This window comes from Dipodomys merriami, unplaced genomic scaffold (genome assembly GCF_024711535.1).
Source record: "Dipodomys merriami isolate MVZ:Mamm:240054 unplaced genomic scaffold, mDipMer1.0.p SCAF_90, whole genome shotgun sequence".
Classification (NCBI taxonomy): domain Eukaryota; kingdom Metazoa; phylum Chordata; class Mammalia; order Rodentia; family Heteromyidae; genus Dipodomys; species Dipodomys merriami.
The window spans coordinates 2877011-3018973 of NW_027206513.1; the positions used below are offsets into that span (position 1 = coordinate 2877011).

Sequence of the window (141963 nt, forward strand, 5' to 3'; positions counted from 1 at the left end):
GAAGATCGTGATTTGAAGCCAGAAAAGTCCCTGTGAGACTGTTATCTCCAATTAACACTCAAAAATACAGAAGTGGTACAGTGGCTCAAGTGGTAGAGAGCTAGCTTTTTTTTGGGAGGGGGGGGTCCGGTCGTGGGGCCTGAACTCTGGGCCTGGGTACTGTCCCTCAGTTCTTCAGCTCAAGGCTAGCGCACTACCACTTGAGCCACAGCGCCACTTCCCGCTTTTTTCTTTTTGCTTATGTGGTGCTGAGGAATGGAACCCAGGCCTTGAGCATACAAGGCAAGCGCTCTACCACTGAGCCACCTTCCCAGCCCGTAAAGAGCTAGCTTTGAGCATATGAAGCTCAGGGACAGTGTCTAGGCCCTGAGTTCAATCCCCATAATTGACAAAATAAATAAGTAAACTAATTGATTAATTAATTTGATTCCTGAGTGAATATATCTGGATGTTGTTTCTTTTTTCTTGCATATGTTTATCTTTAAGTAGTTGTACAAAGGAGTTGCCATTCACCAAAACAGTTTATGACTAGAGTGCATCTTGATCAATGTCACCTCTTTCAACATTCTCACCCACCTCTCCCCGTTCCCTTACTTAATTTTAGGTTATGATTTTTTTTGCTATTTAATGAAGCAGTTTACGTATATAATAAATCTTTTTTTTGGTGGGGGGGTTTCAGTCATGGGTCTTGAACTCTGGGCCTGGGCACTATCCCTTAGCTCTTCCGCTCAAGGCAAGCATTCTACCAATTGAGCCACAGCTCCACATCTGGTTTTCTGGCAGTTAGTTGGAGATAAGAGGCTCATGGACTTTCCTTATCCAGGCTGGCTTTGAACCATGATCCTTAGATCTCAGCCTCCTGAGTAACTAGGATTACAGGCATGAGCTACCAGTGCCCCGCATTATAATGCATCTTGATCTGTGTTGCCACTTCAACATCTTCACCCCCCCACATTCCACCCACCCCTTCCCTTATATTTCTCAAAAAATTAATTGTATATTAATTCTTGCCTGCATTCTCCTCCCTTCCCTTTTCATTTTTCCACCCCTCACTCCTTGGCCCCACCCTCCTATCTTGCAAGTACTGTACCTATTTCCTGGTACTTATTTTGTTGGGCTTTGACTTAATCTTTTTTTTTTGGTCTGTCATGGGCCTAGGGTACTAGTGCTCTACCACTTTGAGCCACAGCTCCACTTCTGGTTTTCTGGTGGTTAATTGGAGATAAGAGTCTCACAGACTTTCCTGCTGTGGTTGACTTTGGATTGCAATCCTCAAATCTCAGCCTGCTAAGTAGTTAGGATTACAAGCATGAGCCTCCAATGCCTGGCCTGACTTAGCCTTTTTGAAGAATTATACTACTTGTACTCTCCATTGGCTCTATTATACTTTCAGGTGTTTACTTGTAGATGTACAGGCACATTCTATCTACCACAAGTGAAGGAAACCAGGAAACCTGTGTTTCTCTGGGTCTGGTTTACTTTGTTTAATGTAATTTTTTCCAAGTCTTCCCATTTCCATATGAGTGATACAATATCATTCTTTCTGATGGATGAGCAGAATTCTTTGTGGATATATACACTTTCTTGACCCATTCATACACTGAGGGACATCTGAGCTAATTCTATATTTTGTCTATCGTGAATAATGCTGTAATGAACATGATTGCACTGGGAGCTTTAGTGTAGTCTTGTTTGTACTCTATTAGCTAAATGCCTAGGAGTGGAATTGCTGGGTCATAGGGAAACTCTATGTTTAGTTTTTTGAGGAACCTTCATACTGCTTTCCAGAGTGGTTGAAAGTTATTGTTTGTTTCTTTCTTTCTTTTTGCCAGTCCTGGGACTTGAACTCAGGGCCTGGGCACTGTCCCTGAACTTCTTTTTGCTCAAAGCTAGCACTCTACCACTTGAGCCACAGCACCACTTCTGGCTTTTTGTTTATGTGGTATTGAGGAATTGAACCCAGGGCTTCATGCATGTGAGGCAAGCACTCTACTACTAAGCTACATTCCCAGCCCACTGTTGTTTCTTAAAAACTCTCAAAGTACTGGTTTAGACTTATGGAAAGATTGTGTAGTAGGAGTGTAGTGTGTCGTTTTTTCCCCCTATAATATCATACTTGAGCAACTTTATTAGGTAAAATTTTGCTCTTTTATCTATTTTGTTTTGTTTTGTTTTGTTTTTGCTGGTACTAGGGTTTTTCTATTTTGTTTATTTATTTATTTTTAATTTAATTTAATTTTGTTGGTTGTGGCGCTTGAACTCTAGGCCTGGGTGCTGTCCCTGAGCTCTTCAGCTTAAGGCTAGTGCTGTGCCTCTTGAGCCACAGTAGCACTACTGGTTTTTTCTGCTTATGTGGCACTGAAGAATCGAACCCAGGGCCTCATGCATGCAAGGAAAGCATTCTACCACTGAGGCATCTTCCCAGCCCTATTTTTTTATTTTTTATTTTTTTTTTGTTGGTCATGAGGCCTAAACTCTGGGCCTGGGAACTGTCCCTCAGCTCTTCAGCTCAAGGGTAGTGCTCTACCACTTGAGCCACAGCACCACTTCCTGCTTTTTCTGCTTATGTGGTGCTAAGGAATTGAACTCAGGGCCTCATGCATGCAAGGCAAGTACTCTACCATTGAGCCACCTTCCCAGCCCCCGTACTAGGGTTTTAAACTCAGAGCCTCATGCTTGCTTCCTCAGATAGTACTTTACCACTTGAGCCACACCTCCATTCTGGATTTTTTTGCATTTTGATAAATATATGATCAGAGGCACATTGGCATTGTGCCTTTGCGTTCCTCCCCTAAGAGTATCCTCCTTGGGTCTCACTGTGTGTGAATACCTAGAGTCCTGTATAATTTATCATGTCCCAGTATATTTTAGACCTAGCTTCTGCATATGAGAGAAAATATGCACCACTTCTCTCTCTGAATTTGGCTTGCCTCACTTAACATGATTTGTTCTATGTCCATCAATTTCCCTGCAAATAACATATTATTCTTTGTAATAGCTGTGTAAAATTCCATTGTGTGTAGGTACCACATCTTTTTTTTTATCCATTCATCTATTGTAGGGCAGCTGGGCTGTTTTCATACAGTCTGGCTTTTTTTTCTGGCTTTTTGAAGATGGTGTCTTATGGCCTTTTCTCTCCAGGCTGGCAATGAACTATGTTCCTCTTTTTTGTTGTTGTTTTGTTTTGAGAGAGGGTCTTGGTATACAGCTCAGGCTGACATTGAACTTGCAATTCTTTTGCCTCAGCCTCCTACTAAGATTATAGATGTATACTACCATACCCATCTTATTTTTTGTAGGACTGACAAAATATCTATCTATAAATATATAATATATATTTATAGTATATGACATGAGACTTTGATGTATGTATGCATTATAAAATGGCTCAATCATGTTATTTGACACATCCGTATTGATAGTAATAGCTTCACAGATGAGAAGACTGTGGTCACAGAGGCTCAACATCTTGGCCACAATCTCAGAACTGATGAGTGAACAAAAGCTGTGTTCAACCCTTCCCCTGGCTGGGTCGGAGCTGGCTCTTTTTATGTATATGTGTAAGTATGAGGATAGAGAGAAAAGGGTCAGGTAAATGGTGCTAAATCTTTGAGGATTATTTCCCACTCAAAGTGGAATCCATTTACTGACTTGCAGTCAGGTCCCAGATACTACAGCATTATAGTTGTGCCTAGTTAAGAAAGAAGAAGCCATTCCAAAGTATTTCAAATAATCCTAGCACTTAGGAAGTTGAGAAAAGATGAGTGAGAGTTTCTTGGCCACACTGCCAACAGTGAGACCCTGTCTTTAAAACAACAATTAAAGCAAAAAGAACAGAGGGACAGGATGACCCATTGCAACAAAGATACCCACAAGATACTATATTGGAAATGAACTTTACAACTTTGGGTTGGGGAGGATTGAGGGAGGTGGGGGAGGAAATGGATAGTGGGAGAACAATAAAGGAGTGTGTAACAGTTCTCGACAAGAAATGTATTCATTACCTTACTCATGTAACTGTAGCCCCTCTGTACAACAATAAAATAAATTTTTTTAAAAGAACAGAGGGAAATTGACTGTATAAATTAATTATTAAAGTTTTTGGAGAGGAGTGTGGCATTGGTGGCTCATGCCTTTAATCCTAGCTATTCAGGAGGCTGAGATTTGAAGGTTCAAAGCCAGTTTAGGCAGGGAAGTCTTTGAGACTCCATCTCCAATTAATCAGCAAACAAAACAGGCTGGAGGCATGGTTTAAATGGTAGAATGCCAGCTATGAGGAAAAAAGCCAAGCAACTGTGAAGCCCTGAGTTCAAGCCCTAGTAATGACAACACACACATATATATATACACACACACATACACTTATATGTACACACATGTGCATGCATGCATTATATGCTGAAAGGGAGAAGGATGATTCAGGAGAAACTTATGACTTTAATTGAATGAGGAAGTCATCAAATCATCTTCCCTAAAACCATAAAGATGGATGAAAAGAAAAGAAACAAACCCAACTATTTCAGTAGTCTAGAGTCTTAGAGTCCACCATCTGAGCAGAATTTATGCTTCAGAACTTACAGTCTTTGTGGGAACTGTGAGCTGTGCTCAGGCTGATTCTATCCATACTTCTCTCTGTCCCCAGCTGGATGAACACAGCGTTTCTGCCAGGCAGGGCAGCCCATAGAGGGTCCACCAGCTCCTTCAACTGACATAAAGATGACTAGCTCCTTTAGAAGCAATAGATGGTTCTCTCATCAGGGATAGTTGTTAGTGAAAGTGATTTCTCAGAGAGAAAAGAATGGAACAGGGCCAAGGTCTTATTTCTATGGGTATGAATCATGATGCTGTACTCATATGTAGCAGAGATTGAATATCCCAAGCTAGTCACACTCTGGGTTAACCCCAAGGTAGTGTACCACTAAAAAGGGTACACTAAAAATGGCCCATCCGAAAGTAAACCCCAGGAAAGTTCTGAGAGCAGCTAAGACTTTGAATGTGATCTCTGATTTTTATTCCAATGAGTCAGCAGAAGACACAAGCCTGACTGGCTAGAGGACCATTAGCACAGATTCTATTTGGTCACTTGCAGAATCACTACAAGGGCAATGAAGCCAATGCATTTTAGACCGTGTGTGTGTGTGTGTGTGTGTGTGTGTGTGTGTGTGTGTGTGTGTGTGTGTGTGTGTGTGTGTGTGTGTGTGTGTGTGTGTGTTAGTACTGAGCCATGAACTCAATGCTTTACACTCTCACTTGGATTTTTTCAGTTGAAGGCTGGCCTCTACCACTTGGACCACACCTCTAATTTTGGCTTTTTGCTAATTGGACTTCTCTTTCCCTGCTGGCTTTGAACCGAGAGCCTCATATCTCAGCCTCCCGAGTAGCTAGGATTATAAGTGGGAGCCACCAGTGCCTAGCTTTAGACCAGTTCTTATCCTCCATGGATAGAAGGTACAGAGAAGGAACATAAATACCCAGTATTTCTGGGTTGGCTGTATGTGTGCTCTGAGCAAGCACTCTATTTTCTACTTCATTATCAGAATGAGTGTGGAAAACGAGTCAAAGTCTGCTCCCATTGGAAATGAGCAGAGATGAGAGGGGAGAGGGTGCTTTTACAATATGCTCTGTGTATATCACGCGCACAGGGAGAAAAACAGGATGACAAGAGATACTGGGTGGTACTTCTCCAGAGACAAGTAAAGGAGGTGAGGTTCAAGGTTGATATAGGTATTTTTTTTTAACATTTTTGTTACACAATAAAGAATACAACAATACGTGAATCATGCTTTAAAGAGTCACAGGTTGACAGACCATACATTACAGTCCAACTAAGGAAAAAAGGTTAAAAAAAACTCCACAGTTCAGACATAGTACACTTAAAAACTCAAGAATATGCTGACAAAAGCCTAGACTCCACTCCCAGTGTTAGTCTACCATGAACTTGTACATATCTGAATTAAGTATTGTACAACAACTGTGATTTTTTTACAACAATGCCACAGAACCTAAAATAATACTTCAAAACATTACTTCAGGGCTGGGAAGGTGGCTCAGTGGTAGAGTGCTTGCCCTGCATACATGAGGCCCTGAGTTCAATTTTTCAGCACCACATAAGCAGAAAAAGCGGGAAGTGGTGCTGTGGCTCAAGTGGTAGAACACTATTCTTTAGCTGAAGAGCTAAAGGACAGTGCCCAGGCCCACAGATCAGACCCCATGACTGACACTAGCATTAAGTAAGAGAGCTCAAGCACAGCACCCAGACCCTGATTTCAAGCCGTACCACCACCACCAACAACAAAAAAGTGTAATACCTACAAATAATGCTCTCACGTAACCTTTTATAAGTGACAAGCAAAAAGGAAAGCAGAAAAACTTTTCTATCTCTTCTTTAGGTTTATGAGGTCTGCATTGTTACCAAACAGTGATGTAGTTTACAGCTTAACTTTTGATATTCTGGTTCTTTGGTGCCCATTTTGTTTGACTAGACCTGTTTTTGTTAGCTACTGGTGCTGTCAGAGGTAGACTGAAACTTTTTGCCACTGAGGAGAATATAGCAAACCAGGAGGAGAGACGATTAAGAGGGAAGAGAAAGCTGAATCAGAGATAGTGCTCAGTTATGAATTTTAAAATAATGGGATGTACTGTACTAATCGGTATTTTCCACACTAGTGTGATGAATAATAATGCTGTGTCTCACACTTCACAGCCTCTAAAGATATGTGGGGATGCCATACCTCAGTTTGGGGAGGATTATTTATGATGTAAGTACTTTTTGTGTGAATATGGGAATCTATGTGGGAAATTTGATAATCATTGAACCTTTCTTTCTCTCTGTGTGCCAAGTTCAGCTTCCTAAACGGGAGTTAGGCAGGCTACCAGGATCATGACCCCCCAGAAGGGAAAGAAAGACAGGACATGAGCGGAGTTGAAGGCCGGTGCGGGGCTCCTGCCACCAAGGGAGTCTCAAGTCACCACCTCCTGGGGCCTAGCAAGCCCCAGAAGGTCTCAGCAGATGTAAGGAGCAGTCCCTGCCATGCCTGGCTTCTCCGTAGACGGAAAGCAGAGCAAACGGGAGGCGCATCTTCACTTAAACGCGGGTGGGGCCTTCGGACTTTTTGCTTTCACCCAGGAAACATGCTTCTGAATGTCGGGAAGTCTAGAGGAACTCTGGAGGAAGGGTCTTCTGCTGGCACCGCCCCCGACTGCGACCCCAGGGTGACTCCAGAGCGGGCTCCCGCTCTCTCTCTCCAGTGCTCAGCGCCCCCCTCCACGGACCACTGGTACCGTGGCGGGGCCCTGCGGGTAGGGCGTGGGTGCAGGGGGCTCCCGCCTGCGCCCCGCTGGGCCGCGAGGAATCACGGGGTGGAGGCGGAGCCACTGGGGCGGACACGCGAGCGCCCGGGGGCGGCGCCGCCGGGATCGCGGAGGCGCGGCCGAAGCGCGCGGCGGGGCGGGGCCGAGCGGGGCCGGGCCGAGCGGGGCCGGGCCGAGCCGGGCCGGGCCGAGCCGGGCCGGGCGGGGATCCGCTGCGCCCTCGCTGCGCCGCCGCCGCCGCCGCGGCGAGCTGGGTGGTGTAGCGGCCGCCGGGCGGTCCGGGCGCGCGGCCCTTCGCCATGTACACCTTCGTGGTGCGCGATGAGAACAGCAGCGTCTACGCCGAGGTCTCCAGGCTGCTCCTCGCCACCGGCCACTGGAAGCGGCTGAGGCGAGACAACCCCAGGTTTAACCTGATGCTGGGCGAGAGGAACCGGCTACCGTTCGGGAGACTCGGTGAGCCCTTCCCCGTTCCCGCGCCTCCGTCCCGGCGAGGGGGTCGGGCCCGGGAGGGCGGGCGCTTTTGTTTTTCGGGTCATAAATCTTCCCCTCCTCACATGAGGTTTGCTCGGGCCGATCCACATGCGGCCCCTGAATGGGCCGGGGCCGGGGTCCGGGCAGCTCCTGACAGTGCCCCGCCGCGCCGGCCGCCGGACCTCGGCCTCCCGGACGCGAAGCCCGCAGTCGCGCAGGTGGTGGAGCCGGGCGCGGCCGGGCTCCGCCGAGCCGGGGGCTGGCGTGGCTGGAGCCGCCGTGCAGCTTTCCTCCACTAAGGCTTGCGCCCCCGTCAGCCGTGGGCGCGGGAGGGGGTCGTAGGCGTTGAGCCCGGGCCCCCAGGGTTCTGCTACCCGCAGGCTCAGAGGTACGGGCGGGGTTTTGTGTGCGTGCGGGGAGCGGGAACTTCCGAGGGACCCTAAGCCGGGCAAGGGGACGGGCGTCTGATTGGAGAGCTGACCTCAGCGTCGCCGGAGAGCGCGCTTTCACCTTTGTCCCTGCTCTACCCGCTGGAGGGACTGTCCCGCGTCCACGTGCGGGCGCTGGGCCTGGCCCCAGGTATCCGCACGCCTGCCCACGGAGAGGGGCGGGGCCGAGCCGAGGCCCGCGGCTTCTTCTACATGACGTCATCCTGAAGTTTTCCAGATCTCTTCCACTCGTGTCCCCGGGAGTGGCGCCTGGTCTCCTGGTGACCTGACTGCAGTCACACGGACAGGCAGCCCTCCTCCGGGGTAGCCGTGTTCCGTGCCCAAACTCACCCGCTGGGGAGACCTGATGCGGGGGGGGGGGGGGGGGGGAGAATCATGTCTGCCTTGGAGGACCGCCCAGAAAGAGTGGTGGTCTATGTCTGGGAGAGGATAGGGTTTTCAGAAACAGGTGTAGCCAAAGGTCGAGGGGGTGCAGACTGGAAAAGGCCCGTGTGGACTTGACTGGATTTGTTGAGAGAGGATCTGGGCCACCTTGCAGCTATGTCAAACTGTCATGTTTGAGGGAGGAAGCATGCAGAGGCATAACTGGTATAGTACTGCAGACAGATTTTCATTGTTATTCAAGTTGATGGTGTAGAATGGTGACTGTGCAAAGGCTGACTGGAACTCCCAGAGATCTAAGAAGACAAGGGATGTGCCTGGAGATCCTCCCTTTTGTTTAATACTTCCTCAGGAAGTCCCTAGCAGGAAAATAATAATAAATTTTCCTTCCTGAAGGATTAGAAGAACTACTTGTAGTTAAGAAGTTAAGTCCTTCTTGCTTTGTCATTGTCTTTCTTGACTTACTGACTTTCTCAGGATTTGGCAGTTTCTGGCTGTTAAAAACTTAGGGGGAATCCTAACATTGAACACACACACACACACACACACACACACACCTTAGGGGGAATCCTAACATTGAACACACACACACACACAAAATCCTAACATTGAACACACACACACACACACACACACACACACACACACACCTTAGGGGGAATCCTAACATTGAACACACACACACACACACAAAATCCTAACATTGAACACACACACACACACACACACACACACAGAAATAGGAAAAAGAAACCCACAGAAGCTGGGTCCTAAACAGATTCAGCAGATGGTTGGCAAGGATTTTACTTTCCTTTTTTTTTGGGGGGGGGGGCTGGTTGGTCATGGGGGCTTGAACTCAGAACTTGGACTCTGCCTTGAGCTCTTTTGCTCAAGGCTAGTGCTTTGAACCACAGCTCTGCTTCTGGCTTTTTCTAAGTAGTTTATTGGTGATAAGAGTCTCGGAGACTTTCCTGCTTGGGCTGGCTTTAAACTGAAATACACAGATCTCAGCCTCCTGAGTAGCTAGGACTACAGGTGTGAGCCACCAGTGCCCATCATAATTTTTTAGTTTTTAAATGGATTTTTATTTGTGTCCTTTCAGCTCTGGCTATGTATATGATAGGAATTGCAGCCAGGGCTTCAATCATGGGAAGCATGTCTGTGTGCTACTGAGCTCTGGCCCCAGCCTCTTGTTCTAATTTTGCAAAGAGGTTGTATAGTAAGAACTGTTGAAATTGGCCTTTGACATTACAGATAATGACATTTTCTCTACCTTCTTTCACTTTTGGGTAACCCTGCTAGCGTCTGGCAGAGGTAGGCATAGTTGAGGCCAGCAACAATATAGATTTCTGTATTTATTTCTTTGATGTCTATAAAAAGCAAGCTTGGAGGTGGGGAAAGTCTGGCTGTGAAAGTGCCTTGCTGTGCAAAGATGATAAACCTGTGTGAGCCAAGCAAAGAGAGGAATGTGATAAAGATCAAGAATAAGTACACTAGAAAATGACCAATGACATCTTAACAAGAAAAGGCCAAGTTGGTATTATAATAGTAGCCACTATGGAGAAAGAAGGGATAAGAATTGCCAGCGGGATACTGAGGCAAAGAGGGACTTCAAGAACAAGGAAACACAATTATTCCATTTCTAACAACTCATCCTGAAATGAGAGGAAGAAAAGGCTGGGTGTGACATAGCTGTTCCCTCTTGGCAGGCTGGTGCGGATGTCATGGCATTCCCCACTTGTCCCATGTCCATTCTGAGCCTTCTCTTTTCTCGTAGGTCATGAGCCTGGGCTGGTGCAGCTGGTAAACTACTACCGCGGGGCTGACAAACTGTGCCGCAAAGCTTCTTTAGTCAAGTAAGTAAGTGTTCCTTAAGGCTTTCATTTTCCATGTTCAAACATGCTTTGAACTTTCTTCTTGAAGCACTTATGAAGAAATGTGTGATTATTGTTTTGGGTTTTTTGTTTTTTGGGTTTTTTGTTTTTGTTTGTGAGGTTTGAACTCTGGGCTTGGGCATTAGCTCAAGGTTAGTGCTCTACCACTTGAGCCACAAAGCCCGTTCAGGTTTTCTGGCAGTTAATTGGAGATAAGAGTCTCATGGGGGGGGCTGAGAAGGTGGCTCAGTGGTAGAGTGCTTGCCTTGCATGCATGAGGCCCTGGGTTCAATTCCTAAGCACCACATAAAGCAAAAGGAAAAAAGCCAGAAGTGGCGCTGTGGCTCAAGTGGTAGAGCGCTTAGCCTTGAGTTGAAATGCTGAGGGACAGTGCCCAGGCCCAGAATTCAGGCCCCATGACCAGACCCCCCCCAAAAAACAAGAGTCTCATCATGGACTTTTCCTGCCTGGGTTGTCTTTGAACTGTGGTCCTCAGATCCCAGCCTCCTAAGTAGCTAGGGTTACAGACGTGAGCCACTGGCACCTGACAAGACTCCTCTCTCTCTCTCTCTCTCTCTCTCTCTCTCTCTCTCTCTTTCTTTCTTTCTTTCTTTCTCTCTCTCTCTCTCTCTCTCTCTTTCTTTTTCTTTCTTTCTTTCTTCCTTCCTTCCTTCCTTCCTTCCTTCCTTCCTTCCTTCCTTCCTTCCTTCCTTCCTTCCTTCCTTTCTTTCTTTCTTTCTTTCTTTCTTTCTTTCTTTCTTTCTTTCTTTCTTTTGTCTGTTGTGGGGCTTGAACTCTGGGCCTGGGTGCTATCCCTGAGCTCCTGAGCTACAGGCAAGCGCTGTACCACTTGAGCCACAGTGCCACTTCCAAAATGTGTAATTATTTAAAGGGAAAAAAATACGTTTGCTATTTTAATAGCCAACAGACATTCATGCTGAAAGCTTTCTTCAGGTTGCTTTGATGGCAGTTGAAAATGTTGCTGTGCAGTGCTTGATAAAGCCTATCCGTCTCCTAGGTGAAGCTCTGCAGAGGCAGGGCCTGACTCAAAGCTTCTTGCATAAGGGAAAAAAGGGTTCTTGCACAAACACATCACAAAACCAGTACATCTGGGCAGGGCAAGGCCAAGTAAGAGCCAAGCAAAGAGGTGATTTCAGCTCAAGTGTCACTTCTGGAGCTCCGGAGTGAATGACATTTCAAAGGTGTCACAGCCAGAAGTAAGGTGATGGGACTTCTGTGCTCCAGAATCAGCCAGTCATTGGCTATGGGGAAATGTGGAGGATCTAGCTTTCTTAGTGTTTCTGGTTCCTGGGGAAGGCCACATGTAAGACCTCAATGGCCAACTCTCACTGCAGCTGGAGGTCTATCAGAGAAGATACTTGAGCAAGGTATAAGAGCTCTATTCTACCATTTATCTCTGAGTAGTTGGGCTATGGCCATATACCATGACAACAGCATACAAGGGTGTGAAGGAGACAGTATCACACAAAGGCTAAGATCAGCAGCTTAGGTTTAACCTCAGCTGTCATCTTAGGGTGGGTTAAATCTCAGACCTCCCTCATAAGACAGTTATGAATATTAAACAAGGAGCCACAAAGCAGACATAGCACAGATGCCTGATGCATATGCAAGTTTGTAGAAATGAATATAGTGATAGTAACTACTTCAGGTTGTTCAGTTAAGAGAATCTTTTTTTTTTTTTTTTTTTGTAGTCATGGGACTTGAACTCAGGACTTGGGCACTGTCCCTGAGCTCTTTTACTCAAGGCTAGCACTCTACCACTTTGAGCCACAGCTCCACTTTTGGGTTTTTTTGGTGGTTAGTTGGAGATCAGAGTCTCATGAACTTTCCTGCCTTTTTTCTTTTTGCTTTGAACTGTGATCCTCAGATCTCAGCTTCCCACGTAGCTAGGATTATAGGTGTGAGCCACCAGCCCCTGGCTGAGAATCCTTTAAAGCATGCCTGTCTCATAGTTTGGAATGTATCAGTAAAAATAGTTCTTCCTATCACTACTATGGATGTCACTGCTATTACTGCTAATCATTTCTACTGGGAAACACCGAGTATGAGATCCCAGAGGCCAGGATTGTCATTTGGTCTGTAGTATTCTTTGCATATAACTGATAAATATTTATAGCCAAGCAGATTGGTTAGCAAGGAGACAATGAGAGATGTTCTTTCCCTGGTAACACTCCATTCTGCACTAAAGGTATTTATAAAACCCAGTACACACAGGAACATTTCCACTTTTGCTTTGGTGTATGTGTATTTGTCGTGGGGCTTAAGCTCAAGGCCTTGCGCTGTCACTTAGTTTTTTCATTAACAGCAGGCACTCGACCACTTGCTACATCTCCTTGTCTAGCCTTTTTGTGGTAGGTTAAAGATAAGGGTCCAAAGCCTATCTGGGCTGGCTTTGAAGCATGCTCCCCAAATCTCAGCCTCCTGAGTAGCTAGGATTACAGGTGTGAGCCACCAGTATCATTTCTTTTTGTTCTGCCTTTTTGGCCCTAGTAACTTTCCCACTTCTATGATGGGTATTCATGATTCAGCAGAAGTTCTCCTTTAGGAGAGTGAAGCTTTCTGAAGTCTTCTAATTACCTCCTTTTATATTTAGAATCTAAAAGACCGTTTGAGTAACATCAGGAGTAGGAAGTGGGACAGGATTACTCATTGAAATATTTATATAAAATTCTGTTTCTTCTCTGGATTTTTTGTTTAAAGACAAAAGTAGAACTTTGCTTTTATAAATAAAAAGCAGAGGATGCTGTTAAAAATAATGCTGAACAAGCCAGGCATCAGTGGCTCACGCCTGTGCTCCTCACTACTTAGGAGGCTGAGATCTGAGGATCGCAGTTCAAAGCCAGCCCAGGAAGGAAAGTCCATGAGACTCTTTTTTTTGGGGGGGGGTGAGAATGGGGGGTTAGTCGTGGGGCTTAAACTCTGGACCTGGGCACTGTCCTTCAGCTCTTCAGCTCAAGGCTAGCGTTCTACCACTTGAGCCACAGTGTCACTTCTGGTTTTCTGTGGTTTATTGGAGATAAGAGTCTCATGGACTTAACTGCCGGAGCTGGCTTTGAACTGCAATCCTCAGATCTCAGCCTCCTGAGTAGCTAGGATTACAGGCATGAGCCACCAAGGCCCGGCTCTCCATGAGGTTCTTATCTCCAATAAACTGCCAGAAAATCGGAAGTGGTGCTGTGGCTCAAGTGGTAGACCAGTAGCCTTGAGCTGCAGAGCTCAGGAGCCAAGCCCCAGAGTTCAAGCCCCATGAGCTTGGGGGAAAAACATGGTGATAGTGCCCTTTCATTGGATGGTTGTGATGTGACATGGTCTATGATGATAAATGGTGAAAATGGTGATGTGACTCATGGAACCTGGAGGTTGTCTCCTTCCTCCCTGCTTCCTTTCTTCTCTTAATTCTTCCAAGAGGCTGTTGTATCCCAAGAGAAAATGATCAACTTTATCAGTTTGTTACCCTCTCATGGTTTTGTATGGCTCAAAAAGGACTCTGGGGAATTAGAAATGTAATCTCCCTTAATTTATAGGACAAAACAGAGATCATAGATCAGCTGTGTTGTCCAAGGCTACAATAATAGTAAGCCAGAGTGCTTCTCAGCTCTACAAATGGACCCCATAGGCATTGTAACTAGACAGCCCTACCAGGGCTTTTCAGCACCTCACTAGGGTTTTAAATTGGACCCTCTATGCCCTTCTTCCTATCACATCAGGAGTTCAGAAATTCATCAAGGTCCCACGGTACTCAAGGGTTTTTCTTCTCTTGGCAGAATTGGGTGCTTTCTTTTCTTGTGAGCATTACTCTCTTGTAGATGTGAATAAAGCTCCATTTGTAATTTGTGATTGCTTCCCAAATGGGCTGGTTGAGGGATTGGAACAAATGCAAAGGACCTTTTGCAGTCTGGTCTTGGTTCTATACAGGAAATGAAGCTTCCAGGTGAAGGTCATCTGACAGAACAGTGCTGTCCAACAGAAATTTAATGCTAGCCACAAATGTAACTTTAACTTCTTAGTAGCCACATAAAAGTAAGTGCAGCAAGATTGATGCAATTAAATGTATAATCTAAGCAAAAAAAAGCCAAGAAAAGCCAGGTACTGATGGCTCATTCCTGTAATCCTAGCTACACAAGAGGCTAAGATCTGAGGATCATGGTTCAAAGCCAGTCAAGGCAGGAAAGTCCTTGAGATTCTGATCTCTAATTAACACCAAAAAGCTGTGGCTTAAGTGGTAGAGTGCTAGCACTGGGCAAAAACCTTAGGGACAACACTCAGTGTCTTAAGTTCAAGCCCTTGGACTGGCATAAAAAAAAATCATAATCTATTTTGCTTCAGTAAGTAAGTCCAATATATTGGAGTAAGGGTGCAGCTCAGGCGTATAGACCATGTCTCCTGAGCGTAAGGCCCTGGATTTCATTCCAGCACTATAAAAATAAAAAAGGCAATAACAAAACCCCCAAATACTTTTGACATGTCCTTTTGACATGTTACTAAAAATAGTACTTTGATATTTTATATATTCTTTTCAGGTCTTCAAAATGTTTTTGTTTTTTTTTTTCATTTGTGGCATACTTGAATTCGAACCCTAAATCTTCTCTGGAAACCCTTGGTTTGAATTTACATTTCACAAAAAATTACAGTTTCAAGAGCATATTTCCATACCTGGGCTGCTCTGATATATGTAAAAGTATCAAAATAATTTTTCTTCAGTATTTGTGCATTGACAAATTCATTGTTTTTAGAGAACTTAATTTGACTTTGAAACAAAAGCGTGCCTGCCTGCTGGTCTTGAGGCTTGACCTCAGGACCTGGCCACTGTCCCTGAGCTTTTATGCTCAAGGCTAGTGCTTTACTTATGGCCTTTTGGTGGTTAATTGGAGATAAGAGTCTAATAGATTTTCCTGCCCAGGCTGGCTTTGAACTGTGATCTTCAGATCAGCCTCCTGAGTAGCTAGGATAACAGGTGTGAGCTCCTGATTACTCTGCCATTTTTTATTTTTTGATTATTGAATGAAATAATGGCATTTTTGGGAGGAAATAATAATATAGCTAGTATTCCTTCTACCAAAAAATATGAGCTGGAATCAACAGTAGAGTAAACCTTTGTGAACTCTTTCATCTCTCATCAGTGCGTATTGACAAAGAATAAAGTGCCATTAAATTTATTGTCTTCTGTTTCTTTCAACAGTTTCATGAACTGGTGAATAATTGTAGCATCTTCAAGGATGCTCTGAACCATTTCAACAATTCTACCCAGGACACTATGTATTTAGCTTCAAAAACAGAGGAAACAAATGTTTCCAATATGTATCCCATAGTAGGATGTAGCTTAAAAAGGAAACACTGTTCAAATCCCAGTGAATCTACCTCAATCCAACCTACTTGAAGTCCTGTCCAACATGATAACAAGCAGTTTTTCACATATAGTTTAAATTCTTTGACTGTTACAAAATATCAAAATATACTCATACCAAGAGTTTGATTTTTTTAGGCTGTAATTTGACAATTTTTCCATGTAAGCATGCCCCAAATATTAATCAGCATTAATTAACACCTCTTATATTTAGCTTACCTAAAACTAAAGAAAAAAAGCTAATATTTTTCTAATTTTGAATGTTTTGTGACAAAGCTCACCTGGAACTTGCTATGTTGCTCAAGCTACCCTCAAACTCACCATCTTCATCTCTCAGCATCCTTAGTGTTGGGATTACAGCAAGCACCACCATACTTCATTTGAATCAGTCAGTCTTTGATATTCTTAGGAAGTGTTTTATAGTCTATGGCAAGTTGCCACTTAGCTGAAGGTTGCTTTTAATAAAATACCTTTTAAAATCTTTTCTTGCAGTCTTTCACTATATTTTCATGTTTTTGTATGAAAGATCTGAGCCATTTTATAGTTGGTTGGAATTGCAAGTTTGGATTTGCTAATTTTCTATCTGTAGTACCTTTGTTTTACATTTCAAAATCTGTCCATACTCAGAGAGAGGAATGGTGGGAAAGTACAGTCATAATATAGCACAGATAGGAAAAGGGAACTAGGAATCTTGAGGAGATAATGGGATGGTATAGGTGGTGGGTGGGGAGAATGATGAATGATAGAAGGGATGACTAATAAAAATGTTCCATATACATAAACGGACATGTTAAGTTGAACCTGTACAACTCTCTGAAGATAATAAAAAGAAATTTTTTTTAAAATTTGTTCATACTGATTTTTTTTGGCCAGTCATGGGGCTTGAACTCTGGGCTTCAATTCTGGGAGTTGTCCTTGAGCTTTCCAGCTCAAGGCTAGTGCTCTACCTCTTGAGCCACAGCACCATTTCCAGTTTTCTGGTGGTTTATTGGAGATAAGAGTCTCATGGACTTGCCTGCCCAGGCTGGCTTTGAACTATGATCCTTAGATCTCAGCATCCTGAGTAGTTAGGACTGTAGGCGGGAGCTATACTGTGCCCAGCTATACTGATTTTTTAACTAGGAAAATAATTATATTCCACCTTAAGGATCACTTAGGATTTGCTAGCACTGTAACTCATGCTTTGCAAGCAAATACATCATAATGTTTCAGAAAAGCAGGATTCCTTAAGTTGAATCAATCTATTGTCCCTGAATAGAACACTGATGTGTTTGTGTGTGAGGTTAGAAATTGCCTGACATGTACACAGCAATACATTTATAAAGTAAAACAGCACTCTACTGAGCTAATGAGGTTGTGCTTAATTAAAAACGTGTTTTTATAGTGATCGATATTCAAATTAAAATTAGATATAATTTACAAGTCAGTTCACATCAGCCACAGTTTAAGTGCTCAGAGGCTGTCAATGACTTGTGGTCACTATATTCCACAGTACAGAGTTGGAACATTTGGTGAGTTAGAAATTTATTTATTTATTGTTCCCTTGAGTTTAAGTACCTTTCAGATTTTGTTGGCTTGAACTTTAAAATGGCTTTATTGACGTCTAAGTTCTAGATACCTGTTCTAGAAGAAGGGGCACAGATTAGGGTTTAGTGTTTAATAGGCCTCCCTGTTTCTGCTTCCTTGGGGAAAGGGCAAGGCTAGAGTTTGGACTTGTAAGTTCATGGCTTGCATCCTTGTTGATACTGCCCTTGTGATTTTGGGTATTCACCTACAGGGGACCAGATCCTCATGTGTTTCCTGGAATTCTCAGACCTCCTCCAACTCCAGAGTCTGACTGGAGAGTAGTCATAGGGGGAAGCCTTTTTTTTTTTTTTTTTTTTTAGTGGGGGGAGGACCTGGGGCCTGAACTCTGGGCCTGAGCGCTGTCCCTCAACTATTCAGCTCAAGGCTAGCACTCTATCACTTGAGTCACAGTGCCACTTTTGTTTATGTGGTGCTGAGGAATCAAACCCAAGGTCTCATGCATGCAAGGAAAGCACTCTACCACTGAGCACCTTTCCAGCCCCATGGGAAGCCTTTTTGTTTGAGAGCTTTGCCCAAGGCCTGATGTTCTCTTGGAAGTAGGAGTTCTAATTCTCCATGTCCACTGGTGTTGCATGTTTCATTAGAAATTTTTCTTCAGGGAGGTGAGGGGGGGAGGATAGGAAGGGATGGGAAGGGGAAACAAACGAGGAGGCTACAATGCTTGATACGAAATGTACTCATTATCTTGCCCATGTAATTATAACCCCTCTGTACAGTATTTTCACAATAAAAAAAAGAAAATTTTCTTCAATATTCTGTCACTGAAGCCAGTCTGAGCTAAAAGCAAGAAATGATGGACTTAAATGATGGTCTTTAGTCAGGCACTGGTGGATCATGCCTGTAATCCTAGCAATTTAGGAAGCTGAGATCTGAAGATTGCCTTTTTGGAAGCTAGTCCGGGAGAAAAGTCCTGTGAACTCTTATTTCCAATTAACCACTCAAAAACTAGAAGTGGAGCTGTGGCTCAAAGTGTTTAGAGTACTAAGCTTGAGCAAAAGAGTTCAGGGACAGTGCCCAAACCCTGAGTTCAAACCCCATGACTGACAAAAGAAAAAAGGAAAAAAAATAGTCTTTAGATAATTCAGATTCCTAACCAGCTTTTTCTCCCCTGGAAAGATGGGCCAAGATAGTACTTCTTTTCTAGTTATTTGAACATTTTCCTCTATTCCCCACTTCTTTTTCTTTTCTTATCTGTCTGTCTTATCTGTCTTTTTTAAATCTGTCTTTCTTATCTGTCTGTCTTTCTTGTCTGCCTTTCTTTCTTTCTTTCTTTCCTTCCTTCCTTCCTTCCTTCCTTCCTTCTTCCTTCCTTCCTTCTTTCTTCCTTTCTTCCTTTCTTTCTTCCTTTCTTCCTTTCTTTCTCTCTCTCTTCTTTGTGCCAGTCCTGGGGCTTAAACTCAGGTCTGGAACACTGTCCCTGAGCTTTTTTGTTCACGGCTAGTACTTTGGCCACAGCTCCACTTCCAGTTTTTTAGCTGGCTAATTGGAGATAAGAGTCTCCCAGACTTTCCTGCCTGGGCTGGCTTTGAACCACAACCCTCAGACTTCAGCCTCCTAAATAGTTAGGATTATAGGCATGAGCCACTGTTGCCAAGCCTCACTTCATTTTTTAATATGAATCTGGTTCATGTATGTTGTTGTTTTCAACAATCTAATTTGTTGAAAAGGTATTGGCTCAAAATTAAACTGAGTTTCTACAGAGTTATATTTTAAAAGAGCCAAAGTTTTCATCATTAAGTCTTTTGAAGTAGCAGGTATTTCTTCAGCATTGTACCTAAGGGAGACCAAGAGCAAGTAGAAGAGTAAGGAAGAGAATAGGCCTTTTTGAAAAGCTTTTGAGGAAAGCAGTAGCCTTTCTGAATAGAGTTTCAGAGCATAGTAAGAAATAGACTGACTTTTTTTTTTTTTAATCTACAGGCTAATCAAGACAAGCCCAGAACTCTCCGAGTCATGCGCATGGTTCCCTGAATCCTATGTGATTTATCCAACGAATGTTAAGACCCCAGTTGCTTCAGCACAGAATGGGATCCAGCCACCCATCAATAACTCAAGGACAGATGAAAGAGAATTTTTCCTGGCTTCTTATAACAGAAAGAAAGAAGATGGAGAAGGCAGTGTTTGGATTGCAAAGTCATCAGCTGGAGCCAAAGGTGAGTAGCATTGCCAACCTCTTCTCTTTGTCCCTGTGGGTTTTGTCAAGCTTTGTTCTTTGGCACATTAGAATTCAGTCCTGTATTTAGGTGACTGATTCTAACTGAATCACTGGAGGTAGAGATCACAGCTAGAGGAGTGGCGCTGTAGCTCAAGTGGTAGAGAGCTTGTCTTGAGCTGAAGAGCACAGGGACACCGCCCAGGCCCAGAGTTCAAGCCCCACGACCCACAGAAAAAAAAAAGAAAGAAAGAGATCACAGCTAGTTGTGAATAACATCTGTAGCACCCTGATGGTTTCTTTTTAACCTAGACCTTCCCTTGAAGCTCTAGATCCAAGAGGACCTTTGCTATATCTAAAAGATATTTCAAAATTAATGTATCTGATCAGAGCTTTTCATTTCTTTTCCAATTTTGCTTGCCCCAACCTTTCCACTTTCACTATTCCTACTTAGCTTGTGATTCTACTATTCCTTCAGTCTCTGAATAATTCCTCTTTGACAGCTCTTTTCCTTATTCACTACTGTCTTGCTGGTGCTACCTTTAAAACATACTCTGAAATAGACTTTTCTTCATATTTCCACTGCTCACACTCAAAAATCAAAACCATCATTCTCTTTGTTCTGTGACTGCAGTGCCAATTCTCAGCCAGCTCTCCTCCACCCAGACAGTGGTGTTTCAGAAACATAACTCTGATCATGTTTCTTCCTGCTTAAGACTTACCAGCTGGCTCTTAATGTAGTTAGAATAACTTTAGCTTCCTGATGGTAGCCTACTACTGGACATTTTCTCATATCTCTGATCTCATCTCTTTCTATTCTTGCCCTTGCTTACTGTTCTGTAGACACAAAGTCTGCCTTGGGTCCCTCATATACTCTAAAATTGTCGGTGTGTCTGGAATGTGCTTACATGGAATAGTTTCTATTTCAACTCGAAGCTTGCTGTGTCAGAAAGACATTTCTAGTCTAAAATCGCATGTACAGCTGTTGCTTCCTTTTTTACTTCTGGCACTAACTACTTCCCAGGACTATATTGCATATGTGTCCATCTCCTCATCGTGCTCAAAATTCCATATAAACACAGACTGTCTATCTTGTGTCCGTATGCTCCTCCCAGGCACTCAATGAATGTGTGTGAATGAATGCATGAATAACATGAAGTTTATAAGAACAACTCAGGCTTAAATAAAGGCACCTCTCAGTGTAATAAGCACATGAACAGTTTCTCCTCCTACCCTCATATGGTCTCCTTTTACAACCATTCCACTTTGAACTTGCTTCTCTTTTTATTTACTTGGAAGACTATCTGGCCATTATTTCTCATTTCTGTCCTTGGTCAAGTAGACACACTTTTTTTCTACCAACTATCTTGGCATTACCAGGAATCTTCTACAAGTGGAAGAATGGGACTCTTGCCACAAGCCAGGTACTTCACCCATTTTTCTTCCCCCCTTGCAATTTCTTCTCAAGTTAAGGCCTCAGGTTCTCATGATACATGGAGGAATTGGAGGAGGAAATAGACATCCACAGTATTCCAGGTTCCTTCTGTAGGTTTAAACTTGGAGCCAGATGGGACTCTCTAAGGACCCTCGCACAGTCTCTGGACCCTCACAAGGCAAGACAGAGGACACTAAGTGGTAGGGTTCAGTAAAGAGAAAATAAAATGTTGAACTGGGGGCTGGGAAGTTGGCTCAGTGGTAGAGCGCTTGCCTTGCATGCCTAAGGCCCTGGGTTCGATTCCTCAGCACCACATAAGCAAAAAGAAAAAAAAGCCAGAAGTGGCGCTGTGGCTCAAGTGGTAGAGCGCTAGCCTTGAGCTGAAGAGCTGAGGGACAGTGCCCAGGCCCAGAGTTCAGGCCCCACGACTGGACCCAAAAAAATACATAAATAAATAAAATAAAATGTTGAACTGAATTTTTGCTGTAAGAGTTGAGAAAAGGAAGTGGAAATGTGGCTCAAGTGGTACATCACCAGCTTTGAGCAAAAATGCTAAGGGAGCTAGCCATAGGTTGCCCATGTCTGTAATCCTAGCTGCTCAGGAGACTGAGAGCTAAGAATTGTGGTTCAAAGCCCTGAAATTCTTATCTCTGATTAATCACCAAAAAAGCCATAAGTAGAACTGTAGCTCAAGTGGTAGAGCTCTAGCTTTGAGCACAAAAGCTCAGGGACAGGTCCCAGACTGCACCGAAAAAAAGGGGGAAAAAAAGCTAAGGGGGAGCATGAGGCCCTGTGTTCAAGCCCTAGTCCCAACACACACATCCTCCCCCCCCACACACACACAGTTGAGGAAATAAGTGGTATATAATATATATTTACATATTTGGGGACTACAAAATGAAACCAATGAACTACTTTTTCTCTAGTTAAACAATGTTTATTCATTCCTTCTATGTGCTTAGTATAGCTGGCTCAGTCTTCAGACTATACTCACTATCACACCACTGTCCACCTTTACCACTTCTGTCTCTGATCGGCGACCACCTTCTTCTCCCCTGCAGTATTGCTTCCTATCTCCTGCTCTGGACCATTTGCCAGAGGTTACATACAACTCGGTACTTAGAGATGCTGTTCCAACACAGTGACGCCGTGTCACCTCTGTGCCTAGCACTACTTCCCAGGCCAGGATAGCAGTTGGCAACCAGCAGAGACTTGGTGTATGGACACTGTGAAAGAATGGACGGATACTGGGAGATAAAAGAATAAAAGAGACAGACATGATCTTATGCCCCCAGGGACCTACAGTCTTGTCAGCAAGAAGGGCTAATGATGCACCTATTTCCAGAAAAGCTGAAGTGGGAAGCAAAAGCGAGTAAATAATAACCTTCTTAAAGACCCCCTCAAAAGATCCTTTGCAATTTTTCTGTTTAGTAAGTGATAGAAGATACATAGTTAAAAATCCATGGAAAAGCCAGGTGCCAGTGGCTCATGCCTGTAATCCTAACTACTCAGGAGGCTGAGGTTGAGGGTTGCAGTTCAAAGCCAGCCTGGGCAGGAAAGGCCATGAGACTCTTATCTACAAGAAACCACTCAGAAAACCTGAAGTGGCGCTGTTGCTCAAGTGGTAGAGTGCTAGCCTTGAGCTAAAGAGCTAAGGGACAGTGCCCAGGCCCAGAGTTCAAGCCCTATAAACCCTCTCCTCCCCCCCCCCCAAAAAAAAAAATCCACGGAAACAAGCTATACCAAGTATTCAAAAATGACTAAGTAAATATGAATTTTATTTATCATTTACAGCTATAGGATAAGAAAACAAAGAGTGATGATTTTGCTGAAGGTTTGTGGCTAACTTCTCTGGGTAGTGATGATGGGATGACAGACTAGGGGCCATAAAGGACTCCTGATCTCACACTGAAAATGCACTCAAGGAAATATTCATATACTATCCATTTTTTTATGTTGATACTGTGGCTTGAACTCAAGGTCCAAGGACTGTCCCTTACCTTTTTTTTCTCATGGGTAGTGCTCTACCACTTGAGCCACAGCTTTATTCCTGGCTTGTGGTGGTTAATTGGAGATAAAAGTCTAAGGAACTTTCTCTGCCTAGTGGGCTAGCTTTGAACTACGATCTTCCTGAGTAGTTAGAATTACAGGCATGAGCCACTAGCACCCAGCTCCCAAGGGGATATTTAAAAAGAAATAAAAGGGTCTACAGCAAAGACATTTGCTATTAAGTTGTCTGTAAAATTAAGATTTAGAAACAATCCCACTATCTAGCCATTAGTAAATAAATGTGTGATTGGTTTTTTTTACTCCCACAGGATGGGATATTTTCAAAATTATGAAGTGAATATGAATATGTGAATATCTTACAAGTTCACTATAATTGAACCAGGCTTTTCTTATGTATAAAGAAAGGTCACATCACGAACTTTACAACTTTGGTGGGGGGGCAGTGAAGGGGAGGATTGGGAGAGGCGGGGGGGGGGGGGAAGGATGGGAAGGGTAAACAAAGGAGGAGGCTACAATGCTTGATAAGAAATGTACTCATTATCTTGCCCATGTAATTGTAACCCCTCTGTACAGTATTTTCACAATAAAAAATAATAATAATTTTTTTAAAAACAGTGTCTTAAGGGCTGGGAAGGTGGCTCAGTGGTTAAAGCGCTTGCCTTGCATGCCTGAGGCCCTGGGTTCGATTCCTCAGCACCACATAAGCAAAAAGAAAAAAGCCGGAAGTGGCGCTGTGGCTCAAGTGGTAGAGCACTAGCTTTGAGCTGAAGAGCTGAGGGACAGTGCCCAGGCCCAGAGTTCAGGCCCCATGACCGGACCCAAAAAAAAAAAAAAAAAAACAGTGTCTTAAATGAAAAGGCTAAGAAATATTGCCTAAGCTCTGAGTTCAAGCTCCAGAATCAGCACACGCTCACACACACACACACACACACACACACACACACACACACACACACACACACACACACACACAGTTTCCATATCTGTAGACTAACAATGAGTATGTGGAAACCAAAATCCCAACACAGTACCACTTACACTTTACCTCTGTGACAATGAGATCTTAAGTGGAAACCACAAAATATGTACATTTGCTGACGATTACAAAATGGGTATGGAAGAGGTCAGAGAGCCTTAGAGAACTCCATAAACAGTAAAGATGTCAGTTCACCCAAAACTGGTCCACAGGTTTAATATACTTCTAATTAAGACCTCAGCAAGGTTTTCTATGGAGCTTCTACATGGAAAATCACAGCCTCTTTAATACCTTAAGTGATCTTGAAAAACAAGGTTGAAGGCTTGCAGCAGTGGCTCACACCTGCAATCCTAGATACTTTGGAGGAAATCTGGAGGATCAAAGTCCAAGGTCAAAAAAAAGTCCAAGGTCAGCTCTGGCAAAAAGTTGTGAGACCCTATCTAAACAGTTTGTCACAGTGACACACAAACACATACACACACAAACACACACACACACACACACACAAACACACACGTCCATCATCCCAAGAACTCCGTCATCCCAAGAATGCAGAAGCCTGAGATTGGGAGGATCTCTGTTCTTGTCAAGTCTAGGCAAACAAGTTCATGATCTCATAGATCCCTGTCTCAACAAAAAAGCTAGTTATGGCACCATATGCCTGTCATCCTCTTATGGCAGGAAGTATAAATAGGAGGGTTGTGGTCCAAGCTGGCTCAGGCCAAAAACTCAGATTCTGTCTCAGAAACAACCAGGTCTAGCTGGGTACTGGTGGCTCAAATCTGTAAACCTAGTTACTTGTGAGCCTGAAAATGGTAGTGTCACAGTTTGAGTCCAGCCCAGGGGCAGATAGTTTGTGAGACCATTTCTCAACTCATAACCAGGCTCAGTAGTACACACCTAGCTTTCTAATCCTGAGCAGAAAAATCCACAAGACTCATTTATATGAAAATGGGTATATGATTGTTCTTTTTTTTTTGGCTGGTTGTGAGACTTGAACTCAGGGCCTAGGTGCTGTCCCTGAGCTTTTTCCTTTTTTTTTTTTTTCCTTTTCCTTTTCTTTCTTTTTTTTTTTTTTTTGTTGTTGTTTGTGGGACTTGAACAGGGCCTGGACACTGTCCCTCAGCTCTTCAGCCCAAGGCGAGCACTCTACCACTTGAGCACAGCACCACTTCCCGTTTTCTAGTGGTTTATCGGAGTTAAGAGTCTCACAGATTTTCCTGCCTGGGCTGGCTTTGAACCGTGATCCTCACATCTCAGCCTCTTGAGTAGCTAGGATTACAGGCATGAGCCACCAGTGCCAGGCTTGTCCCTGAGCTTTTGCTCAAGGCTAGTAGTCTAGTACTTTGAGCCACAGCACCACTTCTGGTTTTTGAATGGTTAATTAGAGATAAGAGTCTTATGGATTTCTCTGCCTGGGCTGGCTTTGAGCCACAATCCTCAGATTTCAGCCTCCTGAGTAGCTATGATTATAGGCATGAGCCACAAATGCCCGGATATTGTTCTTTGAAAGTTCTTTGTTTTTTGTTTTTGTTTTATACCACTACATGGGCTTGAACTTGGGGCCTCACCTTTGGCTTTTTTGCTCATGTAGGGTTGGCACCCTACTAAACCTATACCTCCAGCCTAGATTTTTTTTTGGTGTGCCAATCCTGGAGCTTGAACTCAAGACCTGAGCCTCTTTGTGCTCAAGGCTAGCACTCTACCACCTAAGGTACAGCACCACTTCCAGCTTTTTTGAGTAGTTTTATTGGAGTTAAGAGTCTCAGAGGGACTTTTCTACCTGGGCTAGCTTCGAACTGCATTCCCCAGGGCTGGGATGTAGCTCAGTGGCAAAGCGCTTGCCTAGCAAGTGCAACGTCCTGGGTTCGATCCCCAGTACCAAAAAAGAAAAGACAAAAAAAAATACAGTTAAAAAAAAAAAAAAAACCCGAACTGCATTCCCCAGATCTCAGTCTCCTGAGTAGCTAGATTACAGGCATGAGCCATCAGCACCCGGCCTCAGCCCAGTTTTTTTGTTGGTTGATTGGAGATGGACTCTCACAAACTTTTCTTTTCTGCCTGGGCTAGCATCAAACCATGATCCTCTGGATCTCAGCTTCCTGAGTAGCTAGGATTACAAGCATGAGCTACCAGCACTCAACTGCAGATTTATTTGTAAATGCCCCAAACTGAACACAATCTGTATAGTTATTTAAAGATAAATGATCAGGGGCTGGGAAGGTGGCTCAGTGGTAGAGCGCTTGCCTTGCATGCCTGAGGCCCTGGGTTTGATTCCTCAGCACCACATAAGCAAAAAGAAAAAAGCCGGAAGTGGCGCTGTGGCTCAAGTGGTAGAGCGCTAGCCTTGAGCTGAAGAGCTGAGGGACAGCGCCCAGACCCAGAGTTCAGGCCCCACGACCAGACCAAAAAAAAAAAAAAAAAAGATAAAGATAAATGATCAAACTAACTGGTCAGTTGGCTCATAGAATACTACTTGTAAGTTCTATCTCAACTTATTTAACAAGGATGTGATATTCTTCTTTCCTTCCTTTTTTTCTTTCTTTCCTTCTTCTTTCACTCTTTCTCTCTTTTTGTTTATCATGGGGCAGGGAACTCAGAGCCCTGTCCCTGAGCTTTTGGACTCAAGGCTAGCACTCTACCACTTTGAGTCACAGTGCCACTTATGTTTTCTGATGGTCAGGTAGAGAGGGGAGTCTTACTGAGTCGGGTGCTGGTGGCTCACGCCTGTAATCCTAGCTACTCAGGAGGCTGAGATCTGAGGATCACTGTTCAAAGTCAGCCCAGGCAGGAAAGTCCTTGAGACTCTTCAATAAACCACTCAGAAAACTGGAAGTGGCGCTGTGGCTCAAGTGGTAGAGCACTAGCCTTGAGCTGAAGAGCTGAGGAACAGCGCCCAGGCCCATAGTTCAAGCACTATGACTGCCAAAAAAAAGTCCCACTGGATTTTCCTGTCCAGGCTAGCTTTGAACGATGATCCTCAGAATTCAGCCTCCTGAATAGCTAGGATTACAGGCATAAGCCACCACGATCCAGCTTCCATTATTTAGTGTTAATGGATGTTTTGAATGTACTGAGTTTTCCTTTTCTTTTCTTTTCTTTGGGGGGGGGGGTCCGGTCGTGGGGCCTGAACTCTGGGCCTCGGCACTGTCCCTCAGCTCTTCAGCTCAAGGCTAGTGCTCTACCACTTGAGCCACAGCGCCACTTCCGGCTTCTTTTTGCTTATGTGGTGCTGAGGAATCGAACCCAGGGCCTCATGCATGCAAGGCAAGCACTCTACCACTGAGCCACCTTCCCAGCCCAATACATACATACATACATAGAGAGAGAGAGAGAGAGAGAGAGAGAGAGTTTATTGCAATGCTCCAGGGAACATACTTGTATATTTGTATTTATATTTGTATTTATATTTTATATTATATATATTATATATAAAATATTATAATATTTTATATTATATTACATATATTGTATGTATATTTACATATTGTATGTATATTATATTACATATATTGTATTTATATTTGTATTTGTATTTATATTCTAACCTCCAGATGATTTCTACAAGACTGTTAGGCTGTATATAATCTTTATTGTAGCTAGTGCCCAATAATAGAGTAACATTTAACAGTATCTATAAAGCTGAAATTTCATGGATGGGGCCTGTCCAGATAGCATCAAGAATCTTCTGTGGAGGAGAGGCTTTAATAGCCCCAGAAGCTCCATGTGGAGCCAGGAGGGAGGAAGATGGGAGTATACAGGCCACTGAAAGCCTTCTTGGGTTTCTTCTGCTCTCCCTTTCCTTTCTGGCATTGCAGAGGGATTTTCCTGGTGGGAAGAACTGGACTAGTTTCTGTTTTGCTTTTGTTCTGTTAGGTGAAGGCATCCTCATCTCCTCGGAGGCATCAGAACTTCTGGATTTCATAGACAACCAGGGCCAAGTACATGTGATCCAGAAATACCTTGAGCGCCCTCTGCTCCTCGAGCCGGGTCACCGCAAGTTTGATATTCGGTAATCCTTCAGTGCCCTGTGCTGAGCTTTTATTCATCTGAAAACAATGCTCAGGGTACGTGGCCAGCAGAGGACCCAGATGTGAGGATCTGGCTGCCTGTGTTTAAGATGTTACCACATCTGAGGACAGCTGAGCAGACCTGAGTTCCTGCACCTTATTTTCTGTTTCCATTTCAGTGTTTCCTCTCTTCTCTCTAGAAGATGTAACCAAGATTATGAATTTTCTTTTATAATATTTATGTGTGTGTGTGCAGGTCCTGGGGCCTAAACTCAGGGCCTGGATGCTATTCCTGAGCTTTTTTTCTCACGGCTAGCCACAGCTCCACTTGTGACTTTTTCGTGATTAATTGAAGATAAGAGCTCAGGGCCTTTCCTGCCCAGGCTGGCTTCGAACCACAATTCTCAGATCTCAGCCTCCTGAGTAGCTAGGATACAGGTGTGAGCCACCTGTACCTGGCTCTTCTTAATACATTCTTTTGTGAGAAAGTCTTCTACGTTTTTGCCCAGGCAGGCCTCAGGCTGCCATCCTCTGACCTCCCATATGATTGGGATCACAGGCATGAAACCACTATGTCCCACGTAATGGTTGAGATGAGATCTTGCTAACTTTCTGTCTTGACTATCCTCAGATGAGATGAGATCTTGCTAACTTTCTGTCTTGACTATCCTCAGATTACATTCTTCTGCCAAGCACTCAAGAGACTAGATACAAAAACTGTGGTTTGAAGCCAGCTTGAAGAAAATCTGTTAGAATCTTATCTCCAAATAACTACCAAAAAACTGAAAGTGGAGTTCTGGTTTAGGTGGTAGAGTACTAGCCTTGAGCAAAAAATCTCAAAGACAGTGCCCAGACCCTAAGTTCAAATCCCAGGACTGATACACACACAAAAAGACATACACACACACACACAGGGCAAAAACCTACAATCTTTCTGATTACCACCTGCTGAGTAGCTGGGATTACAGATGTGAGCAACCATGCTAGACTGGGTTATATGATGCTTTCCGAAGCAAAGCACTCTCTTCTCAGCTTGCCCTGGGCATTGCTGTCACCTCCTCATCAAGATGCCCTCCTTGATGCTCTCATAAAGACATTTTGCTTCTTAAATATCAGTCCTATGTCAGATAAGATTCAGGGTATACATTTTTCCTCTTAAGATCCTGAAAAGCAAACATGACCAATGGAGGCACTGTAAGTTAACCTCAAAACCATATCAAGTTTCTTCAAAATGCTATATTTATTTTAATGGGTTCAGGTCTTATTATTATGTATGGTGAAATGTTTGTTTACCTCCGTGTGGTGAAAACCCACTTTTACCTGACCATATATAACTTTAAAATTACCTCCTGAGCCAGGCGCAAGTGGCTCACACCTGTAATCCTAGCTACTCAGGAGGCTGAGAACTGAGGATCACGGTTCAAAGCCAGTCCACACAGGAAAGTCCGTGAGACTCTGATCTCCAATAAACCACCAGAAAACTGGAAGTGGTGCTGTAGCTCAAGTGGTAGAACACTAGCCTTGAGCTGAAGAGCTGAGGGACAGTGCTCAGGCCCAGAGTTCAAGCCCCATGACTGCCCCCCCCCAAAAAAAATTACCTCCTTCCTCTATTCTCCCTAGTCCCCCAAAAACTCAGCCTGTGAGGATTAGTATAACACACACACACACACATACCCTATACTATATTATAAACCAGTGTGTTTGTTAAATTACAGAAGCTGGGTGTTGGTAGACCATCAGTATAATATCTACCTCTATAGAGAAGGTGTGCTTCGGACAGCTTCAGAACCATATCATGTTGATAATTTCCAAGACAAGACCTGCCACTTGACCAATCACTGCATTCAAAAAGAGTACTCAAAGAACTATGGAAAGTATGAAGAAGGGAATGAAATGTTCTTCGAGGAGTTCAATCAGTACCTCACAAGTGCTTTGAACATTACCTTGGAAAATAGTATCTTGCTACAAATCAAACATATCATAAGGTAAACTTACTTGTAACCTCTCTTTTGGCTTCTTAAAGTTTATGACTTTCAAGGAATTGTTCCACTTATGTTGTCTAATTTATGGGCAAAAGTATTTGGAATATTTTGTTATTCTCAATATAATATCTAGAAGGATCTATAATGATGTCACTTCTTGTCAGTTATTGATAATTTATATTTCCTCTCTATTTTATTTGAGTAGATAGACTATAGGGTTATAAGTAATTTGTTTTGGTGGCAGTCCTGGGGCTTGAACTTAGGGCCAGTTACTGTCCCAGAGCTTTTGTGCTCAGGGCTAGCCATGCTTCTGCTTCCAGTTTTTTGATCATTAATCAGAGATAAAAATCTCATGGATTTTCCTGCCCCAGCTGCCTTCAAATCCTTATCCTCAGACCTCAGCCTCCTGAGTAGCTAGGATTACAGTTATGAGCCACTGGCACCCAGCAATTAATAAATTAATTAATTTTTGTGTTGGTACTAGGGCTTGAATTCAGGGCCTGAGCATTGTCATTGAGCTGTTTTGCTCAAGGCTAGTACTGTATCACTTAAGCTACAGCTCCACTTTTTACTGGTTAATTGGAAAAAAGAGTTTCTTGGACAGGATGGCTTTTAACCTTGATCCTCAGATCTCAGCTCTCGAGTAGCTAGAATTACAGGCATGAGCCACCAGCACCCAGCTATTTATTTATTTTTGGTGTTGGAATGAGGGGTTTAACATAAGGCCTAATGTTCTTGCTTGACTTTTCTCTGTCTGTCTCTCTGTGTCTGTCTCTGTCTGTCTGTCTGTCTCTTTCTCTCTCTGTGTGTGTCTGTCTCTCTCTCTCTCTCTCTCTCTTTCTTTCTTTTTTTTTTTTGGGGGGGGGGGTCTGGTCGCAGGGCCTGAACTCTGGGTCTGGGCGCTGTCCCTCAGCTCTTCAGCTCAAGGCTAGCGCTCTACCACTTGAGCCATAGCGCCACTTCTGGCGTTTTTCTTTTTGCTTATGTGGTGCTGAGGAATCGAACCCAGGGCCTCATTCATGCAAGGCAAGCGCTCTACCACTGAGCTACCTACCCAGCCCTCTCTCTTTTTGTGCCAGTTCTGGAGCTTAAATTCAGGGCCTGGGTACTATCCCTCAGCTTTGTGTTCAAGGCTAGCACTCTACCACTTGAGTCACAGCTCCATTTCTGGCTTTTTGGTAATTACATGGAGATGAGTCTCTTGGACTTTCCTCCCTGGGCTGGCTTCTAACCACGATCTTCACATCTTAGCCTGCTGAGTAGCTAAGATTATAAATGTGAGCCAGGTGCCCAGCTTGCTTGACTTTCTTGCTCATGGTTGGCATTCTACCAGTTGAGCCACACCTCCAGTCTGACATTTTTCTGATTAATTGGACCTAGAGTCTTGCATATTTTCTGCTCAAGCTGGCTTCAGACCATGATCTTCTAGGTCTCAGCCTCTTACATAGCTAAGATTATAGGTATGAGCCACCAAAATCTGACTTTAAATATTTATTTTAAAACCAGATTTTTGGCTTTATTCATTTTCTCTTATCTTTTTTTTCTCTTGTTTCCAGTTTCGTTGCTTTGTATGATCTTTGATATTTTCTTATGCTCTTTGGGGAGATTTAATTTGTTCTTTTTCTTATTTCTTTTTTCTTTTAAATTTTCTTTTGTCACGCATGGGGTTTGAACTCTGGGCCTTTCTCTCAGCTCTTCAGCTCAAGGCGAGCTTTCTACCACTTTCAGCTGGGTACTGGTTGTTTCACGTCTGTAATCCTAGCAACTCAGGAAGCTAAGAACTAAGGATCCCAGTTCAAAGCCAACCGGGGCAGGAAAGTTTGTGAGATTCTTATTTCCAATTAACCACCAAGAAACTAGAAGTGGAGCTGTGGTTCAAAGTGGCAGAGTGCTAGCCTTGAGCACAGAAGCTCAGGAACAGCACTCATGCCCTGAGTTCAAGCCCCACAATCAACAACAATAACAACAACAAAAATTAAATGGTCTCGGGGGCTGGGAAGGTGGCTCAGTGGTAGAGCGCTTGCCTTACATGCATGAGGCCCTGGGTTCGATTCCTCAGCACCACATAAGCAAATAGAAAAAAGCTGGAAGTTGCGCTGTGGCTCAAGTGGTAGAGCGCTAGCCTTGAGCTGAAGAGCTGAGGGACAGCGCCCAGGCCCAGAGTTCAGGCCCCATGACTGGACCCCATCCAAAAAAAAAATTAAATGGTCTCATCTCTAAGGGCTTCATTTTTTTTGCTTAATGATCTGATATTTTGGGGTTTCTGAGTAATTTCACTATAGACATACAGACATACTTTATATTATTTCATTTTAAAAAATAATTATAGTGGGCTGGGAAGGTGGCTCAGTGGTAGTGCTCGCCTTGCATGCATGAGGTCCTGGGTTCGATTCCTCAGCACCACATAAGCAGAAGGAAAAAAAAGCCGGAAGTGGCACTGTGGCTCAAGTGGTAGAGTGCTAGTCTTGAGCTGAAGAGCTGAGGGACAGCGCCCAGGCCCAGAGTTCAGGCCCAACGACCGGGCCCCCCCCAAAAAAAAAAATCATTATAGTTTGTGTCATGGCTCTTAGTGAATATTCCACTTGCACTGGAAACAAGGCCCATCCTGTGATAGTTTAACCGTGTTCTCTGTCAATTAGGTCTACATGGTTGATAATGTTTGAGTCTTTTAGAACCTTGATGGTTTTCTCTTTGACTTGTTTTTTTCATTCCTGCAATGAAAAACTGAAGTCTCCAACTACAATTATGAATTTGTTTCAGTTTCATTAGTTTTTGTTTATATGTTTTGAGGATTTATTGCTAGGTGAATATATATTTAAGATTATTATCTCTTCTTTGGGGAACAAACATTTTATCAGTATGTAATTTGTTTTTATCTTTAGGAGTATTTATGACTTTTTAGTCTATTTTGTCTGATTTTAATATAGCCACTCCAACTTTTGGTAAGTGTTTCCATGGTGTGTCTCTTCACATTCCGTCTTTTTTAGATTTTATTGTAAAGGTGTTGTACAGAGGGGTTACAGTTACATAACTAAGGTAATGAGTACATTTCCTTTTGAACAGTGCCATTGCCTTCCCACATTCCTTTATTTTTTAATTATTCTCTATATCTGATATGTTATGTTATATATTTAAAATAGGTTTCTAGTGGTTGGATTTTGTTTTGCTTTTTATATTAGTCCATTAAAGTTTAATTTTAATTTTCTGTTGAGTGGCTATATCTGGTTTGGGCCTTTTCTTTGTTTTATTTTGGTTTTGTTTCGCTTTTTTTTTTTTTTTTTGTGGGAGGCATTTTGTGTGTGTGTGTGTGTGTGTGTGTGTGTGCGTGCGTGCGTGCGTGCGTGCGTGCGTGCGTGCGTGCGTGCGTGTGTGTGTGTGTGTGTGTGTGTGTGTGTGTGTGCCTGTCCTGGGGCTTGAGCTGGCATTGTACCACGTGAGCCATGACATTTTTTGGGTGCTTAATTAGAGATAAGAATCTCAGGACTTTCCTGCCCAATTTGGCTTTGAACCGCAATCCTCAGATCTCAGTCAACTGAGTAGCTAGGATTACAGGCATGAGCCACCTGTGCCCAGCTATTCCCTGCTTATTGCTGGTTAATTGGAGATAAGAATCTTAAAGATTTGTCTGCGTGGGCTGGATTTGAATGCAGATTATCATATCTTAGTCTTCTAAGTAGCTAGTTTTTTTTTTAATTTAATTTTATTTTATTTGAGAACATACTGTACAGAGGGGTTACAATTACATTGGCAGGATAATGCATACATTTCTTACCAAGCATTGCCTCCTCCTTTGTTTACCCTTCACATCCCTTCCCAGCCTCCCCCCTCCCCCCCACCCAATCATACCCCCCTCCCCCCCTAAGTAGCTAGTTTTATAGACATGATCCACTAGTCCTAACTCTACTCTTATTTTCTTACTTTCTTTCTTTTTTTTGCCTGTCCTGGTGCCTGAACCCAGGGCCTGGGCACTGTCCTTGAGCTTCTTTTGCTCAAGTCTAGCACTGTACCACTTGAGCCATAGCACAATTTCCAGCTTTTTCTGTTTATGTGGTACTGAGGAATCCAGCTTAGGGCTTCAACTCTACCACTAAGCCACATTCCCAGCCCATCTCCTCTTATTTTCAAAGTGGCTTTCTTATGTCTAGTATATCAGTCATTTTATTAAATCTAACCTGATAATTGATCATACATATGGAAATATATAACTATTGATAACTAAAAAAGTGGTATAAATTTTAATGCATATAAATGCAATACACTGACATCCATAGAGGGGAAGAGTGAGTGAATCTTAAGGATAAGGTTTTTTGCATATTGAGTCTGACAGAGTCAGTCTCCAAATAACCAGCAAAAAGTCAGGCTGGAATTCATGGCTCAAGTGGTGGAGAGCTAGCCAGTAATAAGCAAGTCAAAGCTTCAGTGCCAGTCAAAAGATAAAAATAAAATTAATAAAAGAAGAAAATATTCTGTTGTATTTACTAAGGTGCCATTTCTGTTTTGCTTTTCTAGAACTCTAGAGATTTCAGTCTTCCCTCCGCCCCTCCCTCCTTTCTTCCTTCCTTCCTTCTTTCCTTCCTTCCTTTCTTCCTTCTTTCCATCTGTCTGTCTGTCCTTGGATTGGACCTAGGATCTTGCATATGCTAGGCAAGTGCTCTACTACTTGACTGCACTTCAGACTTATTTTTGTTATTATGCATATTTAATATTCTTTTGGATTTCCCCATACACGTTAATCTTTTATTTTGTTCCTGTTTCTTTCTTGTGTTTCTTGTCATTTGTCTAGGAATGATTTCTTTATTGTTATCCCCTTTAATTTCTTTTGTGTGTGTGTGTGTGTGTGTGTGTGTGTGTGCAGTAACTAAGCAAGTGTACTCATCCCCTTTTAATAATGCTCCTCTACACACTTTTGATGCTACTGATGTTTGAATTGAAAACTTGTTTTTGCTTGGAAGCATTCTACCACTTGAACCATAGTCCCAGAACTTGATTTTGGTTATGCATTTTGTTTTCCAGTTCCAAGGTTTGAATCCAGGGCCTCCTGCGTACTAGGCAAAGACTCTACCATTTGAGCCACATCTACTTCAGTTGTTTCTTGAGATAGAGTCTGTGGGCTTTTCCTGAAGTCAACCTCTGACCATCCTTCTCCCTGTTCAAGTGTAGCTGAGGCTACAACGAACCACCATATTAATGCTTGTTGAGATGGAATCTCCATGGCTTTTCCTGGGGCCAACATTGAACTGAGATCTTCCTGCTTTCTGCCTTCTAAGTAGTTGGAGTAACAGGCAGGAGCTGCTACATCCAGCCTATTATTTTTTGGGGGTTCTAAAATTTCCATTTCTTTTTTTCATAGGTTTTAATTCTCTTGAACATATTACTGGTAATTCTTTAATGTCCTTGTGTGACAACTTACTGAATCCAGTAAACTGAGCCTTAGTGGCCAAATCAGCCAAATGTTTGTTTTAACATTCCCCTATCTCCCTCTTCATCCCCCCCGCACCCTATTTCTTCTCCTGTTCCATTTTTGGCAGTACTGAGATTTGAACTTGCTTGCTAGGTAAGCACTCTATTATTCAGCCACATCCTGAGCCTAGTCTTTTACTATTCTTTGCCCCCTTTTATTTTTAATTTCTTTTATGCATATGTGCTGGTACCAGGGCTTAAACTCAGGACTTTGCATTCTCTCTCTGCTTTCTTGCTCACAGCTAGTATTCTACCACTTGGGCCACACTTCCAGTGCTTCCATTTCTTAATAGGCCTAGCAGTAGGGTTTGGTGGGGCGGGGTTATACTAGGATTTGAAATTGGCCTCACACTTGTTAGGCAGACACTGCACACAGAGCCCTGCTCATAGTCTTTTTTTTTTTTTTTTTTTTTTGTGCTGGTTATTTTGAAATAGGGTCTCACTTTCTGCCTGGATCCTGGATTACAGGTATGAGCCATTAGCACCCAAGTTAGCAATAGTTTTTGGTGTTAGGATTCATTTGTTGCAGTCTACTAAATCCAGTTGAGAATTTTTAGAATAAACTATAATGTATATAAAATGTACTAAATTGTGAGTGTCTAAGTATACACTCATGTAACCATGATTCTTGTCAAGAAGTAAAACATTAGTAGCATTCCCAGACTCCTTTGAAACCCTCAAAATATGTATTTCATGCTGAAGACAGTCAATTCTGACTTCTCTCTCACACATTCCTTTTTGTGTGTTCTTAAACTGCACATGATGAAATTATACCATCATCCTAATTTTATGTCCAGATTTTTTTTTTAATTTTGTGTAGTCCTGGGGCTTGAACTCAGGGCCTGGGCACTGTCCCTGAGCCTCTCTGTGATCAAGGCTAGCGCTCAACCTTTAGCCACAACACCACTTCCAGCTTTTTCTGTTTATTTGGTACTGAGGAATTGAACCCAGGGCTTCCAAGCACTCTACCGCTAAGCCACATTCCCAGCCCTGTCCAGCTTTTGTCTATGACCAGCTTTTTTTTTTTTGGTGGGGGGGTGGGGGGAGTACAGTGGTCGTGGGCTTCAACTCTGGCCTGGGTACTGTTCCTGAGCTCTTTAGCTTAAGGTGAGAGCTCTACCACTTAAGCCACAGTACCACTTCTGGTTTTCTGGTGGTTTATTGAAGATAAGAGTCTCACGGAATTTTCTGCCCAGGCTGACTTTGAACTGTGATCCTCAGATCTCAGCCTCCTGAGTAGCTAGGATTACAGGTGAGAGCCACCAGTACATGGCATGTGACCAGCTTTTTTTATGTCCAGCTTTTGTAGATGACATATATATATACATACATACACACACACACACATATATATATATGTGTGTGTGTGTATATATATATGTATAGTTGCCCACAGTAGTGATTCCCCCTCTCCTTTTGATGTCACTTCTGGGGCTTGAACTTGGTCTGGGTGCTGTCCCTTAGCTTTTTACTCAGGGATAGCACTTTATCATTTGAGCCCATAGCTCCACTTCTAACTTTTTGGTAGTTGATTGGAGATAAGAGTCTCATGGACTTTCCTGCCCAAGCTAGCTTTGAATCACAATCCTCAGATCCTAATTACTTGTCCTTTTTACTTGCCATATAATCTTCTACTGTGGGACGTTCCAGTTTTCCCCTTCTATAATCTATAGTTTATTTGTTTTGTGCCAGCTCTGGGGCTTGACCTTGCTGGGCTTTTTTGCTCAACCACTTGAGTTATACCTCCATTTCTAGCTTTTTGGTAGTTAGTTGGAAATGAGAATGTCACAACAAGCCAGGCGCCGGTGGCTCACACCTGTAATCCTAGTTACTCAGGAGGCTAACATCTGAGGATCTCGGTTCAAAGCCAGCTGGAGCAGGAAAGACCATGAGAGTCTTATCTCTAATTAACCACTAGAAAAAAGTGACACTGTGGCTCAAGTGGTAGAGTTTTAGCCTTGAGCTGAAGAGCTGAGGGACAGCACTCAGATCCAGAATTTAAGCCCCATGACCAACAACAACAAAAAAAATGTCATGACTTTTCTGCCTCGTTTGGCTTCAAATTCCAATTCTCAGATTTCAGTCCTCTGAGTAGCTAGGATTACAGGCATGACTCATGGTGCCCAGCTGATTTGATTTCTTACATGTAAGGCTTACAATCTGTCTAGAATTATGTGTCATGTCTACGCTTTTCCACAAGAGTATCTCTGGACCCAAGACCATCTTTGCCTGAGACTACCCCACCTACTGCTGCTCTGAGCCTTGTGGCTGTGTGTGAGTGGGTCTGATGATCACTGTGACCCCTGTCTGCTCCATTGGTCATCCCGTCACTAGGACAGGTGCTGGTCCTGGGACTTGAGCTAATGTCTAGGCGCTGCCTCTGAGCTTTTTTTGCTCAAGGATAGCACTCTATCACTTGAGCTTCAGCTCCTCTTTTGGCTCTTTTGATAGTTAATTGAAGATAAGAGTATCATAAACTTTCTTGCTCTGACTGGCTTCTGATCCTCAAATCTCAGCCTCCTGTATAGCTAAGATTACACAGGTGAGTCACTGGTGCCCAGCTCCTCAATATTTTTTACATAGAATCTAGCAGAAAACTCAGGGATTATTGCATTCTCACACCAGGTAAACAAAATGTGCTTGTTCATGGATACCCACTGTAGGGCAAATACCGTATTGTCTCTGGGACGCCCTCTTCTGGTTGGTATGCAGTGCTGCAGGCAGCGTTGTCTTTTGATAACTAGAAATGCTCCTCACAAGCCCTCCAGTTTGCTTTTCTCAGCCACCCTCCCCTTACTCCCTAGTCAAGCCTCCAAAAAGATGTGCTCTGTGAAACTTCTGATGAGGAGAAAGCTCCCACAGTGGATTATCTATCCCAAATGCCCATATTTAGATTTGATTTGGTTCTGGTTCAGGGTTTTTCCTCTGTATGTCAGTGATGCTGCTTTCACTTTTTATCCTTCTCTCTTGGTGTCTTCTCTCTTTTTCCCTTTACCCTCAAGCATTCCTTCATCATATATTAAACTTTTGTACTTTATTTTGGCAGTAATGGGGTTTGAATTCAGGAGATTTTGCTTGCTAGACAGCATTCTGCTGAGCCCATCCTTCAGCCTTTAGTTATTTTTCAGCTTTAGTTATTTTTCATGTAGGGTCTTATATTTTTGCCCAGGCTAGCCTCAAACTACAGTTCTCCCACCTGTACCTCTCTTATAGCTGAGACCACAGATGTGTCTCACCACAACCAGCTTAGTAATTGAGATGGGAGTCTCACAAACATTTTGCCAGAGCTGGCCTTAAACCATGATCCTCCTGGTCTTCACCTCCAGAGTAGCTGGAATTACAAGTGTGAGCCTGGGCTGTATTTTTATTTTTTATTTTTTGGTATGAGACCAGAACTCAAACTCAGTACCTGACAATTTGACTAATTGTCTACCGCTTTACCAACTGAGCCATGCCTCTAATCCTCCTTTTCTTTTTTGTCGGTCATGGGTCTTAAACTTTGGTCCTGGGCACTGTCCCCCAGCTCTTCAGCTCAAGACCAGCACTCTACCACTTTAGCCACAGTGCTACTTCTGGTTTTCTGGTGGTTTTATTGGAGATAAGAGTCTCACGGAGTTTCCTGCCAGGGCTGGCTTTGAACCACAATCCTCAGATGTCAGCCTTCTGAGTAGCTGGGATTACAGGTGTGAGCCACCAGCACCCGGCCATACTTTTATTAATTATAATATTTAAATGGTATTTTAATGAAAACATTTAAGGATATTCTTATAAAACAGTGACAAGATTTAAAATTCTTATTAGTGTATCTTTTTTTTCTTTTTATGTTCTTTGTTTATTTGACAGGGTCTTATGTGTGGCCCAAGTTGGCCATAAACTCATAATTCCCCTGCCTTAGCCTCTTGAGTCCTGAGATTACAGGTAGGCACCAACATGTCCAGTTTATTAGCATTTTGTTGTACAAAGTGATAATTTGTCGTGACTTTCTGTACATGTATATAGCATATTTTGATCATATTCATTTCTTGTCCCCCAGTATCCTTTCTTATCCCTCCTCCAAGATTTTTTTACATGGTATTTCACTGTATTGTATTTCCCAAGTTGATTTGGTTTTCTGTTAATTAGAGATATAAGTTGTAGTCTTCTGATTACAGAGGATCCCTGTGGTCAGACTGATAACTTCAGTTAGTCACACTAACTGGTATGTGCTGGAATGCTCAGATGGTAGGATATTTTTTTTAATGTGATGTGTGATATACTAGTATGGGGGAAGTTTTCACTAGATTGGTTCTTATATATTTAATCAATTTGTATTTGTGGTAGTCCCATTAGGGCAAAAGGATTGCAAGTTCAAGACCAGCTTGGGCACAGAATAAGAGCCTGCCAGCCTGGGCTACAGGACAAGACTCTATCTCAAAACTGAACAAAGCACAAATATGTAAAAACTTTTTCCTCTTGGAGGAAAAAAGAAGAGGAGATCAGAATTTGGGGGAAAACGTATAGAGAAGGGAATTTGGGAGTAAGTTCAAAAATAAGACATTTTAGAGTTAGTTATCTAAACAGCTAGGGTGTGGTGGCATACACCAGTCATCCCACCTCCTGTGAGAAATAGAACACAGGAGGATCATGATCCCGGCTGGCCTGGGCAAAAAGTGAGACCTTGCCTCAAAAACAATCAGAGCAAAAAAGGATAAGGGTGTGGCTCAAGTGGTATAGTACCTTCCTAGCAAATGCTAGGAAGGGGGAAATGCTATTTCCCCCTTGCCTGAAAAAAAATTAATTGGTTATTTATAAACAAACACATAAATGTGTAATAAAAATATGTAAGTAAAATATGAGTAAATGCACAATTTTTATACTTTTATAAAAAAAATATATATATATATATATATATTATCCAGCAAAAAGCTGAAGGTAGGGCTCAAGTGGTAGAGCACCAGCTATGAACAAGAAAGCCAATTGGTGTATAAAGCTTTTTATTCAAACCCTGATATTGGCATCATAAATTAAAAAATAAGCCAACATTATTGAGTGCTTCCTAGTAACCAGGACTTGTGCTCAGTTTCTTATGCAGTTATCTCAGTGAACAATTTCAACACTACCAGTAGGTTCTATTTTTACCCCAACTATGTAAGTAAGGAAAATAGAATTTGGTTTAGAAAGGTTAAAACGTTGTCCAAGATTCTGACCTAACTTCAAATCTCATGTACTTATTTATAACTTTTTTTTTTTTCTTGTCAGTTGTGGTGCCTGAACTCTGGGCCTGGGCGCTGTCCCTCAGCTCTTCAGCTCAAGGGTAGCGCTCTACCACTTGAACCAAAGCACCACTTTCAGCTTTTTCTGCTTATGTGGTGCTGAGGAATCAAACCTAGGGCCTCATGCATGGAAGGCAAGTGCTCTACCACTGATCCACCTTCCCAGCCCCTTATTTATAACATTTTTGAGATTCACTTTGATCTGCTTTTTTTTTTTGTTTTGTTTTTGTTTTTGTTTTTTTTTTTGGGTCCGGTCGTGGGGCCTTGAACTCTGGGCCTGGGCGCTGTCCCTGAGCTCTTCAGCTCAAGGCTAGCGCTCTACCACTTGAGCCACAGCTCCACTTCCGGCTTTTTATTTTTGCTTACATGGTGCTGAGGAATCGAACCCAGGGCCTTGAGCATGCAAGGCAAGCGCTCTACCACTGAGCCACCTTCCCAGCCCCTTTGATCTGCTTTTTGTGTCACTGAAATCCTTCAATTTTTTCCAAACAGTAATCAATATTAATGACAATTCTATGCTGTATTTCAATATTTTGTTTTAATCTGTGTGGTTATTGAATGTGTGTGTGGTGTGTGTGTGCACGCACATGTGTGCGTGCATGTGTGCGTGCTGTTACTGAGGCTTGAACTCAGGGCTTTTTGTTTTCACATGGCTTTTTAATTCAAAGATGGCACTGTACCACTTGAGCTACAGCTCCATTTCTGGCTTTCTGCTGGCTAACTATAGATAAAAGTTTCTCAGATTTGTCTGCTGGGGCTGGCTTCAAACTTTGATCCTTAAGTCTCAGCCTTCTGAGTAGCTAGGATTCCAGGGATGAGCCACCTACCCAGTACATGGCTCTTGAATCTTTTAATTAGCAATAATTTGGTAAAAGAACTAGAGCTCCTGAAAGAAATTAATGATAACAGTATTCTCTGTACAAATTATTCTCTTCACCAGATGGTAGGTAGTCCCGTTTTTACATGGCTGGACTATAGGAAATTGTTTCAATTGTTATAAACCAATGTTGGGAGAATCTACATTTCTAGGGGCCTTGGTGACTCCATGCTATTTGCCCAGGGAGCCTTTGTCTTGTAACCTTGAATATTTGTGGGCTTCTTGCTTCATAAGTAGCATTCTTGGGCTGGGAAGGTGGCTCAGTGGTAGAATGCTTGACTTGCATGCGTGAGGCCCTGGGTTCAAATCTTCAGCACCACATAAGCAGAAAAAGCTGGAAGTGGCACTGTGGCCTTGAGCTAAAAGATCTGAGGGGCAGCACCCAGGCCCAGAGTTCAGGCCCCATGACCGACAAAAATAAATAAGTAGCATTCTCTTGAGTGATCTATTGATGATAAAGATGGGGTTTTTTTGTTTTTTTTTGTACCAATCCTGGGGCTTGAGAGCTAGTCCTGAGAGCTGTCCTTGAGCTTCCTTTGCTCAAGATTAGTGCTCTACCACTTGAGAGATACCTCCAGCCAAAAGCTGGTGTGGTTTTTTGGTGGTTAATTGGAGATAAGAGTCTTATGGACTTTCCCACCTGGATTGGCTTTGAACTACAATCCTCAGACCTCAGTCCCCTGAGTAGCTCGGATTATAGGTGCAAGCCACCGCACCCAACTGGTAATACGTTTTAAAAGAGAATTAAGCTGAATCTAACTTTTATGCACCTAATAAAATCTTCTGAACATATCTTGACTGCCTCTACCATCCCACTCTCTGAGCTCTCTCCTTTCTCTCACAGGAGCTGCCTCATGAGCATAGAGCCAGCCATCAGCACCAGACACCTCCCTTACCAGAGTTTCCAACTCTTTGGCTTCGACTTCATGGTAGATGAGGAGCTGAAGGTTTGGCTCATTGAGGTCAATGGCGCCCCTGCTTGTGCTCAGTAAGCCTCAGTGTCACTGGGTTGATCAGGTGGGAAGTTGGTTGTACACTTCTGACAGCTGCCCTGCAATGTTCAAGCACAGACCTCTCTATCTATCTTTCTGTCTACTTATTTGTTGTTGTTGTTTTTTTGAACTGGTACTAGGGCTTGATCTCAAGGCCTGGGTGCTGTCCCTTAGCTTTTCCTTTAAAATCTAGTACCATTTCTGATTAATTGGAGATAGGAATCCCTTGGATTTGATGCCTGGGCTAACTTTGAACCAGGACCCTCAACCTCTGCAGCAGCTCAAACACAGACCTTTTAACTGATGTCAGGAGGAATAGAACGGAGACAGTCCTCTTACAGGACCGGGAGCCGGGCGCTGGTGGCTCATGCCTGTCATCCTAGCTACTTAGAAGGCTGACATCTGAGGATCGCAGTTCAAAGCCAGCCGGGGCAGAAAGTCCGTGAGACTCTTTATCTCCAATGAACCACCAGAAAACTGAAAGTGACGCTGTGGCTCAAGTGGTAGAGCGCTCACTTTGAGCTGAACAGCACCCAGGCCCAGAGTTTAAGCCCCACAACCCCGGTGTGGGGGGAGTGCCAGGCGGGGAGAACAGGACTGTAACTAGCAAGGGGACTTAGTCATTTCTCCATGTGCAAGTATGCTTAGGTGGGTGGCAGATACCATGAGTTCAACACAAAACTAACAAGCGCTGGAGAGATCCTCTAGTTGAATGATCGGAGTCTGTGGAAACAGTGAAGTTTATGGGCTCCCTAAGGCAGACATGATCAGAGAAGCATCCAAGACACAGTAGAGCTGGAACTGGGGTACAAGGAAAGGGTTTCTTAAGTACACCAGAAAGAATGGCGAGGAGAACCTTGCTCTGCGCTGGGAGATGCTCAGATGAACAAAACGTGCCCTTTTGTGGGCTTCATCTCCATTTTCCTGGCTCTTCATAGTCACTTAGTGTTTGATGGATTCTCTCTGCACACCATCCACATGGAATGGAGTGGTGTAGGTAGCCATTAAGATGTGTGTCCCCGGGCTGGGAAGGTGGCTCAGTGGTAGAGTGCTTGCCTTGAATGCCAGAGTCCCTGGGTTCGATTCCTCAGCACCACATAAGCAAAAAAAAAAGAAAAAAGAAAAAAGCCGGAAGTGGCGCTGTGGCTCAAGTGGTAGAGCGCTAGCCTTGAGCTGAAGAGCTGAAGGACAGTGCCCAGGCCCAGAGTTCAGGCCCCACGACCGGACCCAAAAAAGATGTGTGTCCCCAAAGATGAAGGAGACTGACACTGTCCCACTTGTTAAATTATGAATCATATTAGAGTCTAGGACTGCAATAGAAAATAAAACATTCTGTCTTTTAGATAGGATTTTTATTTTATTTATTTATTTTTATTTTTTGTCGGTTGTGGGGCCTGAACTCTGGGCCTGGGTGCTGTCCCTCAGCTCTTCAGCTCAAGGCTAGCACCTTACCACTTGAGCCACAGCACCATTTCTGGCTTTTTTCTGCTTATGTGGTGTTGAGGCATCAAACCCAGGGTCTCATGCATGCCAGGCAAGCACTCTACCACTGAGCCACCTTCCCAGCCTTTTTTTTTGGTCAGTCATGGGGGCTGAACTCTGGGTCTGGGCGCTGTCCCTCAGCTCTTCAGCTTAAGGCTAGTGCCCTACCACTTGAGCACCACTTCAGGCTTAGATGGATTTTGACAGAGAAGCTATCTTGCTTCCACTTCCACAGGCTCCAGCCAGCATTAGGGCCAGGGGCAGGAAAAGAGGTTCGGTGCTAGGAGGGGCATGCCTTGGAGCAGGAAGGATGGGAATGAGACAGGAAGGGATTGGGATACAGTATCTTCTGGAAATTACAATAGGAAAGGACTTCTGTCCCTGGCTGGCTTGCCTAGTGTGTTGTATGTGTGGCATGTCTGGCCCAGAGCAACATGTAGATATGGACTCCTCTTTAGATCATGCATGTCCTTCCCCCACCCCCACCCTCACTCTTTTTTTTTTTTTTTTTTTGCCAGTTGTAAGGCTTGAACTCTGGGCCTAGATACTACCCCTGAGCTCCTTTTGCTCAAGGCTAGTACTCTATCATTTGAGCCACAGTTCCAATTCTGGCTTTTTCTGTTATTAATTGGAAATAAGGGTACACAGACTTTCCTACCCAGGCTGGCTTTGAACCACGATCCTTAGCTCTCAGCCTCCTGAGTAGCTAGGATTACAAGAGTGAGCTATTGGCATCTGGCTCCCTCTCCCCCCTCTTTGTTTTTCCTGATTTAGAATCAGTCCCCACAGATCTCACTTCAGGGAGCAGGTGCTTTCTCATGAAAGCCTGCAGCAGAAGCTGGAGGTAGAGGGACTCAGAACTCCTTTGGAGAGGCAAGGAGGGAAGTTTTCCTTCTTGGCTTTTCCTCATCTTTTTTTCTGGCCATCCAATTTTCTGTCTGACTTATATATTTTCCCAAGTCCCAACTTAATTGTCAGTCCCATGAAATCTTCCCCAGTGTCTCCTCAAGCCTAGCAAGGTGGTTATTTCCCTGGGTTACTGTCTGCCCCCTGTGTCTTCCCTCATAGGCAAGGTGGCTTTTACTTGCTATCAAATCTGTTTCCCTGCCAGTCGGAGCAGGATCACTTGCAACACCTTCCATAAGTCTTTTTTTTTTTTTTTTTTTGTCGGTTGTGGGGCTTGAACTCTGGGCCTGGGCGCTGTCCCTCAGCTCTTCAGCTCAAGGCGAGCGCTCTACCACTTGAGCTACAGCGCCACTTCCGGTTTTCTGGTGGTTTATTGGAGATAGGAGTCTCACGGTCTTTCCTGCCCGGGCTGGCTTTGAACCGAGATCCTCAGATCTCAGCCTCCTGAGTAGCTAGGATTACAGGCGTGAGCCACCAGTGCCCGGCTTCTTCCATAAGTCTTTACTGATGGAATGTTTTATAGTGGTACAATACTTCCTGAGGTACTTGTGTGTGTGGATACCAATTTAAAAAAGCTGTTCTTGAGATAGAATACCTACAGCAGATCTTGACTTAGGGGGAAAAAAATGGTGGCTCATGCCTATAATCCTAGCTACTCAAGAGGCATAGATCTGACGGTTTGAAGCCACCCCAGGCAGGAAAGCCTTTGAGACTCTTATCTCCAATTAACTATGCAAGAAAAGGTGGAAGTAATACTGTGGCTTAAGTGGTAGAGCTCTAGTCTTGAGCAAAAGTAGCTCAGGGACAGTGCCCAGGCCCTGAATTCAAGCCCCAAGACTGGTCTGCGCGCGCGCGCGCGCGCACACACACACACACACACACACACACACACACACACACACACACACACACACACACACACACACACACACACACACACACACACACACACACACACACACACACACACACACACACACACACACACACACACACACACACACACACACACACACACACACACGGCCAAGAAACTTTTGATTTTTCACTTGTATTTTGATAAACATTCTTAATGACTTTTTAAAAAAAACTCATTGCAGGAAGCTCTATGCAGAACTCTGCCAGGGCATCGTGGACATAGCCATAGCCAGTGTCTTCCCACCCCCGGACATGGAGCCACCACCGCAGCCAGCTGCATTCGTCAAGCTGTGATAGACTGATGGAGATGCACACAGCTGCCTTGGGAAACACATGGGGTCCTGCTCCAGAAGAAGATGAAATGTCCAGACTGCATCTTATCAAGCCGAGAATGAGGAGAGGCAACCCCAAGATGTGTTGGAAGAGCACGGGAAGAAAAGAGGACAGCAGATGGTCCAGGGCCAGTGGCGCTCTCCACAGTGCTGCTGACTTTAGCAAACTAAAGAAAAATTTCTCTAGAAGGAGCAGAACATTCTTGTATGGGGCCAAAGGCAGGGAGTTGATTTTCCTGTGTTCTCATCCTTTGAAAGAGTCTTTTGCTCCTCAGGCAATGCTGGGAACAGAACCCATCTTCCCCAGATGGCAGGCCAGGGACCACTGGTTGGTGTCTTTCCACCTGCTGCAGCCTGTAGTGCCTTAGTTTTGTGCCCAGCTGCAGGCCTGCTGGTCAGGGACATGGGAAGTGAGAGCATTTTGGAGGTTGCCCCAGGTGTTTCCCATTCACCTCCTTCACAACACTCTGCCCCACTAAACTCTGGACAAGCATGCACCAACTGTCCTTAGTTTTGTACTGTGCTCCAGCCTCTCAATAATGGCTGTTTTCTCAGCTACCTTCCTGGTGGGCTGTGGCCCAGCACCTGTCAGGCTTCCTGTGTGTTGGGGACCCAACAATCTGTGCTCTCTGCATGTTTTAGAGAGGAAGCAGCAACTCTGATGAGCCTGTAAGCATCAAATAAGCATGAGAGAGAGAGAAAAAACAAAAACATATCTTGCTTTACTTAATAGGTTGGGGTGGGGTGTCTGAAATATCATGGTTTTCAATTCTCTTTGTTTTAAGCAGAATGCTAAGTGCAGTTTTGCAAAATTCTTGTTCTTTCCTTTTTATTTTCACTTAAATCTTTGTAGAAACCTCTCTAGGAAGTCAGGGAAAATAGACTTCCTTTGTTTATCTGCATCCCCAGATGGCCCTGGCCAGATACAGGTGGCTTTCCCCCTTCTGTTCTCCTTGTGCTCCAAGAGCCTTCTGCAGGGTTTAGAGGCCAGCTTCCAGTGTGGGAAGGATTTTATGTCTGTGTGCACCTGTGAATGTCAGGAGAAATGCTCTCTGGATAAGTAAGCCTAAGTCCCACCTAAACAGGAAAGAAGTAGTTCTGAGCTCCATGCTGCATTTTGTAAGTCACAAGGTATGTAGACTATTAGTTATATGTTGTAGACTTCTCAGAAGGCCACATTATTAACATGAGATTTATTTATTTATTTATTTTTGTTTTTGTGTCAATCCTGGGGTCTGGATGCTGACCCTGAGCTTGCTTGCTTGCTTGTTTGTTTTTTTCCTCAAGACTAGTGCTCTACCATTTGAGCCACGGCTCCAGTTCAGTTTTGGTTGTTTTTTTTTAGTTTATTGGAGATAAAGAGTCTGATAGACTATCCTGCAAAGACTAGTTCTGAGCCATGATCCTCAGATCTCAGCCTCCTGAGATTAGCTAGGATTACAGGTGTGAGTCTACAGTGCCCAGTGGAGATCTCATTTATGTCGAGCATGAACTGAGGCACACAGCTCTTCTTACCGTGTGTCCTGGAAGTCATCACAGCAGACTTTCCTAGTGCATATTTTGATCTACTATTGGTTTTTGTTTTTTGTTTTTTGTTTTTTTGCCAGTCCTGGGGCTTGAACTCAGAGCCTGAGCTTCTTTTGCTCAAGGCTAGAGTTCTACCACTTGAGCCACAGCACCACTTCCAGCCTTTTCTGTTTATGTGGTGCTGAGGAATTGAACCCAGGGCTTTGTGCATGCTAGGCAAGCACTCTACCACTAAACCACATTCCCAGGCCCTGTTATTGGTTCTTATTTGACCAGTTCTGCAGTCAATTGAGATTTTTACAAAAGAAGAGGAAAGGCATTGCCTCCTAGAATATTATGAGATATGGAAGCTTAGGATTTAGGAAAGGAATAATGATAAGATGATTGGATAGATGCAGCCATCTGGTAATAGGATGGGAAAGGAAGTCCCAACTGGGTTGACTTGGAATTTGGAATTATAAAATAAAAGTCCTACTGGTTACTGAGAGTTTGCATCCAGAGCACAATAGATCAGGCAATGTTAAGTCAGTCCTGGAGACCCAGGGCAGCTTGTAGGGTAGTGCCTGGGAACTTGTGAGAAATGAAGTGGGATCTGAGTAGGTTGTAGGAAGATGCATGTCCACGTGCAGAGTGGAGGGTGCTAGGTCTGTGGCAAGTCTATGTGGGCTGGTGGGGATAGCATAGAAACCCAAGTTATAGGAATATCTGAGATATTTTATCCAGCTCTTACAGTGACAAAACTAAGAATTTCAAATTATTAGCGCATGTATAAATCCTGGTGCATTTTCTAAGAAACCTGAATTCATGGCATTTATGTAAGAGATGAAAGGCTTTAAAAAAAGAAAAAGCTCCTGTTTGTTTCTCACATGGTTTCAACTCAATTTCTGGCTTTTTGCTGGCTGGTTAATTACAGACAAATTTGTCTGCCAGGTCTGGCTTTGAACTTAGATCCTCCTTTCTCAGCCTCCTAAATAGCTAGGATTATAAGTGTGAGCCACTGTTGCCCAGCTCAACGATCTATCTATTTTATGCATTTTTCCCCCATCAGGTAGGAAGAATATTCCCTTACTCTTCCTTGGTCTCCTTGGCACAGATGGCCATGCCCAGCTTCTCAGTCTTCCGGGCTTCACATGTTAGATTGTTAGTGCTTCCAGAGCTGGGGGAAGAAGCTGGGGGTGGGGAGAAGCACTTGTGATTTCTTTGGAGATGTTGATTCCAACCTCAGTGCTGTCATTTGACTGTACCAATGAGTTTGTTAACCTCTCTGTGCCTTAGTTTCTAATCTCATGGAAGAGATGCTTGCCAGAGCTGGGGACTACCTCCAGGGTCTTTGTGAGAACAAGAGTAGGAAAGACTCAAGAGCCTTTAGTACTAAGGTTCTCAGTGCTGAGAACATGCTGGAATCTCCTGGGAAGCTTTTAAAACATGTTGGTTCCCTTCCCTCACCCCCTGGCCAATTAAATCAGAACCTCAGGCAGCAATGTCTTGAGAAGCCCTGAATCATGCTTGGCAAGAAAAGATAGACACAATATAATTTGGAAGTATCCATAAAGTGCAAGTCTTTTAAAAAAACAAATTCTTTCTGCTGAGTGCTGGTGGCTGGCTACTCAGGAGGTTGAGATCTGAAGATTGTGCTTTGAAGCCGGCCAAGGAGGAAAGTCTGGGAGACTCCTATCTCCGATTAACTACACAGAGTTGGAAGTGGAGCTGTGACTTAAGTGGTAGAGCACTAACCTTGAGCAAAAAGAAAGCTCAGGGGCAGCACCCAAGCTCTTAGTTCCATCCTCAGGACTGGCACACATAAATCTTTCTGAAAGCAAGTGTTTATTTCTTTAAGAGCAACCAGGTATTACATACAATATTCCTAGTTCAAACAAGCAGTGTCGAAGCAGACTCTTTAGTTGCTTCTTATCATAGTATCTGGCAACTCAAACCTGCTTTTATCTACGTAAACAGTTTATGAAACCTTGGCAACAAATACAGATGAATTTATGAGTATTAAATATGTGCTAAAGTAAATTCATGAGTAATGAGAGAAAAACAGCTTCTCTCATACTTGACTCCTATGGCAATTATAAAATCCACTTTACCAAGAACATTTAAGTGCCTTGGTGTTTGCAGGAGAGACTGGAGCAGATGCTGGTGTGTGGAGCAGCTGGCATGGAACTTCGCTTGCTTCCTGAGAGGCTGGTTGCATGCATTGAGTATCTTGGGGTAGCAGAGCCACCAAACCAGCGTCAGGGAAGCTACAAATGTTTTCAATAATTGCGGTTGCATCTGTGGGTGGTTTCTGCCTGTGTGGCTGTGGTGGTGGGACAAGGACAAAGTGCCAAAGTAGGTCGCATGCAGCATGGGGGGCTATAGAGAAAATTCAGTGATGTACATGTCTCTGATCCTGGACACAGAATCTGTACCTGTGAGAAAAATTGTTTTTGAAACAAGGCAGTTTTATGAATGTTTCAAATGCCTGGCACATCAAAGTAAAATAATATTTCAAGTGTTTTGCCTCTTCACTTTTTCCTTTTTTTGGTCCAAGACTGGGACTCAAAGTTAGTATATGACAGTTTGTCCATTGGCTGGCACTGTATCGTTGGAGTCACCCTCCAACCCCAGCCTCTTTGCTTCTATTATGTTACTGTGAGTGTTGAGTGTCTTAACATCACTATTCAAATCCATGGTACTATTACCCATAGGCAGGCAGGGTTTCCCTGCAAACAGCCAGATTGTAAATACGCTAGACTTTTGCAAACCAAATTGTGTTGCGATAGACAGACAGATAGATAGATAGATAGATTTTAATGTGCCAGTATTATGGTTTGAATTCAGGATCTCACAGTCTCACTTGGCTTCTTTGCTCATAGCTGGTGCTCTAATACTTGAGCCCCAGATCTACTTCTGGCTTTTTTTAAAATAGTTAATTGAAGATAAGAATAGCATAGATTTTTCTGCCCTGGCTGGCACTGAATCTTGATCCTCAGATCTCAGTCTACTAAGTAAGTAGGGTTACAGGTGTAAGCCATCAGTACCAAGCTGTATTTTTTCTTTTCCCCCAACTCTCAAAAAGTATAAAAAATGATTCTAACTAAGCTCATAGACTAGCCAGATAGGGCAGATTTTGCTAGCCCCATGGTTTTCACTCATTACATTTGCAACAGATTGTCCTCAAACCTCTGAGCTACTTTATGATGAAACACTCACTAATAAACTACCAGAATCTGGTCCATCATTTCTTACAAGGTCTGCCAAGTGACTGAACCGTGGTCAAGTGAGCTCCCTGCTTGTAAGGAGGGGCTATACTGAAGGGGCTTCTGAAATGAAGCTACTTCCATAAACTAGCCCCCCAAAAATCAAGAGATCCTGAGTGATTCTTATAAATTCCACATACTTTAGTCACTTAAATCTCAGGACAGGTAGGGATTCATTCATGGGAAACTGCTATTCACTAGTAACGTCACTAAACAGATTTCAGGCACAGAAAAGTGCTCTGCCAACCCAGAAACCCTGGCTTAGGCATGCTACTTCAAAGAAATTTCAGATTATGATATGACACTCCACTGGAGTCAGCAGAGATTGCTTAGGCAAAGTGTAGGATTAAGCAGATACTTTTCTTTTTCTTTTTTTGTTGGTTGTGGGGCTTGAACTCTGAGCCTGGGCACTGTCCCTCAGCTCTTCAGCTCAAGGCTAGTGCTCTACCACTTGAACCACAGTGCCACTTCCTGTTTTCTGGTGGTTAATTGGAGATAAGAGTCTCATATATTTTCCTGCCTGGGCTGTCTTTGAACCACAATCCTCAGATCTCATGTTCAGATGATCTATTTCTATTTCCCCTTCTCAGCTACCCAGTAGTCTTGCAAACCAGTAGCCTCAAAGCATGGTCAAGTCCAGCCTTACAGCAATCATTGTAGAAATGCAGAATGGAGCTGAAGCCCTTACAAAGCTCTATTACCAGAGAGCTGTCATCCTTAGACCTTTCTAGTAATCCCATTGAGAAGCTTCAACATATTCTGAAGGCCACATACATGGGTAGATCGCTGTACATGCTCCGGAGAAATCTGTGAACTCCCATAGCCTTTACCTTTGACTGAGGCACAACAGGAAGAAAAGACTAAAGCAGAGTTGTGAAATGCTTACCTGAGTATTGCAGGCATGTACACAAAGCCAATTAACAATGGTTGAGAGATACTTGTGCCCAGGCATCTCAGAAAATTTCTGTTCAGTCATAAGCAGAGAATTCAGTAGACAAACATAGGCAAAAAACATAGGCTGTACAGCTTTAGCTTAGGAAAGTCACCAAGCAAATCACAACCCTGTATCTAGTTCCCAAATTTGCCTCATATTAAGATTTCCCATTTTTTTTAATATTAATTATGGGACATGAAAAGGACAAGTAAGATACAGCCCATACAGAGAGAAAGGTAGAAAGTAGAAACTGTCCTGAAGAAGCCCAGTTGTTGGACCTATATTACATAAAGACTTTATCCAGCTACCTAAAATATGTTTACTAAACTGAGAAGGGCTGGGAAGGTAGCTCAGTGGTAGAGTGCTTACCTCATATGTATGAGGCCCAGGGTTTGATTCCTTAGCACCACATAAACAGAAAAGGCCAGAAGTGATGCTGTGGCTCAAGTGGTAGAGCACTAACCTTGAGCTGAGGGAGTGTCCAGGTCCAGAGTTCAAACCCCATGACTGATAAAAAAATAAAGGAAGCCGGGCACTGGTGCCTCAAGCCTCTAATCCTAGTTACTCAGGAGGCTGAGATCTGAGGATCTCTGTTCAAAGTCAGCCCAGGCAGGAAAGTCCTTGAGACTCTTATCTCCAGTAAACCACTTAGAAAACTGGAAGTGGCGCTGTGGCTCAAGTGGTAGAGCACTAGCCTTGAGCTGAAGAGCTGAGGGACAGCACCCAGGCTGAGTTCAAGCCCCACGACTGACCAAAAAAAAAAAAGAATCCTTCACAATCATGCCAGGGGACCAGGCAGAGGCAAGCAGGCACAGGAGAAAGATTATTGTAAGGTTTATTAGAGGGGCCATATCTACCTGGGAGAGGGAGTACAAGGCATCTACTCCTATCCAGGTGGCAGGCAGGTCTGGGGGAGGAAGTAAGGGCAGAAGTGAGGTAAGTGCATGCGCGGGTAGGTCTGGGCAGAGAGCTGTATGGCTGGAACTCTAGGGCAGGAAGGAGCTTAGGTCTGGGGAATTATAATACTAACGGGGAAAGACTTCAGTTCAAAACTTTTTTGGAAACTTCATCAAAAACTTGTTTTGATTCAAAGGACACCATGAGAAAAACAGACAACCAATGGTATGAGAAAACGTGTAAATTGCATGCTTAAGAATGATGGGAAGACTATATAAAGAACTATTACAAGTCAACAATAAAAAAACAAGTCAAGCTGGGCACTGATGCTTTATGCCTATAATCCTATAGTGCTATCTACTCAAGAGAGGCTGAGATCTGAGGATTGTGGTTCAAAGCCAGCCCAGGCAGGAAGTCTGTGAGACTCTTATCTCCAATAAACTACTTTAAAAAGCTGGAAATGAGAGTACAGCTCAAGTAGTAGAGCACTTGCCTTGAGCAAAAGAAGCTCAGAGACAGCGTCTAGTCCCAGAAGTCAAGCCCCAGGACCAGCACAAAAACACACAATGATCCGAGACTCCCATACATGTAATAAGGTGATTATAATGAAAAGATAGACACAGCTACTAGTAAAGAAATTGGAATCCTTACATGTTATTGGGGGATTTGTAAAAAGTCAAGTCAACTTTAAAATGGACAGTGTCTCTATATTTCTTCAAAGGAAAGCAACAGTTGACTCATAAAAAAATACTGACCATCACTGGTTAGTAGGGAAATGAAAATCAAAACTGTGATTCGAAGCTGAGCACTGGTGACTCATGTTTGTAATCCTAGTTACACAGGAGGCTTAGATCTGAGGATTTAAAGCCAACCAGGGCAGAAAAATCTGTGAGACTCTAATTAATCATGCACACACAAAAAAAGCCAGAAATGGTGCTTTGGCAAAAGTGGTAGATGTTAGGAGCATTAGTTAGTTAGAAATGTGAACAAACCCTGGACTCAGTATGTTCTGAGGTATGCAAATGAGCCGGCACTAAAGGTGCTTAGAACTGGAACATACCTTAAAGATGATTGGATGGCCGGGTGCCGGTGGCTCACACCTGTAATCCTAGCTACTCAGGGGGCTGAGATCTGAGGTTCGCAGTTCAAAGCCAGCCAGGGCAGGAAAGTCCATGAGACTCCTATTTCCAATAAACCACTAGAAAACCGGAAGTGGCACTGTGGCTCAAGCGGTAGAGCACTCACCTTGAGCTGAAAAGCGCAGGGACAACACCCAAGCCTAGAGTTCAAGCCCCACGACTGACAGAAAAAAGAAAAAAAAAAAAGATGATTGGATGTCAGGCTACAACTAGCAGCTTAAAAACAGAAAGAATTGAGGCTAAGTTGCCACTGGGTGCAGGGTTAGGCTCTCTCTCCAGACACACCACAGAACCACCAAGCATCCCTGACCCAAGTGTGACCCAACCTTGGACCAAGTGAAGTAGCAGGTAAGCCATCCTGGCACAGACAGGATGAACTTGGAGTAGGATTTGGTTAAGTGTGTGATAATACAGTGAGTGATGTAATCTTGGAAGTAAGGTTCCAGTAAGTAAATACCTTTATGCATCTCAACTCATCCCTGTAATTATTTTGATACCGTAGAGCTCTAGCCTTGAGCAAAAGAAGCTCAGATTCAGACTCAGCACCCAGACTCTGAGTTGAAGCCCCAGGACCAGCACAAAAACAATAATTCAAGACTACCATACATGTAATAAGGTGGTTGTAAAGAAAAGGTAAACAATTTCAGTTACTGATAAGGATGTAAAGAAATTGGAATCCTTATGTGTTAGGGGGTTTATAAAATCATATAGCTTATTTGTAAAAGTTTCATTGAACCTCAAAAATTAAATGTAATTTTAGTTTATAACAGAAATTCCATTCTATGATTTTTTTTCTTGCCAGTCCTGGGGCTTGAATGCAGGGCCTGGGCAAAATCCCTGAGCTTCTGTTCCTCACCTGTTGATGATCAAGTCCAGCCTATTCCTTTTCCGTTCTCCTCCATTTTCCTAACACTTACTATTATCTTTTAACTTGATCTTGTGTATTTAAAGAGCTGTGTCGTACACGTATTTGGTATATAATACATTACACATATTTAAAGTGTTAACACTGGCAAATTGGATATACAGGATGAAACCAACACCAAAATTAAGACAATGAGTAAACCCATCACTTCTCAAAGTGTCCCCTAGCTCCTTAGGAATCCCTCCCTCCAAACAACTCAACTTTTACTACCAGCAAAGTAAGTATAAGCTCTGCCACGGGCCATGTAGCCCCAATTCAGACACCTCCCTATCTCTTGGCTAAGGTTCCACCCAGTATCTGTAACCTAGGTAACTGGCACACCTGGAAGCAATCACCTTCCCCACCCCACCCCCTTACATCCTGGGCCTGCCCCTGGCTTTCCATCTGATTGTTGGAAGGTCCCAGGCCCTGAGGTCACATCCAGAACCAATGTGGCCATACCTTTCCCTCACCTGGCCACATCTCTTCATGCCCCTGGCCTAGATAAGTCCTGGCCTGGGGGTGGTTCTCCTGTTTCGGCCATACCTCTCCACTGTGCACCGCCCGGGCAGCAATTCGGTAAATAAACTTATTTTCTTTCCTGAATAGCGAATGCTGTTCTCTTCATCAGCTACCTAATGAAACCTACCTACTTAATATACCTTACAGTAAGGAGACCAGGTCTATGCTTCCTCTAGATGGTTTGCTTTTATCTAGCACTTTAGCACTTCTATTAGGTTTAAGTGTCCTCATCTGGTTTGCTTTGTTTATGTATAACACTTTCGTTAGGTTTAATTCCACACACCTTATGTGGTTTTGGCCTATATAAGCTTTGTGCTAACTGCATTCAGAGCTGTCTGACAGCAGTCCTCCGGCTCTCCAATAAAGGCTCACAATTTGGTCTCTTAAGTTGCTCTATTTCTAATGACTCAGTTTCCTTGCAACACTTGGGCTTTTTTTTTGGGGGGGGGGGGAGTCAGTCGTGGGGCTTAAACTCGGCCTGGGCACTGTCCCTCAGCTCTTCAGCTCAAGGTTAGGACTCTTAACACTTGAGCCACAGTGCCACTTTCGGTTTTCTCGTGGTTTATTGGAGATAAGAATCTCACAGAATCTCACAGACTTTCCTGCCTGGGTTGGCTTTGAACTGAGATCCTCAGGATTGCGGGTGTGAGCCACCCGCGCCCAGCTAGGACTCTGGGCATTTACACACAGTGAGACCAAAGGAGGATATTTTTAGGAAAAGAAAACAAAGGTGCAATACCTAGGTGCATCTGATCATATAAAATAATAGCTATCAAATGAACTCCAGGAAACAGAAATGAGGTTTTTGTTTTTTTGTCTTGTTTGTTCATTTATCTGTCTTTGGAAGGGGAAGGGGAAGGGTCGCAGAAATGGAGGGACCAAGGGTGAACAAATGCAGCTGTGGTACTCACTAAACACTATGTTGAGAATGAACTATATAACTTGTGGGTGGTGATAGGAGAAAAAACGTGGAAGAGGGCGAGGACAAAAAGAAATGTACTCTTTACCTGACATGTAATTATAACCCCTCTGTACATCACCTTTATAATTAATTTTATTGCCTTGGCTGGCAATAAAATGCTGTTCCAGTACGAGACTGTGTCCACGTGTTCTTCTCAGGGTTACAGGGTTTTTATGGGGTCATGCAGGGGGTCAGGCTACAGGGTTGTGTGGGAAGCTTTTGGCGAGAAGCCTATTTACAGAAGCAAAATCAGTTGGCTATCTTTTGTTTAAGCAACAGTTAGTCTCTAAATAATCTCCTGTTGTCAAGGGCAGGCGAAACTGGGGCCTGCTTTGAGTAATTTTTCCTGTTTACCAGGACCGGCACCAAAAGAAAAATTTCGGCCCAGAAGATGGGGGTAGCAGGCTTGCATGACCTACCCACTTCGTGGCCATCATTGAGCAGCTTCAGCGGTTGAGCTGGATAGAGAGCACAAAGCCTGGAGCTCAAGGTCTGCTTGTCACCGAAGTCAAGACTCCCCCCGAATGTTCCCTGGGTTTGCCATCAGTATGGGATGGCAAGACGGGAAATAGAAGGGAAACTCTGAAGACAACGCTCATTCTCCATCTTCATTGAGCGATTGAGGTCACAGAGGCCGCACACAGGTTTGCATCTTTGATGAGCCTTCAATTTGCAGAGAAGGAATCTGCCTCGGGAGGAGGAACCCGGAGGACCCGCCCCGTTTGGCCGTTCTGTTTCAGCCGGCCCACTTAAGCCACAGTTTCAGTTCCAAACCGACCGGATTAAATGAAAGCACTAGGGGCGGGCCAAACTAGAGGAAACTACATTTCCCAGCAGGCCGCGGGGCCAGGACTCCAGCCATTGCTCCTCGCGCGTGTCGGGCCTCTGCCGGTGTCCCGGGAGCGGGCTGCCATGGATTCTGGAGGTCGGTGGAGGAACTTGCCCAGTGGACCTAGCTTAAAGCATTTGACGGACCCCTCTTACCGGCTCCCGCCAGAGCAGCAGAAGGCGGCTTTGCAGGACCTGACACGTGCTCATGTGGACTCCTTCAACTACGCGGTGCAGGAGGGGCTCAGCCACGCGGTGCAGGTGAGCGCGCGACCTTCGCCACGGCGGCTGCGCGTGCTGCGGGGTACATGAGGGACAGCTGGGGGTGCAGAGAGGTGAGTGCAGGACTGGTGAGGTGAGGCCAGGGCTGGACGGGGCTCAAGGTCCCAGAGAGGTGGCCGGGAGGTCACCAATACTTGGGCTCAGTCCTTGTGCTGGGCGGAAACTGGAGGAATAGCAGATGTGCAGATTGGAGGCGAGTAGACTAAGGGAAGATTGAGTGGTAATTTGGAATTTTTGGTAGGACAGTTTCTGGGTGCCGAGTAACGATGTATTCCATTTGGGATGTGCTCCCAGCTATTCACAACATACAGGCCTGTAGATCCCTTGAAATCATACTTTCCAAAACTATCTCAAAAAGTTCTGAATTGATAGACGAATGTCTATCATACTCAGGGCCTTGGGACTGTCCCTGAGATTTTGGTTCAAGACCAACGCTGTACCACTTGAGCACAATCTGGCTTTTGGGGGTTAGAGCCTCATGGACTTTTTTGCCAAGCTCGGCTTTGAACCTGGATCCACAGATCTCAGCCTCTTGCGTAGCTAGGAGTACTGGCACCTGGGGATGAGGAATTAATTACATAGGCGTTGAGGAAGATAGGGATGAGTCCTAGTGGTCGGTGCCTCCTCAGTAGCCAGGATTACAGGCTTGAGCCTGCTGGACTGAAATTCTTGTGGGGTGGGAAGAAGGTTAGATAGGACCAAATTGAAAATTTGAGGGAGGGGGATTAGGGGTGGGGAGGCAGTGTTCTAAGTGGATTTCCACCTTAGTAAACCACATGAGTCTTTCTGTGAATCACTTCTATGGAAGAATGATTGGTCAGGAAATGCTTATTGCTATATTTCAACTTCATTTGGTGTATTTAATTTCTAGATTGTACATACATTTGGTAAATAGTATACTACACTAAAGAGTATGCATTGGTAAATTGTATAAATACAGTGAAACCATTGCCAAGATTAGGTAAGGGTATGGAGTAAGGGTGTTCAATTAGCATCTTCAGTGTCTCTCAGCATTCCCAGCCCCTGTCCCTTTTTCTTTTCTTTTCTTTATTTCTTTTTTTTTTTTGTAGGTCATGGGGCTTGAACTCTGGGCCTGGGCGCTGTCCCTCAGCTCTTCAGCTCAAGGCTAGCGCTCTACCACTTGAGCCACAGTGCCACTTCCCGTTTTCTGAGTGGTTTATTGGAGATAAGAATTTCACGGACTTTGCTGCCTGGGCTGGCTTTGAACTGTGATCCTCAGATCTCAGTCTCCTGAGTAGCTAGGATTACAGGCGTGAGCCACCAGCGCCAGGCAAGGCCAGTACTCTTGAGAATTGCTTTGCCAAGAGTTGTATAGTCTACTGAGGGAGCTCCTGAGAAGAACAGCTAACCTGAGTGTTTAGAAAATGTAAAATTGGACAGGGGTTGGTGGCTCATACCTATAATCCTAGCTACTCAGGAGATTGAGATTTTAGGATTGCTTTTCAAAAGCCACCTGTGCAGGAAAGTCTGTGAGACTCTTTATTTTTATTTTATTATTTTATTATTTATTTATTTTTGTTGTTTTGGGGGCTTGAACTCTGAGCCTGGGTACTGTCCCTCAGCTCTTCAGCTCAAGGCTAGTGCTCTACCACTTGAGGCACAGCGCCACTGTCTGTGAGACTTATCTCCAGAAAAAGCCAGAAATGGCACTGTGGCTCAAGTAGTAGAGCACTAGCCTTGAGCACAAAGAGGATCAGGGATAGTGCCCACGCCCTGAGTTGAAGCCCCAGGACCAGCAAAAAGAAAAAAACGAAAGAAAGAAAATGTAAAATTAGAAGAGTTTAAGAGTGCATTCCTTCTAGAAGAAAGGTAGCAGAGAACTACATACTGCCTGTGGCTTAATTGAGTAAACTTTGTGTTATGAGGAATACAGATAATGTGGAGGAATTTCAGTGCTAGTATAACTCCTGCATATATTGGAGTTATTAGATTTCTTTGAAGATCTCAATACGGTTTTTGAGAAAGGCAAGAGTTATGGGGGCGTGGGCTGGGAATGTGGCTTAGTGATAGAGTGCTTGCCTGGCATGTATGAAGTGCTGAGTTCAATTCCTCAGTACCACATACATAAACAGAAAAAGCCAGAAGTGGCACTGTCACTTAAGAGATAGAGTGCTAGCTAGCATTGAGCAAAAGAAGCTTGGGGACAGTGACCAGGCCCTGAATTCAAACCTTAGGATAGGAAAAAAAAAAGAGTTATGAGGACTTTCTATATGGTCTCTGGAGTCTTTTGGGATTGTGTCTATAAGAAAAACTATATGCAATTAAAAGTTAGTTAGGGGCTGGGAATGTGGCTTAGTGGTGGAGTGCTTGCCAATGAATTGAATTCCTCAGTACCACATAAACAGAAAAAGATGGAAGTGGTGCTATGGCTCAAGTGATAGAGTGCTAGCCTTGAGCAAAAGAAGCTGAGGGACAGTGCCCAGGCCCTGAGTTTAACCCCAGTACTGGCAGTGTGGGGCGCGTGTGCTCATGCGTACACACAACACACACACAACACACACACACACACACACACACACACACACACAACACAAAGTTAATTAGTGCTGTGGTTAATCAACATAAGGACAGAAGAATCTAGCTTTGGGAGACGATCAAAGAAAGATTACAATGTACAAAAGAAAATCACTAGGGACTAATAGCTCATGCCTGTAATCCTAGATTTTCAGATTGCTGAGATCTGAGGATCATGGTTTTAAGCCAGCCTGGGCAGGAAAGTCCGTGAGACTCTTACATCCAGTTAACCACCAAAAAAGATGGAAGTAGAGCTTATGGATCAAGTGGTAGAGCATTCGCCTCCAGCACAAAAGCTCAGGGACAGTCGACTGGCACAAAAATAAATAAAAAACAAAGAGCACAAAAGGTTGGTAGCATGGTGGCACCTGTCTAGCAAGCTCAAAACTCTGAATTCAAATTCTAGTACTGCCCCCCCTCACATGTTTTGTTTTATTTTATTTATTTTATTTTTTTTGTCGGTCGTGGGGCTTAAACTCTGGGCCTGAGCACTGTCCCTCAGTTCTTCAGCTCAAGGCTAGCACTCTACCACTTGAGCTACAGCGCCACTTCTGGTTTTCTGGTGGTTTATTGGAGATAGGAGTCTCACAGTCTCTCCTGCCCGGGCTGGCTTTGAACCACGATCCTCAGATCTCAGCCTCCTGAGTAGCTAGGATTACAGGCGTGAGCCACTGGTGCCCGGCTAAAAAAATGTTTTAAACAAGCCTTGGAGCTGAATGCTAGTTGCTCACACCTAAATCCTAGTTACTCAGGAGGATGAGATCTGAGAACCAAGTTTCGAAGTCAGTCTAAGCAAAAACTCATCACCATTTAACCAGCAACAAGACTAAAGTAGAGATAGGGTTCAAGTGGCAGAGTACCAGCCATAATTGAGAAAGCCGAGCAAGAGGACTGGGAATGTGGCTTAGTGGTAGAGTGCTTGCCTAACATGTATGAAGCCCTGTGTTCAATTCCTCAGTACCTCATAAACACAAAGCCAGAAGTAGCACTGTGGCTCATCAAGTGGTAGAATGCTAGTGTTGAGTGAAAGAATCTTAGGGACAGTGCCCAGGCCTGAGTTCAAGCCTCGGACTGGCAAAAAAACAAAAAACAAAAAACAAGCCCCCCCCCCCATATACACATGCATATGTACATGCTCATGCATGTACACATATAATAGCTTTAGACTGTTACTAAATGAGAAGGATGTTTCCCAATTCTTTCTGTATTAGCAGCAGTCTGTTTGCTTTGCTTTGCAGAGGATCAGTACTTGGTTTAGAGATGGCACTTCTTCATAGCTTAACATAGAATCTGACATATAGTGTACAGTTGAATAGTTAACATTATAGTAGTTAAGTGCTTGCTGAAGTTAGGAGGGGATTAGATGTAACCTAAACTGTCCATTTTGGATGCGCACAACACCAGCATAGTGATTGGTGCTGTATAACACATGGGATTTGTAAGAGTCTTAGAGAAAAAGTACCTTGGCCATGCAAGCTGTTAAATAATGTGAATCTTATTTCAGGCTATCCCTCCCTTTGAATTTGCTTTCAAAGATGAACGGATCTCTCTTACTATTGTGGATGCTGTCATCAGTCCACCAACGGTTCCAAAAGGTACCATCTGCAAAGAGCTCAACGTTTATCCAGCAGAATGCCGAGGCCGGAGGAGTACCTACCGTGGGAAGCTGACAGTAAGTACCTGTCACAGTACATGGCTGTCTGTACACTTTTGACACGAGGCCTAATAAGATATATCTGCAAGTTCTGCTTTCTTAATGCTGTCATCTAAGAGATCCCATCTTCTAAACTTTTGCTAGTCCTCACTTTAAAATACTCATTAGCCCTAGCTGTTTGGGAAGCAAGAGATCAAGAGGACTGTGATTTGAGACCAGCCCAGGTAATATATCCACAGAACCTGTCTAGTCAAATAAGCTGGATGTGGTTGCACGTGCCTGTCATCTCAGCTGTGCAGAAGGCTTAATGGGGGCATTACTCAAGGGGTAGAGCACCTGCCTAGCAGCCCTGAGTTCGAGCCCCAGTAATGCCAACAATCACAATTTAAAATAAGTAAAATACTCATTTGTTTTTGCAGGTTCAGATACTTTAAGTAATTTTTTTCTTTTTCCTTTTATGTAGGCTGATATCAGCTGGGCAGTGAATGGAATCACAAAAGGAGTCATTAAACAGTTTCTTGGCTATGTTCCCATTATGGTGAAGTCTAAGGTTTGCAACTTACATGGCCTTTCTCCACAAGCCCTCATTGAGCATCATGAGGAGGCAGAGGTAAGGGCAGAGATTGGGCTGGGAAACAGTAGTGAAGGCTTGGGGTGGGAACAAGAAAGCCAGAAGCTCATCTGGCAGGCTGGTTTCGCCATTGTTGCTCCTCTTTCTGTATAGGTTGTGTGAGGTGTTAACATCTTGTCTGCATACTGCACATGGCTGAGGCAGCAAAATGAAAAAAGTGGCTGTAAGTTTCTAGAGAATATTGTTTTAGAGGAAGAACTGGTAGATTTGCTTTTGATTTCCTTTCTCCTTGTAGAGATTGAACTCAGGGCCTTGAAAATGCTAAGTCTGACTCAACCAAGCTCTACTCAAAGCCCTAATTTTCCAAATTATAAAATAAGAAACATACTCCTAAGGGAAATGAAAGTTTTGTATGTGTGTGCATTTTGGTTTTGGTTTTAACCTTCAAACTATTGTCAGGAGTGCATGTCTTTCCACAGTAGATGCGGTGAGCATCTTCTTTGCCCCTTGTTTCTTTCAGTGCTGGGTACTTTGGAATGTTGAGTTGAAGTAATCAGGATGTCCAGCCCTTGTCAGTCACAGGAAGACTGTGATGCCTTGGGAAGACAGTTTGGTGTCAGAAACAGATGTAACAACTCAGCCCTTCCACTTTCAAGTTGTGTGGCTTTGCAAAGTTTAATTTCCCCAAGCCTGTTTCCCTCTGCTGAAAATAGACCTAACAGGGCTGGGAAGAGTGGTAGATTGCTTGCCTGGCATGCATGAGGCCCTAGGTTTGATTCCTCAGCACACATAAACAGAATAGGCCGGAAGTGGTGCTGTGGCTCAAGGGGTAGAGTGCTACCCTTGAGCTGAAGAGCTGAGGGGCAGCATCCGGGCCCAGAGTTCAAGCCCCATGACCGACCAAAAAAAAAAAAGGCCTAACGGCTGTCTTCCTCCTTACTCTTTTTTTTTCTTTGTCACTCATGGGCTTTTTTTTTTTTTTTGGTCTTTTTCTTTTTTGATACTGGGGATTGAACCCAGGGTGTTATTTGGTAGACAAATGCTTTGCCACTGAGCTACATCCCAGCCCTGTTATTTGTTTGGGGCTTGAACTCAGCTTAGATATGTCCCTGAGCTTCTTTTGCTCAAGGCTAGCAATCTACCACTGGAGTCCCACTGCCATTTCCAACTTTTTCTGTTTATGTGGTATTGAAGAACTGAACCCAGGACTTCATACATGCTAGGCAAGCACTCTACCAGAAAGCCACATTCCCAGCCCTTCCTCTTTAATCTTACAAGGATTAAATTCTGTAACAGGCAGTTAATAAAGAGAAACTCCATTTATTAATGAAATATGACTGGCCAGAAACTTGTTGAAGAGATTTTTCTTTATTTAGTGATTCTAAACTTCCGGTGTGCAAAGCTCTCATACAGTCAGGTTTTTTTTAACTTGTTTGAGAAACCATATAGGAACAAAATGGTTATCATTGTCATCTTTAGACTTCTCTTTAGAGGAAGTCTTTTTGTTGTCACTGGAAGATAGGAATCACTTCAGGGGCTTAGGAGACCAGTTAATTTGAGCCTTCTGGTAGATGGAGGTACCCTTTAAAGAGTGCTTCCCTCCTAAGATGCAAGGGCCTGGCTTTTGTGTTTAAGAAAGCTGCTGATCCATACACCTCTGTACTCTTTTCTAAGAAGGGATCAGTAGTCCTTTTCACCCATGTGTACTGTTACTCAAGTGCTTTCGTCTAACACATTATCCATCTCTTTGGCAGGAAATGGGAGGCTATTTTATTATCAATGGCATTGAAAAAGTTATCCGAATGTTGATTATGCCTCGGAGGAATTTTCCCCTTGCACTGGTAAGACCAAAATGGAAAAGCAGAGGCCCTGGTTATACTCACTTTGGTAAGTATCAGTGACCATTTGAGATTCTTTTAGAAAAATTGAGAAGCATTTTTTTTTCTTAAGGAGATGGTATCTATAGAGAATCTTTAATATTTTTCTCTTACATAATTTTTGTGTTTTTTTAAATTAGTTTTTTTTTTTTTTGCCGGTCGTGGGGCTTGAACTCTGGGCCTGGGCGCTGTCCCTCAGCTCTTCAGCTCAAGGCAAGTGCTCTACCACTTGAGCTACAGCGCCACTTCCGGTTTTCTGGTGGTTTATTGGAGATAGGAGTCTCACAGTCTCTCTTGCCCGGGCTGGCTTTGAACTGCGATCCTCAGATCTCAGCCTCCTGAGTAGCTAGGATTACAGGCATGAGCCACCATCGCCTGGCCTAGTATTTTTGTTTATAAGATTGATTGTAGAAGTAGGGGAAGAAATGAAGAGATGTTGGGAAAAGGATCCAAATTTCCACTTATAGGATGGGTGTATTCTGTGCTACAGTGTACAATGTGGTCACATTGTTAATAAGACTATTGTTTTTTGGAATTTATTAAGAGTAGATTTTTAGTGCCAAGATCTCACATGTGCACTTACACAGGTTTTGCTGTAATAAAACCATAGTGAGTTGAAAGTACCATATGTTGAAGATGCTTTAGAAGCTGGGAATATAGCTTAGTGGTGGAGTACTTGCCTAACATATACAAACCATAGGCTCAATCCCTGGTACCACAAAACCGACTCTTTTGACATGCCCTTGAAGGATCCAGCCTCTGCTTCAGGACAGTGCCTGACTTCACAAAGACAGCATATGGCATTCTTTCCTAACTCTTGACATTTAAACTTTTTTTTTTTTTGGTTGGTCAAGGGTCTTGAACTCTGGACCTGGACGTTATTGTCCCCGAGCTCTTCATCTCAAAGTGAGCGCTCTACCAATTGAGCCATAGTGCCACTTCTGGTTTTCTAGCGGTTTATTGGAGATGAAAGTCTCACAGACTTTCCTGCCTGTGCTGTCTTTGAGCCGAGATCCTCAGATCTCAGCCTCCTGAGTAGCTATGATTACAGACATAAGCCATCAGCACCTGGCTAAACAATTCTTAATATTGAGATAAGAATTTCACCATTAGTTGTTGACAAACATGACACCTAGAAAAATGGTATGGCAGCCAGTCACCTATGGCTCATGCCTGTAATCCTAGCTACTCAAGAGGCTGAGATCTGAGGATCGAGGTTCAAAGCCAGCCCAGGCAAGAAAGTCTGTGAGACTCTTATCTCCAATAAACCACCAGAAAACCAGAAGTGGTGCTGTGGCTCAAGTGGTTGAGCACTAGCCTTGAGCCGAAGAGCTGAGGGACAGCACCCAGGTCCAGGGTTCAGGCCTCATGACCAACAATTAATAAAAGAAAAATGATGGCAACATGTAAAAATACCTACTTATTTATTCTTTTGTTTCAATCGATACAGTGTGTCTTAGCAGTCTTTATACCTGAAGTTTTGCCATTCTTCATCGGAATCTCTTGACAGACTCCAAGGGGGTGGGAGTGAGACTATGATGTACTATGTGAACCACTTTGCAAAGATGCTGGGAATATAAAGGGCTATGAGCCATGGAACTTGGCCTGGAGGAAACTTAGTAGCTTGGTTAAATCGATAGCTTTGGTGGTTTTGTTTTAGTTTTATAACAGGAGAGGGGTATTTGGTATAGTATAGAGACTTTTGGTTGCCATCTTGGCTACATACACTGATTTGACATGAGTTATGTTTAGGAGAGTAAATAATTGTAGTTTCTCTCTTTTTGCCGTTTGTTTCGGTAGGAGTCTCTATGTACTGTGTAAGGGAGGAGCATTCTGCTGTCAATATGAATCTTCACTATGTGGAAAATGGCACTGTTACATTGAACTTTATTTACCGGAAAGAACTGTTTTTTCTTCCTTTGGGATTTGCACTTAAGGTATGACTTTTGATATTTTTTATGTTATGAAGAGATTAATTGGAGACAGTATCATTGCAAATGGGATGGGTTTTCTGTTTAATGCATGCCAGTTGGCCTGTGGTAATAATTCCTGTAACTCCAGCTACTCAGGCTGAGGATGGAGGATAGTGAAATTTGAGGACAGCCTGGGTAATTAATATAGGAAGGACCTGCCTTGAATAAACAAATAATTAAAAGTATCCATTCTAATTGTCTACTGCTTCATAACAAATTGCCTTAAAAGTCATTGGCATAAAGTATCCATTTGAATCAGTCAGCCAATAAATCACCACAGTTTCTGTTAGTGACTAATTGGGAAGTGACTTGATTTTTTTTTTTTTTTTTTGTCGGTCCTGGGGCTTGAACTCGGCCTGGGCACTCTCTCTGAGCTCTTCAGCTCAAGGTGAGTGCTCTACCACTTGAGCCACAGTGCCACTTCCAGTTTTCTCATGGTTAAGTGGAGATAAAGGCCTCACAGATTTTCTTGCCCGGCCTGGCTTTGAACCACGATCCTCCGATCTCAGCCTCCTGAGTGGCTAAGATTATAGGTGTGAGCCACAGGCACCCAGCATGACTTCATTTTATTTAGACTTGTGGCATGGAATTTCAGAAAGTCACAGTGAGATGATGTTGGTGACTGAAGACTTGACCAGACAGAGGTCACCTGACTGGTAACTCATTGCTGGGTTTTGGTAGGAGGTCTTTGTTCTTTTCAGCCATCTTTTGCCAGGAGTTGGCCAACAAACACGGTGGAAGCCACAGGGCCCTTAATGACATAGACCTGAGAATCTCACATTACCTTTTCCATTATATTTTTGGGTCGCAGGCCATGTGTAATTTGGTGTGGGAAGAGACTATACAAATTGAATATCAGGAGGCAAGGATCAGAAGGGTCATGTTAGTGTCTGACTGTCATATATTTTGGAGAGTTAAATTCGGCAATAATGGAAGCTAATTTTGGTGGGATTTAAAAATCATTAGAGGAGAGAATGGTAACTAAGTGAATAGTATATTTAGTGATTATTTACAGACAATTTAAAAGAAAGCTTTTTTTTTCTCTCTGTTCTAGGCACTTGTCAGCTTTTCTGATTATCAGATTTTCCAGGAGCTCATCAAAGGAAAAGAGGATGACTCTTTCTTTAGGAATTCTGTTTCTCAGATGTTAAGGATTGTGATGGAAGAGGGTTGTTCCACACAAAAGCAAGTCCTTAACTATCTAGGAGAATGCTTCAGAGTAAAACTCAATCTTCCTGACTGGTACCCTAATGAACAAGCTGCCGAGTTTCTATTTAAGTATGTGTGCCGGGCCTGGGTTTGAGTTAGGGTTTGGGTTAATGGTTGTCAGTGGTCCTTTGCATGGATTGTAGTTTGTGTTGATGCATCATCTAGAACTCAGCGTATACCTGATATCTGTCGGCAGGGGCTACTTTTTTCTCTGAGGCCATGTTTACCTTTCTTGTTATGCTAGTTTATTTTATTTTGCTTCTTTTATTTTGAAATAATTTCAGACTTCCAGAACAACATCCAGATAGGTGATTGACCACTTACAGTAACTAAAGTTCTCTCTTTTATACATTTACTTTATTCCTTTGTGTTGTTTGATTTTTTTCTGTATTGTTTGAAAGTTACAGGTATCATGCCACTTCATTTCCCCAAAACAAGGACTTTGTCATGCATAATCACTATATAAAAAAAATTATGAAAGGAACCCTGCTCCATACTGGTGCTGCCCAACTTGTACTGAGCATTTGAGATAATGGCCAGTGTAGCTGAGAAACTGAGGTCCTAATTTTACATAATTTTAGTAAGAAATGACTGCCATGGTCACTTGCTTACATATTCCAACACAGCTCTAGGCTTTGTGATATTATTTTGTTGTTTTGGCAATGCTGCCCGTAAAAATGAAAAGTAAACATGAATTTGAGACCTTGGTCATTAAGAAAATTATGTAAACCAGGTGCTGGTGCTCATACCTATAATCCTAGCTACTTAAGAAGTTGAGATCTGAGAATCCTGGTTCAAAGCCAGCTCGGGCAGGAAAAGTCCATGAGACTCATCTCCAATAAACCACTCAGAAAAGGGGAAGTGGCACTGTGGCTCAAGTGGTAGAGGACTCACCTTGAGCTGAAGAGCTGAGGGACAGCGCCCAGGCCGAGTTCAAGCCCCAGGACCGACAAGGAAAGAAAGAAAGAAAGAGAAAAGAAAAAAAAGGAAAGAAAGAGAAAAAGAGAGAAAAGAAAATTATGTAGGGGGGCTGGGAAGGTGGCTCAGTGGTAGAGTGCTTGCCTTGCATGCATGAGGCCCTGGGTTCGATTCCTCAGCACCACATAAACAAAAAGAAAAAAGCCAGAAGTGGTGCTGTGGCTCAAGTGGGAGAGTGCTAGCCTTGAGCTGAAGAGCTGAGGGACAGCGCCCAGGCCCAGAGTTCAGGCCCCACAACTGACAAAAAAAAAAAAAAGAATTAAAATTATGTAGGATTGACAGCTTAAGTTGCTTTAAAGGTTTTTCTTCTGTTTTGCAGCCAGTGCATCTGCATCCACTTGAGCACCAATACTGAAAAGTTTTATAAGCTCTGCTTCATGACCCGGAAGCTCTTTGCTTTAGCCAGAGGAGAGTGCATGGAGGACAATCCTGATAGTTTAGTGAATCAAGAAGTCCTTACGCCTGGCCAGCTCTTCCTTAGGTTTCTCAAGGTAACTGTATGCTTCACCCTAGGCCACCTTATTACTCATGCCGTATAGTATTGTCTGAATGGTAATAATTTCTAGTTTGGGCATTTTTCAGCCTTTTTAGTTTGTTAATGGTGCCATTTGCTAATGTTTATAATCCTAGTTACTTAGGAAGCTGCGTTACTTAGGAAGCTGAACTCTAAGAATCATGGTTTGAAGCCAGTTCAGATGGGAAAGCCCATGAGATTCTTATTTTCAGTTAACTAGCAAAATGCCTGTAGAGCTGTGGCTCAAGTGGTAGAACTCCAGCCTTGAACAAAATGCTCCTGAGTCCAAGCCACAGGACTGGTGTGTGTGTGTGTGTGAGTGTGTGTTCCTCCCACTCCTCCCTGCCCACCCTTCTCCACATGCCTAGCTAGCTACCAAGGTTCGGAAACGTGTGTGTGAACGCGCGTGCAAGTGTGCACGTGCATGCACGTGTGTGCATGCACACGCCGTGTGTCTGTTCCTCCCACTCCTCCCTGCCCACCACTCTCCCTCCCCCCTCCCCCCCTACCTAGCTACCAAGGTTCAGAAATATTTTTCAACAAGGTCTCCTATAGCCCTGGCTGTTCTCCTACCTCAGCCTCCCATGTGCTGAGTACCACCAATACCCAATTTTGCTTAATATTATGTAATCTAAAGATGACATGCAATCTTGGTCGTTAAAGTATACATAGCTTACTTATGTATGTATAGCCAATTAATCCTCACTGTATGTTTTCAAATGTACTTACTAAAATTTACTTAAGGCCATTCATGATCAATACCCAGTACTTTTTCAGCTATTCACAAACATGGGCAGAGAGGTGAAATTTGAGTCTCTTAAAGCATGTGTTCCCTTGAGGATGAGCACAGCAATGCCCTTGCCTTCCCCCAGCTAACTAAAAGCACAGGTCTCTGTTGAGCTTTACTTAGTGCCATATATTTTGCATCTTTATTCTTTTTATTTTTACTGTTCAAATGGGCCCCTGTTACTGATATGCTAGCTGCTGTTCCTGAATGCAAGAAAGCTGAGTTGTAACTGTGAGTTCAATGTTAATCAAGCAGTTACCTATTAAATAAGATGTCTTTCAGCAAAAACACACAAAAGGTTTTATGTGTTGATCGGTTAAGAATATTATGACAGAGCTGGACACCTATAGTCCTCGCTACTCAGGAGGCTGAGAGCTGAGGGTCACGGTTCAAAAACAACCCAGGACGGTCTGTAAGACTCTTCTATTTAGGGAAAAGCTGTAAATGGCACTGTGGTTCAAATAGCAGAGTGCTAGCCTTGAGCAAAAGAAGCTCAGGGACAGTGCTCAAGACCTGAGCTCAAACCCTAGTGCCTGCAAAAAAAAAAAAAAAAAGCTGACCCAAGACATGCAAGAACAAGCCTCATGTTTCCCTAGGAACAGTGGTTTGGTATTCACTTACTGGCATTCACAGTGGCAGCACAGGACAGCTGTGCTGTGAACAGAGTGTAAGTCTGTGTACAGAATTGGAATGGCTCGAACATGATGTCATAGGAAGTTAATTTGATGGCCTTCCACATACCATCCCTTTAAAAGATGAGATTGAAGAGATAAGTAGCAGGATGGATGACAGAAAAGGTTGAAGTAAAAACTGAGTTCTGGATGGAGAGGTAGCTCAGTGGAAGAGTGCTTGCCTTGTACACATGAGGCCCTAGGCTCGATTCCTCCGCACCACATAAACAGAAAAAGCCGGAAGTGGGGCTATGGCTCAAGTGGTAGAATGTTCACCTTGAGCTGAAGAGCTGAGGGACAAGGCCAACGCCTAGAGTTCAAGCCCCATGACCCCGCCCCCGCCCCCCCCCCAAAGGAACTCAGGGTTTTTTTGTTTGTTTGTTTGTTTTTTGGGTCCATCATGGGGCCTGAACTTGGGGCCTGGGTGCTGTCCCTCAGCTCCTTAGCTCAAGGCGAGTACTTTAACATTTGAGCCATAGCCACACTTCCAGTTTTCTGGTGGTTAAGTGGAGATAAGAGTCTCATGGACTTTCCTGCCCACATGGTCTTTGAACTGTGACCCTCAGATCTCAGCCTCCTGAGTAGCGAGGATTACAGGTGTGAGCCACTGGTGCCTGGCTCCTAGTAGAAGTTTTTGTTATCTCTGGCCTTTCAAGTAAAGACATTATGTTTCATAACTGTACCCATTCGTCCTGTTCATATAGGGTAGCACAGTGTTCCCTTTGATTCTACCTTTTAGCAGTGTGTCATCTGAGGCAAGCTGTTACTGAGGTCACCTGTGTCATCAGCGTGGGCAATAAAGTGAAAATTGGGTTATCATTTCAGATAATTTATTGTTTAACAGATCTGATTTCACCAGCTATATTTAACCTTGTAAACCTCTGATTTTGAAGAAAATCTTCAGAAGGTACATGACAGAGAGAGATCACATGAATCATCTGTAGCCTATCTAGCATGTAGTCAGTAGACATTCAGTTTTTCCATGTGATTCATGTGATTGATGCTGAGGGAAGGCTGGATGGAGCTACCTGTAATCCGTTAGTAGAGAGGCAGAGATGGAGAGGATCTTGGTTTAAGGCCAGCTTGGCCAAAAAAATTAGTGACACATGTGGTCTCAGTTTATGGGAAGCCATTGAGATCAGCTGTGAGCAAAATCGAATTCTCATTTGAAAAGTAAATAAAGCAAAAGGGCTCAAGTGATAGAGTGCTTGCCTAGAAAGCTTAAAGCCCTGGTACTGTCAAGAAAGGGGAAAGGGAAGACAGTGAGAGACATGGATGAGCCCCCTTTCTGCCTTTCTCTAACAAGGTAGGCGTGGCTTCTTGTTTCCTGAAGTGTCACTGGCTTCTTCAAAGACTGTTGCATACCAAGGGAGGCTTTTTAGTAGACAGTCCTGCTCCTTCTGCTACTTGTACTAAGGTGTGTAGTCAGCACAAACAAGTCCCATTCCATATCTATTATTCTGGCAACAGAAAATGATAGTTGGCAGTAAAACCTGACCTGATCCTACAGGAGGTTGCATATAACTTTCTTACTCTACTTGGCATGAATTTGTGCATTTTACTGTAGAAGTGTATTTCCTGACCTGTCAGTTGGTGCCTCAGTGTTAACAAAACCTGGCTGTTGGGTAACACATAGTTTATGCATTCTGTTACTTTCTAAGGCCTGAAAAATTCTCACACTGAAATAGATTCATCCAAGACTGTGGTTCTGTCACACACTCTTTTTTTTTTTTTTTTTGGTCAGTCATGAGGCTTGGACTTTGGGCCTGGGCGCTGTCCCTCAGCTCTTCAACTCAAGGCAAGTACTCTACCACTTAAGCCACAGGGCCACTTCCGGTTTTCTTGTGGTTTATTAGAGATAGAGTCTCATGGGCTTTCCTGTCTGGGCTGGCTTTGAACCTCGATCTTCAGATCTCAGTCCCCTGGGTAGTTAGGATTACAAGCATAAGCCTCTGGTGCTCGCACACATTGCTTGTTGACTAGAGGTTTGATGTGAGGTTGAAGAAATATGAAGAGTTCCTGTTTTTCTAATGTGTGCCTTGGGAATAGCTTCTTGTCTTAGCAAGTTAACTAGAAAGAGAATGATATTTACCTGGATTTGGTCATTGTATAGTGCATATTGGGTGGAAGCATCACTCTGTACTCCAGAATTTGTTCACTTTTTATATTATGTATCAACTAAAATAAAGCAGAATAGATTTTTGTTTTTGTTTTTGAGGCATGCTTCTGACAGAGGTTAGCTCCCAGATTCCTCCTATGTTAGTCTCCAGAGCTTTTGGCACATGTCTGGACCTTGCCTCTGGCTTTCTTGCCTTTTGTCTTTTTTTTTTTCCTACTATTCATTTTTTCATTATGTTTCAGAGTTTTTCAGCTCTTCAAATCATGGCTAGCGCTCTGCTACTTGAGCCACTCACTATGTCACTTCCGGTTTTCTGAGTGGTTTATTTTGGAGATAAAAGTATCATGGACTTTCCTGACTGGCTGGCTTTGAACTGCAATCCTCAGATCTCAGCCTCCTGAGTAGCTAGGATTACAGGCATGAGCCACAACACCCGGCTTATGTTTCAGATGTTATAAAAGCACATCAGGGGCTGGGAAGGTGGCTCAGTGCTTGCCTTGCATGCATGAGGCTCTGGGTTTGATTCCTCAGCACCACATAAACAGAAAAAGCTGGAAGTGGCACTGGCTCAAGTGGTAGAGCGTTAGCTTTGAGCTGAAGAGCTGAGGGACAACACCCAGAGTTCAGGCTCCACGACTGACAAAAAAAAAAAAAAAGCATATTAAGTGACTTGGTGTTAGATCTAATTTGGGAAATTGGATAGAAATCTGGAATTCTTGCTTGACTGCTGCCTTGGCCTTGTTTTGGGACTTGTTTTGGGAATTAAAGCTGTTCTGATTACTTGGTGAAAGTGTTTAAGTTAAAATTTTAAATTAAGCCAGGTACTGGTGGTTAATGCCTATAATCCTAGCTACTCAGGAGGCTGAGATCTAAAGATTGTGGTTCAAAGGTAGCCTGGACAGCAAAGTCCATGAGACTCTTATCTTGAATTAACCACCAGAAACCCAGAAGTGGCTCTGTGACCCAAAGTGGTAGAGTGCAATCCTTGAGACAGAAAGTGCAAGGACAGCTCCCAGGCCCTGCGTTTAAGCCCCAGGACCATAAATAAATAAATTAATTAATTAATTTAAAAAAAATTAAAAAATAACTTGGCTCTGATTGAGAATTAAGGCCAAACCAACACATTTGATTGGTCTGCCCAATCCTTGTCTGGTGCTTTGATCCTGCGTGGACTGAAGATGGTTTTGGCTGTCAGTAGTGTAAAGTCCAGGGATGCTGCTAAACCTCTTGCAGTACACAGGACAGCTTCACACACACACACACACACACACACACACACACACGCACGCACGCACGCACGCACGCACGCACGCACGCACGCACATACACATATGCACACACAGAACTATTTTTTCAGGTTTGTGGTTTAAATGTTTTCCCATCAGATGTATTAGTGGCTTTAATTATGTGTGAGTAAATGAAATTCATAAAAATTAAAACAAGTACTGTTTCAAATTTAATTTTTTTTCTTTTAGGAAAAAATGGAAACTTGGTTAGTGTCTATTAAAATAGCTTTAGATAAAAGGGCTCAGAAAACCAATGTGTCCGTAAACAGTGAAAATTTGATGAAGATTTTTAGTATGGGAGCGGACCTTACAAGACCATTTGAATACCTCCTTGCAACTGGGAATCTGCGTTCAAAAACAGGTGAAATTTAATAGATAATTTTACTTTTTTTTCTAATTATTTCTATAATATGTCTGGTTTAATGGTAAAGTTACTTTTGGTAAAGATAAATTTTATGCTAAATATCTATATCTTTGAAGGGTTTTAGACAGGATTTTTGTTCCTATACCCTTAAATCCAATTCTCATGAAAATACAGTCCATTGTTAGCATGTTAGTTAATGCTTGTGCATAATTGTTTCTCTCAGATGAATTTAATGTTCAAATTTTTACTTTTTGCCAGTACTGAGGCTTGAACTCAAGGCCTGGGCTGACCCTGAGTATCTTTTGCTCAAGGCTAATGTTCTGCCACTTGAGCCACAGCACCACTTCTGGCTTTTTGCTGCTTTATGTGGTACTGAGGAGTCGAATCCAGGGCTTCATACATGGTAGGCAAGTACTCTACCACTGAGTCATATTCCCAGACATCTGAGATGAATTTATTGCTATTTATCAACTGTGTAATTTTCTCTTAAAAGAGTGAAAGTTGCACTAGAGGAGACTGTTAGGGTCAGTGGTACAGTTTGTAAATCTTTTTTTTTTTTTTGGGGGGGGGGGGTCCGGTCATGGGGCCTGAACTCTGGGCCTGGGCGCTGTCCCTCAGCTCTTTAGCTCAAGGCTAGCGCTCTACCACTTGAGCCACAGCGCCACTTCCAGCTTTTTTTTTTTTTTTTTTTTTTGCTTATGTGGTGCTGAGGAATCGAACCCAGGGCCTCAGGCATGCAAGGCAAGCGCTCTTCCACTGAGCCACCTTCCCAGCCCCTCAAGGCTAGTTCTCTACCACATGAGCCACCGTACCACTTCTGGCCTTTTCTGTTTATGTGGTTGTGAAGAATTGAACCTAAGGCTTCATGGATGCTAGGCAAGCTCTCTACCACTAAGTCATATTCCCGGCCCTAAAAATGTATTTTTTATTGTTTATTTGCACTTATCAGAACTAATATAGAGCATATTTCAGTAACCCACTCTTGATCTGTAAAGTGCTCTGGGGTTTTGTCATCTCAAACAGTTTTGTGTTTTTTTGTGTTAAGTTTGGCCTGGTTTTGAGTAAGTTTTTGTTTTATTAAGGTCTTGGCTTCCTGCAAGATTCAGGACTGTGTGTTGTGGCTGACAAGCTGAACTTCATACGCTATCTCTCCCATTTCCGCTGTGTGCACAGAGGAGCTGCTTTTGCGAAGATGAGGACCACCACAGTTCGCAGGCTGCTGCCAGAGTCCTGGGGCTTCCTTTGTCCTGTGCACACCCCAGATGGGGAGCCCTGTGGACTGATGAACCACTTAACTGCCATATGTGAGGTCGTTACACAATCTGTGTATACAACGTCTATTCCAGCCTTGCTCTGCAGCTTGGGTATGTCATTTACCGTCTTGAAAGGATTCTTATTCCTCCATGGAGGAGTTAAGCTACTTTCTTAACTTCTCATTTGAAAAATGAGGAAATGCTGTTGGTATTTACTTCTCTACCTTAAAACAAATATGTTAAAACATGAAACAGACTAGCAGTTAGATTGAAGAGAGTAGAGGGTTTTGTGATCTTTGGGAGTCACTCTCCCTGCATCGTTAGACCCCTGCATTTCTAAGTAGAAAACAGTTTTGGTCTAGAGGAAGAGGTAAGAATGTACTTGTCTACTGTATGTATCCTGTTTTCATCAGATAGGTAAGTAACCTTTGCTGCTGGTGGCCATGCAGCTGCTATCTCTGCTTTGACTGGAAACTCTTCTTTTTTCTCAGGCTTGATATTCGGCTTGATGTCACCTTCCAGTTAAAGATAATCAGCCTTTTCTATTCCTAGGGGTTTCTGGTTGTCACTTAGAAAATACTTGAGATATCAGTGTTTTAGTCCTGGGGGTTTCTAGTTACTTAGAATCCGGGAATCTTTGTCTTTTATAGTCTGTGTGTGGGGTTTCCAGTGGGATTCATGTTTGTAAAGAAAACTTCCAGCTCATAGGGATCAGCTGGTAGCTATTCTCAAGCAACCAGATGAACTTTGAGTCTGGGGTCAAGAAATTTCTGTGTAAAAAGTATTTCTCCAGTTAGAGTCATCTGTGAGAAGGGGCCCCCAGACACAATAAATAAGAGTCAATATAACTTGTCCATTCACTCTATAAGGAAAAGAATAATCTTGTTTTCTACTAGTGATTTAAAAATGTCTGTTAGCAAAGGACATGGCCCCAAGTGTTAAAGCACCTGCCTACCAAGGCAAGGCCCTGAATACAAATCCCAGTACTGACAAAACAAAAACAAAAAAACCCCCAAATATCAGGGACTGGGAATGTGGCTTAGTGGTAGAGTGCTTGCATGTGGTAGAGGGCATGCATGAAGCCCTGGGTTTGATTCCTCAGTACCACATACACAGAAAAAGCCGGAAGTGGTGCTGTGGCTCAAAGTGATAGAGTGCTAACCTTGAGTGAAAAAGCTCAAGGACAGTGCGCAGGCCCAGATTTCAAGCCCCAGGATTGGCAAAATTAATGTACTAATCATGTACTATGTGATTTTTTTGTTTCTTTTGTATGTTCCTCCCCCACGGTATAACTCGTATTCACTGTATTTGATTCCCATGCCCTGCATCTTGTATATACACTTTTCTAATTTGAGGAAGGAAGGGAAAAAACAAAGGGATACAGGTTGACCCATTGTAACAATGAGATGTACATGACACTATGTTGAAAATGAACTTTACAACTTCGCTGGGTGGAGGGTAGTTGGGGAGGTGGGGAAGGAAGGGATGGTAGGGGAAGAGGCAACAATGCTCGATAGGAAATGTACTCATTACCTTACTCATGTAACTGTAACCCCTCTGTACAGTATTATTACAGTAAAAAACATTAAAAAATCAGTCTACGAGAGGGTAAAAGGGTAAAACACAAAAAAATGGAGTGATAAGAAGCAGATTCTGTTACAGAAGAACAGATGGGAAAGGTTATTTGCTCTGACACTAAAGAGGAAGACAGAAAAGACTAACTAGACCTGGCCATATTAGGGTGACAGATGAAACACTGGGTACCCTGTAATACTCATGAAAACACTGGACTCTCTTCAGAAAGTAGCTATGGTCTATGAGAAATTGTGCTTTTTATCTTGAGTATAGTCAATTCTTTTTATTTATAGTCCTTGGATTGGTTGTTTTGGTGTTGGTTTTATTTTTTTTTAACTCATGGCCTTCTACTTGCTATGCTGACAGTCTGTCACTTGCTTCACTCTATCAGCCCAGTGTTCAGTCCTTATATTCTATGAAGTCATCACCAGTGCAGGATTAATAAGTACTGAACGGCTATTCCTAGGGGATCCCCTAGGGCCCAGTGTCTGTGCATCTAACATTGACCTCTAGGCCAATAATATTCGTAACTAGAAGCTTGCCTAGCACACATATTTTCTCTATAAATACATTACAACTACCCTATACTTAGGAACACTAGCCACTGCACTTGAGGACCATTGTAAACATACTCTAAAAAGCAAAAATTGTGGCATTGAACAGATCTCTAAAAAGATCTTCGTTTACTGTGGGAGAGCTGAGACCAGAGTGCCCGTTTGTTAATTTTGTGATTACAAATGTACCTAGTAGGCAAATTTGCAAGTAATGATCAACTGCAATTAGGTGTTTTTTTTTTAAAGAGGCTAATAATAAGGTTATGTGGATCAGAAATCAAAATACAGAAAGGTAGACAATGCAAAGCCTCCCTGTGTCCCCAGCTTGGGTCTTCACCACAGTGATCTGTACTTGGGCAGCAGTGCAAAAGTATGCTTGTGCTGGGTGCCCATGGCTTACGCCTGTAATCCTAACTACTCCGGAGGCTGAGATCTGAGGACCAAGGTTCAAAGCCAGCTCCGGCAGGAAAGTCTGTGAGACTCTTATCTCCAATAAACCATCAGAAAATCGGAAGTGGCACTGTGGCTCAAGTGGTAGAGCGCTAGCCTTGAGCTGAAGAGCTGAGGGACAGCACCCAGGCCCAGAGTTCAAGCCCCACGACTGACAAAAAAAAAAAAAAGTATGCTTGTCCTAGGGAATCAATGAAGCAATTGTAAAACTTACCTAGAAGGCATTGGAAATGTTGAATAAAACCTGATGTGATCATTCTGTGTGTTCCCTTTGCTAGGAGTCACTCCAGTTGATGGGACACCACACCAGCCCTATGGCAAGTGCTACCCAGTCCTGCTGGATGGTGTCATGGTGGGCTGGGTGGATAAGGAGCTTGCTCCTGGCATTGAAGATTCTCTCCGGCGTTTTAAGGTGATCTTGAGTCTTTGTGATTTGTTGTACCTCTGGTGTTTAGTTTTGAGTTTTTCTAGTTAACCAGGTGGCCACAAGGCCACCTGACATCGTTTAAGGTCTTCTGTGATACATTAAAAGTGAAGTCAGTAATCTGTATTTCATACATCTGAGGATAGATTTGGCTTATTTGTTTTCCAGTCTAACTGCTTGACTGATAATGGTTGAGCCCCCAAAGTGCCATCTCTTGAATGTGGGGTGGATGGCCTTGGATGTGGGGATGGGAATGTCATGGACAGCCATGTTTTTGGAGCACAGGCCTGATTTAATTTCTTAAGATACTGCTTGGCCCCCTGGTTTAACCTGCCTTCTGGTGGCGGTAGTGGGGGGTGGGGCGCGGAGGGGCAGTGACACATGAAGCATACTATTTATTCTTCATTGAATTCTTTTTTTTTTTTTTTTTGTCGGTCGTGGGGCTTGAACTCTGGGCCTGAGCGCTGTCCCTCAGCTCTTCAGCTCAAGGCGAGCGCTCTACCACTTGAGCTACAGCGCCACTTCCGGTTTTCTGGTGGTTTATTGGAGATAGGAGTCTCACGGTCTCTCCTGCCCGGGCTGGCTTTGAACCGCGATCCTCAGATCTCAGCCTCCTGAGTAGCTAGGATTACAGGCGTGAGCCACCAGCGCCCGGCTCTCTTCATTGAATTCTTTTTGTTGAAAACAGGTATTGAGAGAGAAAAAGATTTCTCCCTGGATGGAGGTGGTCCTTATCCCTATGACAGGAAAGCCAAGTCTGTACCCTGGGCTGTTTCTCTTCACCACTCCTTGCAGACTGGTACGGCCTGTGCAAAACTTGGAGCTAGGTAAAGAAGAACTGATTGGAACTATGGAACAGGTACCTAAAATGCGTGATGAATGGCCGAGTGCTTGAATCATATACAACTGTCAGGGGTTTAGTCCTTTCTTTTAAGGGGATTGAGGGAAAGCCAAACTTTGCTTCCCTGCTCTGTGACTAGCATTAAGCATTTTTTATGTCTTGCCTCATTCCATGGAACCTGAGGGAGACTTGGTGGTTTCATTGCCTGCCCTTCCCATTCTACCCAATTCCCAGAACTCCTTTGTTCCTGGCCCTATACCATCTGGGGACAAACACTGTTACACTCACTCTATCTCTCCCTCCCAGCCTGTGGGAACTTCCTGTGCTTCACAGTGAGTCTCTTTAGGGTTCATGGTGCTGGGGAAGGAGAGTATCCTTGGAGTCTTCCAGTGCTTACATCTGAGACACTGGAAGAGTTAAGAGGGTTGCAGTCCTGGTTATATCATGCCTTGAACTACTTCATCTTCCTTTCCTGCAGCTCTTCATGAACATTGCTATCTTTGAAGATGAGATTCTTGCGGGAATTACCACTCACCAGGAGCTCTTCCCCCATAGCCTGCTGAGTGTGATCGCCAACTTTATCCCATTCTCTGATCACAATCAGAGTCCCCGCAACATGTACCAGTGCCAGATGGGTAAGGTGGGCCAAAGGAGGTGATGGGAAAGTACACGGACAGAAGAAAAGGACTTGGAATTTATTATGAAGTGTTTTCAAACGGCTGGGAATGTGGCTTAGAGGTAGAGTGCTTGCCTAGCATGTATGAAGCACTGGGTTTGATTCCTCAGTACCACATAAATAGAAAAAGCCAGAAGTGGCTCTGTGGCTCAAGTGGTAGAGGAGCCACAAGACTGGCAAACAAACAAACAAAAATGAAGTGTTTTCAAACCTAGAACAAAGTGGCAAAGAGTAGTGCTGAGAAACTCCCAGACAGCTGTTTCTCAGTTTACACTGGTTTTCTATGAAGATAAGTTACTGGAACAGTGGTCCTCTCCTTGCACAGTTCAGTATTTATCTCCAACAAAGGCCTGCACTTGCGTAGCTAAGGGTAATTGTCAAAATCAGAACATTTAACATTGATACTCTTATTTTAGGTCTTACCCAAATTTAGACTAGTCCGGTTTATGACAGTTTTGTTCTGTGCAGCAAGCATCCAGCTGAAGATCATACATTTAATTGTCTTAGTCTTTTTTAAATGTAGAATAACTATCGTCTTTTTTAAATGTAGAATAACTATCTAGCTTGTTTGGGGCTTTTTAAATGTTGACTTTTTTTTTTTCCTGCTCAAGGCTATGTCACTCTACCATTTGAAACACAGCTCTACTTCCCACTTTGTGATGGTTAATTGGAACTTAGTGTCTCACAGACTTTTCTGCCCAAGGTGGCTTTGAACTGTGATCCTCAGATCCCAGCCTACATATGAATGTAGGTAGGAATCCAGTGTGAGCCCCTAGCCCCTAGCACCTAGCTAATATTGACAGTTTTACAGAAAAGAAAATCATTTGCCTTATAGATGGTACATAACTTTTGAATTCCCCTGAGATCCTGTTGGCTGGGTTTTTGGAGGATACAGACATTAGAGTCACTCGAATAATTACCATTTTGTGTTCCTTATATCTTGTGGAGATTCAAGTTTTTGCCACACACAAATTCCTTTACACCTGAAAAATGTTCATTTTTGTTTGTTTTTTGTTTGGGGGGCAGGATCTCACTTTGTAGCTCAGGTTACCCTTGAACTCCTGTCTCAGACTGCCTCTGCCTCCCAAGTGTAGGTGCCACCTCCACACCTGGCACCCCTTGCATTTCTCATGCAGGTTGTTGGCTATACATTCCTTTGTTTTGCACTTTGCTGAAATTTTCACAGCCTATGCCATTTTGGTTGACAGTTCCTTTTTTTTGCACTTGAAAGTTGCTATATTGTCTCTTCTTGATCTGTTATTTCTAATTCGAAAGGAGTAGTTATGTTTTCTTGTGTACAGTGTGCCATTTTCCCTCTGTCCTTAAGATTTTCTGTTTTTTTTTTTTTAGGAGATTAACTATGATTATTCCTAAAACTATTGTTTCTGCCTTTTCTTTCTCTTCAAATATTCCATTATGTATCATTTATGGTAAACCATTTGACATTGTCCCAGAAACCATTGAGTATGGCATTTCCTTCCATTCCTCCCTGCCTTCCTCCCTCCCTCCCTCCCTCCCATCTCTTCTCATTTTATTTTACTTTATTTCTATTTTTATTTCTGTTTTATGCTTCCTATCACAGATAAAGTGACAAGCACATTGACACCATGCCCAACATTCAGTTGAGAACAGGGTCTGATGAACTCTGGTACTTGAGCTGGCCTTGAACTGCAGTCCTCCCAGTCTTAGCCTTCCAAGTAACTATGACTATAGGTATCAGACACTGGTGCCTGGCTGCAGTTTTTTTAACTGTTTTGAAATTTTCATTTTAAAATTGTTATTATAAAGGTGATGCATAGAGGGGTTACAGGTTACAGTTATATAAGTCAGGTAATGAGTACATTTCTTTTTAGGCTATGTCCTCCCTCCCCCATCCTCTTCTAGTTTTTCCCTTCTATCACCATCCACAAGTTGTATAGTTCATTTTGAACATAGTGTGTAATGAGTACTATTACTGCATTTGTTCATCCTTTGTTGCAGTTTAAAAAACAATGCATATCAGGGTTTGAATTCAGGCCTCCAGCTCGCCAGTCAGGCATACTACCACTTTGAGCTAGGCCTGCAGCCCTTTTTATTTCAGTTATTTTTCAGATAGGAACCCACACTTAGGCCAGTCTAGGCTGGATTTTGATCTTCCTAATTATACTTTCTGTGTAGCTGGGATGGCAGACACATGCTACCACCTCCAGCTTATTGATTGAGATGGTGTCTCAAACTTTTTACCTTGGCTCACCCCAAACCATGGTCCTTCTCATTTTCTCCTTCCTAGTAGTTAGAATTACAAGTATCAACTCCTATACCTGGTTCAGATTTTTTTCTTGCATTTAGATCATGTTTTACTGTTCTGTAGGGCCAGTAACAATGTATCAAGGACATTGTAAATAATGTTTTTAGAACCAGTAAGCTGCATGATGGTTTTACTGAAGAGGATTAGTTGCTTACTTTTAATGGATTGTTCCCTTGGCTGAACACAGCAGGTGAAGCACAGGCTTTTTAGTCTTGGGTGGGCTGGTTGGCCATGTCTCATGCACACATAGTTCAGGAATCCACCAAAAGTTTGGACTCAGTTTATGTGTAGAATTTAAGGCTCTCTATAGTTCTCTTGGTTTTGAAATCTATAGTTGCTGTTAGTTGCTGTCAGGCTCTGTGAGCAGTAAGGCTGTGAGTTTCTCAGTTACAGTTGTTACACTGCACCGGAGGCAAAAGAAAGATAAAGTAACTGGAAAATGAAAAACAAGTTCACTTATGACAGTTCTTTTTGCTCAGATATAAATTCCTTTCATTTTCTGGTTAGTCGTCAGTGGTTCAGGCCGTGGGGAAATGCATATAAGGTAGTCCTTTATTGCTGAAATCCTGTTTCCTAACTTGTTAAAGCTCCATTATGTGTATATATTTAGTTTTATATATTTTAATTTCTAAAGTCATTTTGTTCTGAAATGATTGTCTATAAAGTAGTTCAAAGAAACTTACTTATACTCCTGTATCCTACAACCCAAAATTTACACATTTTTAACATTTTTATTAACTCAAGTATTTTGAGAATAGTTGCTATCCTCTTTTAATTGCCCCTTTCTCTCAGAAATACCCTGTAGCCTGTGGATAGCCTTTAATATGTCCCTTTACTGTTTCTGTTCTTGTGCCTGTAAATACAGAATCATTTGGAATGTGTCACAAATAGACATAATAGCATTAAAGGTCATTTTGTGTTTCTTTGCAGTGGCATGGTTTTCAGGGTCTGGGCATGATGGTTCATGTAGATACTTCACAGTATTAATCTGTAGTAAACATAACCACCTTCAATGGTGAATGGTTAGTTGTTTCTGGTCTGATATGATACCTTTATAACAGAACACTAAACACCACAAAAATGCACAGATTTTTTTCTTTTAATTTTTTTTCTGTAGGTAAACAGACTATGGGCTTTCCACTTCTCACTTACCAAGACAGATCTGATAATAAACTCTACCGTCTTCAGACTCCACAAAGTCCTTTAGTAAGACCATTCATGTATGACTATTATGACATGGATAATTATCCGATAGGAACAAATGCTATCGTTGCTGTGATTTCTTATACGGGCTATGATATGGAAGATGCCATGGTAAGTTTTACCAGGTGTAATTCGTGTGTGTGTGTGTGTGTGTGTGTGTGATATCACTGAAAGAATATTTATCTGTCCCCAAGTACCTAGTATTGGGCATACAACTGTTCCATTGACTAGTTAATTCTTGGTCTAAATGAAAAGTGGTAGACCTTGAGGGAGATTTACTGAACAGTCAGGCATGCATATCTCCTCCGTATTTCAGTACATATTATTAGCAGATATTGAATGAGTATGGTCTTGATTCTATCTTTTTCATTTATGTATCATTAGCTATTAATGTGTCTCGGTTTTAATAGTATTGGTTAATTTGAAAAATAAAAAGTTTTAAAATTAAGCACCAGTTTACCTAAATCAAATTTTAGTAGAATACCACCTGACTGACTTTTTTAAAAAAAAATTTAAATCCTGTTTGCCCTCATTCTTTGATATTCTCTGATCTCATAGATTGTGAACAAGGCTTCTTGGGAGCGAGGCTTTGCGCATGGAACTGTCTACAAGTCTGAGTTCATAGACCTCTCTGAAAAGATCAAACAAGGAGATGATAGTTTTGTGTTTGGGGTCAAACCTGGTGACCCACGGATTGTGCAGAAGTTAGATGATGATGGATTGCCATTCATAGGAGCAAAGCTGCAACATGGAGACCCCTATTACAGCTACCTAAACCTCAACACTGGGGAGAACTTCGTGGTTTACTATAAGTAAGTTTGGGGTTCTATGCTGGGTTTCTTTCTTTTTCTTTTTCTTTTTTTGTCGGTTGTGGGGCTTGAACTCTGGCCTTGGGCACTGTCCCTCAGGTCTTCACCTCAAGGCTAGCACTCTACCACATGAGTCACAGCACCACTTCCAGTTTTCTGGTGGTTTATTGGACATAAGAGTCTCACAGACTTTCCTGCCCGGGCTGGCTTTGAACCACGATCCTTAGATCTCAGCCTCCTGAGCAGCTAGGATTACAGGTGTGAGCCACCAGCGCCGGCTTGTTTTTTTCTTTTTTTTTTTTTTTTTGTTTTCTATTTTTCTTTGGTCAGTCCTGGGGCCTGAACTCTGGGTCTGGGTGCTGTCCCTCAGCTCTTCATCTCAAGGCTAGCACTCTATCACTTGAGCTACAGTGCCACTTGAGCCACAGTGCCACTTCTGGCTTTTTCTGCTTATGTGATGCTGAGGAATCGAACCTAGGGCTTCATGCATCAAGGCAAGCACTCTACCACTGAGCCACCTTCCCAGCCCTGGGATTTTGTTTTTTGACAGTACTGGAGTTTGAACTAAGCTCCTTTTGATTGCTGAACAGGCACTCTACTACTCGAGCTACTTTACCAGTCCCTTTTTACATTGATTATTTTCAAGATAGGATCTCACTATGCCTGAGTCCAACAGGATTGAGATCTCCCTTCATGGTACTTCCTCATGTTACTGGAATGACATGTGTACCCCATCACACCTAGCCATTGATGGAGATGGAGTTTTGTGAATTTCCATGTCCTGGCTGGCCTCCAACTGTAATTCCCCAATCTCTGTCTCCCAGGTAGGTAGGATTATAGGCTTGAGTCACCTTGCCCAGTTCGGTACTATTTCAGGTATTTTGTGTGTGTGTTTGTGTGTGCGCGCGCACGTGCGCATGTGCGTGCTGTTATCTTTTAACTACAGAAGTTTTGAAAAAAATTATTAAGTAGTAATTCAGTTATGGTCTTTTATGCCTATTACCATCACAAAATTAAGACTGAGTAATAGAAAGTAAATTTATTTCTCACAGATCTGGAGGCTGGGAATTGACTGCCTGGTGAGGACTTACTCCTCTTGGGGCACTGTCTCACATAGGAGAAGGTAGAATGACACAGCTGAGTGGATGACTCCTAGGTCACTATGTATTCCTGAGAGTCCCATTCTCATGATTTGGTACAGATAAAGGCTTTGACTCTTCATAGCATGTGATTAGGTTTCAGATGAGCTTTGGAGGGGACACAGACACTCAAACCATGGCAATTAGGGTTTCAGTCAGAGCTAAACTGGCATTGCTTAAATGGTCCAAAGTTCTATCTGCTTTTCTGGACAGTCTGATATGTCAGTTTTCTGTATTTATTTTCAAAACCTATTGGAACTCTGATCTCATAGTGTTAGGGGTTATTTCCTAGAGATAAAATACTAAGTTCATTATGCCTCATTAAAAATTATTTATTTAGCCGGGTGCTGGTGGCTCACGCCTGTAATCCTAGCTACTCAGGAGGCTGAGATCTGAGGATCGCGGTTCAAAGCCAGCCTGGGCAGGAGAGACCGTGAGACTCCTATCTCCAATAAACCACCAGAAAACCGGAAGTGGCGCTGTAGCTCAAGTGGTAGAGCGCTCGCCTTGAGCTGAAGAGCTGAGGGACAGCGCCCAGGCCCAGAGTTCAAGCCCCACGACCGACCAAAAAAAAAAAAAATTATTTATTTAAAGGCAGGCTCTGGTGGTTCACACCTGTAATCCTAGCTACTCAGGAAGCTGAGACATGAGGATCATGGTTCAAAGCCAGCCTGGGCAGGAAAGTCCGTGAGACTCTTATCTCCAATAAACCACTAGAACAACCGGAAGTGGTGCTGTAGCTCAAGTGGTAGAGTGCTTGCCTTGAACTGAAGAGTGCAAGGACAGCACCCAAGCCCAGAGTTCAAGCCCCACAACCTACCAAAATATATATATATATATATTTTTGTGCAGTCCTGGGTGTTGTCTCAGCCTTTTTGCTCAAGGTTAGCACTGTGCCACTTAAGCCACAGCTCCACTTCCTGTTTTTTTTTTTTTTTTTTAAGTTAATGGGCTTCGAACCACAATCCTCAGCCTCCTACATAGGTAGGATTACAAGAATGAATCATGAGTGGATGAAAATAGAATTTTATTTTGGCTTTTACAACATAAGATAATGTAAATTATTTTAGTAGGCCTTCATAATAATGTTTCATCTGATTTGCTTCTGGTGATCTTTCAGATAAACAATAGGGTTATTGATTTAGAGGGAAATCAACTCTATTCCTGTTGGTGGGCCAAGTGACAATTAAGTTTTATGAATACCTTTTATGAGTCCTAATTACATTAATGAAACTTAAGACTGTCAGTAATTTTAAGCAGATAGCATAATTGCTACATGTTTGTTTTTATTTTTCCCTAGGAGTAAAGAAAATTGTGTAGTGGATAATATCAAAGTGTGCAGCAACGATTCTGGGAGTGGGAAGTTCAAGTGTATCTGTATCACCATGCGAGTTCCCCGGAACCCAACTATTGGAGATAAATTTGCCAGTCGTCATGGGCAGAAGGGCATTTTGAGCAGATTGTGGCCAGCTGAGGACATGCCTTTCACTGAGAGTGGGATGGTGCCTGACATTCTGTTCAATCCTCACGGTTTTCCATCCCGCATGACCATTGGCATGCTAATCGAAAGTATGGCTGGAAAGTCTGCAGCTCTGCATGGTCTCTGCCATGATGCCACACCCTTCATCTTCTCTGAAGAGAACTCGGCCTTAGAATACTTTGGTGAGATGTTGAAGGCTGCCGGCTATAACTACTATGGCACTGAGAGGTTGTATAGTGGCATCAGTGGGGTGGAATTGGAAGCAGACATTTTCATAGGTGTAGTTTATTATCAACGTTTACGCCACATGGTATCTGACAAATTTCAGGTTAGGACAACTGGAGCTAGGGACAAAGTCACCAACCAGCCTGTTGGGGGAAGAAATGTCCAGGGTGGAATCCGTTTTGGGGAGATGGAACGGGATGCTCTTTTGGCTCATGGGACATCTTTTCTTCTGCATGACCGCCTCTTCAACTGCTCTGACGGCTCGGTAGCTCATGTGTGTGTCAGATGTGGCAGTCTGCTCTCTCCTTTGTTGGAGAAGCCACCCCCTTCTTGGTCTGCCATGCGTAACCGAAAGTACAATTGCACCCTGTGTAATCGCAGTGACACCATTGACACTGTTTCTGTTCCTTACGTTTTCCGGTATTTTGTAGCTGAACTGGCAGCCATGAACATCAAAGTGAAATTGGATGTCGTTTAGCTTGATTAGAAGATCTAAAAAAGCCAGGTGATGGTGGCTCATACCTGTAATCTTGGCTACTCATAGGAAGCCGAGATTTAAGGGTCACAGTTTGAAGCCAACTCAGGCAGCAGAGTCCATGAGACTCTTGTCTCCCATAAGAAAAAGCCAGAAGTGGAAGTGTGGCTCAAGTGGTAAAAGGGCTAATATTGAGCAGAAAAACTCAGGTACAGAACCTAGGTCCTTAGTTCAAGTCCCAGGACCAGGGTGCAAAGCACACACGTGTGCACGCACGTGCGTGCTCACACACACACACACACACGCGCACATACACAAAATAATAAAATATAATTTTCAATAAGGATACTATTACTTGGTCACTCTTAATTTTTCAAGGGTGTTCATACTTTAAATGAAGACCATATAATCAAGAAATGAACGTTTCTGAGTCTCTGGTGTAGAAAGTGCTAAAGTTTTTTGTTGGTATGTTTGTTAAAAAAAATTCTGTGTGTACCCTCTTTAAAATGAAGTATTGGGAAGCTGGCCACTGGTGGTTCATACCTATAATCCTAACTATTCAGCAGGCTGAAATCTGATGATCGCAGTTCAAAGCCAGTTCAGGAAAGTCTGTGAGACTTTTCTCCAATCACCTACCCTTCTAAAAAGCTGGAAATGGAGCTAAGGCTCAAGTGGTAGAGCACTCGCCTTGAGCAAAAAAGCTGAGACAGCACCCAGGCCCTGAGTTCAAGCCCCAGGATTAGCATTTAAAAAAAAGTTAGTGGGACTGGGAATGTGGCTTAGTGGTAGAGTGCTTGCCTAGCATGCATGAAACTCTGGATTCGATTCCTCAGTACCACATAAACAGAAAAAGCCAGAAGTAGTGCTGTGGCTCAAGTGGTAGAGTGCTAGCTGTGAGCAAAAGCAGCTCAGGGACAGTGCCCAAGGCCCTGCTCCAAGACTGGCAAAAGAAACAAACAAAAGTCATTGGTAAATAGGAAGTCATACAGGGAAGTCTCCCAGGTTCCCTGTTCCCTTATCTATAGTTGGGAGAGTGTGATAAATTTAAAACACAAGCCATACATGTAATTTTTTTAGTGTTAGATAAAATAATAGAAGTATTTTAACAATGTTATTGAAGTATAATTGTATGTGAAAAACTATATATCTAATATATACAGTTTGGTGGCTTTGAGCATGCGCATAATTTATGATGCGATCACCATGATCAAGGTAAATATAAAAATGTCAAATCCAGTTTCATGTCCCTTTGGAGGTTGTGCTTTCTGTGTATGTATTTGTGAATACTTAGTTCAAGATCTACCCTCTTGACCAGTTTTCAAATGTGTAATAGAAGACTGTCAACTGTGGCAACTTATACTCATCTTTGTACCTGTTGAACAACTTTCCATTTCCCTGGCTCCTGGCAGCCACCATTCTACTGTCTGTGAGTTGAGACTATTTCAGATACTTTATATAGTGGGATCATGCAGCGTGTGTACTGTGACTAGCTTACCTAATTCATTAAGGGTCAACCATGTAGAATTAGAAGGATTTCTCCTTTAACGCTGCATGTGTCTTTACCCAGAATTTTGCTTCAATATGTAAAGAATATTAAAAAATTGAGAATTTTTTTCAGACTATGCCTCTAAAATTCAGTGAATATTTAATATTTAGTCTGTTACATTATTTATATTGAGCTGACTTCACATCTACTTGTTCACTGTTTCTTTTTTACATCCTTTTTTCTTCTTCTTTTTTTTTTTCAGTCCTGAGGTTTGAACTTAGGGTTTTGTATTTGCTGAGCAGGTGCTCCATTGATTAAGCCATGGCTCAGGTCCTTTTTGCTGTAGGTATTTTAGGGATAAGAGTCTTGCAGCCTACCCAGGCTAGCCTAGACTGCAGTCTTATTTATACTTACCTTGAAGCTGGAATGACAGGTGTTTGAAAGATAGGCATGTGTCACCAAGCCCAGTTTTTGACTGAGATAGGGTCTCAAACTTTATGACCTTGTCTAGATTTGACCACAGTCCTGATCTTCACCTCCCAAGTAGCTAGAATTACAGACATAAGCAATGGTACCCAGAGTGTATACTATCTTAATTCATAGCTGTTCAGTGCCTATTACTGGATATTTGAATTGTTCCTTCCTTGCCATAAAAAAGTTGCTATATATTGTATCATCTTATAAACAATGTAAGAACCTTGGTAGTACACGTTCTCCATCTCTTGGCTTTTGATGCCATTTTCTGTCATGATTTTTTTAAATTTTATTTTATTTGTGAACATACTGTACAGAGGGGTTACAATTACATGGGCAGGATAATATGTACATTTCTTACCAAGCATTGCAGCCCCCTCCTTTTGTTTACCCTTCACATCCCTTCCCAGCCTCCCCCCTCCCCCCCAATCCCAATCCTTCTCCTTCCCCCCCCCCTCCCCGCACCGACGTTGTAAAGCTCGTTTTGGACATGACAACTTGTACTTCTCATTGTTGCAACAGGTCCACCTGTATCCTTAAACAACTGGTTTTTCCCCATCTCCTCCTCAAGTTATACTGACATCAAATATAGTGAAAGCAGGGGTTATAGTGTGGGGGAGGGACATACAAAGCAACAAAGAGATAATCTTATAAATGCGTTAGAGGGGAAGGGGGGGAAGGAGAAGGATTGGGATTGGGGGGGAGGGGGGAGGCTGGGAAGGGATGTGAAGGGTAAACAAAGGAGGAGGCTGCAATGCTTGGTAAGAAATGTACGCATTATCCTGCTCATGTAATTGACTCCTCTGTACAGTATGTTCACAAATAAAATAAAACAAAAAAAAACAACAACAAAAATAAATGCGTTAGAAACACATGCATGAAAGAAAAAAACATTAAAATACATATCTAAGGGTTCATTTTCCTGACATCACATTATCTGACCTTTTCCGCTTGACTCATACATATACTAGATTCTGTCATGATTGTTATGATCCCAATATGCAATGCTACTGCCTCTGTTAAGTAGTCAGTTACCGTTTGAGAGATTTTATAAAACAAAAGTTATTTAATACTTGGCACTATGGTTGCCATGTCTGGAAGTCTTTATTTTAGATGCCAGATTTCCATCTAGTATCATCCTTCAATATGAATGGCTTGCTTCAGTGTTTCTTAGCTTTCTTAGATAAGACCAAAGTAGCCAGTAAGGCAAATTTCCCCCACTAGAGAGTATCTGAATACTTGGCACACATGTGTAGTGTGGTTCTCCGTTAAGGCTGGTGAGAACATGACAACTGGAAGGCCCAGGGATTGTTCTTCCTTCTTGGGTCTTTCCCTGGCCTCCAGCAGTAGGTCACAGGTATGCTGTGAGCTGAAGATGGCAACTCCTGGCAGGTCTGTGCAGCTCTCTACTTTCTTGTATTCCATCCTTTGCATTCTAGGGTCCTTGACCTCCCCAACTGTTCAACTTTGTTTCAACTTAGGCAGATCACTGAGCTACACAATATTTTAGTTCTATGTTGTGTGGCCTGGAAATAACAGGCATAAAAAAGCTGGGTTTTAGTGTCACCTCAGTGTTTTTGTTTTTTTTTTTGGTTGGCCGTGGGGCTTGAACTCTGGGCTAGGGCACTGTCCCTCAGCTCTTTAGTTCAAGGCGAGTGCTCTACCACTTGAGCTACAGTGCCACTTCCAGTTTTCTGGTGGTTTATTGGAGATAGGAGTCTCAAGGTCTCCCCTGCCTGGGCTGGCAGTGATCCTCAGATCTCAGCCTCCTGAGCAGCTAGGATTACAGGTGTGAGCCACCAGCGCCAGGCTTTCAGTGTTTTCTTCACCTTGGGTATTATTGTACTATATGCTTTCCAGTAAAGCATATAAAGTCTGCAATGTAAAAAATAAAATGAAAATTGAATTGGGTTTAGTAGATGGTAAAGAATTTAGTGCTTGGGCTGGGAATGTGACTTAGTGGTAGGGTGCTTGCCTAGCATGCACGAAGCCCTGGGTTTGTTTTCTTAGTATCATATGAACAGAAAAAGCCAGAGTGATACTGTGGCTCAAATGGTAAGAGAGCTAGCCTTGAGGCTTTTAAAAGACACTCAGGGACAGTGTTCAAGCCTCAGGACTGGCAGGAGGGGGAGAGAAGAAGAGGAGAGGAATTCAGTTTTTTAAAACAGTTATCAAATTACTTTAAGCAAAGTAAGTCAGACCCAAAGAAACAAGAAACTGGTTGCATGGTTTCCCTCATTTGTAATAATTAAAATGTGCCTGTAAATCTACAAGTAAACCCAATGCATAGTAAAAGACAAAAAAGTTAACACTTTGACATGATTAAATAGGACTTTAAACATTCTCACAGTGAGACCAAAGGAGGATCTTAGCAGATCACAAGGGCTCGATAGCTATGTACATATGATCATTTTAAATGATCCTTATTGAAATGAACTCCAAGAAATAGAAACAGGCTTTTTTATTGTACTGTTAGTGGTTTTTCTTTTTTTCTTGTTTTTCCCCTTTGTCTTGTAAGTTTATCTGATATGGGGAGGGAAAGAGGAAACAGAAATGATGAGATAAAGGGCAAACTAATTTAGCAATGATTCTCACTAGAATGAACTATACAACTTGGAAGGAAGATTGGGAAGGAGAAATATTGGGAGAAAATGAGAGGAGAGACACTGTTCAAAAAGAAATGTACTCATTACCTGACATGTAATTAACCCATTTGTATATCACCTTTACAATAAAAAAAAAAAACTAAACAGTAATCAAACTATGTAGTACTAATTACGGTGTTTGTTGGAAACTGGTAAAACAGAAAAGAAAAAGGATGTATTAGAAGCGAATTTTCTCTCACTGTACACTTGGGAGGGCATTTGAGTTGTCCCATTTGTTCATTTTGGCCATTTGTTCATTTTAGGGACAAAGGTAATCTGCTGAGTCCTACTGTTGGGTAGGCTTTACATGTCTTTCCATGACTACCTTTTTCTCTTAAAAGTCTGGTGACATTTTTCCCCCACGTAGGTTCCAGTTTAATGAAAACGTGAAGATGGTTAGTTTATGAATGACAGAGAAAGGAGAAAAGAAAAGAAAATGGGCATAAGAATCAGAGCAAACAAAAAATTCATTGGTTATTTCACAATTTCAAAACGACATAAAATGGAATAATTTGGTTTTTTTTTTTTTTGAAACATCAAGTGCTACTTCAGGAATATACAGGGTTGAGGAAGTACCTCCATCATGAGGAAGTTAACTCCATCATGGTCCCCAAGGGCCAGCATTAAAATTCACATCCGCTCTTCTGCCCCTTAGAGCCTAGGCCAAGGAGTAGGAGGCATGTGTGGGTGGACATCCTAGGCTGAGCACAGGAGGGGTCCAAGTTGGGCTGGTCTGGCCCGAGGTCACCCCTGGTCCTAGGGCCCGCATTAGCCAGGGCTGCAACGCAAAAGTGGCAAGCAGCGCCATACCCCCAGGGCGTATGGCGGGCGTGTGGCGGGGAGTCAGGGCCCACGCACCCCCCGGGCCGCGTGGCTGGGTGTGGGGAGGGGAGTCAGGGCCCACACCCCCACCCCAGGCCGCGTGGCGGGGGTGGGAGGGGAGTCAGGGCCCACACCCCCACCCCAGGCCGCGTGGCGGGGGTGGGAGGGGAGTCAGGGCCCCGCACCCGCCGGGCCGCGTGGAAGCGCGGGGAGGGAGCCAGGCCCCCACGCCTCCACCCGCACCCCGGGCCGCTGCTGGCCTCCAGGCTCGAGCGCGAACCAAGCACGCTGAGGAGTCGCGGCGGCGGCGGCGCGTCCGCAACCCCGACCCGAGAGCGCGCGCCGGCGCCGGCCGCTCACCCTGCGGAGACCAGCGGAAGCGAGACAACGGAGCACTTCCGACTCAGTACTCCCGGCGCTTCCTCAAGGCGGAAGTAAAAGTGGATAAAATGGCCTGGCCGGAAGTAGCTTCACTGGCGCCGCCATGACGCGTTGATCCTAAATGGAAGGGACTACCTGTCTGCTCTGCGACCGGAAAGGCGCATCCGTGGGGACGGGGCTGGGCGCCGCCATGACAGCCGGAAGGGGCGGGCTGTTCTTCCCTGAGTGACCGGCCGCACGCCGGCTTCTGGCCTGGAGATGTGAGTAGCTGGGCGCTTCCCGCGTTCGCTGGCGCCGTCTCTCCGTTCCCCAGCCCCAGGACCTGGCCCGGAGCCCCAGGACTGGCCTTGCGCCCCAGACCGGCCCCAAGGACCCGGAGCTCGCACTCAGGCCCCCGGGCAGCGTCTCCCCTCCTCGCCTTTCCTCCCGTCCGCTCGGTCTCCACGGCCGTGCACCCCGCTGCTTCCTAAAACCATTACCTTGGTCCTCCGACTTTGTCCAAGAACCTCCGAGACTCCGAAGCCTTATCGTAGTGATCTGGGTTCCTGTCCCCGGACCACCAAACCTTAACCTTTGTGTTTTCTAGAAATGTCCAGGACCCTGTACTCACCGTTGTGTTGTTAGGTCCGGAGGACTTTGCTTCGGACCCCCAAACCTTGTGCCCCCAAACCTCAAAATCTCACTTGGAGGATTCTCTAGTACGACTCCAGAGGTCCTACATCCAAAGCTTCCAGAACATACTTCCAGGACCCCCAAGTCGCTTTCCGCCAAATCCAACACAGCCCATTACACCAGTACTCTTGTATTTTCCTTCCATCTCAAACTTCCTGGCCAAGAAACCCGTAGGTCCACAGACCCTCTACCTCTTAGGTCCCTTAAACATTATGAACCCCAAGCCTCTTCTAAGAAACCCGCCTTGGAATAACCAGACCTAGTTTTAGGACAACCCCTAAGGCCCAAGTCTTATCTCTGCTCCTTTCTGTCCCTAGGATTCTTAAGATCCCCAGATCTGCCTAGCCAGATTAGAACCTTTCTTGCCTAGTAAATGAAATTATCCTCCACCTATTCTGTACCACAGGCAGGCAGCCCTGGAAATCACTGCTCGGTACTGTGGCCGTGAGCTGGATCAGTATGGCCAATGCGTGGCAGCCAAGCCGGAATCATGGCAGAGGGACTGTCATCACCTTAAGATGAGCATTGCTCGGTGCACATCTTCCCAGTGAGTATGGTCAAGTATGGGGAAAGGGCTGGACAATGGAATCAAAGTGGTCTGGGGTCTGAAATACCTTATTTCCGCAGCCCAATCATCCGGCAGATCCGCCAGGCCTGTGCTGAACCTTTTGAGGCCTTTGAAGAGTGTCTTCGGCAGAATGAAGCAGCAGTTGGTAATTGTGCTGAACATATACACCGCTTCCTGCAGTGTGCTGAACAGGTGCAGCTGCCACCTTCCCCCACAACTGTAGAGGTAAAAGAGGCTTGCCAGATTGTTATCAACTGTTTATCCCTCACAGCTTCTGTCTTATTTCTAGTTTTTCAAGGTCAAGATCTTTAAGTATTTAGCTCCACCTACTCCAAACATGCCTTCCATCTGCATCCAAAAACCACAACATAGTCTCTTCTTCCATACCTCCTAGCTCCAATTTTAGCCTTTCCCACATGGGCAGATATCCTGGCAGAGAATATCTGCCCTTGTATTCTCCCTACTTTGTGCAATTCTCTTTACCCGCCCCCGCCTCCGCCCCTCCCCCCCCCCAGTGGTGTGTAATCTAGTCACATTACTCCAGTGGCTTTTCACTCACATTGAAAATGAAATCACAGGTCCTACTGGGTGCCCCATGTTCTTCCCTAAGCTGATACCTTCCACCTCATTCCTTTTAATGCACACAGCACATAAGCAGGCAGCATATCTGAGAGAATTACAATTTTCTTGATGAAGAATTATTGTCACCTTGGAAGGCAATACTGGAAAAAAGTGATAAATGGTTCTTTAGATATTTCCTACTTTTCCCTATGGACTATCATCCATAAGAAAATTAATATCTTTAACCAGCTCTCTGGAACATCTTTCCATGGAACCCTCTCTGTCCCTGCAACACTGTTTCCTCATACCACTAGACTAGGTTTCTCTTGGGCTTCCATGTTCTGTCTTATCCTTTTTAATCCTTTTCCTGATTGTCCCAAAATGATTAGAGTGAATCTGGAATTATTCTATTTCTGCTTGGAAACTTCTCCACAGCTCTCAATCCAGCTCTCAAATTCAGCAAACCTGGATCACCTATCATCTCTGACCCACCCCACCTCTATGTTTCAGTCTGATCTCTCTTCTGGCCCCAGTAAGCATACTTTTTTATTTTTTGTCGGTTGTGGGACGTGAACTCTCGGCCTGAGTGCTGACCCTCAGCTCTTCAGCTCAAGGCTAGTGCCTTACCAACTTGAGCCACAGTGCCACTTCTGGCTTTTTCTGCTTATGCGGTACTGAGGAATTGAACCCACGCATGGCCTCATGCATGCGAGGCAAGCACTCTACCACTGAGCCAACTTCCCAGCTTCCCAGTAAACATAGTCTGTGTCTTTCCTGTTTCTGCCTGCTGGTTCCCCAGCACCCATGTCGGCACCCAGTGGGGTTCATTAAATGTCCATGTTGCCTTTCCTGTTCCCATGTATAAGCTGGGCACCGGTGGCTCACGCCTGTAATCCTAGCTACTCAGGAGGCTGAGATCTGAGGATCATGGTTCAAAGCCAGCCCAGGCAGAAAAGGCCAAAACTTTTTATCTCCAATAAACCACCAGAAAACCAGAAGTGGTGCAGTGGCTCAAATGTTAGAGTGCTCGCCTTGAGCTGAAGAGCTGAGGGACAGTTCCCAGGCCCAGAGTTCAAGCCAAAAAAAAAAAAAAGCCCTGTTCCCTTTAATAACTTAGCATGGCTGATTTATTCTGTTGGCAAATCACCAAGGTCATTGCCAGATACCCTTTTCCTCCAGACTGGGCTCTGTGAGGTCAGCCTTTGCAGTGTCTACAGCATCTCTCCAGCAGTGGTCCCAAGGCCAAGCACAGAGGAGGTACCAGTAGATACCATTGTGTTTTCTCCACAGGCTCAGCCACTTCCTGCCTCGTGAAGGTCTCTTGACTTCAGAAAAACGGAATGAGATTCACTGGCCCTTTGATGCACCTACCCTCTGCAGAGTGGCTGTTTGGAGTCCCTGGTGGTTGGCTTCCCTGGACATCAGGATTCCCAAAAAATAAAGACTATTGAGCTTTGACTCCTGCCTTTAGCACCTGAGGGGCACTAGGAAAGCTGATTGGGCAGAAACCGTGCTCATTGGTCCACTAACAGTTTCACCTGGTCTGCCAAGGAAAGGCCCAGGAGAAGCATGATGTTCCATCTGTTCTCCTGTTCACCAAGTTAAAATTATTCCTCCTCAAGGCCTTGTGTCATGCTAGGCAGGTACTCTACCAGTTGAGCCATGCCTCCATCCCCTTTTTGTGGTTATTTTCAAGCTAGAGTCTTGTTTGGACTGTGAGCCTTCTTGTGTTTCCCTGTGTTGCTGGGGATAGATAACAAGCTCACTACCACATCCAACCATTTGTGTTTTCCCCATAAACATAACATGCCATCACATTCAGCTATTGGTTCAGATAGAGTCTTATGAACTTTTATACCTCAAACTGTGATCCCCTAGTATCCGGCCTCTCAAGAAGCTAGGATTATAGTTTGAGTCTCCACAGCAGACTTCCTCATTAACATTGCCAAAAGGTCATTCCTTGCCTCCTGTTGTATATGGGAAAGGTCCTTTCTCAGTTTGACTCCACCAAATCTTCACAGAGTTTCCTTGTAGGGGGTGTGGTAATAAATAGCCTTGCTCAGTTGACAACCATTGAGCAACAGAAACAGGACTTGGCCAATAGAGATGAAAATATTGGTCATATTGAAAACAATTGCATGGAAGGATGTGGCTTATAAGTCTGCAGCTGGGTGCCAGTGTTTCACAGCTATAATCTTAGTTCATCAGGAGCACAAGATCTGAGGATCCTGATTAGAAGCCAGCATGTGCAAACAAATCTAAGAGACTCATCCAATTAACCAACAAAAATCCTGAAGTGGTAGTATGGATCAGGTGGTAGAGTGCCAGCCTTGAACCAAAAAGCTAGACAAGAGCATTTAGGCTAGGAGTTGGAGCCTCAGTACTGGTACTCTGTCTGTCTGTCTGTCTGTCTGTCTGTCTGTCTGTCTGTCTGTCTGTCTGTCTGTCTCTCTCTCTCTCTCTCTCTCTCACACACACACACACACACACACTGTACTATACTTCTGTCTAGGTTTTCATTCCCCCCAGAAAACCAATTCTGACAATTGGGTTGAAGATAGTCTATAATTTGACTGTAATTTGAACCCAGAAGTATCCCTGAAGAAAGGAGACAAGACAGCCAATAAAAAGTACATTATTACTGGGCACCAGTGGCTCACACCTGTAATCCCAGCTACTCAGGAGACTGAGATCTGAGGATCACAGTTCAAAGCCAGCCTGGGCAGGAAAGGCCATGAAACACTTCAATAAACCACCAGTAAGCCGGAAGTGGCGCTGTGGCTTAAGTGGTAGAGCGCTTGTCTTGAACTGTAGAGCTGAGGGACAGCGCCCAGGCCCAGAGTGCAAGCCCCATGACTGACAAAAACAAACAAAAAACATTGTCAAAACTAGTTCGTTTTAGGAGTTATGGGCTCAGTTCCATTGGGGACCTTTGGGAAACTTCATAGAATTTACATGGCCAAAGGTCAAAGAAATTGGGGTGCTTATCCGCCAACTTTACAACTATTATTAAAGACATTTCATGCTCACTGACCTGGCATTTTTGGCCAGTATGAGCCAGAGTGCTACCGCCAGCAGAAGAGGGCTAACAGTTTTAGGATCAGACAAGTAGACTTCAGCATACAGAAGAGATGCTGAGGGTATTTGAGCAGCTCTGGCTTACTATTTTTTTCTCAAGCTACTCAGACCCAGCTCACTGATTGCTGGCTCCTTCAGTAGGTACAGGTCACAAAAAGCAGAACACAGAAAAGTATGTAGAAGAGACTACAGAGCACTGAGTGGAGTATGCAGATAAGAAAAAAAACCCAAGATGTTGCCAGGCACTGGTGGCTCACGCCTGTAATCCTGGCTACACAGGAGGCGGGGATCAGAGGGTGGTAGTTCAAAGCCAGCCTGGCAAAAGTCCATGAGACGGCTATCTCCAGTTAATTGCCAAAAAGCCCAAAGTGGAATTATGGCTCAAGTCATAGAGCCCTATTCTTAAGCAAAAAAGCACAGGGACAACGCTCTAGGAATGGCACTGGAAAAAAACAAAATGTCCTGAATTTAACTACCTAGAATGCAGGGACAGATAGGGAGAGCTTAACAAGTACAAGCTGGGTGGGGGGAAAAATTTACATTTGAACTTCAAATTGCATTTTATCAGACCACTAGGGCTATTCATGAACTTTTTAGATTTTTATTAATTTATTTTTGCCGGTCATGGGGCTCAAACTCTGGGTCTGATGCTGTCCCTCAGCTGTTCAGCTCAAAACTAGCACTCTACCACTTGAGCCACAGCGCCACTTCTGGTTTTCTGGTGGTTCATTGGAGATAAGAGTCTCTCAGACTTTCCTGCCCAGGCTGGCTTTGAACTCAACCTCCTTAGTAGTTAGGATTACAGGCGTGAGCCACCAGTGCCGGCAATAACTTCTTTCTGCCCTATCCCAACGCTTCTCCCCATGTTTTTTTTTTTTTAATTTTAATTTTTTATTGTAAAGATACTATACAGAGGGTTACAGTTACATGAGTAAGGTAATGAGTACACTTCCTATTGAGCATTGTTACCCCCTCCATTGTTTTCCCCCTACCATTCCTTCCCTCCCTACCTTCCCCGAGGTTTTTTTTTTTTTTTTTTAAATTGTGATTAAGTGATTACACAAGTTCCCAAATTTCACAGTATTGTGGATGATGCTTATTTAAAGTCACAAGTTCATTCTAACTTTCCTGGAGCAAATTGTCTATCACAGTCTATAACATATAACGGTGTACACATATACACCATACATGTGATCAGCAGCATGGGGATATTTAGTAGTGGTTCGACCAGATGAGTTCTCCCCATGTTTTATGTGTTATCACACCTCTCTAACCCTAAGGCAACAGGAGTGACAGTGCGTTCCTTCCCAAACACACAAAAAAATTCTAATTCTGGGTCGGCTGACATTGTCCAAGTGCTACTTAATCCTGCTGCTGGGCTTTGCAGGAGCTTGTCCCAGTCCCTGATCCTACCATTGCTAATGATTCAACAAACCCCTTTATTTCAGGAATTCCTTTGTCTAGTGGAGTTTTAGTTTAACAATGCCTATGACCTCCACACAGACTTTTTGTTGCTCCTGCTTTTAGGTGACTCTCAACCTTTGGAAATTAGAATAAGGAAACATTTAAAAACCTAAAACGAGCTGGGAAATATGACTCAAATAGCAGACAACTAGTCTAACAAACACTAGGCCCTGAGTCCAAACAACTGAAATAAAATAACAAAGGAGGAGAAAAAAGGAGGAGAAAAAACCCCCTAACACTTGTGTTCTGCTTGGAAAAATGATCCCACCCCTTGGGAGTCTGTCCTAGGGATTACTCTCTAAGACAAAAGCAGTGGTCTTTTGGTCTAGGAGCCAGTTAAGTTTGCAGAAGCCACCAGATGCTATGTGGTTGAGACAGGAGAGTGGAGTGGAGAGGGCTGTGATCAGCATCTATGGTCTAGAAAGGGCTGCCTTGGTTCCGGTGGTTTTTTCCTACCTGCTTGTTTCCTGGGTTATACATTAAAGCCCTCAGATTTGAGAGGATGCTTTCATGAGTGCACTCGAATGCAACTAGAAGACAAAATGGAGATCCAGCCTACATCCGAGAGCATCTCTTTATGGCCTCTCTTTCAATAAGCTAGAACAGCCTCCTTAGATGGTGGTCTCTGGGGTCCAAGAGAATGAAAATGGAAACCTCAAAGATCACTTTTCCCACATTCTATTGGTTTAAGCAGTCATGGGTCACACACTTTACAGAGGTTGGAGACCACTACTTGCTGGCTGGCATTTGGCTGCAAAGAATTTATGCCCACATGTGAACTAACACAACAAATGCATAGTTTTTTATTTTTCTGTCTGTTTTGGTAAGTTGTATTTTTCTTAGAGTTCTTCATATTACCTATGGTTTTGAATAACCACAAATTTGAATAATTCATAATATTCACATTAGTTTACCGTGTGTGTGTGTGTGTGTGTGTGTGTGTGTGTGTGTGTGTGTGTGTGTGTGTGTGTGTGTGTGTGTGTGTGTGTGTGTGTGTGTGCCAGAATTGGAGTTTGAACTCAGGGCCTGTGCTCCTGCTTGGCATTTTTGCTCAAGGCTAGCCCACAACCACTTGAGCTATACCCCCATGTCTGGATTTTTGGTTAACTGTAGACAAGAGTATCATGAACTTTTCTGTCCAGGCTAGCTTTGAAATATAACCTCAGATATATATGAACTATATCCTCAGCCTCCTAAGTGCAAGTGTGAGTCACTAGAGTGTGGTAAATTTTCTCTTCTGACACTGGTATTTGTATCCCCTTTTTTCTTGATCAACGTAAGCAGTAATTGTTAATCTTATTTTGCTGTACTATCTGTCTGGTTGTCTATTTGGTGCCAGTGCCGGGGCTTGAACTCCGGGCTTGGGTGCTTTCCCTAAGCTGCTTTTGCTCAAGGTGAACACTCTACCACTTGAGCCATAGCACCACTTCTGGCTTTTTTGAGTAGTTTATTGGAGATAACAGTCTCATGGAATTTCCTGCTTGGGCTGTCTTTGAACTGTGATCCTCAGATCTCAGCCTTCTAAGTGGCTAAGCTTACAGGTGTGAGCCACTGGTGTCTAGCTTGTCCCTGAGTTTTTTGCTGAAGGCTACTATTCTACCACTTGAGTCACAGCTTCATTTCTTTTTTGTTTGTTTGTTTGTTTGTTTTTGGCAGTTACTTGGAGGTAAGAGTCTCATGGACTTTCTTGCCCAGGCTAGCTTTGAACTCACACATCCTAGATCTCAGCCTCTTGAGTAGCTAGGATTACAGGAGTGAGCCACTGGTACCCAGCTTGTACTTTTAATTTTGTATATTAATTTTTTATTGTTTGTTATTTATTTTGAGACAGAATCTCATTATAAATCCAAGGCTGGCCTTGAACTCACAATCCTCTTTCCTTAGCCTGGTAGGGATCGCAGGCATTTACCAGTGTAACAGGCTTTTCCTCTGATTTTAGTGTTCTATTTTGTGCTTTATAAAGTGAATGTTTGCTTTATTGGTTTTCAGTCTTCTTTCTTTTCTGATGTATGTATTACATTTTTCATGAGGCCTGGCTTTCTATTTTGATTTCTTCATTGATATCAGATGTTTTCAAAGTTTAGAATTATATTTCTTTATTTCTTAACATATGGGAATTTTCCAGGTTACCTTGCCTAATTGAAATTGGTATGGGAACATACTTTATATGATTTCAATCTTTTGAAATTTGTTGAGGCTTTATGGCTTGGCATATGCTCAGGTTTTGTTAATGTGCCATATGGATCTGAATCATAATCCTTGGCTCATGATGTACTGTCTTAGCTTGGGATCCTAAGATGAAGATTTGGGAGCTGATCCCAGAAAGCCCTGGTAGGGCAGTGAGAAGTGAGGCAGGGTAAAAAAGCAGTACATATAACATTTCCATCATCAAGCAGATTATCATGGTAGACAACAGCTTAGTTCTCTGGGGGACTCTGGGAAGCAGTGGAGACATAAGATTCCCCCAAGGGGTGATTACTGTTACCCCATCAGTCAATTGTTCCTGGGCTGTTGGAGGCTGAATTTCGCCCCCACTCCCATCCCAGACAGTTGCTGTTTGCTACACAGATGGGCAGAGTTGGCTCTGATGGAGAGGAAGCTCTCCAGCAAAGAGAAGCTGCCTCAGCTGCACTTACCCACTGGATTCACTTCACTGCCCAGTTATTGCCCCCACCCACTGACACAATGGGCTTTGTTCAAGTCTGTCACAGCTGCCTCAGGGGAAGCTTCCATCTTCTCAACCATCTCTCCTGGTTGCCACTGTTGCCACTGTTATCCCCTCCCATCATGACTCAGGTTATATCAGCACCATGTTATATTGACATCACAAGAAATTGTTCAATGTGCGAGCTCCAAAGATATGGAAACAAAGGACTTTTTTCTTAATTTGTTATTTTTCTTTTTCTGATGACTCTGTATTCTTTACCATATATGGTGTATTCATGTGCACATCTGTGGGAGGGTGGTGAGAGGGCACAGAATCTGAGGAAAAGGGGGAAAGTACAGCAATCGTCAGGCACTGGTGGCTCACCCCTGTAATCCTAGCTACTAAGGAGGCTGAGATCTGAGGATCGAGGTTCAAAGCCAGCCCGGGCAGCAAAGTCCATGAGATTCTTGTCTCCAGTTAACCACCAGAAAACCGGAAATGGCACTGCGGCTCAAGTGGTAGAGTGCCAGCCTTAAGCTGAGGGACAATGCCCAGGCCCAGAGTTCAAGCCCAAGAACAGACTGAAAAAAAAAAGTGCAGTAGTGGAACACACTGGACATTAACAAAAGTGAACTATACAACTCATGGATGGAGATAAGAGGGAGGGAATGGGAGAGAATGAGGGAACAGATGACACTGTACAAAAGGAAATGTATGTAATTAATGATATATAATACATATTATATATATAATGATGATACATATAAAACATCAATATATAGTGATATATAGTATTTTATATATAGTGATATATATAATATTTAGTGATAATCTATATGTATGTATGTAGAGAAGAATGTAAATACAACAGTTCTAAGTAAACTGGATATTATCTTTGATTTTTTTTCTTTTTTTTTGATTGGTCATGGGGCTTGAACTCTGGGCCTGGGTGCTGTCCCTGAGCTCTTCAGCTCAAGGTGAGTGCTCTACCACTTGAGCCACAGTGCCACTTCCAGCCTTTTCTGTTTATGTGGTGCTGAAGAATGGAACCCAGGGCCTCATGCATGGGAGGCAAGCACTCTTCCATTAAGCCACCTTCCCAGCCCATCTTTAATTTTTAAAAAAGCAACAATGTTACAGTTTTCTGTCCTGTGATACAGAAGGATTTTATTGTTTTTCTGTTTTTCTAGTAATATTTCTCAAAACTACCTTAAGTTTTTAGGAAATCTTTAGAAAAACCAGAAATCCTGTGTTAACATCATCTGCCCCTTTCACTGGCAAACCCCAGGCATTTTTTCTGAACTGCTTTGGGTATTTTCTGCTTTATTTGTGCGAGTCTTTCCTTTTGTTACTAAAACAACATAATTGCTTAGACTTTGTTTCCAGTGATGTCTGGGTCATTTTGACTCTGGTCTTGTTAACATTCTCATTTTCACTGTGAGATCTTAAAAAACATGGTCAAGAGATTCACAATGTTAAAAAATAAACTAGCATTGTCTCAATACAAAGCAGAACAGTTAATCCTCAGAGATGACTGTGAATACACAGCCACAATGTAGTTAAGTGGCATATGAGTGGCACATTATTCAAAATGATGTGGAGATGGCTGATTCATTGTGTGAGTCACAGAGTGTGGCTAAGAAGAAAATCAGCAACAGTGACTTATGGAAGATAGTCAGTTCAGCTCTGAACTTGATACCCACTCAGCATCCAGTATCCAACCCTAACTTTCATGTCAATCACCAACTCAACACCTCTGTTTTGATGTCTGAAAGCATCTCAGTCAATCTTGCTATGTTTAGAACTGAGCTCCACAGAGCTGAGCTCCATGTTCAGCTGTCCCTGAGTCAGGCAGTTCCATTCTTCCAGCTGCTCAGGTTGGAGATCATTGATCCCTTTTCTTTCTTATACCCATTACTTAGCATTAGGGAAATCCATTCAGCTCTACTTTCAAAAATGCACCTGTAATCCAGCTACTTCTCATTATTGCCCTGTGACCATCACCTGAGCTTTTGGGGCAGCTTCCTCCCAGATTTCCCAGATTTTATTTTGCCCTGACTTCCTTAGTTCTCCTTTATACAATAGCCAGAGACTTGTTTTTATTTAAAGATACAAAGGTCAGAATATATACCACTTCTCCTACTCAGAAAATGTATAAAAGGGTTGGATGCCAGTGACTTGTACCTGTGTTCCTATTCAGAAGGCTGATGCTGGGTGCTGTTGGCTCACACCTGTTATCCTAGGCTAGGCTGAGATCTGAAGATCATGGTTTGAAGCCAGCCTGGGCAGGAAAGTCTGTGAGATTCTTATCTCCAATTAACCATCAGAAAACCAGAAGTGGTGCTGTGTGTCAAAGTGGCAGAGCACTAGCCCTGACGAGAAAAGCTCAGGGACAGTGCCAAGGCCCTGAGTTCAAGCCTCATGACCGACAAAAGAGAAAGGGAGGGGCGGCGAGAAGAAGAAGAGGTGGAGGAGGAGGGGGAAGAGAAGAAGAACTGAGGTCTGAAAATGCAGGTTCAAAGCCAGCTCAGGCAGGAAGGTCCATGAGACTCTTATATCTAATCAAACACAGAAAGCCAGATGTAGAGCAGTGGCTCAAGTGGTAGAGCTCTAGCCTTGAGCAAAAAAAGCTAAGGGATGTGCTGGTGGCTCAGGCTCACACTTATAATCCTAGCTACACAGTAGGCTGAGATCTGAGGATCATGGTTCAAAGCCAACCAGGCAGGAAGGTCCTTGAGACTTACCTAAAAAAGCTGGAAGTAGAGCTGTGGCTCAAATGGTAGAGCATTAGTCTTAAACAAATAAGCTAAGAGACAGTACCCAGGCCTGGAGTCAAATTCCTAGAACACACATATTCTCTTTCTCTTTCATATTCTCTCTCTCTCTCTCTCTCTCTCTCTCTCTCTCTCTCTCTCTCTCTCTCTCTCTCTCTCTCTCTCTCTCTCTCACACACACACACACACACACACACACACACACAAACACACACTCAGAGCAAAAGCCAAACAGTGGCTTCAAAAGCCTTATGCATCTGGGAAGCCTCCTTCTCCCTCACTTTTGTTGTTGTTGGTTGTGGAGCTTTTTTTTTTTTTTCTTTTTTGTTGTTGTTGTTCTGGTCCTGGGGCTTGAACTCAGGGCCTGGGCGTTGTGTCTGAAATTCTTTTTGGTCAAGGCTCGTGCTCTACCACTTGAGCCACCATGTTACTTTCAGCTTTTTCTGAGTAGTTTATTGGAGATCAGTCTCAGGGACTTTCATGCCTAGGCTGGCTTTGAACTGTGATCCTCAGATCTTAGCATCCTAAGTAGCTAGAATTACAAGCATGAGCAACCAGCACCTGGCCTCCTCATTAATTCTTAGATTTTATTTCCTTCTAAGCTCTTAAGCATCTGCCCTTCCTACTCTTTGAACCCTCTAGGATTGGCCCTGCCTCTGATCCTTTACATTATAGTTCTACTAGTTACTCTCTTCTCCTAGGTGTTTAACTCTCTCATCTCTGTCTTTGTGCTTTGTGTTTATCACAGCCACCTACCTCTAACTCTGAAAGTTATAGTTGTCTGTGTCCATCATTGTGTCTTCACATACATGCAAGACACCTGTCTAGCAGCTTTACTATCTGTCTCCCCATCCCACTAGAATGAGAGCTTCATCAGGGCTAGAATCTTTGTCTTATTTATTCCCTGTATACATTACACATTTACAATAGTTCCAGGCACACAGTAAGTGTTCAGTATGTTTTGAGTGAGAGTAGGAAGATGTTACCATGATCTTTGGGGATCCCATCGTAGGAATTGGTCTGTAGCTATTGTGGTGGGGTAAAAGGACTTGGTATGGTGATGGGATGGTGGGCTGGAAGCTTGGGCCTAGTGGTCAACTGCTTTCCCTCACTTCCTATCTTAAGTGGCACTAACCAGGTCATTTAAGGCTGTACTCATTGTCTGGGGAGGAAGAGTAATAGAAAATGCAAGTCATTGCCAATCAATCCAAAACAGCCAGATCCTTCAAGGTTGTTCACCCCATTTCTCTGCTCAAGCCAGTAATGTTCTAAAGCTCAAAGTCCTCCACTTGACCTTCTGCTCACATCAAACAGATAAAAGAAGATGTAGAGTTCAGGGGTCACAGAGGCTAGTTCCAGAAGTGTCATCACCACAACTCATCCCTACCTCACTGCAAAGCTTGCTGGGAAATGTAATCCCCCTGTGTGCACCTAGGAAAAGCAAATTAACACTCAGCATCATCCTTGCCAGTCTACATACTCCTCTCCATTTGGAAAGAATACTCACTGTTGTAGACTGCCTGGAGAAGCAAGTAAATTCTGGTGTGGATGAGGTGGTGGAGTATAGCCTGGAACAGTCTTTCTGGAAGGCAGTGTGGAAGTATCACACAAAAACAGAATAAGAAAATAATTTAGTCTGCAGGGTGCTGATGGCTCATACCAATAATCCTAAGGAGGCTGAAATCTGAGAATCTCAGTTTAAAGCCAGCCCAGGCAGACAAATCTGAGAATCTTTCATCTCCAATGAAGCAGCAAAAAGCCAGAAGTGGAAGTGTGGCTCAAGTGGTAGAGTCCCAGCCTTCCTTGAGTGAAAAAGCTAAGGGAGAGTACAGGGCTCTGGGTTCAAGCCAGCACACACACACACACACACACATGTGTGTGTGTGTGTGTGTGTACGAGAGAGAGAGAGAGAGAGAGAGAGAGAGAGAGAGAGAGAGAGAGAGAGAGAGAGAGAGAGAGAGAGAGAGAGAGAGAGAGAGAGAGAGAGAGATTTTTGTGATTATTCTATACCAAAATATGAATAACCATGGAATGCTCAGGAACAGGCAAATTTCCCTGAATGATATGTTTCCCGATAGAAGTGTTTATATGAACTTCACAGAACAAAAGAGAGACATGAATCAATACCTTTGTCAATTACGTTGGTGGATGCAGCTGGTGGTTAGACTCCATAATGCAGGGGACCCTCTCTTTAGATTAGCAATGTTATCACATAGCATTCTTAGCGTGGTGGAAGCTAAAGGCCTGTGAGTTTGGCTAATACCTTCACAGAGTTTTACCTGAAAGCATGAGAATGTTAGACCAGATACCAGTTAAAATAAATGTCTATTAAAGGGCCTAAGGCAGCCCAAGATAATGCTGGCTTTCAAACTACATTTTTCCATCTCTCAACCATCACAAAGTTCTAGTCATCCAAGGTTAAATAGTCCAAGGATGTTTTCTTGTACATTCCTCAACTTTGAGAGATTTGTGGTTTTATATTGTTTGGGAGGGCATCTATTGTTGGATTCCTTCAAGGACAAACACTTGTGTCTGCATTAGTGAAATACCAGTAGGCATCAAGGTCAGACTAAAGGAATCACAATAGAAGATGGTTGGATAATACTTGTATAACCCTCTTCCCTCAGTACCTCCTCTTCTTGTTCAGCTTGCTTGTTTGGATGCTCTCTCACTGAACCACTCTAGTCCAGCACTTTGCTGGTTAATTGGAGATAAGAGTCTCATGGGTATTTCTGCCTAGGCTGACCTTAACTCATGATCCTCCAGGAGTCTCAGCCTCCTGACTAGCTAAGATTACAGGTGTGAGCCACCAGGACCTGGTTTTCAGATTTTTTGTTTTGTTTGTTTGTTTTTATCAGTTGTGGGGCCTGAACCCTGGGCCTGGGCGCTGTCCCTCAGCTCTTCAGCTCAAGGCTAGCGCTCTACCACTTGAGCCACAGCGCCACTTCCGGCTTTTTCTGCTTATGTGGTGCTGAGGAATTGAACATAGGGCTTCATGCATGCAAGGCAAACACTCTACCACTGAGCCACCTTCCCAGCCCTGGCTTTTACTTTTTAATTGAGTAAAGCTTTTGTTGTTTATTAGCTATGTGTTTTTGACACCTTAAAATAAAATATCTTTTGGATGATAAATGACTCATAGCAAAATACATGTAAAACAATTTTATTATTGGAGTAGAATTACTTTACTATATTCTTTTTTATTAAATAAAAATTTTATTTATAATTATGGGGGAAAATAATATTTATTTTAGTTTTCTTTAAAAATTTTATTATAGTTATAAAGGTGATATATAGAGGGATTACAGTTACATAATTCAAGTCATGAGTACATTTCTTTTTGGACAATATCACCCTTTCCTTTGCTCTCTACCAGTTTTTCCCTCCCATCCTACCTACAAGTTGTATAGTTCATTTTCAACATAGTGTCTAGTTAGTACCACTGCTGCATTCTTTACCCTTTGTCCCTCCATTTCTGTGTCCCCCTACCCTCCCAAAGACTTATAAATGAACATACAGAATGAAAAGGAAAGAATACAAAAACAGCAAAAAAGAAAAAAAAAACCTCTTGTTTTCATTTTCTGGAGTTCATTTTGATAAAGATTATTTTGAATTACCAGATGCACATATATACTTTCTATATTATATACATTATCTCCCCTTCTTGGTGTGTCTTTGTAAGCACATGTGCATAAATAATTTTAAGACATACACATGTAAATATACAGGACTTACATAATTATGGAAATTTTACAATAGTCAGCTTTACAATCATTAAAAATTTTACTTTCAGTTTTCTGTGTGTTTGTGTGTGTTTGTTTTGTGTGTCTGTACTAGGTCTTGAACTTAGGGCCTCACACACACACGTGTGTGTGTGTGTGTGTGTGTGTGTGTGTGATTGTGCGTGCGTGTGCGCGCGCGCATGGGCATGCATGTGCGTACCAGGCCTGGGCTTGAATTCAGAGCCTGGGCACTGTCCCTAACCTTTTTTGCTCAAGGTTAGTGCTCTGACACTTAAGCCACAGTTCTGCTTCTAGCCTTTTCATGGTTAATTGGAGATAAAAGTTTCATGGACTTTCCTGCCTGAGCTGGTTTCAAACCATGATCATTGGATCTCAGCTTCCTGATTGATGATAGGTGTGAATCACTAGTACCTGGCTGTATGTTAGTTTTTAAGTTTAAAAATAAGTACTACTTTCACGTGGTATAAAAGTACAAAAGTCTATGCATTGGAAAGACAGCCTTTCACCCCCTGCTCTGGGTCTAAGTTCCTCTTTTTGCAGGCAACCAATATTACCAGTTTTTGGAAACACTTGCAAAATTCAGCAAATGCATAAATATTCAGGCATGCTCACATATGTATATATGCATATTTTGTCCCTGATTTATTTTTATTAAAATGCTAACTTACTATACATATCATGCCAGCCCTTCCTTTCTTCACCTAAAAATTTAACTCGGTAACCATAAATTTATACATAAATAACACTTTCACTCTCTTATGGCTATACAAAAGGAATTATATCTAACATTAAGTATTTCTCAAATATACATAGGATGTAGTTCCTGCTAAGGCCACCAGCAACTTCTATGTGGCTGTACCTTTCAGTTCTCTTCTCTGCAGCTCTGGAGGGATCAACCAGTGACAAAGACTGAGTGACCAAACTTTAGTCAGATCCTCTGAGCCCTTTTCTTTTCTTTTTTAAATTGTGAAAATACCGTACAGAGGGGTTACAATTACATGGGCAAGATAATGAGTATATTTCTTCTCAAGCATTGTTGCCTCCTCCTTTGTTTCCCCTTCCCATCCCTTCCCATCTCCCTCCCTCCTTACCTCCTCCCCCCCAGCCCTTTTCTTGACTAGACTTCAGACTCTATTTCCATCTTTTAGCCTACCCAAGCTTAGCAAAGACTGTTGTCAAGTCAGTTTAGTGAGAATGTCCTGACAATTGATACCTGATCACGTTCTTCTTCCTCTTCCTCAAATGTTTATGCTCTTGACTTACCTTATTACCAGAATTTAGCAAGGACTTTGCTACCCTTGAGATCTCCTTGTAGTAGTAACTTCTCACCACTCAACACATTGACTGTAAATCCCAACTTTTCCTTATATTTGGAGTTGAGCCTGATCTCTCCTGCTGTAATATCCCTACTGCAGTAGTCCTGAATAAAAGTCTTCGCATTTGATTGTTTTCTTTTTTCCCTAAGACCACGCTCTGACACTCTCACATTGGCTAGCCATGCCTCCAAGCCTTTCTTTAGCATTTGAACAAGTATGAGAATATTTTTTCCCTTCTTGCTTTCTGAAACTTTTCTGCCCTTGTGTTTCTTTGCATACACTCTTCAGGCTTCCTCCCATCTACCTGTTCCTCTAGTGCCTCCCACTCAGCCATTACATAAGGAGATTCTTTGAAACTTAAGCCAGGACTCTTGTTCTCTATTCTGTACAGTGATCTCACTGTACAGAGAACATCAAACAAGTGATTGGACCCCAGATGGTTACTCTAACTTAGGCCTCTGTCTTGGGCTTCACTTGCCTATATGATTCACTACTTAGTTTTCTCTAGGAGAAAGTTCTCTGACTCAAGATGTCCAAAGAGAAAGCTGTCTATCTCTACTCCTTATCATTTCTATTGTCACGACAGTATCTTAGCCTGGAATGCTACAGCTCTCTACATCCCAGGGTACTTAGTTAGTTCTTGAGACCAGGCAAATCCTTGGACAGCCTATGTGTCCTGCCTTCCTCTGAGGACCAGCTTCCACTGCTGTGGATGTTCGCATGGGCACCATAACCTCCTCACTCCTGGACGCAGTCCAATGAGAAATATCAGGTTCAAATAAGAGAGCCAATCCATGAATATCCTGGATTCTTCAATATTTTCATTATCATGAGGGACAGAAAGAACTGGGAAACAGTACTCAATGAAAGAAGACTAAGACACATGCTCTTGCCTGGGCCAGGTCTAAAACCCATTACTGGGACTAGTGGGGAAGTTGGAATTTGGATTGTACATTAGGCAGTAGTAATGTGCAGTGCTAAATATCTTGAATTGATAATAATATTGAGGTAATAATTAATGTATTTGCTGTTGGGGGATACACATTGAAGTACTCAGAGGTAATCTCACAACAAATGTATCTTATTCTTAAATAGCTCATGAAAGAAAGATGGCTTTGTCTATCTGGCTTCAAACCTCAATCCTCAGATCCTCTCCTAGTTACTCAGAGTAGCTAAGATTATAGTCATGTGCTACCAGTTCTTGGCTATCCTTCATGTTTCTGATTTCTTGCAAATTACCATTACATCTGTGATATTCTGAATTAGTGCGCATCTTTGTGTTCAATGAATTAATTCCCACTGCTGAAGTCTTGCAGCCCTGAGACATTCTTCGCAGCAATGCAGGAAAGAACACAAGCATGATAAAAAGAGAAACCAAATGCCAAAGCTTTATACACATTAAATTAAATATTTACATGCTCTCCTTTTTCTTATCAGATTCTTTTCTTCTATTCAATTCTAAGTGTACACATGTTATGGATCTCAATTTTAAAAACAATTCCTTTGAAAAATTGGGAACAAAAGTGGATTGGAAAGAAAGCATCAACAAGATCTATTTTCATTCTTTTGGTCTCCAATTCTCAGAGTCCCTGAGAGAATCTGAGTTCACAGAGGAGACTCTTTATAACCTATGTTTATGGAAGGGAAGGATACCAAATGGAATCACCTCAAGGCCTGTGCTCTTTCCACAAAACAGCAGATTTCCAGAAGAGTAAGCTTCCCTATTGCTTTTAAGCATGTTAAAGCATTGTCCTTGTGCTACCTCACCTTAATTAAATAGTGATTTAGTTTCAGTTGGGAGAAGTACTCTGTTTCCCACCTTAATTCTAGAACCTTCTCCCGCCTGTTGCTTGCATATTCTTTTCAATATCTACCAGATTTTGTAAGGCAAGAAAAAGAGATTAATTGTCTAAGCAGAGACAGCAGCTCCCAACTGGGCACCAATGTTTTTTGTAGTCAAAGCAAAATCCAATATTCAAAAGTGGTAAGTTATCTGGCACTAGAGGCCCTCACCTGTAATCCTAGCTACTCTGCAGGCTAAGATCCGAGGCTTACAGTTCAAAGTCAGTTCAGGCAGGAAAGCCCATGAGCCTTATCTCCAGTCAACCACAAAAAGCTGAAAGTGGAGTTGTGGCTCAAGTGATAGAATGCTAGTCTTGAGCAAAGGAGCTAAGGGACAGTGCTCAAGTCTCAGGTTCCTAGTCCCCTAGGAACAGCACGCGCACACACACACACACACACACACACACACACACACACACACACACACACACACACACACACACACACACACACACACACACACACACACACACGATAAGCTAACCCCTGTTCCCTCATGGTCTCCCCAGTGTGATGTTGTAACATATACCTCCCAACTTACCTGTCTGCAGTGACACCTTTCCACAGACAATATAAACATGTGAATTTTCTTTTTTTTTGGTCGGTCGTGGGGCTTGAACTCTGGGCCTGGGCACTGTCCCTCAGCTCTTCAGCTCAAGGAGAGCGCTCTACCACTTGAGCTACAGCGCCACTTCCGGTTTTCTGGTGGTTTATTGGAGATAGGAGTCTCACGGTCTCTCCTGCCTGGGCTGGCTTTGAACCGAGATCCTCAGGTCTCAGCCTCCTGAATAGCTAGGATTACAGGCGTGAGCCACCAGCACCCGGCATGTGAATTTTCTTATGTGTGCCAGTCCTAGAGCTTGTACTCAGGGCCTGTGCCCACTCTCCTTGGGCTTTTTTTCATAAGGCCAGTGCTCCACTACTTGAGCCACTACTCCACTTTGGCTTTTTGGTGGTTGATTGGAGGTAGGAGTCTCACGGGTTTTCCTGCCCAGGCTGTCTTTAAACCTCAATCCTCAGATCTTAGCCTTCTAAGTAGTAGACATGTGAATTTTATGTGACAGAAAAATAAACTCAGACAAGAGCTATCTATGCCAAAAATAAATCAACAAGCTGTTAAACTAAATATGTGCTATTCTCCTGCCATGATAAATATAACTTTACATGAACAAAATAAAAATATATAAACTTACAGCTTTTATAAGAGAAAAGTTGCTAACATATTAAGAATGATTGCATTTATTATTCATTGCTCATGTTTTTAAGGTTTGTGATGGTTAGCTAGAAAATAAAACTGAGCCAACAGAATTCATAGTGACTAAATATTTGTTTCATTAGATTTTATTTTGTTTTCATTTCTGAAGAATCATTAACATTTAAAAATAAATATGTTAGCTGGGTGCCAGTGGCTTACACTTGTAATCTGAGCTACTCAGGAGGCTGAGGTCTGGGGATTGCAGTTTGAAGCCAGCCAAGTAGGAAGGTCCAGGAGACTCTTATCTCCAATAAATTACCAAAAATCCAGAAGTAGAGGTATGGCTCAAGTGGCTGAGTGCTAGCCTTAAGCATAGAAGCTCAGGGGGCAGTGCCCTGGCCCTGAGTTCAATCCTCAGGACTGTCAAAAATAATAAATAAGCCGGGCACCGTTGGTTCATGCCTGTAATCCTAGCTACTCAGGAGGCTGAGATCTGAGGATCGCAGTTCAAAGCCAGCCCAGGCAGGAAAATCCATGAAACTCTTCTCTCCAATAAAACACCAGAAAACTGGAAGTGGCGCTGTAGTTCAGGTGGTAGAGTGCTCTCCTTGAGCTGAAGAGCTGAGGGACAGTGCTCAGGCCAGAGTTCAAGCCCCATAACCGACAAAAATAAATAAATAAATAAAAATAAAAATAAATAAATAAAGATTTTAAAGTAATTTGTGAAGAAGCAAAAGAGAGTGAGTACTTGCACTATTGGTAATTGGAAATTATTCAAAAATCTATGGACTTTGTGATTTTATACCTTTCTGGATAAAATATAAAATGGTTCAGCTAGTTTGGAAATGAATCTGGCAGTTAAACATGGTTAGGTGCAGAGGCTCACTCCTGTAATCCTAGCTACTTGGGAGGCAGAGATTGGTGGGGTGGTGCATCATAGTTTAAGGTTAGCCCTGACATAAAATCTCCAGAGACTCCATTCCCACCAATGGCTGGGCACACTGGGATCCTAGTTCTTAGGATAAGCATGAAGGCAGGCAGAAAAGAAGACTATTTTAGCTTTTGTTGGCAAATGTAAATTGAAAAACATGTGTATCATCTTTGGTAGAGGGTTTGCTTTGGTTGATAATGAGAATTTGGATGAACTTAAATAATTCAGGTCTCATTGCAAATTACCATTTACATATGTTCTGATTTTATAGAAAACAAAAATTATTGTGGTAGATAAAGTATCAGAATCTATTTCCAGTTGTAAAAAATATTAGGAGTTTAATACCCGTATTACTTTATGGGCTACATATAATGTTCCTAAACATCTAAATTATGTTGAAAGTTTTAAAAATTATATGTAGGTATTTTTTGGTGGTGGTGGGGGGATCCGGTTATGGGGCCTGAACTATGGGCCTGGGCGCTGTCCTTCAGCTCTTCAGCTCAAGGCTAGCACTCTACCACTTGAGCCACAGCGCCACTTCTGGCTTTTTTCTTTTTGCTTATGTGGTGCTGAGGAATCGGACCCAGGGCCTCATGCATGCAAGGCAAGTGCTCTACCACTGAGCCACCTTCCCAGCCCAAGGTATTTATAAGACTATACATAAACCATTTCTTAGATTTGTCATTGTGTAATATATATGTGCGTGTGTTTATATATACACATATGCACAAGTACATGCATACACATACACACATACATACATGTATAATTTTGCTTCAAGAAAACAAAAAAGATTTAACTCCCAACGATTTCAGTATACCTGGCCAACTCACCTTAATATGGTAGTTTAGTCATGATGGTTGATGCCTTTGTTATGTCAGCCTGGCTAGATTGAACTAGGTTTTCAAGATTTTTGTGTATATGTGTGTATGTGTGCTAGTACTGGGGCTTGAACTCAGAGCCTGGGCTCTGTCCCTTAGCTTTTTCACTCAAGGCTGCCACTCTAGCATTAACAGCAGCTCCATTTCTGGCTTTTTGGTGGTTAATTGGAGATAAGAGTCTCATGGACTTTCTTGCCATGTCTGGCTTTGAACCACGATCCTCAGATCTCAGCCTCCTGAATAGCTAGGATTACAGGTTTGAGCCACTGGTGCCTGACTCATTTCCCAGAAATTTTGCTTCTCAGTGTTGGACACTCCTGAGAGTCCTGGCCATACCAATTCTGGAGAACAGAAGGCCTTTGGGCTGAATTCATGCTTGGATTGCAGTTCATCCACTATTGCCAGTCTGTCTCACACAAGACCTCTTCCCTGCGCACTCCTCCTACTTGTAGCTGGGGCCCAGATGAACAATGGCTTTACTGCCTGACTTCATTTGTGAAAAATCTATCACCTTCTTTTTGTGCTGACAAGTCTTTATTGTTTGGATCAGGAGAGAAATGGCTATGGGGGTGGATTCTGCCTGTCAGGCTGTATATTTGTGTATTTGCTGTTACGTGGTATAACTGCAAAACCACCACAAGATTTCTTTCTGAGTCCCACCTAACACATTGGGAGATGGACTCTGCCAAAACTGTCTACTGACCTCCTCTATCCCCTCTGTCTTTAGTGGGCTGCAGGACACTAACAGATACTCAAAAGTTAGATCCACAATGTGGCCTTGAATGAATAAGCAAAAGCTTTGAAAAGGATCAGAACCTTTCCCCCCAAGGGGCTTCTTTATTGCTGCTGTTGTTAGAGATGGGATCCTTTAGGTTCCCTGAGCCCAGGTGCTCACCTGGAAGCTAAAGATTCTCATCTGCTCATTATGAGGACATGTAAAGAATATACACATCAATCACTTCATACATCGCCTGGAGCATGACTAATAATCATTAATGCCATTTGCTTATTGTATTGGAAAGAGAACAAACCTACCGAGTTGCCACTGTAACTTCATCAATATTTTAATAACTTGCATTACATAATGCTTTGTATTTTCCTACTTTACTTTCAAGGCTTTCACATCATTTAATTATTCATAATATCACTTGGAAGTAGACTGAGATTTTTTTATATTGAAACTCAAAGAACACAAATGGATTTTCCCCTTATTTTTAAATAATGAGCTATAAAATTGGACTTACATTTTAAACATATATGTTTTCTCCTTACCATAGTGTTTTTGTTCCACAAACTGTTATTTTAACATATCTGTAATTATGCAGAGAATTGTGCTCCAAAAATAACTCTAGGAGTAAATTAGGAAGACATTCTAGAGAAGAAAAAAAAGAAAGATTTAAAAGACCTGGGAAAACCTTGACACGGTGATTAACAATATAGAAATTCATTATCAGGAAATAAATTTCATTGATTGGCTGACAGGGTCTTGCTATATAGCTCAGTCTGTCCTTGAATCCGGGAAACTCCTGCCTCACTTTCTGATTGTTGGAACTTATAGGTGTTCACCACCAGATTTGGCTTAGAAAATAATGTAAATCTACATGGATTTAGCTACAAAGGTTTCATCACATACAACTTGTAACTGGGGAGAGAAAGGAAGTAATATAATTATTTTAAGACATGAAATTGGGGCTAGGAAGGTGGCTCAGTGGTAGAGCGCTTGCCTTGCATGCATGAGGCCCTGGGTTCTATTCCTCAGCACCACATAAGCAGAAAAAAAAAAGCTGGAAGTGGTGCTATGGCTGAAGTGGTAGCGCACTAGCCTTGAGCTGAAGAGCTGAGGGGCAGTGCCCAGGCCCAGAGTTCAGGCACCATGAGATTGGTTCAACATGTTTTGGTTATATCTATATAATAGAGTACAATACAGTCACTATAATGAATATATATATATATATATATATATATATATATATATATATATGAACAGTATATTACAATTGGCCTCACATAATCAAGGTTCTACATCTGTGGATTCAGGTAGCCACAGAACAAAACTACTTGAAAACAGTTGCATCTGTACTGAACATGTATAGACTTTTTTCTTGTCATTATTCTTTTCCTGACAACAAAATCTAATTACATTCTGTATCTAAAAGCAGATTCTAAATCTTATACAATTCATTTTCCAAAGTGTGTAAAAAATTACTATAATTTTTCTACAAACCAAAACACATAATTAAAACCTATAGATTTTGGATGGTTCACTATGTGGTTCTGAGTACAAATGATATACACCTGATTTGAAACATGTAGAAAAAATGTAAACTCAGCAATCTGAATTGCAGTTATTAGTTTTATGGCACTCCAACAACTATGAGATTCCTTTAACTCAATATATATGTATTAGAAAAGTGTAAGCATTTCTCTTCATCTCTGTGCATAGCATTTGGATCACTTTTCAGAAACAGTAATTGTGCTTTTTGCCATGATATGGTTGACCAGTAAACAGTATGTTTATTAAAAAAAAAAAACTTTCATGCAACTATAGTATAGAGGCTTGAATTCAGGGCCTTGGTTTGGCTTTTTCCACACAAGACTGGATTCTACTACTTAAGCCATACCACCACTTTCACCTTTTTGGTGGTTTGTTCGAGATAAGAATCTTACTGACTTTTCTTTTCTTTTTTTGGGGGGGGGGGGTCCGGTCATGGGGCCTGAATTCTGGGCCTGGGCGCTGTCCCTCAGCTCCTCAGCTCAAGGCTAGTGCTCAACCACTTGAGCCACAGCGCCACTTCCGGCTTTTTTTTTCTTTTTGCTTATGTGGTGCTGAGGAATCGAACCCAGGGCCTCAAGCATGCAAGGCAAGCGCTCTACCACTGAGCCACCTTCCCAGCCCCTCTTACTGACTTTTTTGTTTTAGCTAGCTTCAAACCTTAATCCTCAGATCTCAATTTCCTGAGTAGCTACAATTACAGGTATGAGCCACCAGTACCCAAATTATTAAAAACAACAACAACAACAAAAACCAACCTTCCTTTATAGGACTGAAAAAGCATGAAAAGAAACCAAATTTGTGATTACTAATGTAACAGTGCCTTTAGAATTGTAATATTAGTTGTGTAACTGGCTATTGTTCTTCATTAGAGTATTTGATAAAACTGTCTATTGCTGGCGGTATGACTGCATTTTCAAATTAACACTTCATATTCAATTAAGGCAATTAAGATTGAAATCAAATTGCATTTATTCTGAATCATTTTAAAATATCTCTTTAATATACTTGAATTATTCTTATATATCTCTTAAATTATTATCTTTTGGGGGGGGCAATCATAGGACTTGAACTCTGGGCCTGGGTGCTATCCCTGAGCTCTTCAGCTCAAGGCTAGTGCTCTACCACTTGAGCCACAGCACCACTTCCAGTTTTCTGGCGGTTAATTGGAGATAAGAGTCTCACAAAGTTTCCTGCTTGGCCTGGCTTTGAACCACGATCCTCAGTTCTCAGCCTCCTGAGTAGCTAGAATTACAAGCGTGAGCCACCGGCACTTGGCCTTAAATTATTTTTAAATATTTTTTTTTCTTTTTGATTCTGTGGCTTGAACTCAGAGCCTGGGTACTGTCTCTAGGGTTCTTTGTACGCAAAGCTAGTGCTCTTCCACTTAAGCCTACAGTGCCACTTCTGGCTTTTTCTGAGTAGTTTATTGGAGATAAGTCTCACAGACTTTTCTGCATGGGCTGGCCTTGAACCATGATCCTCCAATTTCAGCCTCTGAGTAGCTAGGATTACAGGTACAAGCCACCGGTGACTGGCTCTTAAATATTTTTAAATACACAGTATCTCTCTTATGAAATGTCCAATAATTAAAATGCACTCCTGAAAGTATTAAGATAGACTCATAGCTCTAGTAGAATATTACAGAAAGCTCTAAGATTTAATCAGTCATAGCAACAGTAGTTAGTATTATTCTGCATTAATAGGGGTTGTTTTGTTTACCTCTCATTATACCCAATATGTATATAAAATCAACATTCTCCTTTTACAAATGAGAAATTGAGATCTGGAGAGTTTAAGTAACCTAGGCTTTGGTTTTACTGGTGTCAAACAGTGAAGCTGAAATCTGACTCCAAAGCTTATTCCATGTTTATCTAGTGTAGGACCAATTTCTAACTGACCAATGTAGATTTTACCTATTTTCATGAATATATATGTAGGAGATAGGAAATTTTATGTGTAAAAGAGATTTCTTGCTTAACATGAATGAGATCCTACATTCAATTTCAGTTACCTAATAATAAACATCATTATCATTTTTAAAAGTTTTTTATACTTGCAAGTTAGGAAGAACACAAACAGCAATCTGAAAGTGACTCCCGGGTAATAAGCTTTGGGACTACAGGCAAGCCAGGTGCTTACAACAAGAACATTCAACTGGTGGATTTCTAGGGAGAGTTACACACCAAAAATGCAGTTATGCTGTAATTTACATTAGCATTTACCAAAAATGGTTTGTGCAGAATTGTGGTCCCAGTAGATGTTCCTCGGGAAAAATAATGTTTCCATTGTTATACAAGTTTAAAAAACTATAAAATAAAAGACTTCCTTATAAAAAAAAAAAGAAAGCTCTAAGATTTCAAGACCTCTGACTTTGTTTCAGTTAATACTTCAGAAGTTACTGTATATATGTATTTTTGCTAGTACTGGGGCTTGAACTCAGGGATTTGTGTTCTCACTTGGCTTTTTCCATTCAAGGCTGGAGCCACACCTCTGCCTCTGGCTTTTGCTTATTGTTATTTCATTTTATAAATACAAAAAAACATATAAAAACTGGATTTCAGAATTAGGACGATATCAAGACTTGCCCTCTGGAGAAATGGGTAGATCTTAAACATAGGGTATTGTGAGAAATTCAGGGACAGGTTATAACCATATGAGAAAGGCTGGTGGCCAACCAGAAACCTCCTTCTGTGTCCCATGGCTGGAAGACATGTGAAAACTTCTGGAGACTCCTTTTGCCACTATTCCCCAAACCACACAGTATGACAACTATTCACACAACATTTATATTGTATTAGATACTATAAGTCATCTAGAGATGATTTAAGATATATGAGAGACATGTGAGGTTGTATGTTAGTATCATGTCATTTTATATAGGGACCATGATCAGCCACAGACAAATAATGTAATAGCCAGTCTCAATTTCATTTAGATTTAGATTTTTTGGTGGGGGGGGGGGATTGTAGAACTCAAAAATTTTTTTCTCAAGGCTGAGCGAACTTGAGTCATACCTCCTTTTCAGCTTTTTGCTGGGTAATTTGAGATAAGTGTCCCATGGACTCTTCTGCCTATCTGGCTTCAAATAGTGATCCTTGGATCTCAGCCTCCTGGTAGCACAATTGTGGATCTGAGCCACCGGTGTCTGGTGCCATTTATATTTGTTTGTAATATGTAAGAAAAGCCAAGACATTTTTGATAAAGAAGAACAATGAAGGAGGAGCCCCTGCCATTCTGGTATCAGAACATTTTGTGGAACACAGTCATTAGAATAGGGGGCATCATCACAGAACCAGAAAACAGATCAGCCAGGTAGAACAAATGTCGTTCTTGTGGGGTGAGAAAGAGCAGAAGGTGGTGACACTTATATAGGCAGATTTACCTATGAGACAGAAATTTTAAATCAGTAGTAAAGGAACTAACTCTTCAATAAGAGGTTGGAAGAATCATATTTAAAAAAGAATAATCTAAAAAAAGAATAATCTAGATAGATTAAAGAACTAAATAGAAAACACAGGGAATTGTTTATTTCATTAAGACAAGAAAGTGTATTTTTATACAGATATATAACGAAGCAGAAAAAGATAAAGTTGCTTTCACCAAAATTTAAAACACTAACATAGCAAATAAGCCATTGACAAGTTCACAAAACAGGGTATTAACTAGGAGGTAGCATGTATAACAATGTATAAGAAACAAACATCTGGGGCTGGGAAGGTGGCTCAGTGGTAGAGCGCTTGCCTTGCATGCATGAGGCCCTGGGTTCGATTCCTCAGCACCACATAAGCAGAAAAAAAAAGCCAGAAGTGGTGCTGTGGCTCAGGTGGTAGAGTGCTAGCCTTGAGCTGAAGAGCTGAGGGACAGCGCCCAGGCCCAGAGTTCAGACCCCACGACTGGACTCCCCCCCCCCCCAAAAGAAACAAAAATCTGGTGTACAGAACAATACAAGAATCAAAAATTAAAAAGCAGGGGCTGGGGGTTTAGTCCAGTGGAAGGGCGCCTGCCCAGCGCGCGCAAGGCCCTGGGTTCGGTCCTCAGCCCTGGGGAAAAAAAGAAAAAGAAAAAGAAATTAAAAAGCAAAGAACTTGACCATAGTTGGTGGGAAGAACATTTTTTTTTTTTTGTCGTCATGGGGCTTGAACCCTGGGCCTGGGTGCTGTCCCTCAGCTCTTCAGCTCAAGGCTAGCACTCTGCCACTTGAGCCACAGCACCACTTCCAGCTTTTCCTGATTATGTGGTGCTGAAGAATCAAACCCAGGGCCTCATTCATGTGAGACCGCACTCTACCACTAAGCCACCTTCCCAGACTTAGAAAAAGCATTTTTTATTTTTCATTGTTTTCTTAATCAGCATCTCAATCTTTTGGGAACTCTGTATTACCTTGCATTCAAGCTTCACATGAAGTAAATGATTGTTTTGGGGAACACCACAAGAAGAGACCACACAGACATAGAGTACAGCCAATAGAAAGTCTTCATTACCGGCTGGGGCTACACTGGACAGGTGGGTGCCCAAAACTGCAGCCCCAACTCTGGCCTCATGGCCTCTTTTAAAGCAGAAAAACTATCTCCTTGTCTGCTCAGGGGTGGAAAGTCCCGAAGGGTTCTTTCCTGCAGGTGTAAGTCACCTGTGAAGTTACAGAAGCTTAGACAATGCTGTAAGCAAGCATTGAGTGAGGGCAGCATGTTCTGTTTCTATGATTTGATTGTCTCTATGATGGTTACTTAGGAACAAATACGGAAGAGTGGATGCATATATCTTTAAATGTCAAACTATAAGGAGCTAGTCTTATGGATGAGGGTGCAGTCCTCTCTTTAAGATGGAGTCACAAAAGCAAAATGAAGTTACAGTGGCTAAGAGTAAACTCTAAGACAGTGAGGTTTGATAAGCCCTATGACATAGTGCCCCAAACACACTTGGAACTAAATTAAGGGTAAGTAAAAAAGAGTGCTACTCTCACAGAGTAGTGTACATGAAATTGTTTAAGATGCTTTTTCCCTTTCCTAGGAGGTTGTTGTGTCTCATGGAAATTATAGGCAATAAATTGCACAGGAGGTCTCTGACTGGAACTGCTCACACTTGTAATCTTAGCTACTCAGGAGGCTGAGATCATGGTCCAAAGCCAAGCCAGCAGAAAGTCCTCAAGACTCCATCTCCAATTAACCACTTCCAAAAAGTGAGACTAGAAACATGGCTTAAGTGGTAGAATGCTAGATGTGAGCAAAGAAAAATGAGCAAGAATGTTGAGGTACAAAAGACAGAAAGAAAAAGATAGAGACAGGTACAGAGAAAGAAAGAAAGAAAGAGAGAAAGAGGGAAAGAGGGAGAGACAGACAGAAATCAAGAAACAAAGAAAGAAAAAGAGTGGAAGGAAGGAAGGAAGAAAGGAAGGAAGGAAAGAAAGAAGGAAGGGAGGGAGGAAAAGGGGGCGGGGAGAAGATGAACTCAGGGCCTGGGTACTGTCCCTGAGCTCCTTCTACTCAAGGGTAGTGCTCTACCACTTTGAGCCACAGAATCACTTCCAGTTTTCTGGTGATTAACTGGAGACAAGAGTCTCAAGGACTTTAAAAAAATTTTTTGAACCTGGGCTGGCTGTGAACTGTGATTCTCAGATCTCAGCCTGAGTAGCCTGAGTAGCTAAGAGTACAGGTGTGAGCCACCAGTGCCTGGCTTCAGGTAGGTTTTTACAAAAGGAAATTCTTGGGTCTTTTGGTGTAAACCAAAGAGCTGTGAGTAGGATATTTGACTGTTCACTTCTAGGGAGGAAGAAGAATCCTGAAGTAGATATACTAATCAACTTACAATGAAATATCTGACCCAACCTACTTTTGAAGGTAACAAGGATTATTTAGCTCACAGTTTTGAAGGTTTAATGAACGATGTCTACATTAACTCCATTGTAATAAGGACCCAGAGTGCACGGTGGAGGGTGGAGAAAGTGCATGTAGAAGTAAGCAATTACATATTGAATCAGGATAAGAGGGAGGACAGAAAGGGTCCAAGCTTTCTTCTTTTATGACATCCCTTTATCAAGAGCTCAAGCCATCTCATAAGGACTACCTTCTGAGAGTGTGCCCCATCTTGTGAAGATTCTACCACCTCCATCAAGTATCAACTTGATGAGCAAGGCTTTAACACGTGCACCTTTGGGGCAGACACAGTTAGATATATTCAAACTATACGCATGGATTCCTGAGTTATAGTGAACAACTTGTTTAATTGGTCAGAGGCCTAGAGAGGAAAGTTGGAGGACAAGGCAGCTTGAAGAACCCTTTGGATGAACCTATGTGCCTGGGCACTGATGTGAATACCTTTATGTTCTAAGTCAAGTGCAAGATATTTTTTGAGGGGCTGCAGGTAGAGTTCAACAGTAGATAACAGCATCTGCCTGGCAAGCATGGAGCACTGAATACAGTTCAATGCACCTACCCAAATCTTATACATGCTGTGAGATACAAAACTGTGTGAACTACACAGTTGTATACAGTGTTTTGTTTGCCCATAAATAAGCTTATTAGCTCTAGCAACATGTAGTCAATATATTAACACCTTGATAAGATTTTTTTCCCCAACACTGGGGATTGAATCCAAAGACTCACACTTGATGGACAAGTGCTCTATCATTAGACTATGACTTCAACCTTTGATTTTAAAATTATACAAAGTGGTGTGAAAAGATCCTATGGATGGCAGCATTGTGATTGTCTCCTTATTGTTCTGTCTCATTTACATAGGGTACTTAGATATGATCTATCTAGTTTACACAAGTTTGTGTGTGTGTATGGAGAGGGGGACAGTGCTGGAGGTCAAATCCAGAGTCACACAGGAAAAGCAGCTGAGTTATACCCTTAGCTTATATTTGTTTTATATTCTTTTTTATATGTTTTTAATTGTAAAAATACTGTACAGAGGGGTTACAGTTACACGAGTAAGGTAATGAGTGCATTTCCTATCAAGCGTTGTTACCTCCTCCTTTGTTTTTCCCTTGTTTGATATTATATTCTTGATAAGCTGAATCTTTAAAAAAAATTACAAGGGTTCCTCTTTACCTGTTTGCCTTAAATTCTTTTTTTGACATCAGCATTGCCATGTTAACCCCCCTACCCCATCCTTCTGAGTCTTCCACAAGCTCTAGAACACTGGCCAAGCACATCCTGAGCTGGGATCCTCATACCTTATACTGGAGTTACTTGTCCTGGGTTATAGACTACCTGGTACTAAACCCTATACCAATGATTATTGACACCAAATAGAAGCAGGATGAATCTTTTGTTTTCAATTGGCATGATCCTTTTTTTTTTTTTTTTGTCATTGTGGGGCCTGAACTCTGGGCCTGGACGCTGTCTCTCAGCTCTTCAGCTCAAGGCTAGTGCTCTACCACTTGAGCCACAGTGCCATTTCCGGCTTTTTCTGCTTATGTGGTGCTGAGGAATTGAACCCAGGTCCTCATGCATGCAAGGCAAGCACTGAGCCACCTTCTCAATTTCGTTTTATTCCTTGGTTTATCTAAATATCCTTTTTTCTTTTTTTTTTTTGGTCAGCCTAGGTGCTGTCTCTCAGCTCTTCAGCTCAAGGCTAGCACTCTACCACTTGAGCCACAGCACGACTTCTGGTTTTTTTCGGTTTATGTGGTGCTGAGGAATCAAATCCAGGGCCTCCTGCATGCAATGCAAGCACTCTACCCCTGAGCCACCTTCCGAGGCCCTGTTGATTAAAAAAAAAAACCTAAATATTTAATTTCCAGGAAGATTTAAAATAAGGAAAGATAAAAGGATATTCAGTGCTGGGAAGATGGCTCAGTGGTAAAATGCTTGCCTTGCATGCATGAGACCCTGGGTTCGATTCCTCAGCACCACATAAGCAGAAAAAGCTGGAAGTGGCACTGTGGTTCAAGTGGTAGAGCACTAGCCTTGAGCTGAAGAGCTGAGGGACAGTGCCCAGGCCCAGAATTCAGGCCCCATGACGATTTAAAAAAAAATCAACAGCATGAAGTTGTATCTTCTATAATACATTGTAATAATCTTTGTGTTTTACATTAAAATTTCAGTTATGTTTTACATATCCTACTATAATCTATATAAATAGTAATCTGAATGTTTCTGTTATAATAATCAGTGGTCTGGAATATTTTGTACATTTTTTTGTGCTTTCGAGTTTTTTTTTCTACTATTTTTATTCCTCTCTAGCTTTTTTTGTATTGAATACATTTTTGTCATTCCTTTTTCTTTACATAAGTGTAGAATTTGTATTTCTAGTCTAATATGTTTTTATTTTAGCCCTCAAAATCAACTCACTAATATCTAAAATTACTAGCTTTAACTCTTCTTCAAGGATATGTGAATTCACTAACCTCACATTGCTTCCCCTTCTGTGCTCATCTTGCTCTTGAAGCCAAATAGACATGTTTGCTATGGTACTTGTTCCTCATTCTTTTCTGTATCTTGATCTTCTGACTTATACTCCTTCTGCATAACACTTTAGAATTTGCCAAGCTCTGTTGTACAAATCTTGCTGCAAATGTCTTATTTTTGCCCTTACTTTAAAATATATATTTGTATTTGTTTAGAGAACTCACAGTGGGAAATGTGTAGAAAGAAGATTAAAACAGCAGACTTGAGAGGGCTATACTTGGAAAAGTCTGCTTGCAAGGTTAGCCCTTGCCTGGCATCAGGGCACTTGGATTTTAGGAGCATTTCCATAACTGCCTAAGAGTGCTCACTATATCTAAACTGTTTGTCCCTAGGGGCAAGGAAGAGGTTTAGCAGTTTGTCTGCTTTCCTTCTGAGATTCTAGAATTTTGGCATGTGCTAGACAGTAGGTGTCTACATGACTAGTCCCCCAATAAAAACTTTTCGCTGTGAGTCTCCAATTAGCTTTGTGCTAGGCAACATTTCACCTCTTGTCATGACTAGCATTATGTCTGATTTACTGGAAAAGAACTCTGGGAAGCTTGCTCTTAATCTCCTCTGGACCGTCTCCTATGGGTTTTCTTATCTGACTTGATTTTTCTTTGTATCTTTTTACTATGTTAGCTATCTTGCTAAGTATGGCTACATATTGAATCTCATTGTGAATCACTGAGCTGGGCCTGGTCTTGAAGACCTCTGACACACAGCTATTGTGTTATATAACATGGAAGCTTTGCCATCATCTCTGTTCTAATCTTGCTGGTAAGAAGTTATATTTGGGTCCTAATATCATCCTTATATTCTTAGCACAAGACAGCAGTTGGCATATGGTATGAATTCAAATATTTGTCCAAAGATGGAGAAGGTTGATGAATAGCCAGAGACTTTTCTATTTATGACTTTTTGGTTGGGGGCTGCCTCAAGGCTTACTCAGGCCTGAAAATGAGCCAGAAGCTATTTCTAAAGCCAAGGTCTACCTAAGAAGAAAATTACCCCAGGAAGAAAGGTGAAACAAAATTAGGCAGTTGGGCAATTATGAAGCAATTGAGTGGATTTTCAGGATTCACCCTAATGCCTCAGAGAGAGTTAAATGTGGGAGGCCTTACCAGCTGAAGGCCAAAGATTCCTGGCATGCTAGAGATGGGGAAGAGAGATAAGGAGGTTCCAAAGTGGGAATGCAGAGACTGTCCTAACGGTCTTTGCTTTGTTTTACAGAAGAATGAAAAGCTTTTCAATATCTTGGGAAGAAGTTCTACCCTGAAAGCAAGTAGGTAACAGTTGACATCAGGACCCAGGTAGGGACGATTGGGTCATGTGAGTCTGGAAACGCTTGTCAATGTAACCCTTGCCTTACTTTCTTGTTGTCCTGTCCCTGTCCATCCTGAGAGAGGAGAGCAAGGGTGGGGGTCAGAGGGAGCAGGTACCCACAGCAAATATAATATCCCAGGGCTTGTGTTCTAAAAAGGATGTCAGAGCTCATTATATTGAATATTAATTCAATTCCTTAGAAACACATTTAGTTGATCTACTCTTGCTCATGATTGCAAGCTATTTTTTTAACCTAACTGAGTCTTACTTTCAGGAGTCCTAATTTCACTCTAAATCCCTTGCTTCTTTTCTTTATTTCTTCCTTTCTTTCTTTTTTTCTTTCTTTCCTTTCCTCCTTCCTTCCATCCTTCCCTCCCTCCTTCCTTCCTTCCTTCCGTAGTCCTAATTTCACTCTAAATCCCTTGATTCTTTTCTTTCTTTCTTCCTTTCTTTCTTTTTCTTTCTTTCTTTCCTTTCCTCCTTCCTTCCCTTCTTCCCTTCCTCCCTCCTTCCCTCCTTCCTTCCTCTCTCTCTCCTCTCTCTCTCTCTCTCTCTCTCTCTCTCTCTCTCTCTCTCTCTCTCTCTCTCTCTCTCTCTCTCTCTCTGTTTGTTCCTTTCTTTTCTTTCTCTCTCAGTCCTAGGACTTGAACTCAGGGACTGGACACTATTCCTGAGCCTCCTTTGCTCAAGGTTAGCACTCTACCCTTGAGCCACAGCGCCACTTCCAACCTTTTCTTTTTATGTGTTACTGAGAAATCGAACTCAGGGCTTCAGGAATGCTAGGAAAGCACTCTACCACTAAGCCACATTCACAGCCCCCCTTTGTTTCAAGCCAGTCCTAGGGCTTGAACTCAGGGCCTGGGCCACTGTCCCTGAACTTTTTTTACTCAAGGCTAGTGCTCTACCACTTAAGTTACAGCTTCAGTTCTGGCTTTTTTGGTAGTTTATTGGCGCTAAGAGTCTCACTGACATTCCTGCCCAAGCTGACACTGTGTTCCTCAGATCCTAGCCTCCTGAGTAGTTAGGATTATAGGTGTGAACCACCAGTGTCCAGCTCTTTTGCCCTCTCTGACCAGGACTGAAGGATGGGAGAGTCAGGCCCTGGAGCAAGACTATAAATATAACTGTTACATTTCTGCTTCCTGAAGGGATGCCAAAGAGTTAATTTGCAGGGTCATGGCTCAAGTACATAGAACACTTTCCTATTAATTACCTAGCAAGTCCAAGAGCCTGAGTTCAAGTCCCAATACCAAAAAATAAAGTATTTTGCTAAGTCCTGGTTGACACAGATATACTTGATATCCTTTCAGGAATATAGCTGGATACTTCTTTAGGCAAAGCAATTTTACCTGTAGTGATTAGCTTGTGGTCTTCTGATAGGATACATGTGGTTTGTGCAAAAGACACACATGATTTAAATGAAGTTATCATTTAAAGGCACCATCCTTCAGAAGCCGCACTCTATACTAACTGCCCCAATGTGATATTATTTATTTATTATTTTTGTCAGGAGAAGTTGTTTCACAGGTTTCCACTTGACATTTCCTACTGTGAACCACTTAGCTGGGGGTTGTTCCAACTCTCAAGTATGTCCATCCTGTGGACAGTGAAATGACCATCTGTTGGTCCTATGAGCACAGTAGACCCACTAAAAGCCTTTCCTCCTGGTCCAGGATCCCACTAATAGCCTGGCCCCAGGAATGATGTTTGAATATGTGTGTTAATGAAATGAGCTCCCTTCCCATAGCTTAGTCCACTTCTTCCCTTCTCCACAGCTTAGCATGTTCCCTTCCTAGGCAACACTAGGCCCATTTAGTAAAGCTAGTAAATAATCAGCCTCCAACCCCCTCTACCTTGGGATGGCACTTCTCTGGGACAGCTACCATTATATAAGGCAACAAGAGCCCCTTAGAATGACCTTCAGGTCTGGGCAGCTGCAAGGCCCCTTGTCTACTATTTGGGCAGCAGCCATAAATCCTAGTCCACCATGATGAAGTCCCTGTCCTTCATGTCCATACCAAAGTCTCTGCCTCCTAGCCCCTTCTAGCCCCTCCTAAACCTCCTAGGTTCTATAGGTCACTTCAGACAATAGCCAGTGCTTCTACTCATTTCTCCTTGTGGGAAGGGGTCTTACTGGCCCCTTTCTTGGCAATTAACCTTTTTCTGTAGCTGGATGTCTGCATGGTTTTCTGGTGAAGTCCAAATAATCTAACAATGTGACTTCAATGTTAACTCAGATCCTGTGTCCAACAGGCCTTGCAACCTCTCAAGTATATAGTCATGCACTCAACATATAGTACCTGGATACATTACTCAGACCCATCCCTTTGGAGAAGGCTCACTTGCCATGAGGTGGTAGGATCTTTCCTTTTGAGGTCTGGTCCCTTTCAGCCAAAGGGGACTGGCTCAGGTCTGTAACTCCAGCAAGGGTTCGGAGTTCTTTCTGTCTTTCTTTTTTTGAGATGGTTGCCTTAAGGCTTCATCATCTTTCCTGATTTCAGTTGGTTGTGTAAGTTAAACTATATTTTGCTTCTAGGAATGCTTTCTTCTATTATTAGCTCTATCATTTTTTTGTGTGTGTGTCCGGTTGTGGGGCCTGAACTCTGGGCCTGGGCGCTGTCCCTCAGCTCTTCAGCTCAAGGCTAGCGCTCTACCACTTGAGCCACAGTGCCACTTCCAGCTTTCTTCTTTTTTTTTTGCTTATGTGGTGCTAAGGAATTGAACCCAGGGCCTCATGCATGCAAGGCAAGCACTCTACCACTGAGCCACCTTCCCAGCCCCACTAGCTCTATCATTCTTGTGGGAGAAGATTCCCCTAGCTGCCAAGTATTCTGTCCTGGATATTTGGAGCCCTGAGTTGGTAAAAGAATTGACCAAGATAGGAGATTAGGAAAAACAAAGGTTTATTAGGACATCAGTACTAGAAGAGACACACCAAGCAGCTAGCTGGAGGTGTATGTAATGAGTATGCTTTCTGCCTTTGCTTAGGATACTTTGGTTTGGTTATTATGTAGAATCAATTGATTGGTTGTCTCTTTCTAAGCCTATAGTTCAGATTTTGTGTGTAGTGGATCAGGGCTAAGTTTTCCTATCTATATTCCATCTGGCCCATTTCTCAGACTTGACCAACTTCTTCATTCCACCTGGGCCATTTCAAGGGCATGGTTCACGTACATTCCACCTGGACCTTGTTATTTTTTTGTCCATCTTGGGTGCTTCCATTGCATATCCCACCTATTCTTGGCATAGATTACAGTGGTTGCATCCACCTTAATTCTGGCAGAGGAGGGTTGTCACGTGGCCTCTATTATTTCAGAATTCTGTTATTCCCATTAACACTAGATGCAGGGCTCTGTGAAGCATCTCCACTACCACCCCTGGCTGAGTTTCTGTGGCTAGTGGTTCCTCATCACTTGAGTGAACAGAATGTTTCCCAATCTCCTGTGGTTCACAGTGGCCTGCAAGGTGTTCTGGCCACAATAGTATATACATCCACACTGACATGCCCATTTCCTAGAGACATTTGACAGTTTGGATGGTTCTAGTTCACTTAGTGTGGGCTTCTGCTTTATTATACAAAGCTTATAGCTTCTGTGAGCCAACCCAGTGTTAACACTATTTACAGGTGCTATAGCACAGCAATTCTATGTAGGTAAATTCTCCTTTATTCCACTTTATGTTTTGTGTCATTTGATGCAGCCTGAGATTATTTGGACCCATGTGTAACCCCTTATATTGCTGGACATGCATGGCACCTACAGCTGACACATATCACTCACACAGGAGACCTGGATGGTATGTCCAGCCAAGAAAGAGACAATGAGGCCTTTTAAGATTGGACAGCTTATTCTTTTACAAACAGAAAAAGTCCAGGTAAGCAGAGGTACCAGAGCCTTTGCACAGGGCATCACCAAAACAAAAGAGAGGCTGGGTGCTGGTGGTTTATCCTATAATCTCTCTACTCAAGAAGCTGAGATGTGAGAATTGTGGTTTGAAGCCAGCCCAGGTAAGAAAGTCCATGAGACTCTTATCTCCAATTGACCATCAAAAATCTGGAAGTTCAGCTGTGGCTCAAGTGGTAGAGCACCAGACTTGAGCAAAAAAAGTAAGGGACAATGCTCAGGCCCTGAGTCCAAGTCTCAGTACAGACATACATGCACAAACACAAATAAAAACAAAATGGGCCCAATGACAGTAACATGGTTACTGGTTATAGGCTACACTGTAGTTGAGTGATTTTTGTAGCTGACAGCTATGTTGCAAGGGTGTGTATGTTAGGCAGATTTCTAAAATGATCCTCCAACTCTTATTCCCTGTAGTGGTGGCAGGGGTAGGGGTAGGAGGGGAGGCAGACCTATATTATTGCCTTTCCTGGAATTTGGTGTCAACTCTAGACTCTAGCCAACTGTTTCTAGTCTCAGATCTATTCAAAACATAAAGTCCCATACTCACTAAAGCCAGGCAGCAATACACTGGCTCATGACTTCCCCTAGGGACTGTCCATCTTGCCTTGTTTCAGGGGGGTTAGCAGGCATTCCTCTGAGAAGAGTCAGGATGCTATTGAGTCTGGCCAACATGGCCTATGTAAAAGTGCTCCTTGATAACACACTGGAACTTCCACGTACCCTGCTATGATTTCTTCATAGATATATAGGCCACTTTATCAAACACCCTAATTAGTTGTAGTACTAGGGATTTGAATTTAATCCTTTTTTTTCCCCCTTGGGCAACGTGAGAGCAGCCATGATTCTGACTCTCAATAAGATGAACAGGCCTACTTGGAGGCAGATAGACTGCAAAAAGACTTCCTCCCCAACCAAATGGTAGATGTAGATGTTAATTGATACATCATTAATGAAGGAGCTCTGCTTGTCTGGCTAGCAGAAAATCCAGGGAAATGTGGTCATCCATTATCACTCATACTACTCAAGACTAGTATTTTTTTTTTTGGGGGGAGGGTCCGGTCCTGGAGCCTGAACTCTGGGCTTGGGCGCTGTCCCTAAGCTCTAGGTTAGCGCTCTACCACTTGAGCCACAGTGCCACTTCCGGCTTTTTTCTTTTTGCTTATGCAGTACTGAGGAATCGAACCCAGGGCCTCATGCATTCAAGGCAAGCGCTCTACCACTGAGCCACCTTCCCAGCCCAAGACTAGTATTTATATGATAAATAATCACACACCTGATATCCACCATAGGTATTATTTATTTGGGTAAAACTATAGTAGATATGTAAATATCCGGCTATAACCTTAAAAATGCTGTGTGAACTGGATTCTGCTAATAGTATTGAGTCACCTCAACAGCAACATAGTACTGATGTGAGGTCCAATTCTTATATAACTGGAAGTTGGAATTAACCACATAAGTGGAGCTTAAATACCAAAATCTGTAAGCTGGAAGACTTCCAAAGTATTCAAAAGAGAGGCTATTAATAACTTCAGCAGGGTTAGGAGAGGTAAATGATTTGGGAACATAAGGAAGTTTTGTAAGTTCGTTTTTTTTTTCTTTTAGGTGGTAGAGGGAGACAAGATCAAGTAATAAGATCAAGGTCAGCAGTAAGATCAAGTAGAGCCAGGTGTGGTGGTACATGCATGTAATCCCAGCATCAGAGGCTGAGGCAGAAGGATCAAGGGAGTCTTGGATTCATTTTTTAAGACCAGGTCTAAAAAAAATGAAAAAGACTAAAAGGAACCTAATTAATTATTTGGATAGAATAGGTACCTAACAGGTATACTGAGGGAAGTGGTGCAAATATAAGACAAGGTTTCCAAAGGATTTCAAGATGATAGGCTGTTAGATGACTTTCAGATAAGAACCAGAAAACATTTCAGGAATTCCTTCACTACCAGCTTGGATCACCACTGTCCTTTCCTGGCTCATGGTTGTCATAGCCAATCCCTGCAATCCTCACTAGACCAGACCTGTATACACAATGAGGAACTTATTGGTGTTTTTTTTTTATTTTGTGCATTATAGAATATACCATTTTGGAGTCTCTTTCCTTAATATAGTGGGCCAATTAGGTCCACTGTGGAACATGTCTCCTCAAACTCATGATTGTTATCAATAATTTCCATAGTTACCTTGATCAGTAAGTGGAGATAGAGGGTTCAAACAAACACTAGAAGCTGGGCAAAAATGGCTTATCCCTGTAACCCTAGCTACACAAGAGGCTGAGATCTGAGGATTGAGGTTTGGAGCCAGTCCAGGCAGGAAAGTCTGTGAGACACTTATCTCTAATTAAGTAGCAAAAAATGCCAGAACTGGATGTGTGGCTCATGTGGTAGAGTGCCAACCGTGATCAGAAAAGCTAAATGGGTACTCAAAGCCTTGAGCTCAAGCCCTAGTACCAGCACACACACACACACACACACACACACACACACACACACACACACACACACACACACACACACACACACACACACACACACACACAAAGAGGGAAAGGAAAGGAAAGGTAAGAGAGAAGAAATGAAGCATTTCTAGTCCCCTCGTTCTTGGTCACTTGGTTTCCCCAGGGCTTAGCATAGGAGGAAACAAAAGAAGAAGACTTAATTTTGTGGGTTGAATTTTTTATAGTCAGGCTGGGCCTTCTTCACTGTTCTTTAAACTCATTCTTGGATGTCCTATTGAAACAGGAAGTTCTTTCCAATAATGTGCTCATTTAGCACCTATGTTTGTCTTAAGTGTGTACTCTTATCAGACTTTGAGGTTTGGTTGTCTGGTGTCATTCTAAATTTCTCCTTTAACCATCTATTTCTTCTTTCAATGACATCTACTATCTGTGGGCAATAAGGGCCTGAGTTGCCCCATTAAAGTCCAGGGTAGTGCCCATTGCTGACTATCACTAACCATTAATGTCTGCTGTGAGGATGTGTTATAAGGAAACTTAGTCATGAGAAACACAGAAACCACCACTTAAAAGGTCAAATTATGAGTCTTTATTGGAGAGCCAGAGGACTGCTGGTGGACTCTTGTCTCAAAGACCAGCAGTTACGTCTTGTCTGAAAGACCAGTAGCTTTATGCTAGCTGCACAAAACTAGAAGCCAAAACCACATAAGATATGTGGAATTAAACCTAACAAAAGTGTTATACATAAGCAAAGCTAACCAAATGAGGACACTTAAAACTAATAGCATTAAATGAGCTTCATTATTCCACAATACTGTGAATTTCTGGAAATTAAGTAATCACTTAATCACAATAAAAAAAAAAAGAACCTCCGGGAAGGGAGGGAGGGAGGGGATGGTAGGGGGAAAACAATGGAGGGGGTAACAATGTTCAAGAGGAAGTGTACTCATTACCTCACTCATGTAACTGTAACCCTCTGTATAGTATCTTTACAATAAAAAAATTAAGAAAAAAAAACTAATAGCAAAGCAAACCATCTTGGGAAACAACCAGGGAAATCAAGGGCCAATTATCTTTTTTTTTTTTTTTTTTTGTCGGTCGTAGGACTTGAACTCTGGGCCTGGGCGCTGTCCCTCAGCTCTTCAGCTCAAGGTGAGTGCTCTACCACTTGAGCTACAGCGCCACTTCCAGTTTTCTGGTGGTTTATTGGAGATAGGAGTCTCACGGTCTCTTCTGCCCGGGCTGGCTTTGAACCGCGATCCTCAGATCTCAGCCTCCTGAGTAGCTAGGATTACAGGCGTGAGCCACCAGCGCCAGGCTAAGGGCCAATTATCTAAGGAAAGCATAGACCCAGTTTTCTCCTTAGCTCAGATGTAAATTGCAATACCTATCTGGGAAGGTACCTACTGTGAGCAATGCTTACTTGTATTCCCAAGAGGAAGGAAGTACAGGAGAGAACATACTCTTATTTTCTAGAATTGTATAGAATCTAGGGTTTCAGATAGACATGTCCTGGAGTTTTCTTTGCCACTCCATTAGTAGGCACATTTACCAGACTTTTGAAGATTTCTGTGCTGGAATGCTTATGCTTTGTTTTGAATCCTAGTCCTGGAATACCACAGTTTGTGGAATGGGATGTCCAGTTGTTCTTATTTGAATGGCACAAGCCTGATCAGTAGGTTGTTTATTGTTTTGTTTTTTGTTTTGTTTTGTTTTGTTTTTGTGATGGTACTGGGGAACTCAAGGCCTAGTTACTGTCCCTTATAAGCATTATGCCCACCTTTGGTCTTCAGCTACACCCAGACCTGAGCTCCTCCCAGCCCTGGAGTTCATGCCATACAGTTGGCCCTCCCTCTTTCAGTGCCGAGAACCACTTGAGCTCCCACCTACCTCACTTCCTGCCCCCAGACTCTGGGATAGGGGCAGACACCATGTGCTCCCTCTCGGGGTAAATATGGTGATGTGGAGGAAATAAAGATGGAATATAATATTTGACTTGGATTGTCTAAAATGGATAATGAATGATTTTAAGATATAAATATACGTATGCTGTGGATAAAGCTTCCCTGGTAACTAGCTATTTTAGCTAGTAACTGTAATTGTAACTTAGTAACCCCAGTTCTGCTGTTTTCTGAACAATGAGAGCCCTAACCCAGCTAAACCATCACCACCCTTTGTTCTATTCCCTTACTTCCCACCAGCAAAACCTTGGTGGGAAATTTAAACTTAAGGTGTGAATTTCTTGTAACAATCATTGGCTAAAACCAACACCCGACCTCCCCCTTTCCCTGCCCTAGCCCAAAATGCTTAAAAGCCAATGTGGGCTGGCACTCGGGGCCCTGTTTCCTGGGATCCTGACTCCAGGTGCGGTCCTGGCATGTCAGCACTTTTTGCACAATAAAATCTTTTACATTTTCACTGTGGACTGAGTGGTCTCACTGCCCCTCCCCATTACAATGGCTCGTCTAATAAACCTTATAATAATCTTTCTCCTATGCCTGCCTGTCTCTGCGTGGTTCCCTGGGATAGATGTGAAGGGTCCCTTCATCCCTGAGCTTTTTTTTTCTTCAGGCTAGCAACTCTATCACTTAAGCTACAGCTGGATTTTTGGAGGTTAATTGGATAGTAGAGTCTTATGACTTTCTTTTTTTTTTTAATTTAATTTTATTGTCAAGGTGATGTACAGAGGGGTTACATAAGTAAGGTAGTGAGTACATTTCTTGTTGAACTTGCTTACCACCTCCCCCGCCTCATTTTTCTCCCACTTACCCTCCCCTGCCCCTTACAGACTTTCTTGCCTAAGCTGGCTTCAAGCCACATCCTCAAATCTCAGCCTTCTGAGTAGCTAGGATGATAGTGGAAGCCACCAGCACCTGGTTGGTTGTTTTTGAGATAAGGTTTTGCTGTATAGCCCAGGTTGGCCCAAGACAAATCATCTTCTTATTTTTTTTTTTTTGGTCGGTTGTGGGACCTGAACCCTGGGCCTGGGCGCTGTCCCTCAGCTCTTCAGCTCAAGGTTAGCGCTCTACCACTTGAGCCACAGTGCCACTTCTGGCCTTTTTTACTCATATGGTGCTGAGGAATCGAACCTAGGGCCTCATGCATGCGAGGCAAGCACTCTACCACTGAGCCACCTTCCCAGCCCATGAATCATCTTCTTGCCTAAGCCTCCTAGTTATTAGGATGGTAGGTGTATACCACCAAGACTAGCTCACTCATGCTTTTTTTTTTTTTTTGCCAGTCTTGGGGCTTAAACTCAGGGCCTGGGTGCTGTCACTGAGCCTTTTTGTGCTCAAGACTAGAGCTCTACCACTTGAGTTACAGAACCACTTCTAGCTTTTCTGAGTAGTTTATTGGAGATAAGAGCCTCACCTGCCTGAGTTGGCTTTCAACTGCAATCCTCAGATCTCAGCCTCCTGAGTAGCTAGGATTCCAGGCGTGAGCCACAGGTGCCCGGCTCATGCTTATTTTTCTTTTTTTTTGGTCGGTCGTGGGACTTGAACTCTGGGCCTGGGCGCTGTCCCTCAGCTCTTCAGCTCAAGAAGAGCGCTCTACCACTTGAGCTACAGCACCACTTCTGGTTTTCTGGTGGTTTATTGGAGATAGGAGTCTCACGGTCTCTCCTGCCCGGGCTGGCTTTGAACCGCGATCCTCAGATCTCAGCCTCCTGAGTAGCTAGGATTACAGGCGTGAGCCACCAGGGCCCGGCTCATGCTTATTTTTAAGGACATCCACATCAGAGTCAAATTGAGGCCATGAGTTTTGTGACATCTAATGCCATAATGTTCACCACCATCCATAGGGGTGTCTAGTGTCCAGGAGTAGACACATTAGTCTATCAGGGAACATGTATCAAGGTGGATTTTGGAATTATTTTTCGGCAAAAGATCCACTGGGAAGTTTCTCTCTCTCTCTCTCTCTCTTTCTCTCTCTCTCTCTCTTTTTCTTCCTTCCTTCTCTTTTTTTCACTTTCATATTCTTTCTTCTTTTTTATTTCTTCCTTCCTTCCCTCCTTGTCTCTCTCTGATTCTCCCTCTTCCCTTCCCTCCCCTCTGCTTGCAACATTTTGAATAGTTTTTCTTTCTGTAGCTGTAAAGCTGCAGGGGCCAAATACATTCTATCATTGTTTAACTTATCTGTATCCCTCTGTGAATCAAGCTCCAGCACTCTTAGGGGTCATGATGTGTCACTGTTCCCATGATCTGGAGACATGGCTGGCTGCCTTTTATGTAGCAACACGATGTACTATGGTGACTTCATTCTGCACTGTAGCCAGTCACTGGCAGCTGGAGCTTAAAAAGGCTCATTAGGGTCAACTGGTCAGAGGGGGAGGACAGTCTTCATAGCCGGTTCATACAGCTTGTTGGATGGCATTCTTGAGCACACCTGCCTATTGGCTGTTTTGACTTGCTGTGATTTCATTAGCTCCATTCTGTTTCACCCATATCATGTGGCAGGGCTGGGGATGACAGGTCGGCTCCTAGATATGCACTATGGAGTTTTTTTCATATGGATCCCTTCCTTGCTATTAAGAGCAGCCCTATTTATGCTTAAGACAAACTGCACCATCACATGGCCTTGGTAAGACCAAGGTCATCATTGGGAGGAGATTTCACTGTGAGTCTCCAGCAATCAAAGCCCCAGCAGCTCAAGGTATGACTGTTTTGGTCCTGATGGGAGATTCTGGATAGTGCACCAGGCCCACTATATACCTAAAGATCCAGGTGTCAAGTCAATTATCTAACATAATTGAGTCTGAACCTGTCTGCTGATAGGGCCAGGGAATGTCATGGCCTAACTCATTGCCAATATAATTTGTTATTGTATGATCCCCAGCAAAATAGTTTCTTTAGGATACCATGGAAGCCAATACATATTCAGAATATGCAGATGTTAATCTACCTTTTCTCTCCCCTCCTCATTGGCCTTTTTACTAACTTTTAGTGAAATACATACAAATATGAAAGAGATCCCAACCCTGCTTTTTAAATTTTTGTTGTTATTATAAAGGTGATATACAATGGGGTTATGTTACATAAATCAGGTAAAGAGTACATTTCTTTTTGGACAATGTCACCCCTTCCCTTTCTCTCTCCCAGTTTTTCCTTCCCATCCCCACCCACAAGTTGTATAAGTAGTTCATTTTCAACATAGTATCTAGTGAGTACCACTGCTACATTTGTTCACCCATTGTCCCCCCATTTTATTTATTTATTTATTTTGGTCCAGTTGTGGGGCCTGAACTCTGGGCCTGGGCGCTGTCCCTCAGCTCTTCAGCTCAAGGCTAGTGCTCTACCACTTGAGGCATAGCGCCATTTCTGGCTTTTTTCTTTTTGCTTATGTGGTGCTGAGGAATTGAACCCAGAGCCTCATGCGTGCAAGGCAAGCACTCTACCACTGAGCCACCTTTCCCAGCCCTGTCCCCCATTTTTGTGCCACCCCCACTTTATCTTTCCAAAGACAGATAAATGAATTAGCCCTGATTCTTTCAAATCTTTTTGGAACTTACCTCTGTAGTGTCCTCAGAGGCATAGAATTGCTTTACGGTTATTGTTTTGGCTGTAGGTATTCTTCTAAAGGATACTAAGGAGTTTACTAGCCTGGCATCTTTCAAATCTTTATAAAATTTATTTCTTTTTCTCCCTCTCTTCTTCCCCCTCCTTTATCTTTCCTTTCCTTTTCTTTCTGCTAGTATTGGGGCTTGAATTCAAACCCTTGAGCTCTGCCTTGGCTTTTTTGCTCAAGGGTGGCACAGTTCCACTTCTTTGTTTTAACTGGTTCATGGGAGAGAAGAAACTCATGGACTTTTCTGCTTGGTCTGGCTTCAAACTGGGATCCTCAGATCTTACTCTTGAGTAGACAGGGTTACAGGTGTGAGCCATCACAATGTTGCTAGAGCCACAGAACTGAATTGAGGTGGTCTGGGCTGTAGGTGGCCCTTTCAAGGACACAGATTAGCAATTCCTACTACTAGTCCCCATTCCTCTGGGAAGGAAAGTGGGACTAGCAAAACAACCAGACCTGCATATGGGAGTTGTTTTGGTCCACTGAGAGAGATTCTGGCCAAGGTTTATTTACTTACAGAATTTCCAAAATCTCTCTGTCTAGGGGACTACAGACATTACAGGGACTAAGCTCAAATAAGTACCTTTATCTACAAATGTGGTTTCCAGTAAAATGAGCCACAGCCTGAGATTAAAGAACAAGACTCCTTGATAGGTGTATATCCTTAAGCTCCCTGATCTGCTTTGCTTATCAGCAAGTTGGGGCCAAATACATTTTCCTGGTAGTTGTTTATGTTGAAGCAATAAGATCATGCAAGTCAAATAACCATTAGTATTGTTACCAAGTATAAAGAAGACAGAAATGGTTTATCATTTTAATAGTGATAAGTATCTCATTAATGATAAATAACATTTTATGGTAAATAATTCATATGTTATACATTCTTGTGGTACTGGAGTTTTAACTCAGGGCCTTGCACTTAATAGCAGGTGATCTACCCCCTGAGCCATACTCTCAGCCCTTTTTGCTCTAGTTTATTTTTCAAATAGGATCTCCTGCTTTTTCCCAAGGCTGGTTTCAGACCACAATGCTACCTATGCCTTCTGAGCAGCTGGAATTGCAGGAATATGTGTCACATCTAGTCCCTTATGCATTCTTATTGTTCTCACTCACTTCTTTTTGTTGTTGTTCCAGTCCTTGGGCTTGAACTCAGGGCCTGGATGCTGTCCCTGAGCTTTTTTGCGTCAAGGCTACCACTCTACCACTCAAGCCACAGCTCTTCCAGATTTTTGCTGCTTAATTGGAGGGAAGAGTCTCATGGACTTGATTGCTTGGGCTGTCTTTGAACCCCAGTCCTCAGAGGTCAGCCACCTGAGTAGCTAGGATTACAAGTGTGAGCCACTGGCACCTGCCTCCAATTTTGTCTCATTTAATTGAACTTATTTCTCACATGTTAGATGAGGTTTTTTTAGTGCCCCCGCCACATCCCTACCTTTGTTTGAAAAATAATAGAATTTAGAAGTAGGTCAACCTACATTGGATTAGATAGATAGTAAAAACCAGTCAAGCTGAGTGCTGTTGGCTGATGCCTATATTCCTAGTTAGTCAGGAGGCTGAGACTTGAGGATTGTGGTTCAAAGCCAGCCCTTGCAGGAAAGTGGTGAGAATCTTATCTCCAATTAGCCACCAGAAAACAGGAAGTGGAGCTGTGGCTCAAAATGGTAGGGTTTTAGTCTTGAGCAAAATAGTTCAGAGACAGAGTTCAAGTCCCACTACTGACAAAAAAAGAAAACTAATGAACTAATTTGATTCTTCATTTCAAATAACTTGAGCTAAAAAGTTGATTCCTTGTTGTTATCATTATTATTATTATTGAAACAGGGTCTTGCTATTTAGACCAGGCTGACCTCCAGTCTGAGATCTTCCTACTTCAGACTTTTACAATGGCCACTTTAAGATTAATCTTTTACTCATTAGCATAGCACTTATAGTGACTTATAGCATATCACTTGTAGGACCCTAGTGAGTAGGCATGTGAATTGATAAAGTATTTCTTTTTTAATTTAATTTTTATTTTTTAAAATAAGTTTGATAAAGTATTTCTTTTTTTTAAAGAAAAGAAAGGAAAAGAGTTTATTTAGAAACATTTCAAAGTCTGTGATATCAAAGAATATGCATTCAAAGATAATAGGATATCTATAATCTAATTGGCTTGGAAAAGGGAATGGAAAAGTTACAGCAGAGTACAGCAGATTATTTAGAGTTTTATGCCTTATCAAGAATTTCCTTTAAAAATTGGGAAGTTGTAAATGACTTTAGAGTTTTTGATAATATGTTGAACTGGATGATTCATACGTGTTAATACTAGCTACTCAGGAAAATTATCTATAATTAACCAGCAAAATGCAGGAAATAATCTATAGTTCAAGTGGTAAATTGCTAACCTTGAGGAAAAATGCAAAAAAAGTGAATGAGGCTCTGAGTTTGAAACCTGAACACACACACACACACACACACACACACACAAATACACACATATTCATGCTCATGTGCAAGGTATGTTGAATGAAGTAAGTCACTCTCAGAAAGAGAAATGGAGTGTGTGTCCTTTCATATGTAATATTAGATCTAAGATATGAACATGAAATATGAAAAATTAAAACACATATCCATCTTCCTAAAGTATAGTTCACATGGTGGTAAAATTTTATGGTGTAACCTCTTTGAACGACTAACAGAATCAAATGTGAACAGTACAAAGATGAAGCATATCTTATCTGAGCAGGGTGTTAAAGGAGATGTGGAAAGAGGCAAAGGAATAGGGAGTAAATGTCTGGGAAACTACAACGTAAGACTCAATGTACATATGTGGAAATGGAACTAGGAAAGTAAGGGGATGGGTGCAGTTTTTATAGATTGGAAGAGTTGATGGAAACTGTGACAAAGTCTGAGAGGCATTGTATAAACCAACTGATACATTGTACAACTGTTTAAAAAATTATTCCAAGTGCCAGTAATCCTAGCTACTCAAGAGGCTGAGAACTGAGGATTGTGGTTTCAAGGCAGCCATGGCACAAAAGTTCATGCGACTTTTTTTTTTTTTAACATTTTTTTTTATTGTGAAAATACTGTACAGAGGGGTGAAAAAATAGTTCTGTAGAGGATCTCAAACTTCACCAGGCATCAGAACCTGCAAGGCTTGTTACAATAGACTATCTGCTCTAGCAAGAGAGAGTGGAGAAG

The 141963-nt window shown here is 42.8% G+C and overlaps 3 protein-coding genes across 5 annotated transcripts; all 3 read left to right on the plus strand.

Moving 5' to 3' along the window:
• Window positions 1-7562: 7562 nt before the first annotated feature.
• Window positions 7563-51326, plus strand: Ttl (tubulin tyrosine ligase). 3 transcript variants are annotated; one of them, XM_070013341.1, is made up of 7 exons: window positions 7563-7767; window positions 10393-10471; window positions 19359-19591; window positions 27888-28023; window positions 29737-30006; window positions 42437-42609; window positions 46073-46158. In XM_070013341.1, exons 1-6 carry the CDS (start codon window positions 7611-7613, stop codon window positions 42582-42584), a joined length of 1023 nt encoding a protein of 340 aa, XP_069869442.1. In that variant the 5' UTR covers window positions 7563-7610; the 3' UTR covers window positions 42585-42609; window positions 46073-46158. The 3 variants fall into 3 exon arrangements, with proteins under 3 accessions (XP_069869442.1, XP_069869443.1, XP_069869441.1); XM_070013340.1 differs by having other exon boundaries at window positions 7564-7767; window positions 42437-42580; window positions 46073-51326; XM_070013342.1 differs by lacking the exon at window positions 42437-42609 and having other exon boundaries at window positions 46073-51326.
• A 5884-nt stretch (window positions 51327-57210) lies between these two features.
• Polr1b (RNA polymerase I subunit B) lies at window positions 57211-89007 on the plus strand. The gene is made up of 15 exons (XM_070013365.1): window positions 57211-57440; window positions 61501-61668; window positions 62114-62260; window positions 63976-64108; window positions 65899-66035; window positions 67126-67349; window positions 68578-68749; window positions 73825-73996; window positions 75082-75363; window positions 78110-78243; window positions 78944-79114; window positions 79575-79731; window positions 83177-83373; window positions 83821-84074; window positions 86511-89007. Exons 1-15 carry the CDS (start codon window positions 57264-57266, stop codon window positions 87391-87393), a joined length of 3408 nt encoding a protein of 1135 aa, XP_069869466.1. The 5' UTR covers window positions 57211-57263; the 3' UTR covers window positions 87394-89007.
• A 4211-nt stretch (window positions 89008-93218) lies between these two features.
• Chchd5 (coiled-coil-helix-coiled-coil-helix domain containing 5) lies at window positions 93219-96457 on the plus strand. Its single transcript, XM_070013344.1, has 4 exons — window positions 93219-93458; window positions 94277-94417; window positions 94498-94663; window positions 96290-96457. Coding segments are annotated over exons 1-4 (333 nt in total). The 5' UTR covers window positions 93219-93456; the 3' UTR covers window positions 96314-96457.
• The last annotated feature ends 45506 nt before the right edge of the window (window positions 96458-141963 follow it).

Bases quoted from the DNA above. Each gene is read 5' to 3' on its own strand.
- Ttl (XM_070013340.1), top strand. From the start codon at position 7,611: ATGTACACCTTCGTGGTGCGCGATGAGAACAGCAGCGTCTACGCCGAG. The intron at 10,472-19,358 runs GTAAGTAAGTGT...TTTAATCTACAG, and splicing joins CGCAAAGCTTCTTTAGTCAA to GCTAATCAAGACAAGCCCAG. The intron at 28,024-29,736 runs GTAATCCTTCAG...GTTAAATTACAG, and splicing joins CACCGCAAGTTTGATATTCG to AAGCTGGGTGTTGGTAGACC.
- Polr1b (XM_070013365.1), top strand. From the start codon at position 57,264: ATGGATTCTGGAGGTCGGTGGAGGAACTTGCCCAGTGGACCTAGCTTA. The intron at 62,261-63,975 runs GTAAGGGCAGAG...TCTCTTTGGCAG, and splicing joins AGCATCATGAGGAGGCAGAG to GAAATGGGAGGCTATTTTAT. The intron at 83,374-83,820 runs GTAAGTTTTACC...CTGATCTCATAG, and splicing joins ATGATATGGAAGATGCCATG to ATTGTGAACAAGGCTTCTTG.
- Chchd5 (XM_070013344.1), top strand. The intron at 94,418-94,497 runs GTGAGTATGGTC...TTATTTCCGCAG, and splicing joins GCTCGGTGCACATCTTCCCA to CCCAATCATCCGGCAGATCC. The intron at 94,664-96,289 runs GTAAAAGAGGCT...TTTTCTCCACAG, and splicing joins CTTCCCCCACAACTGTAGAG to GCTCAGCCACTTCCTGCCTC.